The 144,179-nt window shown below is 39.5% G+C and overlaps 2 protein-coding genes across 2 annotated transcripts; both read left to right on the top strand.

The window, feature by feature from the left end:
* Positions 1-36,617: 36,617 nt before the first annotated feature.
* On the top strand, positions 36,618-43,752 carry SPP1 (secreted phosphoprotein 1). Its single transcript, XM_064285579.1, has 8 exons — positions 36,618-36,708; positions 36,937-36,980; positions 37,833-37,900; positions 38,008-38,049; positions 40,041-40,121; positions 40,418-40,459; positions 41,297-41,620; positions 42,483-43,752. The coding sequence occupies exons 3-8, from the start codon at positions 37,847-37,849 to the stop codon at positions 42,852-42,854; spliced, it is 915 nt and encodes a 304-aa protein (XP_064141649.1). The 5' UTR covers positions 36,618-36,708; positions 36,937-36,980; positions 37,833-37,846; the 3' UTR covers positions 42,855-43,752.
* A 40,921-nt stretch (positions 43,753-84,673) lies between these two features.
* Positions 84,674-143,455, top strand: PKD2 (polycystin 2, transient receptor potential cation channel). Its single transcript, XM_003414087.3, has 15 exons — positions 84,674-85,283; positions 93,744-93,857; positions 109,944-110,077; positions 112,661-112,911; positions 116,417-116,641; positions 119,196-119,424; positions 122,784-122,951; positions 127,175-127,356; positions 128,470-128,590; positions 132,904-133,002; positions 135,579-135,700; positions 135,959-136,076; positions 137,291-137,454; positions 140,325-140,472; positions 141,002-143,455. The coding sequence occupies exons 1-15, from the start codon at positions 84,674-84,676 to the stop codon at positions 141,239-141,241; spliced, it is 2,925 nt and encodes a 974-aa protein (XP_003414135.1). The 3' UTR covers positions 141,242-143,455.
* The last annotated feature ends 724 nt before the right edge of the window (positions 143,456-144,179 follow it).

Genomic DNA, 144,179 nt, shown 5'->3' with positions numbered 1-144,179 from the left:
ATGGCAACTGACTTCCTTCAGAGAAAATGTCTCAAAAGGACAAGAGAGTATGGCCTCAATAGCAACAACAAAAATAAAATAAATTATAAAAAAAGAACATGACAGAAGTGTGTAGCATTTTTACGACTCAGCCTCATTAATTACACAGCATCACTTCCATCATACACTCTTGTTCAAGGCAGTCACGGGGGCCCTCCTGTCTTGAAATGAGAATGGGCTTCTTGTTACTGTTGATTCTGACTCATAGCAGGACGGAGTCTACAGGACAGAGTAGAACCACCCCATAGGGTTTCTTAGGCTACAATTTTTACAGGATCAATGCCTTTCCTCTTCAAGCTGTCATTCCCAACATAGTAGACCATATATGATTGTCCGATTCAAAATGGCCAATACCAGTCCATTTCACCTCACTAATCCCTAGGATAGTGATATTTATGCATTCCATTTCGTTTTTTAATGATGTCCCCATGCATCTGTCAGTTTGTTGTAGTGTGGGGGCTTTCATGTTGCTGTGATGCTGGAAGCTCTGCCACCGGTATTCAAATATCAACAAGGTCACCCATGGCAGACAGGTTTCAGCTGAGCTTCCAGATAAGATAGACTAGGAAAAAGGACCAGGAAATCATCTTCTGAAAATAATTAGCCAGTGAAAACCTTATGAATACCAGCAGGACATTGTCTGATATGGTGCCAGAAGATGAGTCCCTCGGGTTGGAAAGCACTCAAAAGACAACTGGGGAAATGCTACCTCCTCAAAGTAGAGTCGACCGTAATGACATAGATGGAGTCAAGCTTTCAGGACCTTCATTCACTGAGGTGGCACGACTCAAAATGAGAAGAAACAGCTGCAAACATCCATTAATAATCAGAACTTCTATGAGATTAAAAAAAAAAAGATAGACACTACTAATTTCTCCATTTTCCAGAGGAGAAAACTGAGTTTCAGATAAGTTTAAAGTAAATTGTAGTGGAATGCTTCTGTCAGCTCTAATAGCAATTTATTAAAATGTGATAAAACGTTAATAAACTGAAATGCCATCAAAAACACCCAATTGATAAACAGAAGGTTTCTGCCTTGCATAATTAGAAAAGTGTAAATAATAAGAACATGAATCACTGAACTGTGAGAACGTGCATAAAATAACTCTCCTTGTGTCCCTCAGGAGCCCTGGCAGCTCAGTGGTTAAGTGCTCGGCTGCTAACCCAAAGATTGGCAGTTTGAACCCAGGAGCCGCTCCATGGGAGAAAGATGTGGCATTTGGCTTCTGTGATGATTACAGCCTTGGAAACCCTATGGGGCAGTTTCTATTCTGTCCTTTGTGTCGCTGTGAGTCAGAATTGACTCAATGGCAACGGGTTTTCTTGAGTTTGTATCCCTTACAGGCCCTTGAACATACTGAGAACGTGCTAAGTGTTTGCTGGTTGGTTGTTAAACTAGCTTCCAAGGAAAATTTTGGGAAACCCTGGTGGTGTAGTTGTTAAGTACTACAGCTGCTGACAAAAAGGCTGGCAGTTCAAATGTACCAGGTGTTTCTTGGAAACCCTATGGGGCAGTTCTTCTCTGTCCTATAGGGTCACTATGAGTCTAAATCGACTTGATGGCAATGGGCAATGGGTAAATAATAAAAAGTAACTTCAGATTTTTGTTCTTTTTTTTAAACAACACCCTGCCCAGAAATGATCTGATGTATCACTAACCAATTCTCCAGTGTCTTTGCTTTCTACATCTACAGACCGGTGTAACAATAATTAGTATTTAGGATGGTGACTCATTTGCTTTGTGTTCTCTACACATTGTGAAAAACACATTGTAGACAAGAAAGTAAACATTTTAGAAAAATGCTCATCGTTAAGGGCAGAAACACTCTTCTAATAAACCTCCTATTAGCAAGAACTGCCCTCCATTCTCAAGCATTGTAATTAGCCTTGATTTTTCCCTGATTTCACTTGGAGTTAACATTCATCATTTTTTACTGCTGTGATCACACAACATAAAGATAAATGGAAAATATAGAGAAATTAGGCCTTTCATACTAACTAATAAATGTTCTGGGAAGAGAATAAATCGTATTTCCTTGTTCAGCTGAACTTTTCTTATAGAGAGTTCTGTTAAAGAACGTGCCAATGAAAAGAAAATTTAACTAACATGTCTAGCCCAGGTAACTCTTATCCTTAGGAAGAACTATGCATAGGAATACATTTTGTTGACAATTGTATCCAGCCTGCTTGAGGTACAAATATCACCATGTGGATTTTAACATGTTTGACTCTCCTAGCTCTTACAAGGGGCCCTGGTGGCACAGTGGTTAAGAATTCAACTGCTAACCAAATGGTTGGCAGTTTGAATTTACCTGCCACTCCCTGGAGACCCTATGGGGCACTTCTACTCTGTCCTATGGGGTCGCTGTTATGAGTCCGACTTGTTGGCAATGGGCTTGGTTTTAGTTCTAATACAAAGTTCAATGAAAGCAATGAAGCATTATAGTACTTGATATCTAAAATTTCTGAAGCTAACATTAACTTGAATGGAACATCCACTTGGAGTGGGAATGTTTCTAAGAAAAGTCAGGAAAAATCCTAGTTCAGGAATTACTTTCAGTATGTGGATAATGAGAGCACTACTAAGTGTAATATTTATGTGAGTACACAATCAAAAACATTATTTACATGAACACCAAATTGTGGGATAGCCCACAAGGAGACATGTCACCTCATTAAGAGATAATAGTCCTCATCCAGCAGAATTCATTGGATTCGCATTTGCTTATACTGTATCATTATTTTACATCTTAAGACAACACACAGTTATCAGCTCAAATCCTTACTATGCCACATATCCATGCCCAAAATTTATGTGCCTCCGTTTCTCATCTGGACGATGGGAATACTAAAATAGTTATCTCAGGCAGAGCCAACATAGTGCTGCAGACAGAAGCACCATGCAGTCCCTCCACAGCAAAGACTTGAAAAACTAAGGAAAACAGAGAAAAACATCAATCCTGGAACACTAAGCATCAAATGAAGAGATAAAGAACTCAGCCAAGCATATTCCTCCCTTTTGGTTTTTTATCTCCAGGACTTTGCACATGTCATCATAATATTTTACTTTGTCTTCTCCAGCCACCCATTGAAATCTTCCATTCAGCTCTTTTACTTTGTCATTTTTTCCTTTTGCTTTAGCTACTCCACATTCAAGAGTCTCAGAGTCTCTTCTGACATCCATTTTGGTCTTTTCATTCTTCCTTGTCTTTTTAATGACCTCTTGCTTTCTTCATGGAAGATGTCCTTGATGTCATTCCACAGCTTGTCTGGTCTTCAGTCATCAGTGTTCAACGCGTCAAATCTATTCTTGAGATGGTCTCTAAATTCAGGTAGTATATACTCAAGGTCATACTTTGGCTCTCATGGACTTGTTCTAATTTTCTTCAGTTTCAACTTGAACTTGCATATGAGTAATTGATGGTCTGATCCACAGTCAGCCCCTGGCCTTGTTCTAGCTGATATCATTGAGCTTTTCCATCATCTCTTTCCACAGATGTAGTCAATTTGATTTATATTTATTCTATCTGGCCAGGTGCATGTGTATAGTCAGTGTTCATGTTGGTGAAAAAAGGTATTTGCAATGATGAGGTCATTGGTCTTGCAAAATTCTATCATGCAAACTTCAGCCGCTCCGTTTCTATCACCAAGGCCATATTTTCCAACTACTGATCCTTCTTCTTTGTTTCCAACTTTTGCATTCCAATCACCAGTAATTATCAGTGCATCCTGATTGCATGTTCAATTAATTTCAGACTGCAGAAGTTGGTAAAAATCTTCAATTTCTTCATCTTTGGCCTTAGTGGTTGGTACGTAAATTTGAATAACAGTTGTATTAACTGGTATTCCTTGTAAAAAAAAAAAATAGGCATATGAATATTATTCTGTCACTGACAGAGTTGTACTCCAGGACACATCTTGAAATGTTCTTTTTGACAATGAATGCAACTCCATTCCTCTTCAAGTTGTCATTCCCAGAATAGTAGACTACATGATTGCCCAATTCAAAATGACCAATATCAGTCCATTTCAGCTCACTAATGCCTAGTATATTTATGTTTATGTGTTCCATTTCATTTTTGACAATTTCCAATTTTCCTAGTTTCCCATTTCATACATTCCAGGTTCCAATTATTAACCGATGTTTGTAGCTGTTTCTTCTCATTTTGAGTCATGCCACATCAGCAAATGAAGGTCCTGAAAGCTTGACTTCATCCATGTCATTAAGGTCAACTCTACTTTGAGGAGGCAGTATCACTTCCCCGGTTGACTTTTGAACGCCTTCCAACCTGAGGGACTCATCTTCTGGCACTATATCAGACAACGTTCTGCTGCTATACATAAGATCTTCACTGGCTAATTCTTTTCAGAGGTAGACCATCCAGTTCTTCTTCCTAATCTGTCATAGTCTGGAAGCTCAGCTGAAACTTGTCTGCCATGAGTGACCCCGCTGATATTTGAATACTGGTGGCATAGCTTCCAGCATCACAGCAACACACAAGCCCCCACAGTACTTCAAACTGACAGATGCATGGGGGAAGCAGTGCTCAGAGGTCAATTTATAGCAATAGATGCACACACCAAAAAAGAAAAAAGAGACAAAATCAAAACATTAGCTACAGAACTCGAACAAATAGAAAGAGAACAGCAAAAGAAGCCCACAGCCATAAGAAGAAAAGAAATAATAAAGATCAGAGCAAAAATAAAAGAAACAGAGAACAGAAAAAAATCAACAAATCCAAAAGCTGGTTCTTTGAAAGGATAGAGGAAATCAACAAACCACTGGCCAAACCGACAAAAGAAAAAGAGGAGAGGACATAAATAACCCAAATAAAAAATGAAATGGGGAACATTACAACAGACCCAACTGAAATAAAAAGGATCTTAACAGAATATTATGAAAAACTATACTTCAACAAATCTGAAAACCTGGAGGAAATGGACAGATTTCTAGAAACACACTACCTATCCAAATTAACACAAACTGATGTTGAAAATCTGAACAGGTCTATAACAAGAGAAGAGATTGAAAAGCTAAAAAAGAAAAAGAAAAAAGCCTTGGCCCTGATGGCTTCACTGGAGAATTCTACTAAACATTCAGAGAAGAACATACAGCAGTAACTACTCAAACTGTTTCAGAACATAGAAAAGGAAGGGATACTTCCAAATTCATTCTATGAAGCCAGCATAATGCTGATACCAAAACCAGGCAAAGACACCACAGAAAAAGAAAATTACTGTCCAGTATCTCTCATGAATGTAGATGCAAAAATTCTCAACAATATTCTAGCCAATGGAATGCAGCATCATATCAAAAAAAAAAAAAAAAAATACCCCATGACCAAGTAGGATTCATACCAGATATGCAAATATGCTTAAGCATTAGAAAATCAATCAACGTAATAAACCACATAAATAAAAGAATCACATGATCATCCCAATAGACATAGAAAAGGCATTTGACAAACTCCAATACCCATTCCTAATAAAAACTCTCAATACAACACAGCCAACATCATTTTTAATGGAGAGAGGCTGAAAACAGTCCCCTTGAGAATAGGAACAAGACAAGGATACCCTTTATCACTACTCCTATTTAACATTGAGCTGGAAGTCCTAGGTAGAGCAATAAGGCAAGAAAAGAAATAAAGGGCATCCAAATTGGTGATGAAGAAGTTAAACTGTCCCAATTTGCGAATGATATGGAAAACCCAAAAGATTCCATGAGAAAACTGCTGAAACTAATAGAAAGATTCAGCAGAGTAGCAGGATACAAGATAAACATACAAAAATCAGTTGGATTCCTATACACCAATAAAGCAAATGATGAAAAGGAAATCAGGAAAACAATACCATTTATAGTAGTCCCTAAAAAAAAAAAATTGGAAATAAATCTAACCAGGGATGTAAAAGACCTATACAAAGAAAACCACGAAAAGCTACTACAAGAAACCAAAAGAGATCTACAAAAAATGGAAAAACACAAAATGGAAAAACACACCATGTTCACGGATAGGTAGACTCAATATTGTGGAGATGCCAATTCTACCCAAAGCAATTTACAAATACAATGCAATCCCAATTAAAATACCAACAACATTCTTTAAAGAGATGGAAAAACTAATCATTAACTTTATATGGAAAGGGAAGAGGCACTGGATAAGTAAAGCACTATTGAAGAAGAAGAATAAAGTAGGAAGACTTGCACTGCCTGACCTCAGAACCTACGATACAGCTACGGTAATCAAAACAGCCTGGTATTGGTACGACAGATACATTGATCAATGGAGCAGAATTGAGAACCCAGATGTAAATCCGTCCACCTATGGTGACCTGATTTTGACAAGGGCCCAAAGTCTATCAAAGACAGTCTTTTTAACAAATGGTGATGGCAAAACTGGATGTCCATCTGCAAAAAAATGAAACAGGACCCATACCTCACCGCATATACAAAAACTAATTCAAAATGGATCAAAGACCTAAATATAAAACCAAAAACTATAAAGACCATAGAAGAAAAAATAGGATCAACAGTATAGGCCCTAACACATGGCATTAACAGGATACAAACCATAGCTAACAACACACAAACTCCAGAAGATAAGCTAGATAACTGGGATCTTCTAAAAATCAAACACTTATGCTCATCAAAAGACTTCACCAAAAGAGTAAAAAGAGAACCTACAGACTGGGAAAAATTTTGGGCTACAACGAATCCGACAAAGATCTAATCTCTAAAATCCACAGTAAAATCCAACATCTCTACAACAAAAAGACTAATAACTCATTTAAAAAATGGGCAAAGGAAATGAAAAGACACTTCGCCAAAGAAGATAACCAAGCGGCAAACAAACACATGAGGAAATGCTCACAATCACTAGCCATTAGAGAAATGCAAATCAAAACCACAATGAGATACCATTTCAGCCCACCATTGCTGGCATGAATCAAAAAAGCAGGAAATAACAAATGTTGAAGATGATGCAGTGAGATCGGGACTCTTATGTACTGCTGGTGGGAATGCAAAATAGTACGACCATTTGGAAAACAGTATAACACTTCCTTAGAAAGCTAGAAACAGAAATATCATATTATTCAGCAATCTCACTCCTAGGAATATATTCTAGAGAAATAAGTGCCTTCACATGAATAGATATATGCACACCCATGTTCATTGCAGCATTGCTCACAATAGCAAAAAGATGGAAACAACCTAGATGCCCATCAACAAAACTATGGTGCGTGCACCCAATGGAGTACACTGCAATGATAAAGAACAGTGATGAATCTGTGAAGCATCTCACAACATGGGTGAATCTGGAGGGCATTATGCTGAGTGAAATAAGTCAATCACAAAAGGACAGACATTGTATGAGACTACTACTCTAAAAACTCATGAAAAGGTCTACACACAAAAAGAAACAATCTTTGATGGTTACAAGGGAGAGGAAGGGTGATGATGGAAAAACACTAACTAGACAATAGAAAAGTGGTAACTTTGGTGAAGGGTAAAACAGCACACAATACTGGGGAACCCAGCACAACTTGTCCAAGGCAAGGTCATGGAAGCTCCATAGATACATCCAAACTCCTCGAAGGACTGAATTACTGGGCTGAGGGCTGTGGGGACCATGGTCTCAGGGAACATCTAGCTCAATTGGCATAACATAGTTTATAAAGAAAATGTTTCACATTCTACTTTTGTTAGTAGCATCTGGGGTCTTAAAAGCTTGTTAGCGGCCATCTAAGATATGCCACTGGTCTCACCCCTTAGAGAGCAAGGGAGAATGAAGAAAACAAAAGACAGAAAGGGAAGATTAGTCCAAAGTACTAGTGGACCACAACTACCACAACCACCACTAGAATGAGTCCAATACAACTAGATGGTGCCTCGCTACCATCACTGACTTCTCTGACAGGGATCACAATAGAGGGTCCTGGACAGAGTTCGAGAAAAATGTAGAACAAAATTATAACTCATAAAAAAAGACCAGATTTACTGGTCTGACAGAGACTGGAGAAACCCTAAGATTATGGCCCCCAGACACCTTTTTAGCTCAGTAATGAAGTCACTCCTGAGGTTCACCCTTCAGCCAAAGATTAGACAGGCCAATAAAATAAAACAAGACTGAAATGGGCATACCAGCCCAGGGGCAAGGACTAGAAGGCAGGAGGGGACAGGAAAGCTGGTAATAGGGAACTCAAGGTCGAGAAGGGAGCGTGTTGACACGTCATGGGGTTGTCAACCAATGTCATAAAACAATATATGTACTGTTAAAAAAAAAAAAATCTTAGATTTGTTAGGAGGATTTAAGCATTCAATAAAAATGAATTCCGAATTATATTTGTGTCTCTTCTCCACCATGATGACTTAAGAAAAAGGTATTGAAAAGAACCAAACAATACTTACCAAACAGCTCACTTAGATACGTCTTAGTTTCTTAGTGCTGCTATAACAAAAATACCACAAGTGGGTGGCTTTAACGAACAAAAAAGTATTGTTTTGTTGTGTTTTTTCCCCCACAGTTTAGGAGATATAACCAAAAAAAAAGCCAAAGCCGTTGCCATCAAGTCAATTCCGACTCATAGGGACCATATAGGACAGAATAGAACTGCCCCACAGGGTTTCCAAGGAGCACCCGGTGGATTCGAACAGCCGACCCTTTGTTTAGCAGCCGTAGCTCTTAACCACTACATCGCCAGGATTTCCAGTGGAAGACTTTCTTTCTATCAGCTCTGGGGGAAGGCTGTTGTCTCTTTTCAGCTTCTGTTCCTTGGTTTCTTGCTATCTTCGTGTGGCATGGCATCAGTCTTCCCTCATCAATGCTTCCTGCTTCTGTGATCAATCTGTTCTGTTTGTATCTCAAAAGCTGTTGGCTTAAGACACATCCTACACTGATATGGCCTCATTAACATAACAAAGAAAACCTATTCCTAAATGGGATTACATCCACAAGTATAGGAGTTAGGATTTACCATAAATATTTGGGGTGGAAGGAGGACACAATTCAATCCATAACAGATCCTATATCTTAGTCATTTCTTATTATAGAAAAGGAGATCCAAAATTTCTCATTATAGAAAAGGAGATCCAAAATTCCAGTCATAGTGACATTTTAATTGGGCCTTAATGATATATGCTAAGATATCACTATATTATGATTAATTACCAATCACCACAATACATTACCATGCATAAGGGACAATATAATCACAATTTAAAAATTTGTTCCTGAAGTACCCTTCAACCTATATTTATTTCCTTTGGCCCTTGGCCATCTTGTTTCATTCTCTGGCCTCTGCTCCTGGGATTTTCATCTTGCTCACTTTCTCAACTATTTTCTTGGTTCATGAATGTTCCATTTCTTTCCCAAAACTTTTACTAGTTTGCTTCTTCCTGGAACAGTAGCTCGATAATTTACTCTCCTTTGGCACTGACCCAAGATTCCTTTCCTTTGGTGCCTCCCACCAACCTGAATACCTCATCTAGCTGTGCACAGCCCTGACCAGCATGATCCACTTCTCTCACTGCCTCAACCAAGAATAGATGGCCGAGGTGATAGCATATATGTAAACTTATGCCAACCAGGATAGAAAAGTAAAGTGAGAAAAATTATTAAGAGTAAACAGCATGAGACTGAGACCTTGACCAAGTCATTTAACCTCTCATCTGTGTAGTATGTTTAATAATGCGTACCTTGCAGGAATGTTACAAAGATTAAAGATAAAGTAGACCAATTGCTCAAGAAAAATCTCTTGTGAGAATGAGAGTTGAGACTGGCCTCGAATTGAAAAAGAAGTCCCCAAGGGTGGAATTGAATGAAAAGGCTATCAGGATGGGAGAGACTGGGAAGGAGAGAGATGGAAAAGTGATTACATTCCTTTGGCTAATTGATATAGACACATCTATGGCTGCCACATGTCTGTCAGTTTGTCATACTGTGCTGTCTTGTGTGTTGCTATGACGCTGGAAGCTTCGCTACTCATATTTCAAATACCAGCAGGGTCATCCGTGGTGAAAGGGTTTCAGTGGATATTCCAGACTAAGGCAGACTAGAAAGAAAGGCCTAGAGGTCTACTTCTGAAAAAAAGTGAATAAAAACCATATGAATCACAACAGAACATTGTCCAATATAGTGCTGGAAGACGAACTCCCTGTGTTGAAAGGCACTCAAAATACACAGTGGCCACAACAATGGGCTCAAGCTCACCAACGGTCTTGAAGATGTCACAGGACCAGACAGTTTCTTTCTGTTTCTACGTGGAGTTGCCGTGAGTTGGAGTTAACTCGACAGAAACTAACAATAACAATAGTTACAACCTGGATAATCCTTTGTTTAAAAAACAAACCCTGAAAAGATTCTTTCTTTCTGAATTAGTACCTTTATAAGTTCCTATTGTAACTCAAGTGAGTAAACTCAAGCAAAGATACATGAGTGTGTAGAAGGAAAAACCAACCTTCTCAGCCGCCATCACCCATCCTGTCGCCTTGAGGGAACTTTTCAGAAAAAACAGAATAAATCCTTATATTTGTGCCTCCTATGCCAAAGACAAAGGAAACCCTGGTGGTGTAGTGGTTAAGAACTACAGCTGCTAACCAAAAGGTCAGCAGTTTGAATCCACCAGGTGCTCCTTCGAAACTCTATGGGGCAGCTCTACTCTGTCCTATAGGATCGCCATGAGTCAGAATCGACTCAAAGGCAATGGATTTTTTATGCCAAAGACTAATAGTAAACAGTATCTTACTAAGGAATTTGATTATATCTAGGAAAAGCTATCTATTCCTGAAAAGTGTATCCACTTTAGGACTAAAGCAGACTGCTTTGTTTTGAACATGTAGAAAGATATTTATTGAAAAATAAAGCTGCTGTTTTAGAAATAAAAATGAAATTTGGGGGATTAGAAGTTGGCAATGGAACAGTAGAAAAGAAAGGAATTTAGAGATGACAGGGAAAAGGCAGGAGAGGGAATGGGCAAAGTAGTGACCAGAAGTAAAGGCAGCAAGCCTAAGGGGAGACAGCCAGTAGAAAATGGTGAATGGACGATGATAACTATAATTTTAACTTTTGGCTTGGTTATATTATAATTTCTCCGTGTTGGATAAAGGACCTAGTTTTACCCTAAGTAATGTAGCCTTTGTCCTTGCCTCTGGAGAAATAACCCTTGGAATAATTGGGGTGCCTTTCCAGACCATGCCTGAGAATTTGTGCTGGCAAGTTGGGGCTGGCCAAACCAGAAAAGACTCACCTGGAAGGCTGATATCAACTAGCCTCAGGAGGCATGATTAGCTTATCATGCAGGACTAGCCAATAAAAACCCCGGAGCACGGAGTCTCAGATGGACTTCCTCGTTGGCGAGAACATCTGCTCTCAGAGGGTTGCTCCCAGAAGGTTCGTGGCCCCTTGGAACATGGAAACTTTGAATTGGGAACCCTCCCACCTTGCTGTAGGTGTCTCTTAACTTTTTTCTTTTGATTATAATAAATCTGTAGTCATAAGTACGGTGTACTCTCAGTGAGTTCTGTGAGTTGTTCTAGTGAATTATGGAGCCCAATGTTCAGTGGAAGCCAGCAGGTCAGAAAGTAAAGGTGTCATGTGGATTGCCAAGCTTGCAGTCAGCACCCTGAAGGGGCAGTGAGAAATCAGCCCCTAATTTGTGGCGAGCAGGTCAGAAGGTTGAAGTGCCATGTGGAGTCTCCAAACTTGCATCTGGCATCTATTTGGCAATCTGAAGGATGGTGTCCTTTTAACCTGTGAGCTCTGACTTAGGTCTGGGTGGCTGGCAATGAGGATGGAAAAGTGGGAATGTGAGGACTGGATCAATCCGATCCACATTTTGGGGACTGGATTCATAGTGATCCTTACCGCACACACTGTAACTCCAAAATTTTAGTACTAGTCAGCTATATACAAAAGCCTTATGTTAGTAATACTTCAGTCAGTGAAGGAATTGGAAAAGCATCCAGAGTGGAGTAAAGTGGTTTTGAAAAAAGATTGCAATTACAAGAAGCAGGAGGGTAAGTCAAAACTAAAAATTCAACAGATATAGATATCAGAGCAAGAAGAGACTATGAAGACTGGAGGATATCCAAGCAGCAGCCCTGGGATCCCTGGGACGGCTGGACAACCCTGAGCAAGTGCCCAGGGAGAAGGATGGTTTCTGCCTAGAAAGCCCCAGAGGGACTTTGGAGGGTCTGGAAAGAGAATCTTGAGCAGATATGAAGGAAGGAAAATGCCTAATAGTTATCATTTGGTGTATTACTTTACACTGAGTTTCACATTAATGCAAGACAATTAGATGAACCCAGTCAATTAAGCTCAAATTTCTTTTGAAAATGTTCAGGAAAATAGACAGTCGATACTGTCCTGATTTAACATTAGCAGAAAACAGTTGCTGAGAGGTTGTGTTGCAACTGGGCTTCTAAATTTAACAAAGATTTATTGACGGATTTATTGACTACCCAACAGCATCCGGCTATGTGGATCATAGCAAATTATGGATAACATTGCGAAGAATAGAAATTCCAGAACACTGAATTGTCCTATTGCAGAACCCATACATAGACCAAGAGGCAGCCATTTGAACAGAACAAGGGGATGCTGCCTGGTATAAAATCAGGAAAGGTATGGATGAGGGTTCCATCCTTTCACCATAGTTATTCAATCTCTATGCTGAGCAAATAGTTCTGGAAGCTGGACTATATGAAGAAGAATGAGGCATCAGGATTGGAGGAAGACTCATCAATGACCTGTGATATGCAGATGACACAACCTTACTTGCTGAAAGTGAAGAGGATTTGAAGCACTTACTGAAGAAGATCAAAGACTACAGCCTTCAGTATGGATTACATCTTAACATAAGGAAAACATTCTTACAAACAGACCAATAAGCAACATCATGATAAATGGAGAAAATATTAAACTTGTCAGTGACTTCATTTTATTTGAATCAACAATCAACACCCATGGAAGCAGCAGTCAAGAAATCAAACGATGTATTGCACTGGGCAAATCTGCTGCAAAAGGCCTCTTTACAGTGTTGAAAAGCAAAGATGTCACTTTGAAGAATAAGGTGTGCCTGACCCAAGACACAGTGTTTTCAATTGCCTCATATGCATGGGAAAATTGAGTGATGAATAAGGAAGACCAAAGAAGAATTGATACACTGAATTATGATGTTGGTAAAGAATATACCATGGACTACCAGAAGAATGAACAAATCTGTCCTGGAAGAAGTACAGCCAGAAATGAGGATAGTGAGACTCAGTCTCAAATACTTTAGACGTTGTCTTAGCCATCTAGTGCTGCTATAACAGAAATATCACAAGTGGATGGCTTTAACAAAGAGAAATTTATTTTCTCACAGTCTAGTAGGCTAGAAGTGCAAATTCAGGGTGTCAGCTCCAGTGGAAGGCTTTGTCTTTCTGTCGGCTCTGGAGGAAGGCCTTTCTTGTCAATCTTGTCCTGGACTAGGAGATTCTCTGCGCAGGAACCCCAGGTCTAAAGGACACGCTCTGCTCCCGGTGCTTCTTTCTTGGTGGTATGAACTCCCCGTACCGCCCACCATACATAAAACGTAGTGCAGGCCACACCGCAGGGAAACTCCCTTTACATTGGATCAGGAATGTGACCTGGGTAAGAGTGTTACAATCCCACCCTAATTCTCTTTAACATAAAACTACAATCACAAAATGGAGAACAATCACACAATACTGGAAATCATGGCCCAGACATACTGATATACACATTTTGGGGGGAACATAATTCAATCCATGACAGACATGTTATCAGGAGGGTCCAGTCCCTGGGAAAAGATACCGTGCTTGGTAAAATAGAGGGTCAGCAAAAAAGAGGAAGACTCTCTACGAGATGGATTGATACAGTGGCTGCAACCATGGGCTCAAACATAGCAATGGTTGCAAGGCTGGTGCAGGACCGGGCAGTGTTTTGTCCTGTTGGACATAGGGTCTATATGAGTTGAAACCGACTCGATGGCACCTAACAACAACAACCAAAATTAGATTAGTGTCTCAATACCCACCTTTGTTTTTATGCCTTTTTAATGACTTTTAATCTTGCCATTTAATCAGTAGCATATACTCTAGTACATTAATGTGAAAGATATTGAAAGAATGAAAAATGGCCTGAAAAGAGTTCTTTTGCTTTCTAAATACTTCAGTATCTCTAAAACACTCATAACCATTTTAATTACCACACAAAACCAATTACTGTGAAACAGGACTACTTATTTTAACATTTTCCTTTTTTTTCAGCCAGCGAAAGAAGGATTTCCACATAACAGCAATAGAATTTTACACCTGATGACCAGTGTTTGAAGAATGAATTTTAAAATTAATACCTTTGAATTTCATCTGCAGTAATTGCTATTTTGAACAGCTTGACCTTGGGAGCTCAAATACTGATTTTTTAAAATTGTAGGCATTTGTCAGCTTTAGTTAGGCTTTCCAGTGCAATTCACAATTTCTCAAGATTGAGATTTGGATTATGCCATTTTGCCAATTCTGTGTTTTGGTAAAATGTATCCATATGCTGTTTTGAGGGTTTCAGCTTCCTAAGGCTATGCTTATGGGCAAGGGAAAAACAAGGTTCTTCCAATGAATAGACTGTCATTACCGGTTGGTCATGGTAGACCTTCCTAGACTTCTTTTTTACTTCTTAAACAGGAAGTTAAAGAGATGAGTGCTTTCTTCACAAAGCTAACTTCACGTATTTGGAAAGAACTGCATAAACCAGAACCAAAAATAACTGCCGATACTCTTCTTCTTTAGCTCCAAGATACTTTCCAAATTATACTTTGTAACAAGAAGCAAACTGTGCTGATCATATTTTACAAAGGAGTCTGTTTTCCATGATTTTCTAAAATAGGCAAAAATAAAAATTTTCGTAACAGCCAAATTTAGATGTAAGTATTTAGCACTATTAACACAATCCATACTTTAACATGCTCATCATTCTATGCTTTATAAATAAGATTACATATTTAATTGTTCTTTTTTTTTTTTTTTTACCATCAGCCTTTAAGAATTAAAGCTCTTTGAAGTGAGAGGCTTTGTTTGGTTCACTGCAGTTTTAACTGAATGAATGAATTCCTGATAGTTACCAGTACATGCTTATGTATCATAGTTTCTTTGTTCCAGAAAAATAACTAATTTAATTGCATCATAATATTAAGATACAAAATAAAATATTTCTGCTACTTCATTATTGCAAACCTTAACTGAAGTAATCAAAAAAAAATATTCTGTGACTACTTTGGGTAGTACATTACTTACTTACTGCTTTTCTCCCTGGTTTTGGATTCTATGATTTTCAAATACAAAGGCAAAAGACAGAAGGCATAGTAATAAAGCTATTTGGTAAGATCATAATTCTGCTACAGTGATGGTATAAGTTTTTAAAAAATAAATTACTTCATATTGGGTTTTATGTATGTTTTTAAGTAGAAATGCATTCATAAACTTTCATAAGTATTATGAGCCAAACCCAAGATTAAGTAGAAATATCTTTAGTTGACAATTACTGTTTATAATTTAAGCCTTCCTATGGTCAATAATGGAAACCCTGGTGGCATAGTGGTTAAGAGCTAAGGCTGCTAACCAAAAAGTCGGTAGTTCAAATCCACCAGCCACTCCTTGGAAGCCCTATGGGGCAGTTCTACTCTGTCCTATAGGGTCACTGTGAGTCAGAATGGACTCGACGGCAATGGGTGCGGTCAATAATAAGGAGCCCTGGTGACACAATGGTTAAGCTCTCAGCTGCTAACCGAGAAGATTGGCAATTCAAACCCATCCAGTGGCTCCATGAAAGAAAGACCTAGTGATCTGCTTCCATAAAGATTACAGCCTAGAAAACCCTATGTGGCACTTCTACTCTGCCGCGTGGGGTCAATATGAGTCAAAATCAATGTGACAGCACCTAACAACAACACAACAACAACGTGGTCAGTAATTAAGTGAGAAATATTTTCTGTATCTTTTGCATTGGACAACGTATGCTAAATGATAAAGGTAGATCTATTGTGCTTGGTCAGACAATATAAAACCAAACCCGTGGCTCTCAAGTCAATTCAGATTCATAGCAACCTTATAGAACGAAGTGGAACGAACCCACAGGGATTCCTGCCCCATAGAGTTTCCAAGTAGCAGCCGGTGGACTCGAACTGCCTGCCTTTGGGTTAGCATCCAAACCCTTACTGCACTACCAGGGCTAAGTCAAACAATATACTCCAGGAAAAAAAAATAGTATTTTTTTTTTAACCATTTTGAGAAATGAAATTACACTTAGTAGTCACGTTCTCTTCTGTTATGGAACCTTCACGGAGTTCCTTCAAGCTGGCCTGCGTTCAGTTTCTCAGTAGACATCCCAGGTGCTTTCTTTCCTTGTACATGCTGTTCTCTCCCTCTGGAATATTCTTTTCCCTGTTTTTGTAGGACGCTCCGGCTCATTCTTTAGGCTTTGGCTTACATACCCTTTCCTTAGCTCGACCTTCCCTGACCGCACTATCTAAAGAAGTTATTTGTAATCATTGAATCTGTTTACTTGGATTTGTTTTTCTTTAGGGGGGTTGGTCCTTTCCTTCCAAGCCCCATTCAGCTTCAAGAGAGATTAAATGTTAATTGCCATTAAAAAGGAGCACAATTAAAAGTGGTTCAGTGGTAAAATCCTCAATTTCCATGCAGGAGAATCAAGTTTGATTCTTAGACAATGCACCTCACACACAACCACCACTTGTCTATCAATAAAGGCTTGTGGGTTGCTTCTATACTGAACAGATTTCAGTGACGCTTCCAGACTAAGACTGGGAAGAAAGGCCTGGCAGTCTACTTCCAAAAACCAGCCAATGAAAACCCTACAGACCACAGTGGCCTGATCCTCAGCCTGTCATGGGAATGGTGCAGGACCATACGCCATTTCGTTCTGTTGTGCATGGGGTCATCATGAGTCAGGGGTGACTCCACAGTAGCTAACAATAATATGGGAGAAATGATAGTACTTCTTTTGGGATCATCAGACAGGTTTTGCAGAGGTTCCCTCCCACCACAACAGAAAAGATAGGAGAGATACCATTCTTTCCCATCCAGAGTAACTCATGCAATCAATGTGAACATCCACAAGGAAGGGAGTAGTTGTCCCACATGAGTCCAGCTTCTTCTTCTCTACCTGCTTCGTGCTGTTGCTGCCCATTTGTCAAATCTCTCTGCTTACACTATGTTTATTTTTTCCTCTCACCTGCTCATAAGCCAGTGAATTGAGTGAAAGTTGGTGAAATGCAATTAATCACATTTACCTTAGCCTTTTCTGAGCCCTTCATCCCTCTGTTTGCAAATTGGTACAGTCACATGGCAGGAAAAAGCCTAGGAGGGGTGATGTGGTAGCAATTTTGTTGACTATATTCATAGAATCAGGAGGATAGCAGTTGGGCTTTAGAGCCTTCCACCCATCTCCTTTCGGGTCCAAACACATGATAACCATTTGCTATTATTGTTTTCACTCTCAAACTTGTGTTTTGTTTCTAGTTCCGTAAATGTTCTTTATTTAAAAATGTTCTGTACTGTATACTGCAGTAGCCTGAGGCATTGAACTAGTCAACGGCCAGAATTCTCCCCAAATTCCAGGAAGGAAAGACTGGTGTCAAAACAAGACCTGTATTTGGCATGAAGTGCCACAGATAGATCAATATATTCACAATGAAGAAGAGGTAAAAGGAAGACACACCCTTCTCAACGCTTCTAAGCTCAAAATCACAATGATATACAGTCATATGCCCCATAAATGTCCGTGGTTTGGCCAACGTCCAACAGCTTATACATCCGTGGTCCCACAGAGTTCAGAAATCCTAATAGGAGATTAGGACATGGTGGACATAGCAGACGTAACTGAGTGTAGTGAATGCGACAGCTTTCCACATGCAACACGTGTCTCTCATGTCTCTTGTATACAAACCGATTGTGCTGCCAGGCATATAATGGTCCGCAACATATATAACATATAATACATATATTTTGGTAGTCATAATAAACATCTATGTTACTGGTTTATGTATGTACTGTACCGTACTTTCTATCGTTATTTTAATGTGAGCTTCCCCTATTTACAAATAAAAAGCTTGCTGTATAACTGTGTAAGTTTCAATGAGTAAGTGGCAGCATCTAATCTAGTATATTGCCAGATATTTTAGCGGAAATGCATTACTGTCTGTGTACAGTATCTTGGCTATTTTGTCAATACAGGTACACTACAGAATCCCATATAGCTTTGCTAAATATATAATATGGTGTTTGCACAAGATTCAAATCACAGAACGTATAGTGGACGTTAAATGATGCGTGCCTGTGCTTCTTATCTTGTCCGAGAAGATTCAGGTGACCATGCCTCACACTAGCATGTAAACTTATTGTTTAAGTCAAACCAGTCAGGTGAGATGGGAACATCAACTTATATGAATCAACAGGTGTTAACTTTGCTCTGGTGGGAAACTCATCATCATAAATTCCCTGAAAGTATGTATATAGTTACTTACACTTTGCTAACCACCCATTTGTCTTACTCTGGTGGCTTGTGTGTTGTTATGATGCTGTTGTGCCACCAGTCTTTCAAATACCACCAGGCTCACCCATGGTGGACAGGTTTCAGCGGAACTTCCAGATAAGACAGGCTGGGAAAAAGGCCTGGTGATCTACTTATGAAAATTAGCCAATGAAAACCTTATGAATCACAATAGAATGTTGTTGAACTCATTTGCTTTAGACACATCACCAGGAAGCATCAATCGTTAGAAGAGAACATCATGTTTGGTGAACTAGAGGGCCATTGAGGGCATCAGAGACCCTCGTTGAGATGGATTGGTACAATAGCTACAATGATGGACTCAAACATGCCGGTGATTGTGAGGGTGACACAGGACCACGCAACGTTTATTTCTCTTGTATATGATGTTGCCACAAGTCAGAGTCAACTCCACGGTAGCTAACAACGAAACCCTGAATACATTTATAAATAGCTCAATTTTGCCATTTTCAATTAAGTCTTTTGTTTCAGAGCTCTCATAAAGCAGATCTACATGGACCCTTCCAGCCATCAAGGTCACCATAGCAGGACTGAGTCCGAATATGCTACAAAAATTGGTGTCCCAATGAAGATAGTGACAGAATGAATGTCTACTCAAAAAGGCAGCTGGCAACATTTATTGCTGGATTGATACTTGTTAATATGAAGACTGGGACCACCATCCATATGAACGAAAGGAAAGCAAACAAAGAAGGAAGAGAGAAAAAAACAATGAAAGAAAGAAAGTTTCTATCAGTTTGTTTCTAATTTTAAAAAGTTTCATTTGCACTGCTCATGGAAAGAGTGATGTCCTCCAGTTAAGACATGTGCTTATTTCCCTGCTAAACAGCTCATTATTTTCCATCTGCAAAAAAAAAAAAAGTCATTTGACTTCAGTAAGCTAAAAGCTCCCAGGAAGCAGAGTGAACACAAGTTTCAGACCTAATATTTCCCAGTATATTGTCAGCTATCCAAATGCAGTGACTTTATTTCTCTGCAGATTTCCCCAGCCCAGTAATACGGCTTTCCACGCTACGATAATATACAATCACATTTCTCTCTATCATGTATGTTCAGCACAGGCTTGGAAAAAGGAATTTGATTTTTTAATGTTTTGCTGTTCCTGCCCATTTGTCAAATCTTCCAGCTGTCCCTATGTTTTTTCTTCTTCTCCTTTGCTTGTAAGATATATTTCCTATGCTTTGAATTTAACACAAGCTCTAGAATCACAGAAGGGTGACCATCTGTAACCTTTGTTGAGTGCTTGCTAAGTCCCAGGCACTGGTCTTAAGCTTTATATGTACGAAGAGGTTGAATCTTCACAACAGCATTCTAAAGCAGGTGTGATTTCAGTCTCTACTTTACAAAGGAGGCCCAGAGAGGTTAAATGACTTGCTCGAGGTGCCTCTATTAGGAAGTGACCAAAGCAGCCTTTGAACCGAGACAGCCTGATCGCAAAGTCCTTACGCTTAACTCTAATGCTATACTGTACAGCAGGCCCCTAGGTGACACCAACGGTTTGCACTCAGCTACCACCTCAAAGGCTGAAGGTTCAAACTCATCCAGCGTTGCATGGAAGACAAGGTCTGGCAATCTGCTTCCATAAAGATTACAGGCAAAAAAACCCCTATGGAGCTCAGTTCTACCCTGTAACACACGGGTCACCACGACTTGACAGCAGCTGACAACAACATACCATATAACAGCAGTACCTTGAGACATTTAAGAAACACTTTGTCTTTCTTTAATGATGCCAGAAAGCGGAAATGGATCTGTGATTTACCCAAATGTTAATTCAAGATGTGATCTTGCCTCACAGGCCAGGTAACAAGGCCCTTAGCTCACAGGTTGTAAGTAAATTTCGGGAGTGGGTCATGTCACATCTAAGTGAACTAAGGCCCATGCAATTGCCTCCTCTTCATCAGCTTCGTGTTATTACTGCCATTTGTCAAAGCTCTCTGCTCTCACTATGAAATATTTTTCTCTCCTTTGTTGCAAAACAAAGAGTTCACTGAAAGGTTTGGAATAAAGCAAATACCATTTCCTATACTTACTATGGCTTATGATTTCATACTGCTACTCATCTGTCAGTTTGTCATACTGTGGTGACTTGCATGTTGCTTTGATGTTAGAAGCTATGTCACCAGTATTTTAAATATCAGGAGGGTCACCCGTGGTGGACAGGGTTCAGCAGCACTTTCAGACTAGGAAGAAAGGCCTGGTGAGCTACTTCTAAATATTAGTCAGTGCACACCCTGTGGATCCCAGAATACTGTCAGAGACTTCTACTTACTTACTTTGGACGCATCCTCAGGAGGGACCAACTGCTAGAGAAGGGCATCATGTTTGGTAAAGTGGAGGGCCAGTGAAGGTGAGGGAACACTCAAGGAGGCATATCGACACAATGACCGCAACGGTAGACTAAAACATAACAACCATCACAAAGATGGTGCATAACAAGGCAACATTTCATTCTGTAACATATGGGGTCACCATGAGTTGGAGCTGACTCAGCAACAACTAACAACAACGTGATTTCATACAAATATCTGAAATGTATTAACAAACTTTAGAGTTATGAGTAACATTTCTGAGAAAATAGATATTTTAGTCCCTTTTAATCAAAGCTGGTGTCTTGCTCAAGGAGAACAGTTATATTTTCTGATTTGACATCATCTTCCTATTTTCTTTCCCTTGTCTCTTAACTCCTTTCCATTTCATTCTGGCTTAGTTTGTTCTCTTTTCCCTAACACATCTATTTGAGGAACTATTGATTTAGAAATGATAGTGCCGCCCCTCCCCCATAAAAAGAGTAAATTGGCTATGTTCACAGGGAAAATCGGCTTTAGGCAAAAAACAGAATCATGCCATACCAGCCAAACATTCTTCATCTGCTCTAGAAGACCGTGTAGCCTCTAATCCTCGAAACAAGAAAGTGGTAGAGCTAAAAGATAAGTTGTTCATTTGTTTATTTTTAAATTCCTGAGAAGGGTGGCAAGAAGAAAGGAATTTGAATCATTGATTCCTGCTATTCTCCTAAAAATTCCTGTTCCCTGTTTTAATCAAAGTCCAACCAAGAAAAGAAACCACACATATAACATAAGAATTTAACACTGAGGACTGATTCCTTGGACATGGAAGATCTGAGAAGCCTATGGGTTCAGTGAGGCAAAAACATCAGGTAGCCACTACCAGCCCTAAACCAAAAGACAGAGGGGGAGAGTCAATGGTACTAGACTGTAGGACATGGGGTCACCAAGTGAAATCTGGAGCCATGGGGGCCTGTCCAGGTAGAGGTGGGGCCATGAGACTCAGGCACTGTCAGAGATGCTGCTGGATACAGATGGCGAGAAGTAGAAATACCCTGGCCTCTGCCTTCTTCCTGCCCACCTACAACCACCTTCTGTTAACTGAAACTGCTCAAAGGCTAGGTGACAAGGGTCTTCGGAAATAGAGCCTACTGGGCCATCTCTTCTGATTCAGAGCCACACGAGGAAAATGGGAGGACTGGATCTAACAGCAATCAAGCCCTAGGTGACACCTCCCATTCTCTCTTTCATTTTCCTGTGGATACACATGGTCATTCTTTCCCCCATCAGAAACGTGTCACTCAGTCTAAAATTATGGAGTTTTAGAACGCATGCAGTAACTGACCAGTTATTCAATAAAGTTATACCATCAGGATAAGCTTTAAGGAATAATGTGTTTAAAACTGCAAAAAGGAAATGTACTAAATCAATGTGCAAAGGATCTTGACACAAATGCTCCATGGTCTGGGACATTTATTGAAATTTATTTGCACACTATTTCCTTATTGAGTTTTGCTTTTCTGCTTTCCTGGAATATACTCATAAAGCCAAATTTCCAACTTTATACTGATAAATCATATTCTACCAAATTATATTATTTCTTTATATTTCCATAGAGATATTTCACTGACTATTTCAGAAGGGTAGAAAAAATTATGAGAACTCAGAGAAAACAATGCAGTGTTCAAACTCTTAAGAAAGAATACTTTTTAATCTAAATTAAAAAAAAATTCTTGACTTGAGCAATTATAACTTATTATTTTTAAAACTCTAAGATGTGTTAAGATCACAGAGGAAAAAAAACCTAAAGTTTGGAAGCTAAAAGACATTCATAACAATTTTATCTCTTTGTATTGACATGAAACATTATCATTGTTATTGTTAGGTGTCATTGAGTCAGTTCCAACTAATAGCTACCCGATGTACAACGGAATGAAATCATTGCTATGTTTGAGTCCACCGTTGCAGCCACTATGGCAAATCATCTCGTCAAGGGTCTTCCTCTTTTTCGCTGACCCTCTACCTTACCAAGCATGATGTCCTTCTCCAGGGACTGGTCCCTCCTAATAACATGTCCATTGTACATGAGACGAAGTCCTGGCTTCCAAGGAGCACTCTGGCTGTACTTCTTCCAAGACAGATTTGTTTGTTCTTCTGGCAGTCCATGGTATAGTCAGTATTCTTCACTAACACCGTAATTTAAATGCATCAATTCTTCTTCAGTGTTCCTTATTCCTTGCCCAGCTTTCACATACACGCGAGGCAATTGAAAATATCATGGCTAGGGTGAGGCACACCCTAGTCCTCAAATTAATATCTTTGCTTTTCAACTCTTTAAAGAGGTCTTTTCCAGCAGATTTGTCCAATGCAATACATCATTTGATTTCTTGACTGCCACTTCTGTGGGTGTTGATTGTGGATCCAAGTAAAATGAAATCTCTGACAACTTCAATATTTTCGCCGTTTATCATGATGTTGCTTATTGGTCTACTTGTGAGGATTTTTGTTTTCTTTATGTTGAGGCGTAATCTGTATGAAGGCTATAGTCTTTGATCTTCGTCAAGTCCTCTTTGATTTCAGCAAGCAAGGTTGTGTCATCTGCATATTGCAGATTGTACATGAGTCTTCCTCCAATCCTGATGCCCCATTCTTCTTCATATAGTACAGCTTCTGGGATTGTTTGCTCAGCATACAAATTGAATAAGTATGGTGAAATTGTACAGCTCTGACACACACCTTTCTTAATTTTAAACTACACTGTATCCTCGTGTTCTGTTCAAACAGCTGTCTCTTGGTCTATGTACAGGTTCCACAAGAGCACAATTAAGTGTTCTGAAATTCCCATTCTTTGCAATGTTATCCATAATTTGTTCTGATCCAGTCGAATGCCTTTGCATAGTCAACAAAACACAGATAAACATCTTTCTGGTATTCTGTGCTTTCAGCCAAGATCCATCTGACATTAGCAATGATATCCGTTATTCCACATCCTCTTCTGAATCCAGCTCTAACTTCTGGCAGTTCCCTGTCAATGTAGTGCTGAAATCTTTTTGGAATTACCTTCAGCAAGATTTTACTTTCACGTGATATCAATTATATTGTTCAATAATTTCTACATTCTGTTGGACCACCTTTCTTTAGAATGGGCACTAATATGAATTTCTTCCAGTCAGTTGGTCAGGTAGCTGTCTTCCAAATTTCTTGGCATAGAGGAATGAGCACCTCCAGCACCGCATTCATTTGTAGAAACATCTTGATTGGTACTCTGTCAATTCCTGGAGCTTTGTTTTTCACCAATGCCTTCAGTGCAGCTTGGACTTCTACCTTCAATGCCATCGGTTCTTAATCATATGCTACCTACTGAAATGGTTGAATGTTGACCAATTTTTTTGTTACAGTGACTCTCTGTAGTCCTTCCACCATCTTTTGATGCTTCCTGCATCGGTCAATATTTTGCCCTTAGAATCCTTCAAAATTACAGCTCAAGGCTTGAATTTTTTCTTCAGTTCTTTCAGCTTGTGTTCTTCCCTTTTGGTTTTCAAACTCCAGATCTTTGCACATTTTATTATAATACTGTACTTTGCCTTCTTGAGCTGCCCTTTGAAATCTTTTGTTCAGTTCTTTTATTTCATCATTTCTTCCTTTTGCTTTATCTATTCTACACTCAAGTGCAATTTTCAAAGTCTCTTCTGATATCCACTTTGGTCTTTTCTTTCTTTCCTGTCATTTTAATGACCTTTCACTTTCTTTGTGTATAATGTCCTCGATGTCACCCACAACTCGTCTGGTCTTCAGTCATTAGTGTTCAGTATGTCAATTCTATTCTTGAGATGGTCTCCAAATTCAGGTGGAATATAATCCAGGTCATATTTTGGCTCTCACAGACTTGTTTTAATTTTCTTCAGGCTTCAACTTGAAATTGCATATGAGCAATTGATGGTCTGTTCCACAGTCAGGCCCTGGCCTTGTTCTGATTGACGATATTGAGCTTTTCCATCACCTCTTCCCACAGATGAAGACTGTTTTAGTCTGGAAGCTCTACTGAAATTTGTCCATCATGGGTGACACTGCTGGCATTTGAAATATCAGTAGCATAGCTTCCAGTATCACAGCACAGCACAAGCCACCACAGTACAACAACTGACAGATGTGTGGTGTAATCAAATCGACATTATGATCATGTTATTAAAAAAATGCCTATAACGTGGTACCAAATAAGGCTCTGAGTCTCTTGAGGTCAAAGGTGCAGACTTATTTGAGCTTATATCTCCAGCACCTGAAACAGCGCCACACATATAGCCAAAACCCCAAAACTAAACCCATTGCTGCCAAGTCAATGCCAACTCATGGCAACCCTATAGGACAGAGTAGAACTGCCCCACAGAGTTTCCAAGGAGCAGTGGTGAATTTGAACTGCTGATCTTTTGGTTAGCAGCTGAACGCTTAACCACCGTGTCACCAGGGCTCCTTATATAGCAGGCACTCGTAAATGTTTGCTGAATAGGCTAGTCCCTGGATCCTAAAGCTAAGTGAAGAAAGGATCCTGGGGTATCATAGAAGTTAATGAGGTAGGGATTGATACTTTTAATAGACAATGGATAAATGAATGGGCATTGCTGTGTTCCAATAAAACTTTATTAAAAAAAAAAATAGCCCATGGGTGGATTTAATCCAAGGGCTTACTGACTCCTGACTTAAAAAGGTAAAGATCAAAGATGAATACAGATAAAGTCTCTCATTTTGGCACCTGATTTAAAGCTTAGTGAAATTAGAAAAGACCCGGATGCCAAGAAGAAACCCCTTAGCTCTTAAGGCCAATTCAAGTACTGCTTTCTGAATATCCTGATTTGTCGATCATTGAGGACATCCTTTTTATTCAGGAGTCCCTGGGTAGTGCAAACAGTTAACGTGCTCGGCTGTTAACTGAAGGAGAAGATTTGAGTCCACCCAGAGGTGCCTCAGAAGAAAGGCTTGGTGATCTACTTCTGAAAAATTAGCCATCGAAACCCTATGGAGCACACTTCTCCTCTGACACACCTGGGTCACTATGAGTCGGAATCAACTCAATGGCAACCAGTTTTGTTGTTGTTGTTGTTGTTGTTTTGTTTTTAATGGGCTGAGTTGGCCACTGAACACTAGTTTTTGAAGTCAGCTCCAGATACTTCAGAGTTGATGTAATGGCAACTGGTACCGCTTGTTTTTTGGTTTTTGGTTTTTTTCCTTTGTTTTTAATGAAAACCTTCTGCTCTAATCTGTAGGCTTTGTGATTTTCTGCCCCTCTATAACCTGAGTTGTCTTAGAGCTAAAATGGAGTCACAAGTCAAGAACTACACACTCTTTTCCCAATGTCCTACATTCTTACCATGCATTCTTGGACTAGAATCATGGTGTCATATTAGAAAATGCTACCTTTAATAGATGTCTCCTCTATATCATTTGGAATTCCTACCCCCTTTTTCTTTTTTTCAAAGAGACTTTTTGATTAGTTGAACAGATACATATAATGCACATTACATCAACAATTACATCAACTGAAATTGGTATTTTTTAAGCATTTGATACTAAATTATGTTGTTTCAAAGCAACTGAAATTACTATTTGTAAGCTAGTGTATAGAACTAGATGTTTTGTACCCTTGTGTGCTAAATTTACTCCAACACTTATAAATTTTATTAATTTCTTAGTTTTTCTTCCCCAAATTCCTCAATTATTTATCATATACTTTTATGTTTTATGAATCTTTGTAGAAAATCTCAAGTCCTTTGTGTGAGAGAAAGATACATACACAGAGGCATGTGTTTGCACATACCTGGTACAATGTGATAAAAGTTTTAGGGATTTTATTTCCTGGTCCTAGTCTCCCTGCACTTCTAGTTAATACTCAGTATAGACGATTGGAACACAAGAAATAAATTAGTTGCCCGATTTTACATAAATACTGTGAATATAAAATATGTTTTAGAAAAGCAGGTTTACTGCTTATAGGATTCTTATCCTTCTTCCTAAAAAGAAAAACATTTTTTATTAATTTACATCCCCAGTCAAAAGTTATGACATTCAAATGAAAGTCTGTCACCTTTATCCTTCTAAGTTCAGACCAAATACTATCATCTCTAAGGTATAAACTGAATTTTTAAGAGACCAAGCATGATGAGGCAAGATGTATGTTTGAAATCTCTCTAAGGGTAAAGACACCACAATTTCACTTGTGTCTAAACCAACTCTGCATAAACAAAAATAAAGCTGAAACCCCGGTCTGAGATGCTTTGGCACTACCTAAAAGGAGAAAAAAGCCACTTTCCTGATCCCAGACTCCACTTCCTCCCTGACCCAGACAAGTGGGTGTACCAGCTCTGCTGATATACTATACATAACCTCTTTTGCCATTTCACTAAGAACTCTGGCTAACCCCCCAGCCAACCTATGATCTACAGGCCAAAAGACCACCACAGGTTGGGGAATATGAGTGAAATATACAGGAAAGGGTCAAACTCATCTCCCAACAATAAATAGTTTCTAGTATAACCCACTGTTCCCTCTAATTATGGTCATCCCCATATCAGGAACCATGGAAGAGTGTTTTAAAATTCTTCGAGTTTCCTAGAATTTACCACCCACACAATATTTGATCTGGTGAGCGACAACTAAGACTAAAATTAATCTGTAAACACATCTCTACCAGTGAACATAATTCATCCAACATCTGCAGAGAACATGATTTTTTAGTTCTGAAATATAACTAGATATGTTGATTTTAATTTCATCTCTACCTGCCACTGTCTGGCCCTTGGTAAGCAGGCAAAAAAGTAAAAGGTATCCAATAAACAGACTAATTAAGAAAGGAAATGATGCCATGTGGACAATTCAGAAATTATAAGGTCAGTTTACAAATTATTGGGAGATTGCTGTATCCTCTTTCTTCTCAAAGGCAAGTTAGGTTAACAATATTTAATCGAGTTTGTTTTACAGTCAAGATAAAAGTAAGGTTCCCTGATTTTTAGCATAGGACACTATCCACTAAACCCTATACCAGAGCTGGTTCTCTTCGGGGAAAACTGAGGACGAAAAAACAAAACAGGATTTTGAGGAGCCTGTTATCCTAATCACTGATACTGTATACCATCTCCCTATGAAATTGAGTGAGCCACATACTTATGATATAAAATAATCACCTCCAGTTTTAACATATTAGTAATCTCTAATAACTGTATAAAGTATTCACATGGACCTACTCAGAGTTTTAGGAATTGGGAAGCAAAAAGTGAATAGAAAAATCAGATAGATGGGTATAAACACAATCATTTGAATCCAGTTTCAAGAGTCCAATGACCTGAATGATACTTGTTAAAATTAAAAAACCATAGATTGAGCATTATTTTGTGAAAGGGATTGCATTAGTTAAGGTATCACCTGCTCTTATAAAAAATAATACCCAAATATCAGGGACTTATGATTATAGAGGCATATTTCTTGCTCATGTAATACCCAAAGCCAGAGTTCCTGGTCAGCAGCCAGCTCAAGCTACCTCTCCTTTATGGCTTTGCCCTCCAAAAATGCTTGAGTCCTCTCCATCCATTAAGCCAAAAGGTGAGGAAGAAGACTATGGAGAAGGCACACATAGTTGTTAGGTGCTTCAGCCTGGAAGTGAAACTCAGCACTTTAATTTACATTCCATTGGCCAGAACCAATCACATGGCCACAGACGCAAGGAAGGCTGGGAAATGTTGTTTCAGCTGGGCAGCTGCTTACCAACGACTACTCTGAAGAAGATAAATCTTTGGTGCACAGCCAGCTGTATCTGCCATAATTATTACATTAGGTGCTATAAGGAATTTAAATGTAGTAAAATATTGCAACTTTGTTTAGATATACCCAGAAATGTTTAGATATACAGTACTTTTAAAATGTGATAAGGCATTCACTCAAAGTTTAGAGAATCAAGACAACTAATATTTAAGGTCATTACATGTATTAAACATAAAGCTGATGATACTGACCCACAATCAGTAAGCGTGTGTTTTCAATTGGTGACTCAGAGCAGTTCGGAATTAGCAAACATATGTTAACATTCTCTCATGGGTTCTCATGAAAAGTAAATGAAATCATGTATATAAAGTAACTGGAACAGTAAATGGCTTTTATTATAATTATCTGAAATATTGGGGTCATAATACTGAATTCATATAGTTGTTAGGAATATCGTATCGTCAGTTCTTAGGCTCCAACTCATAGCAACCTTATGTACAACAGAGCAAAACACTGCCAGGTCCTATGCCATCTTTGTGGCTGTTGGTATGATTGAGTCCATTGTTGTGGCTATTGTGTCAATCCACCTCACTGACAGCCTTCGTTGCCTTCACTGACCCTCCACTTTACCAACCACAATGCACTTTTCTAGAGATTGGCCTTTACTAACGACGTGTCCAAAGTAAGTCAACCCAAGTCATCCTTGCTCCTGAGGAGCATTTTGGTTGTATTTCTCCTACTACTCATTTGTTTGTTCTTTGCCAAAATCACAGTTGAATTCATCAATCCTTCTTCTGTCTTCCTTTTTCATTGTCCAACTTTCACATGCACATGAGATGACTGAAAAGACCATGGTTTGGGTCAGGCACACCGTAGCATGATTTTAAAGTCTAGTACTTTATAGGTGTTCCAGAAAAACATGCACGATTACTCAATATTATTTTAAATATCCCTCCTTTTAACAAGCAAAGGCAGACAATCTGGATCTGCTGTTTTGTTACCTCAGGCAGGGTTCATGCAGAGATCATAAGTATTGCAAGGAAATGTTTCTTAGAGAAAAAAAATAAGCAATAGAAATTTCATTAAGCATTAAACGGGTAAAAAGAGAACAGAATTCGGGAGCAAACTCTGATATTGGATAACTCTTGAACTATCACATCTGATTAAAGTGAAAGCAATAGGTTGTCTAGACCACTGACTTCCATAGATGCTTGGAAATGAAGAGGATATGAGTGTGAGTGGAAAGAAATCTAAAAACATCTCCAGATTATGGACTGCCTTGACATGCCGGATCTGTTTGGCAAGGAAACTGCCCCCTAAAACCACAAGAAGCATTTTCCAGGAAAGAAAGAGCCAGCCTCTTCAATCAGTTTCCCCACAATCTCCCACTCTCAGTGTAACGGAATCTGAAGGAAATTCATGTGACCCATACTGAGAAAACACCTCTAGAAAACCCATAGTGTGAGAGCTAAGGATTAAAAATTCTCAGACATCAAAACATAACTTATTAGAGTAGTAGTTTGAAGTGATTTCCCTCTTTAAAAAAAAAAAAAGATGTTTTGTTTGTACTAATATTAGCATAATACTGCTCATTAATAATTTTTCATCTGTGATTTAAAATATAGCAAAAATTACATGACATTTTGCTTAAAAGCATCTTGACTCTAACTTTCACCTGTCTACTTCTTTGTTAGAGATTCTTATGTGTCAAAACCATCCCTTTCTTGTTTTTAATTTGAACTTCTCTTACAGTCTCAATGCCATCTCTATTTCTACAACTCGTTTGCTCTTCCTGTTGTAATGTCAATATTTGGATTTTAAAAGAAACATAAAATTACAGGATTTTAGAGCTAAAACTTGACTTTTAAAATAATCCAGATTAACTCTATCAAGGAACCTGAGACTCAGACAAGTTAAGGGATTTGCCACAGTCACATCGATAAGGGGATGTGGGGGCGGGGAGGGAAGATCCTGGCTCCTCAAATTCTGCAATGGCATTTAAAAATGTAAGTACAAGTTTTTCTAAAAACCCAGCTCCCTGGGGTTGATCCTAAGTGCAAGTGTTAGTTGCGGTACCTATAGGACTAAACATCAGTAAAGTAATGCTCCTTCATTCACTTGTTCACCAAACATTTACGGAATGCTTAGCAGGTAACTGGGCTACAAACATGAAAAAAACACAGTCCCCGCCCAGAGGGAATTACTTTTTAATACAAGGCAACAGACATGTAAGGGCAATAAAGCACCGTAGGTTCTCTGCTAGATCGTGTGCAGGGTACATTGGGGGCACAAAGGTGGCCATGGTTAATGCCATCTATTTACATTAGAAAAGGCTCCATAGGGGATGCTTAGATGCTTTATGTGAACTAAATCTTGAAAATGTGCAAATGTTTCACAGGCAGGTGTGGATGGGATCAAAGGGCTATTCTAGACATGGGGCCATGTAATGTGTGCAAAGGTGTGGAGACATGAAATAGCACAGCACATTGGGGAATTCCTGGTGGCACCAAGGGCTTGTTTCATGGAGTACAAGAGAGGAGTTGGAGACAGGATACCAGACATCAGGAAGCCTAATATTCAGTAAAGATTACATTCACCTGGCCAATCCTCTTTGGACATGGGAACAGTGACTGATGTTCTCAGGTGCAATCTATTCTACCTAATAAAACCAAAAAACCAAACCCGCTCCCATTGAGTCAATCTGAATCACTGCAACCCCACAGGGTTTCCAAGACTGTAAATCTCCACAGAAGCAGACTGCCACATCTTTCTCTCATGGAGCTGCTGAGGGTTTCGAACCTCTGAACTTTCAGTTAGCAGTCAAGCACTTTAACCACTGCACTACCAGGGCTCTTTACTCTGCCTAATAGTTACCTCTAATAGGATATAGAGGAGATATTTAATTTGGGGCTTTATGAAGACAACTGAAAATAATCATCATAAATGGCTCAACTTACAGAAGAACTATATGCTGCAAAGTTAGGGGGCTGTCCACAAGAACACCTTCACTTCTGATACCAGTTGCAAGTTTTGGGGTCCCCAACACCACCCTCAGGTTTGATAATTCATTATAAAAATTCACTGAAAGTTGTTATACTCATGGTTATGGTTTATTACGGTGAAAGCACACAGATTAAAATCAGCCAAGGGAAGAGACATCTGGGCAGAGTCCAGGAAAGTTCCAACTGAGGCGCGTCCAGATGGCCTGTCCCAGTAGAGTTATGGACAGCACTACTTTTTCTGGTAGCCATGTGCACAATATGCACATAGTATCGCCAACCAGGGAAGCTCCCTCTACAGAGATTTATTGGGATTCCATCATGAAGGCATGGTTGACTGCCCATGTGGCACTGTAAGAATCATTATAAATTAACTAGTACTTAATGCTTAATTGAAATGAACACTTTCAAACTCAAATTTCATTTTCAGAACATAGATCCAACTACCATCAACGATTTTGTCCTATCTATGTTCACTCTCTATTTCACTCTGAAAGCACTCTTTGAAATAAAAAAAAAAAAAACCACACAATTGCTCAATTTATTCATCTCATCAATCACCACCATCAACTACACAATCTTGCATCTTTGGTGAAAATTTCATCTATGAAAAATATGAGCTCAATAAATGAACTCAAGGAATGATGGCTCCCATGTCCAACTTTCCCATTGTTTATGTTCTTCTTACTCAAGCCTTATGATTGTTTTCTTAAGTAGAATTTCCTTTGAGATATATAAACCAAAAACCAAACCCAGTGCCGTCGAGTCGATTCTGACTCATAGCAACCCTGTAGGACAGAGTAGAACTGCCCCATAGAGTTTCCAAGGAGCGTCTGGCGGATTCACACTGCTGACCCTTTGGTTAGCAGCTGTAGCACTTAACCAGTATGCCACCAGGGTTTCCTTTGAGATATATACTATGGATCAAAGCATCAAGTCTATGCATCGTCTTCATAAGCAAAAACTATATGCTCAAAATTAGTTGTTGTAAATGGAAAGTTGAGAGCTTAATGACCAATAATTTATTGAGTGCTTATTTGCTCTATTACAATTCTGAGTCTAAAGTTACACTTTTTTACATTTGTTCTAAGTGAAACTAATGCTTACCAATAGTAAGGCTGCTTTTCAAATGTGTTAACAATAGGTATTAACTGCTGTTAACACACTTGGCTGCTAACCCAAAGATGGGTGGTTTGAGTCCACCCAGAAGGATCTTGGAAGAAAGACCTGGCAATCTATTTCTGAAAGGTTACTGCCTTGAAAACCCTATAGAGCCTACTCTACTTTGACATACACGGGATCACCAGAAGTTGGATTCAATTTAACAACAACTGGTGGTTATGAATGATGAACCTTGTGCTGGGCTTGTAATTGGTTCTAATTCTCAACTTCTCTATGATACATTACTAATACCACCAAGATAACAGTCATGTATGAACTTTGACATTCAGGATGAAAAATAATTATCTGCAGGGTTAAAAAAAATTGAAATAGTTCATTACCCCTTACTAAGTAAGTACAATTAGAGATATCCAAACAAATCAGAAATCATTATCATAAAGTTGTCCACCAACACAGGGACATCCAGACATTTAAATTTTCCAATTAATATGGAAATTTTCATGTAATTCAGGAAAAAAATAATGTTCTTTATATGTTCCATATGTCCCTTTATTTAAAAAAAAAAAACTGTTGCCATCAAGTCAATTTCAACTCATAGGACAGAGTAGAACAGCCCCACAGAGTTTTCAAGGGGTGCCTGGTGAATTCAAACTGCCGACCTTTTGGTTAGCAGCCGTAGCACTTAACCACTACATCAGCAGGGTAGTGTCTACATTTTAGGATCACAAACCACTCTTTACAATCCAGTTTAATATCTAAACTTTTTTCTTTCCACATTACACAAGGTATACAGGGAATTTGAGCATTTTGACCTCTTGATTCTAACAACGATTATTAGCCTAATCAACAATGAAAATACTGTGGAAATACTACAGAGCCAGCTTCTCTGATTTAAACATGCTAATTTTTTTTTTTTTTTTTAATTCTGACTGTCCAAAAATCCTACCCAGGAAAAATAAATGTCAGCAGCATGCTTGGTCACAAAAAGCATGAAGTAGGAGGCTCCTCCAAAGTCAGAATGAGGTAACTATCCATTATCACTACCCAACCACCCACTTTACAGAACTTCCTCCCCATTACAAATCACTTTATCTTTTCAACTCTGAAGAATCCCAGACACATTCTTTAAACATGAGTCCAAAAGGCTTTACTGTGGGTGAGACCTCAGTATCCTTTTCAGTGAGTGTGGAAAGTGGGCGAGGAGATATTTGCGTCCACCTGGGATTGCTGATCAAGCCACCAGAGCAGAACAGGTATGCTTTGGTTTGCTTGGTCTCTGTATTCACTGTTCTTGCAGAGTGGGTTACTGCTGAGAAATATTTCTTCACCTGACATTCCAAGAAAGGGATGGTTCCAACAGCTGTTTCATAGTTCTGTCTTTTAAAAAAAAAAAAAATTGCCATCGAGTCAATTCCAACGCACGACTCCATGTGTGTCGGAGCAGAACTGTGCTCCATAGGGTTTTCGGTGGCTGATTTTTCTGGAGTAGACCATCAGGACTTCCTCCCAAAATTCTGTCATTAAGCACGTGGATATTCTCTCCTGCCAGAATAAGAAACCTGATGGAACCCTACTGGGGCCTGAAATCCTTTTCAGAAATACTGCCATCGTGTGGCACTTTGGAGATATAACCACAAGAGTCCTGTGAGAGGTCATAGGGTTCATCTCAAGATGGCTGGTCTCCGGAGAAATCTATTTCATAACTTCCTAAATTCATATTGAATTATTCCCGTGGGCACAGAGTAAACTATTGTCAATCCTGTGGACATTTAGTTGTTTTTAGAATTTTTGAACTTCCCCCCACTATGCTGACAACATGACGAATTTCTGTGGGTGATGTGTTTAAGGGAAAAAAAAGCTTTAAAAGCAGAAATGAGAAGTCTATTTGGTAACATTATACCCTGTGCGCTGTATATTTTATAAGACGAATATAATCTTAATTATTAAAATGTGTACTTATAACCTACAAATCAACAATAAGCAAGAATGTCTTTCATTTGGAATGCATCCAATTTAAAAGAAACATTTCCTGCATCAAATGTTCATATGGATTAGTTATCCTACTATTGTTCCAAGAAATTATTGAAATCTAGATTTATATTTCGAGCAATATTTGGCAGATAGCAGCTGACACTTTAGCACTAATAATAAATAGTATCATTTATCCTTAATCTCACTTCACAAACAATTCTTACAATGGAGGTGTGAGGGAAGTGAATAGTGCAATCCCCATTCCGCAGCTGGGAAAGGAAGATAAAAGAGGTTCTCTCAAAAGGATACAAAATATCTAAAATGGAGTCAGAGCTCTGCTATCCTGGATTTTTGCTCCAATATTCAAACTCCATCTGTAATTCTCTTTTGTTCAAGCACTTTTTTAATACACAGTGAAGTTTTTTTAATTACAGAGCTTTTTGTTTTCTTAATTTCTTAAATTTAGCAATCAATTATGTATATATCCCGGCAGGAAAACTGGAGCCCTGGTGGCACAGTGGTTAAGAGCTACGGCCAGCTATCACTGCTAACCAAAATGTCAACAGTTGGAATCCACCAGCCGCTCCTTGGAAACTCTATGGTGAAGTTCTACTCTGTCCTACAGACTTGCTAGGAGTTGGAATCGACTCAATGGCAATGAGTTTTGGGGGAGAAAAACTAGAAAAAAGACAATTTAGAAATTTAATCAATTCCTTTAAAAAAAAAAAAGAGGCGTGCAAATTAACCTCATTGGTATACACAAGTTAAAGACCTTATATCCACTCTCATTCTAGCAATCCGTTACACTGAAAGACATAAAAAATCACGACTACCTGCCCCACTAAAAAAAGTTAATAGGTAACACTTATGCAGTGCTTAATATGTGCCAGACATTGTTAGTTTTACATATAATAATCCATTTAAACCTCTCAAAAAGGCTATGAGCTAGGTAATAGTACCTCCATTTTACAGATGAGGCACAGGTCTAGGTAGATTAAGTGATTTGCCCCAGGGTGCACAGCGAATTGATGGCAGGGTGGGACCGAATCAGGAGTAGATCACCATCTGGCTTCTGAAGCAGCACTTTTAAGCAGTAGCCCTGCTGTTAGTCCTAAAATGCTTTACTTCAGCAACATCTAGAGTAAATTACCATTCTTCCTTTTTATACAGCAAGTTACCAGATGTACCACCTCCTACCCATTCAAACAGCTTCAATAGTGTAACAAAAACCTATGTCCTTGAAAAAAAAAGGTCACTGTAAATCCAATTTAACGGCCATAAACATGAATTTTAATGTCACTAATGCCACTTATCTAAATGGCAAGCTGCTGCATATTTGAAATCACAAAATTGAACTTGAGTAGTAAAGGATGGACGTTCGTTCTCTGAACTCTGTGCCTGAACAACACCGTTCTAGCTCTGAAAGAAGTACAATCGTGGAGGCAAACTTGCTTGAAGATGTGACCTTAATCTGTTATTTAAACTGAAAGAAACGAAAATCCATTCTACTTCATTTGGTGCATTTCTTCAAAATCAGAAACTAGAAATGAAACCTTTACAAGAACTGGTTGCTTTTACCTGCTTCTTAAAAATGAGATTCCTAGTTCTTCCAGGATGCTGAACGGCAAGCCTATAAATGAAAAATCAAGTTAATGATATTGTAGATACGTAATGTTATAACTGTAGAGTAGTTAGAGTGTGTATGCATGTTTGTTTGTTTTTTAACCACAAAACCAAAAGGGGAAGTGTGGGAGCAGGTGGGCTGGGCACAAACCTCATGATGTATCGCTCCGCCTCCCTGCGTTGGTGGAGAGTGTCTGGAGCCGCATTTAAATTCTGGGAGGTCCCGGGTGTCAGCAGCAGCAGGAGGAGGCAGGCGGTGCAGCAGTGGCAACATCCTGTCTCTGACTGGAATCTTCTGCCAGTCGCAGCCTTCTCAGCCAGACGCCAACCAAGGTGAGTCTGCACTTTGCTACTTGATTGCTATGCTAGACATTCTGTTTAATTTCATGGGCAGTCCAAGTTATAAGAAAAATAATTTAACTATAAGGAAGTTAGCTCAGACTTAAATTGTTCTAGTCTTTTCAGTCAGCATGTCAGATACACTGCAGAATTCTTGGAGGAAAGATGATCAGCCATTCTGAAAAGCCAGTTGAAAATAAAACTTAAAAATACTTCCATTAGGTTCCCCGAAGACCTGAAACCATTGTTTCAAATTGGAAAAAAAGGTAAAATTCTATGCACCTTTTAGAATTATTATAGCTATATAGTTATAAATGGATAAATGATTGTGGAGGTATTTAAAAAGGAGAAGGACGCTTAGTGCTAATGCTATTTTTTTTTTTTTTTTAATGACAATTTAATCTATTTCAGTTTCGGGGGAAAAAACGTTTCCTGAATGTTTTACATTTGTATTTTGCTGTTAAATCTTTCGTCATATACCTCTATGCTACTTTGTTGATTCATTGTCACAACAGAAAAGCTGTTGACTATTTTCAAGGTTTTCTTTTTCATTTCAAATTTCTAGACTACCTTACTGAAGTAGCTCACTTTAAAAAAAAAAAAAAAGATAGGTCCAATTCGCCTAAGTAGCACCTTCTTAATAATTTAAAAATCGTGCTTGAAATGCATGCTGGGTAAATGGAGAAAACAAATTTTTTTACATGGTTTTTTTTTCTCTCGCTCTAATTGTGTTTATCTTTTCTGAAAAGTGAAATAGCCCCTGCACTAGCTTATTAAATTAGTTGGATGACTCTGATCTGTTTTTAGGTTAAGACAGGTGGAGATATGAGGTAGCAAGGGTATAATCTCCGGAGCTCTAAATTTAAAAGTTGAGTAAATATAGACTTGTAAAATTTCCTCCTCCCTTGCCTAGTAGTGAGAGATAGAGAGTAGAGGTGGCATTAGAAATATTAACTCAAAAGACCAAAGTGTTAAAAAGAATGAGTTTCATGAAGAAGTAGAAAACATTCTACAGAAAGTAAACTCCTTTTGCGGTTATGTTGTAAAGTGGTAGCAGAAATAGGTATTATGTTTTAACCTACGAGGATATCAAGTATTCCTTACAAAATGTTTTGCAGGAACAACCACTACCATGAGAACTGCAGTGATTTGCTTTTGCCTCTTAGGCATCGCCTACGCCCTTCCAGTGAGTACAGCTGAGTCTTAAAGAAAATTCCTGAAAATAAATGAATTATGTGCTTCTGTGTTCTAGGAACACATTCCCATTGTAATCTTCGTGTTTTCTATTTAAAGGTTAAATACCAAGCTGATTCTGGCAGCTCTGAGGAAAAGCAGGTAAGCATCTTTTAGGTTTACCATATACTCAAATTACTTACACAACTACTGCAAGAGGCACTATAACCATGCTTATTGCAGCTTTAATTATTTTCAAAATCAAGTCTGTTAAGTTGTAAGGATTTATTGGCTACCGGCTATGAATCTAGACCAGTATCAAGCACAGCATAGTTTTTAGTAAATATATTATCTTAAAACCAAACTAGATTTTTTTTAATATTGAAATTAATACTCTGGGCCATTATCACTTATATAAGATGAATTCTATGAAATCATGTGACATTTATTTTTCCATGAGTCAGCATACTGTTCTAGAAGTAGAAAATTCCATTCTTTGTTTTATCTAGTGGAGGGTTAAGTTTAAAATTTGCCTCAGATATTAGCCAGGACTGGTGGTATGACTATGATACTCATAATACCTCCTTAGATACTTCCTAAGAGGCTTATTGTGAAAAGGAAATCCATTTATGCTGTTTGTATCTATTGTGCTTGTCAGCTGATTTTAGATCACATTTTCCTAACCAAACACAGGACCAAATCAAACTCTCTATTATAATAATTATAATTATTGGACCAGCACCATAGATGTACCTACCCCTCCACAATAGGTGAAACTGTGCCAGCCAAACAACAAATGGGCATTGTCCCAAGATGCTTAGACAAAAAGGCACACAGAGTATAATTCCAGATGAACAGAATAAAGGCCAATATAGAATTGCCTGGTGTCAGTGCAATTAGATTGCTTAATGAGGACATTAAAAGAGGTATTGCTGTGTGTGTGCACATCTCTGTATATGCGTGTGCATGGGTGTGTGTAGGTATGTCTGTTTTCCAATTGATTTGAGAACACAGATGTTGACTCACAAGAATAAACCTGAAAAAGCAACATTTCAGAGAAAATGGAGATGACACTATCTGAGGCAAGAATTAGTGCCTTTTTAATAGAATAAAATCTGGCAAGGGTGCAGCCTAAAAAGGCACATGAAGCAGTGACAGTTTATGTCCTTAGATGATACTCAGGGTATTAGTGAATGAGTTCAAGACTCCAACTTCTAGAATTCCAGAAATTTAGAGTTAGTAGGAATAGTGGAAAAGACTATAGGGATGTACCCCAGAGTGGTTATTGAGCACTCAAAATGTGGCTAGTGCAACTAAGGACTGAATTTTTGGCTTTATTTAATTTTAACCAATTTAAATTTAGACATCCATATGGGACTATTATTGACATTGTTGTATGCTGTCAGGTCAATTCCGACTCCCAGTGGCCCTATATGACAGCGTAGAATGGTCCCATAGGATTTCCTAGGCCGTAGTTTTTACAGAAGCAGATTGCCAGGTCTTTTCTCCTGTGAAGCCACTGGTGGTTTTGGACCACCTACCTTTCAGTTAACAGCTGAGTGCTTAGCCATTGCAGCACCAGGGCTCCTTAAGTGCGGCTAGCGGCTACCATATTAAACAGCAGGGCCTTAGAGAATTTCTGCCTGTTTCATGGGGAGGAAGCAGTGAAGATTAACACTAATGCAGGGCACCTCTGCTTTAGATGTGTTTATCTGAGAGGAAAATTCAGCTAGTAAGCATGGAACAGGAAAGCATAATGTTAAGAAGATCAGTGCTAAGAGCTAGTTTGCTGGGTTTGAATCCTGGCTCTGCCACTTACCACCACATAACCTCATTGTGGCTGAGTTTCCTGATGTGTGAAATGTGGGTAAATAATGATACCTATTTTTTTTTATCTCATAGAGGGTTGAGAGGATTAAATTAACCAATAGGCAGAAAGCATTTGGAAAAGTTGCATGGACCCTAGTAAATGCTATGTTAAATAACCTACAAGAAAAAATAAATTGAACGAAAGGTCCCGAAGACCCTGGTTGACTATATGCATTCATATTATGCTCCTCCATCCAAGAGTGGTATAGTTATTTTTACAGTTTATCACTTAGAGATCCTTGTGTGTCTTTTGTCTGTAATGACAAATACATCTTTTTCTGTAGCTTCACAGCAAACACCCAGATACTGTGGCCACATGGCTAAAGCCTGACGTATCTTACAAGCAGATTCTTCTAGCACCACAGGTATTTTTAAACTTTTCTCAATATTTTTTAAAAAATGTAAAAGAAAAAAAAAAAAAAGTAGCTACCAAGCCAACCATTTGCACTGGTTTAATGGGTCCATCTTTTCCCCTCTTACCTGTTGTTAAAGGTGTGCTTAGGACACCAATTGATCCTCCATGTTGGCTTCTTCCCACTGTAAGCCATTCACCAATCAGGCTAAAGATCAGATCTAAGCTGAAAAGGAAAGGCCAACTTTTGAATCAAAGAATTGGACATGTACAATGTACCCTAATAATGTACCCTTCCTTCCTGTGCAGAATGCCGTGTCCTCTGAAGAAAATGACAAGCTTAAACAAGAGGTAAGTTCTCCCTTTCAGTAGGGAGCCTATCACATCTTGGAGAGAAGAAAGAAGCCATTCTTTCTTCTAATGGCGTTGCCTGGGTTTTCTTCTGATGAAATTCCATTAGCAAATTCTTTAGTAAATTGCCATTCTAAAACTTGCTTAGAAATTTTTTTAAAAAAACATGTATTTACTAAGAGTCAGAAATACCAGGTTTTTTCATGTATGTTTAGTGTAGTAGGGAGTGTTTACGAACATCTGTTATTTTATTTAAGGTATTTTGAGCTGTCTTACCTGATATCTGATAAGCATCTAACTAATTAACTGATTAATTCAATTAAGAACTTTGAGCTGCAGTTTATCCGAACATGTATAACAGAATCCGTTTTTGATTATCCATGCTAACAGGAAGGTGGTTTTGGGTTTGGGCACATAATATTCAAATACGCATGCTCTAACTTCCAGTGAACTCCCACTATTTTAAGTAGAAAAATCAACCTCACAATTATGTGTCTGTATCTATTACTTCATTGAATTTAATAAATTAAATAATATACAAGGAAAAACAACATTATCAATATGAATGTTACATCCACTTCTTTGCTTGAAAATCTTTATCAAAATAATTTTTTATGAGAAAGCAAGGAAAATAGCTGAGAATATTATTCCATTGATCCTTGCCAGAGATGTTCAAGGAGAAATTGGACTATGCTCGCGTTAGCTCCTAAAAGCCATGAAGTGTATTACAAATGCAGAGATTCTTCAACTAAATAAAAGGAAAATAGTATGTGCTGTAAAGGCTGAGGGAAAATAAAAAGCCATATACTAATTTTTGTGGCCATCTGGAATTTTTAGACCCTCCCAAGTAAGTCCAATGAAAGCCACGACCAGACGGACAACGTGGATGATGAAGACGATGGAGACCACGTGGATAGTCAGGACTCCGTTGACTCAGACGATTTGGATGATGATGATCATACCGATGACCCCTACCATTCCGACGAGTCTCACCATTCTGATGAATCTGATGAACTGGTTACTGGTTTTCCCACTGACGATCCAGGAACCCCAGTGTTCACTCCAGCTGTGCCCACAGTAGACACTTACGATGGCCGAGGTGATAATGTGGTTTATCGGCTGAGCTCAAAATCTAAGAAGAGCCACAAATCTGTAATCCAGGTAAATCCCTTAACGGATATATTGGATACTCATGATTGAGCTCACTTCTGGTAAACCAGAACCTGCATATTCATCCATTCATTCATTCACCAAGCAAGCCAGCATTTATTAGTAACCTATTTTATTACCATTAAATACAAAACCTTTTTCCACTTGGTGTTTTTTATGTTTCAAAACCCATTGCTATAGAGTTGATTCCAAATCATAGCAACCCTATAGGACAGAGTAGAACTAACTGCCCCATAGAGTCTCCAAGGAGTGACCTGGTGGATTCGAACTGCTGACCTCTTGGTTAACAGCTGTAACTATGCTACCAGGGCTTCCTTTCTGTTTAAGCCCACATAATTTCTCTTTAGTTTTCTCTTTCAAGCACCTTTCTATTTTTTCAAGTTCTAGCTCTGAGACTTTTATTCCACTCATTTTTTTTAATTAAATTAACAACTTATGAAAATAGCAGTTATTTTCAAAATATAATGATCATGTTTTAAAGCTAAATAAGCAAGAGAAATTGTAGAGCTGTAAATTACACTGACTCTATAGTCCAAGGAACTGGATTTGACATGTAGCCTTGCTGTTTACTTTTCGCTTGACTTTGTAACTTCCACTTTCCCTTTATGTAAAACAAGGTAAAATATTGATGTACCATTGATGTGTATAAACTAAAGGAAGTATGTGGTGTATCTGGAAGGATGTGGTAAATTACAAAGTATCATACTAGTTTTTCGTTTTGTTTGTTTACTTCAGCCAATATTTAGAGAATTTTCTGTATAAATTAGCCTGAAAGTTAGGGAGCAGAACAGAATTACAATGTTCCTATCCCTGGCTGTTCATTTAATTCTGTTGCCTTTGTGCTGTGATTCAGTTTCCTGATGCCACAGAGGAAGACTTTACCTCGCGTATGGAAAGCAAGGAGTTGGATGATGCACACAAGGCCATCCGTGTCGTCAAGAGCCTGAAGAGGGCTTCTGATTGGGACAGCCATCAACAGGACAGTCATGAAACCAGTCAGCTGGATGATCACAGTGTGGAAACCCATAGCCAAGAGCAGTCCAAAGAGTATAAGCGGAAGGCAAATGATGTGAGCAGTGAGCATTCCGATATGATTGATAGTCAGGAAAATTCCAAAGTCAGTCATGAATTTCACAGCCACGAAGACAAGCACCGCCCAGACCCTGAGAGTGAGGAACAAGATAAACACCTGAAATTTCTCATTTCTCATGAATTAGAGAGTTAATTTTCTGAGGTCAATTAAAAGGAGACCAAAAAAATACAATTTCTTACTTTGCTTTTAGTAAATTAGAGAAAAAAAACAGTAGAGGGGTGGGAGAAAGTATGAAATGTTTATTTCTCAGCTTAATGCGTGAATGTATGTGTACGTGGATCTGGAAATAGATAAATGTTTTTGATCATTAGTTTATGGCTTATGCAGGGCTTGGCCTGTGTGCTTTCCCGGTAAGAAACCGTCACTGCATTTTAATGTTATCCTTTTATGAACAGAATTTTATGTAGAAGCAAACAAAACACTTGTACGCACTTATAAAAGACAGTATTAAATTTTTTGTCACTATAATCTTTTCTTTAATTCAGTGTATATTTTGTTGTGATTACTTTTGTTTTTGTGAATAAATCTTATATCTCGAATGTAATGAGAGTTTGGTGGTGTGAGTTGCTTGTCTTACTTGGTTTCCCACAGTTGTTCAGCAAGTAATAAAATATGATCATTTTAATGAAGCTTTCGGACTTAGCAAAGAGTAATCTAGGGCTTGCAGGATCAATTGGCTGATCCTTGTCAAGGGGATGGGGCCAAGCAGGGATGGATATTCAGCCAGCACTTCTCCAGCCGCGTGGGTATCTGGGGGCTGTTTCGGAAACCCTGCTTCGCCAAGGCTTTCTCCTCTTCATTCACTGTCCTCGCAAGCCACAGTCTCTAACCGCAGTTTGCTCCAAGCCCGCCACCTTTGTGGCCCTTGGTCTCTAACTACAGTTTGTATTTGGTGCCTGATCTTTGCACATGTGTGGGCCAGGATCTTGGTGCACGTGCAGATCTGAAGAATCATGTCCTTACCTGACCCCAGACCTGAGCATCCCTAAAAAGAAGATATTCTCTGACACACAGCACCACCCAAGCCCCTTTGCAAAGCAAGAAGTCCTACCACTTGGACTTCCTATGAAGAGTGACTCAGCATGACTCAGCACCCAGATCTCCAAATTTGGGCATGGCGGGGGGGGGGGCTCGGGGTGTAGGGTTTTAGGCACCAATCCCTGCCCCCTGGGAACTCAAGGACATAAAAGTTCTCCGATCCCCTCAGGTGGGGACTGCGTGGTCCTTTGGCCCTGAGGCCCCACTTTTCTCCTTGTCTGCACAGTCAATAAATTGCCACTTTCTGTTTCCCTTGCAGTTAGCATCCTTTTATTTCAACCAGCTAATAGGACAAAACAAGAACCCAAAGAATTTAGTTACACTTCCACCTACAGTGGATATCCTTTTCTAATTGTCACAAAGCTGATATAAAAGCTGATAAAATCCTAAATACAACCACAAATCAATTATTTCTCATCACTCCCCAATAATTTGCTCAATGAATGTATTACCTCCCAGTCCTTACATGAAAGCTTGGATAGGTCTCTCAGCTTTTTTAACCACCCTTAGATAATGAATAATTCTTTTGTATTGGAAAACTTAAAAATGCTGCTTCAAGTAATAATCAAAATATCCAATTTCATTGAAAACTGAAGCTTTTGGAAACCAGCCTCTTTATTTTCTTGTCTTGCCCTTTTGCTTTTCCCTGTTTTTGTCTTTGTTTTCCATTGTGCATTAGATGAAGTTAGTTTCTATTCGATAGTTTTACATAAAGTGTTCCATGACCTTGGTTTCATTCCCCACAATGTGTCAGCACTCTCCTAGTTTCTGCCCCGGGTTCCCCGTTTCCTTTCATCCTGATTTTCTATGACTTCCTGCCTTTTCATCTTTGCTTTTGGGCAGATATTACCCTTTTAATCTTTATAATTGATTGTTCTAAGGAGTATGTTCTACTCAGGTATTATTGTTTATCTTATGGTCTTGTCTAATTTTGGTCTCCGGGAATGGCTGTAGTTCTAGGTCACAAGTCTGTCTTAGGGCAATAGTCTCAGGGGTTCTTCCACTTTATCAGACTGCTAAGTCTGGTCTTTCTGTGAAGTCAATTTTTTTTTTTAATTCTGTTTTAGCTGAAAGTTTACAGAGAAAATTAGTTTCTCTTTCAAAAATTTATACACAAATTGTTTAGTGACATTGGTTGAAGTCCCTACAATGTGTCAGCATTTTCCCCCTTTCAGCTCAGGTTCCCCATGTTCATTAATCCAGCTTTTCTGTCCCTTCCTGCCTTCTAGTCTTTGCTTTGGGGCAGGTGTTGCCCATTTGGTCTTGTACACTTGGTTGAACTAAGAAGCACGTTCTCCGTGTGTGTTATTGTTTGTTTTATAGGCCTGTCTAATTTTTGGCTGAAAGGTGAACTGTGGGAGTGGCTTCAGTTCTGAGTTAGCAGGGTGTCCAGGGACCATAGTCTTGGGGATTCCTGCAGCCTCTGTCAAATCGCTGTCTGGTCTTTTTTCCGTGAATTTGAATTTTCCTTGTGTCTTTGGTTTTCTTCATTCTCCTTTGCTCCTTTCGGGTTGGAACCAATAAATGTACCATAGATGGCTGCTCACAAGCTTTTTAGAACCCAGACGATACCACAGTCAGATGTAGAACAATTTCTTTATAGACTACATTATGCCAATTGAACTAGATATCCTCCCAGACCATGGTTCCCAGTCCTCAGCCCCAGTAACTTGGTCCCTCAAGTTGTTTAGATGTGTCTGGGAAGCTTCTATGATTTTGCCTTGGCCAGGGTGGTGTAGTGGTTAAGCACTACAGCTGCTATCCAAAAGATCGTCAGTTTGATTCTACCGGGCACCCCCTGATAATCGCGTGGGGCAGTTCTACTCTGTCCTATAGGGTCGCTCTGAGTCAGAATTGACTTGACAGCAATGAGTTATTTTTGGTTTCAGGTTGTGCTAACTACCCTTACATTGTCTTTCCCTTCACAAAGTTAACACTTGTGTACTATCTAGTGATTTCCCATCTGGCTCCTCTCTCATAACTATCGAAAGATTTTTTCTTTTCTGTGTGTAACCTTTTCTTGAGCTTTTATAATAACTGTCTTGTATTTGTCCTTTTGTGATTGACTTATTTCACTCAGCTAATGCCCTCCAGATTCATCCATGTTGTGAGATCCATTATTGTTCTTTATCCTTGCATAGTGTTCCACTGGGTTGATGTACCATAATTTGTTTATCCATCCATCTGAAAACAGGCACTTAGATTGTTTCCATCTTTTTGCTATTGTGAATAATGCTTCAGTGAACATGGGTGTGTGTCTTAGTTATCTAGTGTTGCTATAACAGAGATACCACAAGTGGATGGCTTCAACAAACAGAGCTTTATTCTCTCACAATCTAGTAGGCTAGGAGTCCCAATTCAGGGCACGAGCTCCAGGGGAAGAAGGTCTTCATCATCAATTTTCCCCTGCACTAGGAGTTTCCTGTGCAGTAAGCTCAGGTCCAAAGGATGCACTTTGCTCCCAACGTTGCTTTCTTGGTGGTATGAGGTTCCCATGTCTCTCTGCTCACTTCTCTCTTTTATCTCTCAAAGGAGATTGGCTCAAGACACAATCCAATCTTGTAGGTTGAGTCCTGCCTCATTAACATAACTGCCACTAATCCTATCTCATCAACATCATAGATATAAGATTTACAACCCATAGAAAAATCACATCAGATGACAAAATGGTGGACAATCACACAATATTTGGAATCATGGCCTAGCCAAACTGATACACATATTTTGGGGGGACACATCTCAATCCCTGACAGTGTGCATATATCTATTCACGTGATGGCTCTTATTTCTCTAGGATATATTACTAGGAGTGGGGTTGCTGGATTTTATGATATTTCCATTTCTAGCTTTTTAAGGAAGCACCATATCGTTTTCCATAGTGGTTGTATCATTTTACGTTCATAACAGCAGTGCAAAAGAGTTCCAGTTTCCCCACAACTTCTCCAATATTTGTTATTTTCTTGTTTTTTTTTTTTAATTCACGCCAGTAATGTTGGAGTAAGATGGTACCTGTTTGTAGTTTTGATTTGCATTTTTTCTCAGCAGTTCAAATCCACCAGGTTCTCCTTGGAAACCATATGGAGCAGTTCTACACTGTCCTATAGGGTCACAATGAGTTGCAATTGACCCAATGGCAATGGGTTTGGAATGCTAATGATCACAAGCATTTCCTCATATGTCTGTTAGCTGCCTGAATGTCTTCTTTGGTGAAATGTCTGCTCATATCCTTTGCCCATTTTTAATTGGATTATTTGCCTTTTTGCTGTTGAGGTATTGAAGTATTCTATAGATTTTTTAGAGATTAGGACCTTGTCGGATATGTCATAGCCACAACTTTTTCCCCAGTCTGTGGGTTCTCTTTTGTGCATAAGCTAATTTTTTAGGAGCTCCCAGTTATCTAGTTTACGTTCTGATGTTTTGTTAGTTATGGTTTCTATCTATACTTCTTATACCGCATATTAGGGCCCCTGGCATTTTCCCTATTTTTTCTTCCATGATCTTTATGGCTTTAGGTTTTATATTTGGGTCTTTGATTCATTTTGAATTAGTTTTTGTGTGTGGTGTGAGGTATGGGTCCTGTTTCATTTTTTTTACAGATGAACAAGTTTTTCCAGCACCATTTGTTAAAAAGACTGTCTTTTCCCCATTTAATGGACTTTGGCCCTTTGTCAAAGATTAGCTCTGCATAGCTGGATGGATTTACGTCTGGGTTCTCAATTCTGTTCCGTTGGTCTACGTGTCTGTCAGTGTACCATACCAGTCTGTTTTGACTGCCATGGCTGTATAGTAGGTTCTGCGATCAGGTAGTGTAAGGCCACCTATTTTGTTCTTCTTTTCCAACAATGCTTTGCTTATCCAGGCCCTCTTTCCTTTACATATAAAGTTGGTGATTAGTTTTTCCATCTTGTTAAAGAATGCTGTAGGTATTTATATCAGAATCGCATTATATCTGTAGATCACTTTGGGTATTACTGACATTTTCACAATGTTGAGTGTTCCTATCCATGAGCATGGTATATTTTTCCCTTTATGTAGGTCTTTTGGTTTCTTGCAGTAGTGTTTTGTAGTTTTCTTTGTATAGGTCTTTTACATCCCTCGTTAGATTTATTCCTCAGTATTTTATCTTTTTAGGGGCTATTATAAATGATACTGTTTTCTTGATTTCCTTTTCAAAGTTTTCTTTGCAGGTGTATAGGAATCTAATTGATTTTTGTATTGATCTTGTATCCTCCTACTCTGCTGAATCTTTTTATAAGTTCCAGTAGTTTTCTTGTGGAATCTTTGGGGTTCTCTATTATGAATAGTATCATATTATCTGCATATAAGGATAATTTTACTTCTTCCTTACCAATTTGAATGCTGTTTATTTCTTTTCTTGCCTTATTGCATTAGCTAGGACTTCCAACACAATGTTGGATAGGAGTGGTGATGAAGGGCATCATTGTCTTGTTTCCATTCTCAAGGGAATGCTTTCAGCTTCTATCCATTGAGAATGATGTTGGCTGTTGGTTTTGTATAGATGCCCTTTATTATGTTGAGGAATTGCCCTTCTATACCTGTGGTATTGAGAGTTTTTATCAGGAATAAGTGTTGGAGTTTACCAAATACCTTTTCTGCATCAATTGAGATGATCATGTGATTCTTTTCTTGTTCTATTTATGTGGTAGACTATGTTGATTTATTTTTTAATGTTTAACCATCCTTGCATACCTGGTATGAATCCCACTTGGTCGTGGTATTTTATTTTTTTGAAATGATGCTGAATTCTATTGGTTAGAACTTTGTTGAGAATTTTTGCATCTATATTCATGAGAGATATTGGCCTGTAATTTTTTTTTTTGGTGGTGTCTTGCCAGGCTTTAGTTATCAGGCTTATGCTGGCTTCACAGAATGAATGCAGGAGTATTCTTTCCTATTTTACACTCTGAAATAATTTGAGTAGTATTGGTGTTAGCTCTTCTCTGCATGTTTGGTAGAATTCCCCAGTGAAGCCATCTGGGCCAGGACTTTTTTTTGTTGTTCTTTGGAGTTTTTTTTTTTAATTACCTTTTTGATCTCTTCTCTTGTTATGAGACTGTTCAGATTTTCAACTGCAGTTTGTGTTAGTAGGTAGTGTGTTTCTAGAAATTTGCCTATTTCCTCTAGGTTTTCAAATTTGTTGGAGTACACTTTTTCATAGTACTCTGTTATGATCCTTTTTATTTCCGTTGGATCTCTTGTAATATCCCCTATTTCATCCTCTCCTGTTTTTCTTTTGTCAACTTGGCCAATGATTTGTCAATTTTGTTGATCCTTTCAAAGAACCGACTTTTGGTTTTGTTGATTCTTTCTTTTGTTTTTCTATTCTCTGTTTCATTTATTTCTGCTCTGATCTTTATTATTTCCTTTTTTCTGGTGGCTATGAACTTCTTTTGCTGTTCTGTTTCTATTTGTTTGAGTTGTGTAGTTAATTTTTTGATTTTGTCCTTTTCTTCTTTTTTGATGTGTGCATCTATTGCTATAAATTGGCCTCTGAGCACTGCCTTTGCTGTGTCCCAAAGGTTTTGGTATGATGTGTTTTCATTCTTGCTTGATTCTAGGAATTTTTTTATTCCATCTTTGATTTCTTCTATGAGCCAGTGGTTTTTAAGCAGGGTGTAATTCCATGTATTTAATTTTTTCCCTTGCTCTTCCTGTTATTAATTTCTACTTTTATGGCATTGTGATCATAGAAGATACTTTGTATTGTCTTAATGTTTTGGATTTTGTTGAGGACTGCTTTATGGCCTAAGACGTGGTCTATCCTAGAAAACATTCGGTGTGCTTTGGAAAAGAATATGTACCTTGCTGCTGTTGGGTGAAGTGTTCTATGTATTCTATGTATGTCTATAAGGTCAAGTTGGTTGATTGTGACCTTTAGATCTTCTGCATCTTTGCTGAGTTTCTTTCTAGATGTTCTGTCCTTTAACGAGAGTGGTGTGTTGAAGTCTTCTACTATTATTGTGAAACTGTCTATTTCTCTTTTTGGTGCTGTTTGTTTTATGTATTTTGGAGCCCTATCATTGGGTGTGTAGATATTTATTATGGTTATGTCTTCATGATGGATTGTTCTTTTAATCATTATATAATGTCCTCAGTTGTCTTTTACAGTGGATTTTGTTTTAAAGTCTATTTTATCTGAGATTAGTATTGCCACTCCTGCTTTTTTTTGTTGTTGTTGTTTGTTTGCTTCAAACAGTTTACTCTTGACTGCTAACCTAAGGGTTGGAAGTTCCAACCCACCAGTGGCACCATGGAAGAAAGGCCTGGCAACCTGTTTCTATAAGGATTACAAGAAACTCCATGGAGCAGTTCTACCCTGTAACACTTTGGATCACCATGAGTTGGAATCAACTCAATGGCAACATGTATGTAAATGATATAATAATATGCCTAGAAAACAGAAAATTGATGCCAAAAAAAAAAAAACTAAGAAATCTTGTAAGGTAGCATGATATGAAATTAACCTAAAAACCTATACACAAAAACTGCAAGCAGTAACTATTTAGAAGTTATAATGCAGTTTAATATAGATATTAAAAACATAAAATGCTTAACAAGAAATGTGCAAAAACATTATTGGGAAAACCACTAAACACTCCTGAAAGACAAAAAAGAATGCTTGAACAAATGGAGAAACATTACTTCTTCTGGTATAGAACAATTCAATGCCATAAAGATGTCAATTCTCTCCAAGTAATATATGGAAGTAATGTGATTTCAATAAAAACAAAAGGAAACTTTCTTTTTCTTTTTTTTTTCCTGGAGCTATGCAAGCTAATTCCAAAGCTCGTATGAAAAAATAATGATACAGTGATTTTCTTCAGAATATCAAGGAAAATTCTGAAAAATAAAAGCAATAAAGGAGGCCTTGCCTTAACAAATATATGAACATACTATAAAGCCTTTCTAATAAAAACTTTGTGGTACTGGCACATGAATAGACAGATTAATGGAAGAGAATATTAAGACCTGAAGTAAACCAAAGTACATATAGAAATTTCTACATGTTAAATACAATATCTCAAATCTCTTGGGAAAAGATGGAGAGTAACTAGGTGTCCAATTGGAAAAAGGTAAAATTGGATCCATAGCTCACACCATATGTCAAAATAACCTCCAAATTGACCAGAAATCTAAATTTAAGAGGAAATTATTAAAATAGTAGAAGACTACATGAGTGAGTTACTTTATAATCTGGGTGTGGAGAAAGGTTTTTTCTATGATCCAATGCAGAAAAAAACCCAAAGATCAAAAAAAAAAATTTTTTTTAATATTTTTGACTAAATAAAAATTAGCCCTTCTATTATACTGGCCCTAATCCCATGATCAGAGATCCTGTGTGATTATTCTGCCAGATGACAAGTATGTCTATTCCAATGATAAATTCAGGATCTGGGGAAATAACCACAGCAAAAAAACCTTGCAGCACTGCTTCAGGTACATACCATAAATATCCCTCCAAGCCTCCCTCAAAGGACCCTGTGACCATTTACTAGAGTGACTGCGTACTAGAGAAAAGGAAATACCCAGATCTTCAGGAATTATTGACTCCAAATTGATACTAATTAGTAGGGACACAAATTACCACTAAGACCCACCAGTCAAAGTGGGGGCTTACGGTGGTCAGGTGATAGATGGAGCCTTAACTCCAGGATGACTCACACTGAGCCCATTTGGTCCATGGACTCACCCTTTGGTTATTTTCCCAGTCGAAGTCTCCAACTCTATGAATTGGCTTACTTCTGGAAACTGGGTGAGGGGCCTTGACCTTCCATTATGGAGACTCAAATCAGGATTTTGGTTCCCAGACCTATAGTTTTTTCTGTTTATAAGTTCCATTTCATTTCTTGAGGCCCTGGGCACTACACATGGTTAATGTTCTCCACTGCTAACAGAAAGGCTGCAGGTCCAAGTCCACCCAGAGGTGCTCTGGAAGAAAGTCCTAGCCATCTACTTCTGAAAGATCAGCCATTGAAAACCCTATGGAGCAAAGTTCCACTCTATCACACACTGGGTCACTGTGAGTCAGAATCTACTTGCTGGCAACTGGTTACTGGTTTATTTCATTCCTGGAAACACTGTGATCAATTAGCCACTGCCAAGATCCCTGTGGACCAAGGCATTCTCATTACCTGCACGTCACTGCTGCCCTAGACAGTAACCACGCCTTCCTTGTTTTGGGCGATTAAGTGCTGCCACTTGGCCTCAGCTCTTCCAGAATTCCATCACCCCCATATAAATCAGCCAGCTCATCTCAATGTAACATTCTCTACAGTCATACATGGCCTACAAAAGAGATCAACAAAGGAGCTTTTTAAGAATGCTGGTGCTCTCAGTAATATATTTCTCAATACCCTAGTAAAGGAGGTGTTTTCTAGAACTTCCTGTGGAAAATAGTTGGTGGTGGGGATGGGCAGATCATGAAAGATAAATCTACTTCAACGTTGCTATCTACCTAAGGCTTTGGATTCCACCCTCAATATCATGCCAGAGAAACTCTGACATCTTAATCTCATTAAGCATAGGCCACAGATAAGTCCAACTTTCTGTCAATCAACCAAGTAAACTGCAAGGGCCATTTCCAGCTGCACAAGCTAACACATTAAATCCAGAATCTCAAGGAAATGTACCCATATCAATTAATTCAGTCTGATCTATGGTCATATTCCACTCTTCTTGGACTAACTCCTTTAGAATCCACTCCCACACATATCCCCCAGGTTTCCACTGATACATATTTGCAAAATCTTGCGATTCTTTTGTTGTATAAACTATTTTCCCCTCACCCATGGTGTCTACCTTTCTCCCTGGAACATGCTGAGATTTCACCCTAGTTATGTGTCTAGTGGCAATAGAGGTGTTTGTAGGTCTTGAGGAGAATGAGTGTCTTCTTTTACTACATCTGCCCTAGGTGACGTTGTTACAGGTTTTTCAAGCAAAGGAAAGCTAGTCTTCTCAGACACAGGACAGCAAGCCACTTCCGCTGGTATGACTTCAGCATTTGAGATAGTCAATTTCATATCAAGCCAGATGTCCCCTTTTCAAGTTGCAGGGTCCTATTCTTTCCCAGGAGTACCTGGGTGGCACAAATGGTTGACATGCTTTGCTTCTAGCTGAAAAGTTGTAAGTTCAAGTTCACCTAAGGGCACCTCAGAAGAAAGTCCTGGAGATCTACTTCTGAAAAATCAGCATTGAAAACCCTATGTAGCACGGCTCTACTCCGACCCTTATGCAGTCACCATGAGTTGGAGTTGACTTGATGATAACTGAGACCCTTTTCCAATCAGTGCCCTAAATTTCACATGAGAAACATGGTGAGACTGCAAATTCAACAGACATTTTAATTTAGCAACATGCACAATTAAGTTTTGTGTTTTATTTTTCAGCAATATCAGCCCTAGAGTTACAGGAAATAAGAGATTCTTTTCAGGGCTGTCATGGAAGCTGTCTGATTCTCAGACTGTGGTATGGGCTGAGAGTTAAAGGATGAGCTGCTGTTTTTTCTCTGTGAACACCCCAGTGCACTTCTGAGATTCAGTCCCATAGCACAGTGCTTGTAGTCATCAGTACTGCCATGATGGCCAAGGGTAGCAACCCCTTGGGCTATGATGTACTTGCCTCAGTTGGCACTCATCACAATAAGTCACAGGTGATAGCCTGATTAATTGTGATGTCTCTGAGTGTCATAGATTACAAGCATCCCATTTCCCACTGGCAAGCAGCTCAGCACTGCGCTCAAATCCAAGGACATGGCCAAAATAATCCTGTCTTTGAAGGTCTGTGTCCTGGGACCATTCCTTGTATCTCTTCTCAATTGGTCAGGGTCCAGCCACATCAGAATTCAAACACGAAAATTTTAATAAAAAGAAATATTAATTATTAACAGATTGCAGCAACAGTGGTTCAGTGATAGAATTCTCACCTTCCATGAATGAGATCAAGAGATGCTAATGCACCTCAAGCGCAGCTACCACCTGTCTGTCAGTGGAAGCTTTCACATTGCTATGATGTTGAACATGTTTCAAAAGAGTTTCTAGACAAAGTCAGACCAGGAAGAAAGGCCTGGCAATCTACTTCTGAAAATCAGCCAATGAAAGCCCTATAAATCACAATGGTCAGATCCACAACCCATCACGGAAATGGCACAGGACCGGGCTTCATGCATGAGGTTGCCTTGAGTTGGAGGCAGCTATAAGGCAGCTAAGAACGACAGAGGGTTAACTAGAGAAATTAAAAGAAAAACTTGAATGGCTACCTCAAAGCTGAGGGAAGAGTACACAAATAAGGAACAAATTTTGAAGGGGGCCATCTCCCCAAAGCTAAGATTCAGACTTCATTCAAAAGGGTGTAGCTATGGCCCAAGGGAAGTTTGCTGTGTTGTCCTGAGCCAGAGGTGGTCCACCGCTGGTGGGCTGAAACTGGCAAGCAGGAAACATCCCACTGGGATGTCAGCAGCCTGAGACTGGCAAACGGGAAACCATGGGTCAGACTGCTCAGCAAGAAACCGTCCACCAAGGAGTCAGCAAAACGTGCTGGAGAGCGAGCGCCACAGGGTGTTCAGCATGCGCATCACCAGCAACTGTGCCGCCAGAGGAGCAAGAAGCAAGGATGCTTACCAGGACTCTCAGAAGAAACCCCTTCCCCCTGCAGTGTCCCTCCAGTGCCCTCTACTGACCAAGCTTGCCATTGTGCCAGCTGGCAAAGGAAGCAAGCTTGCTATCCAACTCCAATATCACAAAGCAGGGCAAAGATAATGGATTTGGAACAGAGAGGATCTAAACTGATAGCTGGCACAGGCTCTTTGATAAAAACACTAATTCCTGTTCTTGGGTAAGAAGAGTACAAGTTAAGCCTAGGACATCTTCTTATGATACAATTCAAAGAAGCACTCAAAGATAAAATGGGGTTATAGCTGAGGTACCAAAGAGCAGGCTCGATGAGACTTCCATTCATCAAAACTGGGGCAGTTTGAGTGATAAACAGAATGATAGCAGTAATGGATAATAAAAATTGTAAATTTTTTAATTCCATTAATGCATAGTGATATGAAAAAGGAGAGCATAACAAAAGGAATGGTCTTCTTCGTAGATGAACATCAACTAATACTAAACGTAAAAGGGATGATAAAATTAGAAAATTATCATTTTTCAACCCACAATGTAATAACTGATTTGGGATATGATCATTAATGAATGTTAAAACCATTGCACAGAATGTTATTGGGAACAGAACATTCACCTGGCCTCAGAATATCACCCCACAAATCGCTTACTACATCCAAGGGGACAAAGATGCTTTGGTAGTCATCATCTTCATCCAATCAAACTTACCTTCATTCATCGTAGGACTACTAGATATGTGTCTCCTAATGTGGTACAATAATAAGTAACATCTCCCATGAAATATTTTTGTAAAAAAAATGTTCAGCAGAATCAAATCATGAGAAAACAAATCCATAATTTGGGACACTTGTCTGCACTTTCCAAAAAGTGGGGTTGACAAGTAAAATACAGGTCATCCAGTTAAATTTGAATTTCAGGTGAACAACAGATGATTTTTTAATATAAATGTGTCCTAAATATTGCATACAAGGCATTGTTCGTTCAGTGGTACAATTTCCACTTCCTGTGCAGGAGGCCTGGCTTCAGTTTCCAGCCAATGCTTGTCATGTGTATCCACCACTTGTCTGTCAGTGGAGGCTTGCAAGCTGCTATGATTCTGAACAGATTTCAGGGAAGCTTCCAGACTAAATGCACTAGGAAAAAAGGTCTGGCCATTTACTTCCAAAAATCAGCCACAATGGATGGCCCAGGATTGGGCAATGTTTTGTTCCATTAAGCATGGGGTCACCATGAGTGGAGGACCAACTCAATGGCAGCAAACACCAACAAGTGTTAGATGGAACATATTATACAAAAAAAAAAAAAAAAATCTGTTATCTATCTGAAATTCAAACTTAACTGGATGTCCAATATTTTTATTTGCTAAATCTAGCAACCCTCCAAAAAAATCAATGTCATGAGAGCAAAACGGAGGGAGAGAAATACTTTTCTAGAGTAAAAGCCAAAGAGGCATAATAATCAAGTGTATGATCCAGTGGCTCCTGAACTGAAAAAGCACAAACTACAAAAGACTTTTGGGGGACAACTGTGGCTCTTTGAATACACATAGTATTTTAGATGATAGTGTCGAATTATTATTAATTTTCTCAGATGTAATCATTGCATTATTTTTATGAAAGTTAACGTCCCTATTCTTTTTTTATATAATTTTTTTTGGTGTTGCTGTTGTTGAGAATATACGGAGCAGAACATATGCCAATTCAACAATTTCTACATGTACAATTCAGTGCCATTGATTATATTCAAGTTGTGCTACCACTCTCACCCACCTTTTCTGAGTGAATGTCCTTAAGAGATGTACAATGCAGTATTTAGGGGTAAAGTGTCATGATGTTTGTAATTTACTTTCCAATGGTTCAGAAAAAAATGTATGCAAGAAAGAAAGAGCTAATGCAGCAAAATGTATTATCTTTCAACTTTTCTCAAGCTTTGAAAAAGTTCAAAAATTGGGAACTGGGGAAAAGAGCAGGCAGAAGAGATAAATGAATGAATAACATCAACAAAACAATGTCCCACGCATTGATAAAGGAGTGTCAGTGTAATTCCTTCATTGCCCACCACACGCAAGATCTTGGAAAAGACATTAATACATTTTTGTAAATTAAAAAAAGTTTAAACTATTGTCTCAGCAGGAGTATACCCACTGATACCCCTGTAGACACTCACTTTAATGCAGACGTTCAGTCTGAGAATCTTCTCTTCCTTCTACCATGCCAGTGGGATGACCTAATCATGATTCTAAGACCTTTTTCTGGTCCCTAGTGTGGCTTTCTCTCCTGCCCTGCACCCAGTTTCTCAAGTTTCTAATAATAGAGGTTCCAAAGACTGTTTCATTGCAGTTATAACAGTAACAACCAAATCTCCATGGGATTAGGTCCTGCCTGTGGAGCTGGGCTGAGGCAATGAACTATAATGAGCAATTCTGAAAATGACTCTACTAAGCATGCAAAAAGGACTTTTAAAAACCTGTTTGTGGAGGTTGAGGAAAAACTATTTTCTGCTTCACAAGTTCATAAGGCAGTTTTGTTTTTTATGAAAATATACACAGTAAAACCCACTCCCATTCCACAGTTTCAAGACATAATGATTAATGACATTGGTTTCATTCTTCACTTTGTGTCAACATTCTCATTATTTCTGTTCTAGTTATTTCATTTCCATTTACTTGATCTCCTTGCCCCCTAACCTTCTCATCTATGCTTTAAAAATAGCTGTTGACCTTTTGGTCTTTAAACAATTTTTTTTTTTTTTTTTTAGGTAACACCATACTCAATGGGGCAATCTACTGCTTCGGTTAAACTCTCAAAACTTATTTCAGTGGCGACTTCAAGCGATAGTTTCAATTCAAGGCTTGAAGAGCAACTCAGTGTCATAGTCTTGGGGACCCCTCCAGACTCAACTGGTTCAGTTAAGTCTGGATTCTTTAAGAATATGGAGATTTGTTCCACATTTCCCCCCACCTCCTTTTTTTTTAAGTATTCATTTATTGTGTTTCTGATCAGAACACTCAGTAGTGTAGCCGGGCATCATCTAGTTCTTCTGGTCTCAAGGTGGAGGAGGCAGCGGTTCATGCAAACAATTAGTCCTGTAGTCTAGTTCCTCCTCTTATTCTTGAGTTTTCTTTTTTCTCTTTTGTTCCAGGTGAGTAAAGGCCGATAGTTGTAACTTAATTAGATGGTCACTCATAAGTTTTAAAGACCCCAGATACTACCTACCATACTGGGAGGTAGAACATAAACTTTAAGAACTGTATTATGCCAATCAACTGGATTGTCCCACAAGACAACTGTCCTAAGACCCCAACCAAGAGAACTAATTCCATAAGGTGACTGGTTATGTCTAGTTAGTACCAGCAGCTGTAGCCCCCCTCTTTTTTTTTTTTTTTTTTTGGTTGTTGCTATCATTGCAAAACCAAGACAGTTTTTTAAAGGCCTACAATTTAGTGAACTCATACACTAAAGCAAAATTGTGTTCTCCACTTCGACCATCCAGTCCCAAAGCATGCATCCTCTAAAATATTGCAAATTCAATTTCAGTATTATTTCCACACAGTCTTTTTGACTTACCTATTTTATTCTGAATAGCATAATGGCTCATGTCTGACCAATCTGATGTGGTTATTTTAATTTCAAAGTACAGCTTTGGTTTAGTACAGTTGTGCTGACTTACCCTGTATTGTGTTTTGTCCTTCCCTTCACCTAAGATAATTCTTGTCTACTATCTAGTGAATACCCCTCTCCCCGCCTCCCCACCCGTGTAACCATCAAAGAATGTTTTCTTCTGTGTTTAAACCTTTTTTTGAGTTCTTATAATAGTGGTCTCGTACATTATTTGTCCTTTTGTGACTGACAGATTTCACTCAGCATAACGCCTTCCAGATTCATCCATGTTATGAGATGTTTCACAGATTCACTGTTGTTCTTTGTTGTTGCATAGTATTCCATTGTGTGAATATACCATAATTTGTTTATCCATTTGTTTCCATCTTTTTGCTATTGCAAACGGTGCTACAGTGAACATGGGTGTGCATATATCTATTCATGTGAGGGCTCTTACTTCTCTACGATGTATTCCAAGGAGTGGGATTGCTGGATCATATGGTACTTCTATTTCTAGCTTTGTAAAAAGGAAGCATCAAATCAATTTCCAAAGTGGTTGTACCAATTTACATACCCACTAGCAATGTTCTCTCCAACATTTATTATTTTGTGTTTTTTGAATTACTGCCAGCCTCGATGGGGGGAGATGGTATCTCATTGTAGATTCATTTGCATTTTTCTAATGGCTAATGATTGTGAACATTTCCTCATGTATCTGGTAGCCAACTGAATGTCTTTGGTGAAGGGCCTGTTCATATCCTTTGCCCATTTTTTAATTAGCTTATTTGCCTTTTTGTTGTTGAGGTTTTGCAGTATCTTGTAGATTTTAGAGATTAGATGCTGATCGGATTTGTCATTGCCAAATTTTTCTTCCCAGTCTGTGGGTTGTCTTTTTACTCTTTTGGTGAAATCTTTGGATAAGCAATAGTGTTTGATTTTTAGGACATTCCAGTTATCTAGTTTCTCTTCTGCTGTTTGTGCATTATTAGCAATGTTTTGTATTCTGTTTATGCTGTGTATTAGGGCTCCTAGCATTGTCCCTATTTTTTCTTCCATGATCTTTATTGTTTTAGAATTTATATTTAGGTCTTTGATACATTTTGAGTTAGTTTTTGTGCATGGTGTCAGGCATGGATCTTGTTTCATTTTTTTGCTGATGGATATCCAGTTATTCCAGCACCATTTGTTAAAGAGACTGTCTTTTCCTCATTTAATGGACTTTGGGCCTTTGTCAAATATCAGCTGATGATGATAGGTGGATGAATTTACATCTGGATTCCCAATTCTGTTCCATTGGTCTATGTATCTGCTGTTGTGCCAGTACCAGGCTGTTCTGACTACTGCGGCAGTATAATAGGTTCTAAAATCAGGTAGTGTGAGGACTCCTACCTTGTTCTTCTTCTTCAATAATGGTTTACTTATCCGGGCCTCTTCCCTTTCCAAATGTTAGTGATATGTTTCTCCATCTTGTTAAAAAAAAGTCATTGGAGTTTGGATAGGGATTGTATTGTTATTGTAGATGGCTTTGTGTAGAATTGGCATTTTCACAGTGTTGAGTCTTCCTGTCCTTGAGCGAGGTACGTTTTTCCACTTACATAGGTCTCTTTTGGTTTCTTGCAGTAGTGTCTTGTAGTTTTCTTTGTATAGGTCTTTTATGTCTCTGGTTAGATTTATTCCTAAGTATTTTATCTTCTTGGGGGCTATTGTAAATGGTATTGATTAGGCAATTTCCTCTTCAAAGTTCTCCTTGTTGGTGTAGAGGAATCTAACTGATTTTTGTGTTTATCTTGTATCCTGACACTTTGCTGAAATCTTCTATTAGTTACCCTAGTTTTCGTGTGGATTTTGGGGGGTTTTCTGTGCATAAAATCATATCGTCTGCAAATAGGGATATGTTTACTTTTTCCTTACCAATTTAGATGTCTTTTGTTTCTTTTTCTAGCCTAATTGCTCTGAGTTGGACCTCCAGCACATTGTTGAATAAGAGTGGTGATAAAGGGCATCCTTGTCTGGTTCCCATTCTCACGGTGAATGCTTTCTGACTGTCTCCATTTAGGATGATGCTGGCTGTTGGCTTTGTAAAAATGCCCTTTATAATGTTGAGGAATTTCCCTTCTATTCTTATTTTGCTGGGCGTTTTGATCATGAATGGGTGATGGACTTTGTCAAATGCCTTTTCTGCATCAATTGATAAGATCATGTGGTTCTCTTGTTTTATTTACGTGATGGATTACATTGATTATTTTCTAATGTTGAATCATCCCTGCATACCTGGTATGAATCTCACTTGGTCATGGTGAATTTTTTTTCTTGATATGTTATTGAATTCTGTTGGCTAGAATTTTGTTGACGATTTTTGCCTGTAGGTACATAAGGGATATTGGTCTGTAATTTTTTGGGGGTGTTTTTATCTGGTTTTGGTATCAGGGTTATGCTGGCTTCATAGAATAAGTTTGGAAGTATTCCATCCTTTTCTATGCTCTGAAATACCTTTAGTAGTAGTGGCGTTAACTCTTCTCTGAAAGTTTGGTAGAATTCTCCAGAGAAGCCGTCAGGACCAGGGCTGTTTTGTTGTTGTTGTTGTTGGGAGTTTTTAAATTACCTTTTGAATGTCTTCTTTTGTTATAGGTTTATTTAGTTGTTCTACCTCTGTTTGTGCTAGTTTAGGTAGGTAGTGTGTTTTAGAAATTTGTCCATTTCCTCTAGGTTTTCAAATTTGTTAGAGTACAATTTTTCATAGTATTCTGTTATGATTCTTTCAATTTCACTTGGGTCTGTTGTGATATTGCCCACCTCATTTCTTATTTGGGTTATTTAGTTCATCTCCTGTTTTTCTTTTGTCAATTTGGCCAATGGTTTATCAATTTTGTTGATATTTTCAGAGAACCAGCTTTTGATCTTGTTAACTCTTTCAATTGTTTTTCTATTCTCTATTTCATTTAATTCTGCTCTAATTTTTATTTGCTTTCTTTTGGTGCCCAAGGGCTTCTTTTGCTGCTATCTTTCTATTTGTTTAAGTTGTAGGGTTAATGTTTTGATTTGTGCCCTTTCTTCTTTCTGGATGTGTGCATTTATTGCTATAAGTTGACCTCTGAGCATTGCTTTTGCTCTGTCCCAAAGGTTCTGGTAGGATGTGTTTTCATTCTCATTTGATTCTGTGAATTTCTTTATTCCATACTTAATTTCTTCCATAACCCAGTAGTTTTTGAACAAGAAGTTGTTCAGATTCCACGTATTTGATTTTTTTTTTTCTTGCTATTTCTGTTACTGATTTCTATGTTTACGGCTTCATGGTCAGAAAAGATGCTTTGTAATATTTCTATGCTTTGGATTCTGTTAAGGCTTGCTTTGTGGCCTAACGTGGTCTATTCTGGAGAATTTCTATGTGTATTGGAAAAGAAAGTATACTTGGCTGCTGTTGGGTACAGTATTCTGTATATGTCTGTGAGATCAAGTTGGTTGAGTGTGGCATTTAGATCTTCCATGTCTTTATTGAGCTTCTTTCTGGATGTTCTGTCCTTCACTGAAAGTGGTGTGTTGAAGTCTCCTACTATTATTGTGGAGCCGTCTAGTTCTGTTTTAGAGCTCCGTCGTTGGGTGTATAAATATTTATTATGGTTATGTCCTCTTGGTACACTGACCCTTTAATCATTACGTAGTGTCCGTCCTCATCCTTTATGGTGGATTTTGCTTAAAATCTATTTTGTCAGATATTAATATTGCCACCGTTGCTCTTTTTTGATTGTCATTTGCTTGATATATTTTTTTCTGTGCTTTGAGTTTTAGTTTGTTTGTGTCTTTAAGTCTAAGGTGTGTCTATTGTAGGCAGCATATAGACGGATCTTGTTTTTATATCCATTCTGCCACTCTTTGTCTCTTTATTGTGCATTTAGTCCATTTATATTCAGCGTAATTATTGATAGGAATGAGTTTAGTGCTGTCATTTTTATGTCTTTTTTTTGTGTTGTTGACAGTTTGTTTCATTTAATTTTCTGTGCTGAGTCATTTTTCTTTATATATTTTCTTTTCATCTTTTTCATTGTTGTTGATTTTGTGTTTGCTGTGTCTTTATGATTTTCTTGTTTTTTACTTCGATCTGTAGGATTGTTAACCTACTTTGTGGTTACCTTAATATTTACCTGTATTTTTCTAAATGTAACCTAATCTTTTATTTTTTTATATTGCCTTGACTTCCTCTTCATATGAGAGATCTGTAACTACATTTAGTCCCTCTTTATTGTTTTAATGTTGTCATCTTTTACATATTGATGTCTCTGTATCCCTATTTTCAGTGTTTTAGCTTTGATTATTTTTGTGACTTCCCTATCTTGGTTGGTATCTGGTTGTTCTGTCCTGTTTTCTAATCTTGGGTTGTTATCTGATGTTATTGACTTTCTAACCAGAACACTCCCTTTAGTATTGCTTGTAATTCTGGTTTGGTTTTTACAAATTCTCTAAACTTCTGTTTATCTGGAAATGCCCTAAGTTCACTATTATATTTGAGAGGCTGTTTTGCTGGATATAAAATTCTTAGTTGGCAATTTTTTTCCTTCAAGGCTTTATATATGTCATCCCATTGCCTTCTTGCCTGCAGGGTTTCTGCCGAGTAGTCCAAGTTTAGTCCTCTTGACTCTCCTTCATAGATGACTTTTCATTTATCCCTAGCTACTCTTAAAATTCTCTTTGTCTTTGATTTTGGCAAGTTTGATTATAATATGTCTTGGTGACTTTCTTTTGGGATCTACCTTGTGTGGGATTCGATGAGCTTTTTGGATAGATATCTTCTTATCTTTCACAATATCAGAGAAATTTTCTGCCAAGAAATCTTCAACAATTCTCTCTGTATTTTCTATTATTCCCCTCCTCCCACCCTATTCTGGTACGCCGATCACTCTAAGGTTATTTCTCTTGATAGAGTCCCACATAATTCTTTGGGTTTCTTCATTTTTTTTTTTTTAATTCTTTCACTTGATTTTTCCTCAAATAAGTTGGTGTCAAGTGTTTTATCTTCAATCTCACAAATTCTGAATTCCAGTGCCTCAATTCTGTTCCTATGACTTTCTATTGAGTTGTCTCTGAAATTTTGTTGTTAATCTTTTGGATTTCTGTTTGCTGTCTCTCTATGGATCCTTGCAGCCTGTTAAATTTGTCATTATGGTCTTGTATAACCTTCTTAAGCTCCTCTGTTGCTTTATCTGTGTGCTCCTTCCTTGTTCACATTTTGCCTGATCTCCTTCCCAATCTTTTGAAGACCTGTATGTATTAATCTTTTGAATTCTGCCTCTGTTAATTCCAAGAAATTCTCTTCCTCCAAAAGGTTTCTTGCGTCTTTGTTTTGGGAGCTTGCTGAAGCCATTATAGTCTGCCTCTTTATGTGATTCGATATTGACTGTTGTCTCTGAGCCACCAATAAGTTATTATATTTATTTACTTTATGTTTGCTTACTGTGTCCTAGCTTCTTGTTTTGTTTTGATATGCCCAAATAGGCAGTCATGTGAGCTAGTTTGATTATTGGTGTCTTTGAAGCTTTCACATCTTGTCATCAGGTGGTTAGAGCTCTTACTAGGTATGTGAGCCCAGGAGTCCACTTACTTTTCTTGTATGGATTCAGCTCAGGTTCCCAGGTAGTCAGTCACCAAGTGTGTCATGCAGGCTCTCACCTACAGTCCTAGACAGGGACGGGGTGATTGGAGTACACACAGGTATCTGGCTGCAGTAGAGGGTCATGCGCTGAGCGACACAGGCAGCTGACAGCTGTACCTGAGTGTCTGGGAAGAAAGCACTTCCCTGTTCCCTACAGTGCATAGGTGGGTGGGTTTTGCAGCCAGACTATGTCCAACCAATACTGTTAGCTGTAAGGATTGAAAGGCACCACTTATTCTTGGACCCCTGTCACAGGTAGTTAGGTGGCATGGGTGGAGTCACCAGTCCTGTGGCCCCTGATGTGGGTGAGTGAAGACCCTGATTAATGGGCAGGGCAGTGTCAGATGTCACAAATCTGCCACTCCACCTTATGGCTGATACAGTTGAAAATAGGCTTCAGGTATATGCCCTGTTGTACTGTGCAAATGAAGGCCTACTCTGTTGAAATGGGCCCACACAGATCTATGCAGGGGTGAAAGGCATTCAAAGTCTGTGGACTCCTTATGCCTGTGCCTAGGCAAAGGGGCTGTGCCTTCTCTGCATTCCCAGCTTAGGGGAACTGGCAGATTATTTTTTCGTTTGTTAATTTGTTCTCTCTCCAAAGCTGGGAGAATGGCCCAGAGCACGTGACAGGTCCTACTTCCAACCCAGGGGATGCAGCAATCACTGAAGCTGGCCTGGACCTGGTGCAGAGTGGGGAGCTGACATGTAAATGGGAGAGAAGTTCTTCCCAAAGTGGGTGTTTATTCACTCTGTGCGGTAGGTTAGACAAACATACTTATCTTTTGCTGATTCAGCACTGCTTCTCACTGGTTCTGGAGAGTTGAGCAGACTCTCTGCTGCTTCCTCAGTGTCTCCCGATACGGAAAACACGTCCTGAGCACCACTACTTTCCTCACTGCACACATGAGCCAATCTAGCCTCCAGGATGCCAGTTCCCACTGGGTCGGGTCTGGCAACTCCTCATTGCTTATGAATTGTCTCTCCCTCCCCTTGCTGCTCAGTCCAATTTCTCAAATCTGCCTTCATTTCCAAGGCTTCTATTTTCATATATAATGGATTCACTTAGTTTTTCAGGTCTTTGTTGTAAGAGGGACCATAGGAAGCGTCTGACTACTCTAACATCTTGACCCCACCTCTGCTATTAAAAAATTTAAAAAATAGGCCAGAACCTACATTTTAAACCTAAACAAGATGACTGCCTACTAAAACAGAAGATTTAAATAATATCAAGAGGTTCCTGACATAAAAACCAAAATGTCCAGGATACAGATGAAAATCACTCAACGTATCAAGAACCAAGAAAACCACAATTTGAAAAGACAAAGAGCAGGTGCCAAGATGAAGATGAATCAGATGTTGAAATTATCTGACAAAGATTTTAAACAGTTGTTATAAAAATGCTTCAACAATCAATTACAAATTAGTTATAAAATGCCAAATGGAAATTACAGAGCTGAAAAATACAATAACTGAAATAAAACATCCACTGGATTAACTCAGTAATAGAGTGGGGGTGACAGAGGATAGAATCAGTGAACTTGAAGACAGATCAATACCATTTAGTCAATCTGAACAACAGAGAGATAATAAACTGAAAAAAAGAAAAAAAAAATGAACAGAGTTTCTGGGACCTGTGAGACTATAACAAAAGAAGCCACTTCCAAAGTCTACTTTTCAGCCAAAGATTAGATGGGCCTATAAAACAAACAATAATACACGTGAGGAATGTGCTTCTTAATTCAATCAAGTATATGATACCAAATGGGCAACTCCTGCCCAAAAGCAAAGACAAGAAGGCAGGCAGGGACAGGAAAACTGCACAGATGGACACAAGGAACCTGGGGTGTAAAGGGAAAGGGGGAGAGTGCTGACACATAACGGGGATTGCAACCAATGTCACTAAACAACTTGTGTGTAAATTTTTGAATGAGGAACAAATTTGCGCTGTAAACTTTCACCTAAAAAAAAAGGACAATAAAATTAAAAAAAAAAAAAGAACTTATTTTCAAGCTGCAATTTGTACACAATGTTCATAGAGGCTTTATTTGTAAGCTGGGAACTACCCAAATGTACTTCAATGAGTGAACGGTTAAACAAACTGTGGTACAGCCATACTGCGGAATACTATTCAGCAATAGAAAGCAGAATGAATTATTGATACATACAACAACTTAGATGAACCTGATGGAAATTATGCTCAATGATAAAGCCAGTCTCAAAAGATACAAGCTGCACAATTTCATTCATATAACATCTGTGAAATAACATAATTATAGATACAGATAAAGAACAAATTAGTGTTACCAGGGTTTAGGAATGGAAGGGAAGTTTGGGCATGGCTATAACAGGGTAGTATCAGAGAGTCTTGTAGTGATGGTGCATTTAGGTATCTTGATTGTGGTGGTGATTAGAGAAAGGTACACATGTGACATGATTACATAGAGCAACACACATACACACACACATACATGAATAAATAGTAAAATCTGAGTAGGTTCTAAGGAGCATGCTGATGACAGTTTTCTGATTCTGATATTGCACTTTGGCTATGCAAGATGTTAACACTGTTCTGAAAGTACATGGTGAAGAACCCTCTTATACATGTCTTTGTTCCATCTTGTGAACCTATACTTATTTTAAAGTAAAAAATTTAATTAAAAAAATATATATTTGGATCTTTACCCATGATGTTGTCTTTCCTAAAATGCCAGTGAAACAAAGAATAAAGATGAAAAAGTACAACACTAAATAATGCAGGTATTTCCTCCCTAACCATAAGACAGAAGTCTGCACAGGGTTTTCCTCCAGGCTTTACCGAACTTTGCCTTGTGAAACATAAATTAAAACAGAAAGAGGAGGAAGAGAAGGAGGAAGAGCAGGAAAACAAACAGGAGTAGGAGAGGAGGTTGGGAGAGGAGGAGAAGAGGAAGAAGAAGGGGAAGGAGAAAGGGAAGGAAGAGGAAAAAGAAAACAAGAGAGGAGGGGGAGGGGAGAGAAGGAAAGGGAAAAGAAAATGGCTTCACATCTGCCCCCCCATTTGTTGGCTAAACCCAGTGCTATCTAGTCGAATCTGATTTATAGTGACTGTATGGGACAGAGTAGAACTGCCCCATAGGGTTTCCAAGGCTGTAAATCTTATGGAAGCAGATTGCCACATCTTTCTCCCATGGGGCAGCTGGTGGATTTGAACTGCCGAGCTTTTGGTTAGCATCCGGGTGCTCAACCACTGAACCACCAGGGCTCCTCATTTGTTGGCTAACTCAGAAAAAAAGGGTTTGTACCAACCAGAAAGGGGCAAAGCAATTCCTCGGTCTTTCACTGATGATCTGAAAGACAGTGGCATTCCTTACTATGGCCTTGTCCAGATATCTTTATATATCAGAACAGAGATGCCAAACCCCAGAATAGTGTCCCGCAGGAAACAGATAAGGAGATATGACTAATAAGAATTCTGAAATAAAAAAATTTTTCTCTGCAAGTGAGGTAATACAGGTAAGGTCACAGAGACTGAAGTAATCTGGTAGCAGTGTGTACAGGATTGTCGTTTTCACCTCTTCTACCGTTTCAGCATATCAAAGAACTAGGCGATAGGGATAGAAGAAGATTTTAGGTCCATAGAGCAGAGGAGCACTATATGAAGAACTCTAGGAAGCAGAAATTTGACTAGAAACTGTATACTTCAACCTTCCCATTCAGCTGTAGGTCTTAAAAGGACCATCCAAAGGGATCGTCACACAGTAGACAGAGAATGGGGCCAAGGGCAAGACACATACACATACCTCGTGATAACAACTTTTAAGTGATTTTCTTCTGGGACACTATGAAAATATAAAGAAACCCCAAAACTCAACATTAAAAAAACAAACAACTTAGTTAGAAAAGGACAAAAGACATACGCTGATATAGAATTTAACAAAGCCTATAAAAAAATCTTTTTTTCTATGCAGCTTACAAAACACAGAAAATTAAAGAAAAGGCTACGTAAAGCAAGAGACAAATCACTGAAATAGCAAGGATGTATTAAAAAAAAAAGAAATCTTGAAATGACAAATATGATGAAAGATATCAATTATAATGCCAAATATAAATAGATTAAACCCTTCTTTTCAAAGACAAATATTCACATAATGGTAAAAATAAAATATCCTACATCATCTTTTCTTTTTCTTTTTTTAGGTGTTTACAAACAGATTAAAAACTTCTTAAAGAGTTTCAATATTACTATCAAATAAAGAAGCAGAATTAGGAGCAAAAACAATGAAATGAAATGAAGAGTTTATTACATATTATTAAAGGTCCAATAAAGATAAAACTGCCTTTGTTCACCAGTAACAGGGCAACAAAATATTATAAAGCAGAAACTATTACAATTTTTGTCATTGTTGTTGGTTGCTGTTGAGTCAACTCTGACTCGTGGTAACCCCACGTGTAACAGAATAAAATATTGCCCAGTCCTACACCATCTTCAAGATCATTGGTATCCTCCAATCCACTGTTGTAGCCACTGTGTATTCGGAGTGCCTTCTACCTAGCGGACTTACCTTCCAGCATTACACTGGACAATATTCTGTTGTGATCCTCAGGTTTTCTTTGGCTAATATTTGGAATTAGGTCAGGAGGCCTTTCTTCTGTCTTAGTCCGGAAGCTCTGCTGAAACCTGTCTACCACGAGTGACCCTGCTGGTATTTGAAATACCGGTGGCATAGCTTTCAGCATCATAGCAACGAGCAAGTCACCACAGTACCACAAACTGACAGGTTGGTGAGGGATTATAAGTACAACGAGAAATAAATTAAAAAAATAGTAATGAAAATTTTTAACATATCATTTAGGATCCCAGTAAGATACAAACGGCATACTCAACAGGCTAATTTGACTACAGATTAGATAAGACAAACCAGCCTTTATTCCAGGCCAATTTGGCCCCTGCTATACACGGTCACTATGAGTCAGAATTAACTTGACGGCAATGGTTTTGGTTTTTTGGTTTATGAAGGCAATAAGAAGTCCTGGTGGTGTAGTGGTTTAACGCTTAGCTGCTAATCGAAAGGTCAGTGGTTCAAACCCACCAGCCACTCTGCAGGAGAAAGATGTGGCAATCTGCTTCCATAAAAAGATTTACAGCCTTGGAAACCCTATGGGGCAGTTCTACTCTGTCCTACAGGGTCTCTATGAGTCGGAATTGACTTGATGGAAATAGATTTTTTCGGACAGAGGCAATACCCTTTTGAGTATTGCATTCAATAGTCTAGGTATTAAAAGATTTCTCCACCTTGTATGGTAAGAACTTAGAAAATTCCCAGCTATATGTGAGAATCAGGAATTTTTCCACTTGCTTCTTTCTGATAGTTTTTTAACCTGTTTTTGGCAGGTTTCTCAAATGCATTTCTGAAGACTCAAGGGGAACCCTCTGGTGATCTCCAGAGCTCTTTCTTTGTGCAGCTCTCTCCTATCTGGTACTCTGTCCATAAATTCTGTCTACCTTCGCCTCCCCAAAGTCTTAGCTCTGTCTTCTCAACTGACAGAGACTGCGCTGTAGCCTGAAATTTCTCTCTAGGAAATTACTGGGACAATCTTAGGGCTCACCTCATTTATTCACCTTCTTTCAGTGATTACTGTTCTGCCTATTGTCCAAAGTTTGAAAATCCTTCTTCATATATACTGAGTCTGGTTTTTTCAGTTGTTTAAGGCTAGGGGGCAACTCTGTTCCTATTGTTTCATCAGGGCCATAAACAGACATCCTTTAAAAAATAATTATAACTTTAAAAACAAAGAATGAAAAATACCAAATAAAAGATATGACCACGGAAAAACAAAAAGTGAGCAGGCAGAATATGCAGGAGAAATTAAAGCTTTAAAATAAATAATTAGAGAAATAAAAACTACATCGAAATAGCAAAAACATGAAAGTGCAGTAACATGGAGGAGAGGACTTATAAAAATCATATTAAAAAACAAAAATTGAAAATGACAAAAAGAGAAATCATTAGAAAGAAGATAATCTAGAAATCAGACAGTAGCTCCAATATAAGCATAATCGATATTTTAAATGAATCAAGCAATTCTATTGCATTTCTTTTCTGCTGAGTTCTGACACCAGCTGCACATACGGTACTTCTTCCTCTGATCCTAACCACCAGAGACAGGTCAGGTCGCACAAATTAAAGAGCACAGTGCTCCAGATTGCCATGTCTACCTGAGACTTCAGATGCCACGTGCAAGCTTGGATGTCCCCATGCCCTTCCCATGTTTGACCTACTGGCTCCCACTACTCCTTCAGGTTCAATAATTCGTTAGAACAACTCACAGAACTTAGGAAACCACTATACTTACTAAAACCAAACCAAACCTGTTGCCATTGAGTCAATTCCGACTAATAGCGACCCTGCAGGAAAGAGTAGAACTGCCCCCACAGAGTTTCCAAGGAGCGGCTGGTAGGTTCAAACTGCCAAACTCTTGGTTAGCAGCTGATCTCTTAACCACTGTGCCACCAGAGCTCCACCGTACTTACTAATACAGTTTTATTATAAAGGATACAAATCAGGACTAACATAAAGAACACATAAGGCAGGGCTGGGAGGGTCCCCAGCAAGGAGTTTCTGTGTCCCAAAAAAGGATACACCACCCTCTCAAGATCCTATGTCTTTCACCAAGCAGGAAGCTAATGGAACTTCCATGTCCAGAGCATTTATTGGGGCCTCATTACATAGGCATGATTGATTATTCAATGCCCCATGTGGCTGAGGAAACCCTGGTGGCATAGTGGTTAAGAGCTATGGCTGCTAACCAAAAGTTTGGCAGTTCAAATCCATCAGGCACTCCTTGGAAATCCTATGGGGCAGTTCTGCTCTGCACTATAGGGTCGCTATGAGTCAGAATTGACTCGAGGGCAGTGGTTTTGGCTTTGGTTTGCCATGTGGTTGAACACAACCTCCAGCCTCCCTCTTTCCCTGAGGTTAAGCTGATATCACAAGGTGGGTCTTTCTGGCCTGGTCAATCCCAAACCAAGAATCATTTCATTAGCACAACCTGTTAGGTAGGTGGTCTGGAAGCATCTTCAAAGATTCTTCAATCACTGGGGAAATTCCAAGGTTTTAGAATTCGATCTCAGTAAGCTATGAGTTGAATTCGACTCAACAGCAGTAGGTTTGGGTTTTTTTGGTCTTAACCAAGGACGAAGACCAAATTCTTTGGGTAAAGTTAATTATAAACCCCACCCAAACCAAAAACCCACTGTCATCAAGTTGAGTCCGACTCATAGTGACCCCATAAGGTTTCCGAGGCTATGAATCTCTATGGAAGTAGGCTGCCACATCTTTCTCCCAAAGAGCCGCTGATGGTTTTGAATCGATGACCTTTGGGCTAGCAGTCGATTGCTTTAACTAATGTACCACCAAAGTTTCTTATAAACTCCACAGCATCTCTAAATTAAGAGAACAAAACAAATGAAACAGAAGAGTCTTCAAGACTATAAAAGAAGAAAACTTTGCTAAAATAAATGAAAATTTGGATTTGCTGATTAAAAGTGTACAATATTTCCCAGGAAAATAGTTACATAGAATGATCAACAGAAAGACATATCCTGGAGCAATATTGGGGGGGAAGGGAAAAAGACCTCACTAAGCAAGTTACCTTTGGGCAGAAAAATTAAGTCATCTGCTAGGATTTAGGATGATGGGACAGTGAATTCAATCTGACCTCATACTTCCCCATAGCAACATTTAATGACAGAAAGGTGGAGGCATGTTTACAGAATACCGAGAAGGGATGGAAAAAAAGATTGAGCCAACAATATTATGCCCAACCCATTTGTTTTAAATTTATGGCAATAGAAAGGCATTCTCAATTTTGTACAGATTCCAGAAATCAGGCATTAATGAGTCCTTCTTAAAAACAACAACAATAAAAAAAAATTTAAAAAACCTGCTTAACGAAAAATCTATCTAGAAAGGACTGAATCAAGGGAAAGAATTCAGGGATGGGGAAATCCATGTTTAAAAAGTATTCATGAGCCCTGATTACATTTAAATATATATCTAAGACAAACCATTATAATTTTGGTTTTAGAACGACATGGAAGTTTATGAACTTTGTCAGTTTAAAAGTTTTATTATTTTATACTTTTATCAATAGTTTGTTGGTAACACTTATACATTTGCTAAAATCCTCATCTTTCAGAAAAGTCAAAGGAAATTGAAAAATGGTTTAATTAAAAAAAGATTTGACTTGCTTTGTTTAAAAAATTGGTGGTTCAAAAAGACAAACAACCCGATTAAAAATTGGGCAAAGGATATGAACACTCACTTCACTAAAGAAGATATTCAGGCAGCTAACAGATACATGAGAAAATGCTCTTGATCATTAGCCATCAGAGAAATGCAAATTAAAACTACAATGAGATTCCATCTCTCCAGCAAGGCTGGAATTAATCCAAAAAACACAAAATAATAAATGTTGGAGAGGCTGTGGAGAGATTAGAACACTTATACACTGTTGGTGGGAATGTAAAATGGTACAACCACTTTGGAAATCGATCTGGCATTTCCATAAAAAGTTAGAAATAGAACTACCATACAGCCCAGAAATCCCACTGCTCGGAATATATCCTAGAGAAATAAGAGCCTTTACACGAACAGATATATGCACACCCATGTTTATGGCAGCTCTGTTTACAATAGCAAAAAGCTGGAAGCAACCAAGTTGTCCATCAACGGATGAATGGGTAAATAAATTGTGGTATATTCACACAATGGAATACTACGCATCGATAAAGAACAATGATGAATCTGTGAAACATTGCATAACATGGAGGAATCTGGAAGGCATTATGCTGAGTGAAATTAGATGCAGAAGAACAAATATTGTATAAGACCACTATTAAAAGATCTTGAGAAATAGTTTAAACTGAGAAGAACACATTCTTTTGTGGTTATGAGAGCAGGGAGGGAGGGAGGGTGGGAAAGGTTATTTACTGATTAGATAGTAAGTAAGAACTACTTTAGGTGAAGAGAAGGACAACAGTCAATACAGGAAAGGTCAGCTCAACTGGACTGGACCAAAAGCAAAGAAGCTTCCTGAATAAACTGAATGCTCCAAAGGTCAGCGGAGCAAGGGTGGGGGTTTGGGGACTATGACTTCAGGGGAAATCTAAGTCAGTTGGCAAAATAAATTCTATTAAGAAAACATTCTGCATCACACTTCGAAGTGTGGTGTCTGGGGTCTTAAATGCTAACAAGCGGCCATCTAAGATGCACCAATGCGTCTCAAACCACCTGGAACAAAGAAGAAGGAAGAACACCAAGGCCACAAGGTAATTATGAGCCCAAGAGACAGAAAGGGCCACATGAACTAGAGACTTACATCATCCTGAGACCAGAAGAACTAGATGGTACCCGGCCACAACCGATGACTGCCCTGACAGGGAACACAACAGAGAACCCCTGCGGGAGCAGGAGAGCAGTGGGATGCAGACCCCAAATTACCGTAAAAAGACCAGACTTACTAGTCTGACTAAGACTAGAGGAATCCTGGCAGTCATGGTCCCCAAACCTTCTATTGGCCCAGGACAGGAACCATTCCCGAAGACAACTCATCAGACATGGATTGGACTGGACAATGGGTTGGAGAGAGATGCCATTGAGGAATGAGCTACTTGTGTCAGGTGGACACTTGAGACTATGTTGGCATCTCCTGTCTAGAGGGGAGATGGGAGGGTAGAGGGGTTTAGAAACTGGCAAAAAGGTCACGAAAGGAGAGACTGGGAGGAGGGAGTGGGCTGACTCATTAGGGGGAGAGCAAGTGGGAGTATGTAGTAGGGTGTATGTAAGTTTATATGTGAGAGACTGACTTGATTTGTAAACTTTCACTTAAAGCACAAGAAAAATTATTTAAAAAAAAAAATTGATGGTTGACCACTACCACAGCCTCCACCAGACTGAGTCCAGTACAACTAGATGGTGCCCAGCTACCACCACGGACTGCTCTGACAGGGATCACAATCGAGGGTCCTGGACAGAGTTGGAGAAAAGCATAGAGCAAAATTCTAACTCACAAAAAAAAAAGACCAGACTTATTGGCCTGACAGAGACTGGAGAAACCCCAAGAGTTTAGCCCCTAGACATCCTTTGGCTCAGTAATGAAGTCACTCCTGAGGTTCACCCTTCAGCCAAAGATTAGACGGCCTGTAAAACAAAACGAGACTGACGGGGCACACCACCACCCCAGGGGCAAGGACTAGAAGGCTGGAGGGGACAAGAAAACTGGCAATAGGAAATCTAAGGCTGAGAAGGGAGAGTGTTAACATGTTGTGGGGTTGTTAACCAAGGTCACAAAACAATATGTGTACTAACTGTTTAATGAGAAGCTAGTTTATTCTGTAAACCTAAAGTACAATTATATATACATTTTTTTCTTTAAAAAAAAGCAAATTATAAAAAATTGGTGGTTGACATTAAAATTTACACCTGTAAATGATTTCTAAATATCATTCACAGAAAAACTCAAAAAAGCTCACTAATACTTTGTGATAAATTGATGAGTAACCCTTTATGGCTCAGCCCAAAGTAAGGAGTAAAAGACCAAAGTAAAGAAATAATAATCAAATAAAATTAAACAATTAAAGTTAAAATTTTTTTAGATATCTTAAACAGCCAGTTTGCAAGAATATGAGGAAAGATACAGTAACCAAGGCATTTTGGTTTTAGTAAAAGAATAAACACTTGTATCAAGGGGACAGAACAGAGTGTAGATATGGGCTCACACTGTCAATGGATTTTCGACAAAGGTGCAAAAGGAATTCAGCAGAGAAAGGATATTTTTTTCGTCCAATGGTGCTGGAAAAATTGTACGTATATCCATACACACACAAAAAAGAAAAGAATCTCGACCCATTTGATGCATACCTTGAGCCATACACAAAAATTATCTTAAAATGGGTCATATGCCTAAATGTAAAGCCTAAAATTACAGAACTTTAGAAAAAAATACTGGAGAAACATTTGATGGCCTTGGATGAAGCAGAGATTTCTTAGATATGACACCAAAAGCATAATCCATAATAGAAAAGTTCATAAATTGAACATTATTAAAATTAAGAACGTCTCTTCAAAAAATACTACTAAGAGAATGGAAAAGACATTTTCATAATGCTCTTTGGAATATTGTTTCTAACAAAAATTCCAAAATTTTTATTCTGAATTTTCATTCAGAAAATAAAAGCAGGGTTAAGCATACCCTGCAGTCCCTAATCTCCTAACCTCTGCAGAGTGGGGGCCCAAGCCAGCCACCCCATCACCTAACGGGCCTACTTAGCTCAGACAAAGGACCCAACTATGTGTTTGTATAGCATCTTCTATATAAGGACTGTGGTGGAAATTTTTTTTGAGCTCATGAAATGTCCAAGAAGCAGATTCAACTTCAAGTAGTGCTGAGTCCAGGGGCTCAAATGAGAACCTAGTCTTCCTCCACCTCTTTGATCTGCTTTCATCTCATACAGAGTTCTAGGACCCACCTAAGCCATAGTGATGAGAATCTTTGGGAGTTAGACTACAGAATCCACATTAAACACACATACACACACACAAATAAAACTTCCCAAATAAGTACCTTAAAGCTCTTGTTGGTTAATTGGTTTATCTTTTTATAGCTTGTCTTTCCATGCCGATTACAAGCTTCTTGTAAGCCAGGACAACTTCTTTCACATCTTGATTATATATAAGATTGTGCTTAAAAAAAAAAAAAGCTACCATCGAGTCAATTCCAACTCCTGGCAACCCCATGTGTGTCCAGAGTCTAACTGTGTTCCATAAGGCTTTCAATGGCTGCTTTTTCTAGAAGTAGGTTACCAGGCCTTTCTTCTGTGGTGCATCTGAGTGGACTTGAACCTACAAATTTTTCATTAGCAGCTTAATGTATTAACTGCACCACCTCGGAACTCCAAGATTGTGTCAAATAGACAAAAAACAGGTAATCTGTAAAGTTTGGTAGATCTGGGAATGCTACAAGCCTCATTTACGTTGGTATCAAAAGGCATTTGAAAAAATTCTGATATCCTTTCTCTTTTTTTACTATTTTAACCATTTTTAAGTACACAATGCAGTGGCATTAGTTATATTCACAATATTGCACAACCAGCATCATGAATATCTTTTGGGAAAATCTAGCCTCGTGAGAGTACAGTTGGATTGAAAGCTTTTGACCAACTGCATCCTAGTGGATACATTTAAGTGGGTTAAAAGAAAAGCCTCCCTCAGTCTCCCTTGTTCAAAATTCTTTGGAACTTAGAAAAAGACATAGATGAGAAATATCATCTTTTTACCTGACAAAAACATGCCATGAAAAATGACAAATATATATTTCACAATATTCTTGAATAGTATGGCAACTCAAGCATAACTACTCTTTCAATTTTAGCATTCTTCCAGTTTTCACAATATATATACACACATATATATACACATATATATGTACATATATGGAAACCGTGGTGGCGTAGCGGTTAAGTGTTACGACTGCTAACCAAGAGGTCAGCAGTTCAAATCCACCAGGTGCTCCTTGGAAACTCTATGGGGCAGTTCTACTCTGTCCTATAGGGTCGCTATGAGTCGGAATCGACTCTACGGCAGTGGGTTTTTTTTTTTTTTAATATATATACATATATATATACGTATATTTTTTTTATATATATATATAGTTGGCTCCATTGTTCCTCTGAGTGTCAACATTTCGGCTGCCAGCGTGTCTAAGCTTACATCTATACAGCCTCAAATATAGTGAGAAGAAAAGCTTTTCTTTTACAACAACTTGAACAAATCTGGTCTGATTTTAATTGAACATAACTGGATCTCAGGTCCATTCTTAAACACCAGTCACAGGGGCCAGGAAGATGTGGTGCTCTGATTGGCCCAGCCTGCAACCCACCCACCACCTGGGAGCTAACAGTGGTGTCAGCGCATGGTAGGCGCACATGGACACAAATGGGGAAGTGTGGTTCCCCAATAAAACTTGGTGTTATAGATTGAATTATATCCCCCCAAAATTTATGTTGAAGTCCTAAACCCCAGTGACATAGTGATTTAGTGCTATGGCTGCTAACCAAAAGGTTAGTGGTTGGAACTCATCAGGTGCTCCTTGGAAACTCTATGGGGCAGTTCTACTCTGTCCTACAGGGTCACTATGAATCAGAATCGACTTGACAGCAATGGGCTTGGTTTGGGTTTGAACCTCTGGTACCTGTGAACATGACCCTGTTTGGAGACAGTCTTTGAAAATATTATCAGTTACCATGAGGTCATAGTGGAGTAGGGTGGATCCTAACGCAATATGAGTGGTGTCCTCATAAAAGAAGAAGAGACAGACACGCACGCACAGAAGTTAGGCAGGTGAAGGTGCATCTACAAGCCGAGGACACCAATAAATGCCTGGGTCAACCAGAAGCTGGAAGGGACCAGGAAGAATCTTTCCCCAGAGGGGACAGAGAGATCATGGCCCTGCCGACGCACTGAATTTAGACTCCTGTCCTCTAGAAGTGTGAGACAATAAATTTTTGTTCTTAAAAACCACCCAGTGTGTGGTATTTGGTTATAGCAGCCCTGGGAAATGAATACACTTGCCTACCATTACCTAAGAAAGGAGAATGGCTGCTGAGCAGTTAAACAGCAAACCAAATAAGCCAGGGCCCCTGCCTTTCCTGGAGCCTACATTCTATGCAGGGAGACAACCATGTTAACATGTATTTTCAATGTAAGGTCAGGGATTGTGAGTGTGGAAAGTTCCTGGAGCAGATAATGTCTCAATTCAAAAGATTCGTAAATCTTTACGAGGTACAGGAAAGGGCTTGGGAGTGTTTCCAGGCAGTCTATTTACAAGACTTGAGCCACATGAAGATAGGGGTCATGTCTTATCTTTGTTTCCCCAGAATCCAACGTGGCACCTGGCATCTAGTGGGTACTCAATAAATGTTTGATGAATTTATTAATATTCCCTCATTATACCTTCAATAAGAATTCTGTGGGAGATCTGTAAGGCGGGTACCTAACCCCATTATTCAGAGAAGGAAACTGAGACAGAGAGGTTAGGTCATCAAGATCACAGTGCCAGCCAACAGTGGTGCCAAGATAACCCCCACAGAAGCAGGACACATTCAGGCTAATCCAAACCATGAAAAAGAAGACCTCAAACCCTAGCCTTGCATTACTAGAGCAGAAAAATGAGAAACAAAATAAAGTAGAAGTTTTACTATAGTTAGCAGTTCTGATAAAACCCAAAACGCCAAATTTTCTTCCAATGATTTCAGATGTCAAGTGGTAAAAAAAATTTTTTACTAAGTTCTTGAACAAATAAGGATTAGGGGAAAAAATTGAAGGAGAAACATGTTTGTTTGGGTGGATTGCTAAGCAATGTCACACATGCCGGAAACTCCTTTTGGATTTCCTTTTGAAGGTCGAGACTGCAGGACTAACTTCAGCTTTTGTTTCACCAATTCACACTGGAAAATGAAAGCAAAACAGGAAACAAACAGACCATTCTAATGATACAGAAGTTAGAGTTGTGGAGAATATTAAGTATAAAATTAGACTGGATCTTTTTAAGGTTGCTGTGTCAAATGGCTTCTCTGAATGTCCACTGTGGCACTAAGAGGTGGGGTTCATATAGCGTGTTCCCAGAAGAACCTACTACACAGATGAAATAAAACCAAATAGCATCCCAGCGATGTTATCCCACACTATATTTTGGACCCTATAGGTCACTGAAAACTTTGATATGACAACGCAATTGTGCCAATCAGGTGAAGAAAATACAAGTTTGTGCACCTCACTTTTAACTAAAAAGGGGAAAACTTCTTATGAGGAGTAGAGTTTTAAAATGGGTACTAAAGGAAGGAATTCCATGGGTAGAGAGAGAAATTTATAGCCTTGGGGCCTGCTTGAGTAAAAGCTGACAGTTCTAAAAAGATGTTGAGGAAAAAATCATAAAAGGAATATCAGTAACCAAAAAGAATGGGTAGGTATTAGAGCAAGAAGCATTTTGGATGGCTGGTGGAGGGTTTCTGAAGACAAAGATTGAAATTAATGGTGAAACTCCTGGAATATAAGATTTAAGAGGCAATGGGCTAAATGTTATCCAAATTATATTAAACAAATATTGCCCTGTATTTTTTTTTTTAATCACTTTTTTTTGGTGATGATTTCTAACTAAAATTTCAGGTAAGCATGCATCTAATTTTGAATTATGTACCTGTGGAAATGTTTTCAATCAATCTGAATTTGGGGGGGGATAAAGGTACATCCTCAGGAAGAATGTTGCCAGGTTCTATTTTAAATAATTTACACCTAAAAAATGCTTATTATTATTATTTATATTAACAACTACAGAATAAAGTCTGTGTTTTTTTGTCATGGACCTGAGGCCTTCCATGATATGACCTTGCCTACCTTCCTCACTCACTTCAGCCTGTAATCTCTCTTGCGAACCTACTCTTGTGGTGAAAGCCTTTGTTATTGACTTATACAAAATTATATTTTCCCCTCTATTGTTATTTAAAGGAGCCCTGGTGACACAATTGTTACAGCACTGGGCTGCTAACCAATGGGTTGGTGGTCCAAACCCCCCAGAGAAAAGACCAGGTGATCTGCTCCCATAAAGAGTAAAAAAAAAAAAAAAATTTTTTTTTTTTTTTATAAAGAGTATAGCCTACGAAACCCTATGGGGCAGTTCTACCTTGTTCTATAGGGTCAATTTGAGTTGGAATCAACTCAACAGCACACAACATTGTTATTTAGATTCAGATATATGCCTCTCCAATGAGATAATAACTCCATGACTGATATCTCCAAATAATATTTTGTTTTGTTTGTACATTCTAACTAAAACAATGATGTTGTTTATTATGCATAGCACATCGACAGGGAACTGCCCAAAGTTCAAGCTGGATTCAAGAGAGGACATGGAATGAGGGATATCATTGCTGATGTCAGACGGCTCTTGGCTGAAAGCAGAGGATACCAGAAAGATGTTTACCTGTGTTTTTTTTTTTTTTTTTTTTGACTATACAAAGGCATGTGACTGTGTGGATCATAACAAATTATGGACAACATTGAGAAGAATGGGAATTCCAGAACACTTAATTGTGCTCATGTGGAACCTGTACATAGACCAAGAGGCAGTTGTTTGAACAGAACGAGGGGATACTGCATTGTTTAAAATCAGGGAAAGTGTGTGTCTTTCACCATACTTATTCAATCTGTATGCTGAGCAAATAATCCGAGAAGCTGGACTATATGAAGAAGAATGGGCATTAGGATTGGAGGAAAACTCATTAACAACCTGCATTATGCAGATGACACAACCTTGGTTGCTGAAAGTGAAGAGGACTTGAAGCACTTACTGATGAAAATCAAAGCCTACAGCCTTCAGTATGGATTACACCTCAACATAAAACAAAAATCCTCACAACTGGACCAATAAAGCAACATCATGATAAATGGAGAAAAGACTGAAGTTGTCCACGATTTCATTTTACTTGGATCCACAATCAACACCCACAAAAGCAGCAGTCAAGAAATCAAAGGACCAACATTCTTTAAAGAGATGGAAAAACTTATCATTAATTTTATATGGAAAGGGAAGAAGCCTGGGATAAGTAAAGCACTATTGAAGAAGAAGAATAAAATAGGAGGACTCGCACTGCCTGACCTCAGAACCTACTATACAGCTATGGTAGTCAAAACAGCCTGGTACTGGTACAATGACAGATACATTGACCAATGGAACAGAATTCAGAACCCAGATGTGAATCCATCCGCCTACGGTCACCTGATCTTTGGCAAGGGCCCAAAGTCCATCAAATGGGGAAAGGACAGTCTTTTTAACAAATGATGCTGGCAAAACTGGATGTCCATCTGCAAAACAATGAAACAGGACCCATACCTCACCCCATACACAAAAACTAACTCAAAATGGATCAACGACCTAAATATAAAGCCAAAACCAATGAAGTTCATAGAAGAATGAAATAGGATCAATGCTAGAGACCCCAATAAATGGCATTAACAGGATACAATCCACAACCAACAACACATAAGCTCCAGAGGATAAGCCAGATAAGTGGGATCATCTAAAAATTAAACACTTTTGCTCATCAAAAGACTTCACCAAAAGAGTAAAAAGAGAACCTACAGACTGGGGAAAAAAAATGGCTATTACAAATCAGACAAAGGTCTAATTTCTAAAATCTACAAGAAAATCCAATTAAAAAATGGGCAAAGGAAATGAACAGACACTTCACCAAAGAAGACTTTCAAGCGGCCAACAGATACATAAGTAAATGCTCACAATCTCTAGCCATTAGAGAAATGCAAATCAAAACCACAATGAGATACCATCTCACCCGGCATTACTGACACCAATCAATAAAATAGGAAAAAAGCAAATGCTGAAGAGGCTGCAGGGCGATTGGAGCTCTTAATGCACTGCTGGTGGGAATGCAAAATGACACAAGCATTTTGGAAAACGATATGGTGCTCCCTTAGAAAGCCAGAAATAGAAATACCATGTAATCCAGCAATCCCACTCCTAGGAATATATCCTAGAGAAATGAGTCGTCACACAAATAGACATATGCACACCCATGTTCGCTGCAGCATTGTTCACAACAGCAAAAAGATGGAAACAGCCTAGATGCCCAGCAACAGATGAATGGATAAACAAACTGTGGTACATACACACAATAGAGTACCAAGCAATGATAAAGAACAATGATGAATCTGTGAAGCATATCATAACGTGGATGAACCTGGAGGACATTATGCTGAGTGAAATAAGTCAATTGCAAAAGGACAAATATTGTATGCGACCACTACTATAAAAACTAATGAAAAGGGTTACATACAAAAAGAAACAATCTTTGATGGTTACAAGGAGGGGGAGGGGTGGGGATGGAAAAACACTTAACAGACAATAGAAAAGTGGAAACTGGTGGAGGTAAGACAGTACAATACACCGGGGAAGGCAGCACAACCTGTACAAGACAAGGTCATTGTAGCTCCATAGACACATCCAAACTCCCGGAGGTACCGAAATTCTAGGCTGAGGGCTGTGAGGACTATGGTCTCAGGGAACACCTAGTTTAACTGTCATACCATAGTTATAAAGAACATATTCTACACTCTACATTTTTTTTCTTTAATTGTACTTTAGATGAAGTCTTACAGAACAAACTAGTTTCTCATCAAACAGGTAGTACACACATTGTTCTGTGACATTGGTTAACAACTCCACAACATGTCAACACTCTCAACTTTTCAACCCTGGGTTTCCTATTACCAACTTCCCTGTTCCCTCCTGCCTTCCAGTCCCTTCCCTGGGGCTGATGCACCCCTTTAGTCTTGTTTTGTTCCATGGACCTGTTCAATCTTTGACTGAAGGGTGAACCTCAGGAGTGATCTCATTACTGAGCTGAAAGGGTGTCCGGAGGCCATATTCTCAGGGTTTCTCCAGTCTCTGTCAGGCCAGCAAGCCTGCTCTTTCTTTTTGAGTTAGAATTTTCTTCTACTTTTTTCTCCAGCCCTGTCTGGGACCTTCTATTGTGATCGCTGTCAGAATAGTCAGTGGTGGTAGCTGGGTACCATGTAGTTGCACTGGACTCAGTCTGGTAGAGGCCATGGTAGCTGTGGTCCATTAGTCCTTTGGACTAATCTCTCCCTTGCATCTTTAGTTGTCTTCATTCTTCCTTGCTCCCGAAGAGGTGAGACCAGTGAAGTATCCTAGATGGCTGCTCACAGGCTTTTAAGACCCTAGATGCTACTCACCAAAGTAGAATGTACAACATATTCTTTATAAACTACCATATGCCAAATGAGCTAGATAGTCCCTGAGAGCAGGGTCCCCACAGCTCTCAGACCAGCAGTTTGGTCCCTCAGGGAGTTTGGATGTGTCTACTGAGCTACCAAGACCTTGCCTTACACAGCTTGTGCTGGCTTCCCAAGTGCTGTGTACTCTTACCCTTCACCAAAGTTTCCACTTATCTATTAAGTGTTTTTCCATCCCCACCCGTCCCCTCCTTCACAACCACCAAAGATTGTTTCTTTTTATATGTAAACCTTTTCATGAGTATTTACAGTAGTGGTCTCATACAATATTTGTCCTTTTGTGATTGACTTATTTCACTCAGCATAATGTTCTCCAAATTTATCCATGTTATGAGATGTTTCACAGATTCATCGTTGCTCTTTATTGTTGCATCTACTTTCTACTTTAGTGAGTAGCATCTGGAGTCTTAAAAGCCTGTGAGCGGCCATCCAGAACGCTCCACTGGTCTCAGTGGAGCAAGAAAGAATGAAGAAAACTAAAGATACAAGGAAAAGATTAGTCAAAAGGACTAATGGACCATATCTACCACAGCCTCCACCAGACTGAGTCCAGTAAAACTAGATGGTGCCTGGCTACCACCACTGACTGCTTTGACAAGGACTGTAACAAAGGGTCCCAGACAGAGCTGGAGAAAAATGTAGAACAAAATTCTAACTTGAAAAGAAAGAGCAGGCTTGCTGGCCTGACAGAGACTGGAGAAACCCTGAGAGTATGGCCTCCGGACACCCCTTCAGCTCAGTAATGAGGTCATTCCGGAGGTACACCTTTCAGCCAAAGACTGAACAGGCCCATGGAACAAAACAATACTAAAGGGGCGCACTACCCCTGGGGCAAGGACTAGAAGGCAGGAGGGAACAGGAAAGCTGGTAACAAGGATCCCAACGTCCAGAAGGGAGAGTGTTGACATGTCGTGGGGTTGTTAACCAACGTCATAGAATGATGTATGTACTACCTGTTTGATGAGAAACTAATTTGTTCTGTAAACCTTCATCTAAAGTACAATTAAAAAAAAAATCCAAGGACATATTGAAGTGAGCAAATCCGCTGCAAAAGACGTCTTTAAAGTGTTCAAAAGCAAAGATGACACTCAACCCCTGACAACAGGAATGAGAAGGAGAGGTCTTATAGAGAGACATTTGTGGGAAAAAAGTAACAAGATTTGTTGAAGGTGAGGTGTAGGAGAGACGACAGTGTAACTTGGGAAGTGAGGAGCACAGTGATGACATAAACCTGGACTCCTCAACTGGGGTTACAGGAAGTGAAGCAGGTTCAAAAGAATATATTTAGTTTAGACAGGTTAAGTCTGAGACAACTGCACAGCATAAATGCCGATGTGTTCTGTAAATAAAGTCCTGGACCTGGGGTCTGGTGCAAGATTCTGTTACTTAGAAGCTCGTGCCGGCCACGGGGTGGTGGTGACGGTGTAATGAGGTCAGGCTGGGGACGCCAGCAGATCTGAGGCCCAATGCTCAATCCTTGAGATCCCCGATACGTGTGGAGAGAGGAACCAAACCAAGAGTGATGAAACCATCCAAAACGCAGCCGAATCAGGGAAAGAAAAGACCGACGGAGGCAAAAGAAGTCAGCATACTAGTTTCCAAAGCAAAGATTTCTTTGCCAGTGCTGGAGGCTTCAGCTCAGTCTGGATTTCGCTAATTCACATTATCCCACGAAGGGTTTCTTCTTTCTCTCTGCACTTTGGTAAATCAAGGCACCAGTCGCTAGCGGTTAAACCCTCGCATTATCTCAGTCAGGCAGACAACGACGGCTCCAGGAGCCCTTTCCTCGCAGGCAGGCGAGTGGGCGGGTCGGTGAATCCCTTCCTTCCCAAGCCCTTCCATCCGACTGGAACGCGGGCGCCCGCGCCCGGGCTCGGACTCCAATTGGAACGCGGGCCTGGGCGCCGCTCGCCAAGCGCGCCCGCTGCGGGGGCGGCATCCTTGCGCCTCCCCTAGCCGCGCGCCGGAGCGGCTGGGCGAGGCCAGGCGAGGCGAGGGGAGGCGGGCCGAGGGGGCGGGCGAGGGCCGCGGGAATGCGGGGCGGTCGGGGGCGGGGTGCAGGAGGCGGCGAGCCCCGGGAAGAAAAGAACATGGCTCCTGCAGCGGGTAGCGCCGAGCGCCGCGCAGCGCAAAGACGCGCCGGGCGCCGGTGAGCGCGATGGTGAACTCCAGCCGGGTGCAGCCGCAGCCGCCCGGGGACACGCAGCGGCCTCCGGCGCCCCGAACGGCGGGCCCGGGCCGGCTGATGGCGGGCAGCGCGGCCGTGGGTGCCGGCCTTGCCGCCCCGGGTGGCCTCCGTCAGCAGAGGGGCCTGGAGATCGAGATGGAGCGCATCCGGCAGGCGGCTGCGCGGGACCCCCCGGCCGGAGCCTCGGCCTCCCCTTCTCCTCCGCTCTCGTCGTGTTCGAGGCAGGCGTGGAGCCGAGACAACCCGGGCTTCGAGGCCGAGGAAGACGAGGAGGACGAGGAGGAAGAGGAGGTGGAAGGAGAAGAAGGGGGAATGGTGGTGGAGATGGACGTGGAGTGGCGCCCAGGCAGCCGGAGGTCGGTCACCTCCTCGGCCGTGAGCTCCGTGAGCGCCGGGGGCCGGGCGCTGGGGGGCTACCACGGCGGGGGCCACCCGAGCGGGAGGCGGCGCCGGCGCGAGGACCAGGGCCCGCCGTGCCCCAGCCCAGACGGCGGCGGGGACCCTCTGCATCGCCACCTCCCAATGGACGGGCAGCCGCCCCGAGTGGCCTGGGCCAAGAGGCTGGCTCGCGGGCTGCGAGGTAAGCGCGCGACCCGCAGCGGCTGATGCACAAACCAGAACTGCCGGCAGCGGTCCGAAGCCACCGCCGGCTCCGGGCAGCTTTCCGAGGCTCCACCTCGTATCCCTCTCTGCGTTCCGGCCTCCCTGTGAAGCGCATTCCCCACCTCTGCTAATTATGCTCTATTTCCGGTACCCAGTGCGAAATTCCACTGCTCCCGTTTTGTTGCAAACTTTTTAAATACCACCTCCTTTTAGGATATGTCAGTATACTTCTGAATATATTTTTCCTTTTGGAAATAAGTGAAGCCGTGTTAGAGTGAAAGGGTACATCTTAGGGATTTTTTTTTTCTTGTAGTGGAAAAAAATGAACATTGCTTCTCGTATAATGAATAGTGGTTGCAACTATGTATTTTGCTAATGTCCCCAAATCAAATTGAAAGTTCTGTACTAGCACCCGTGGTCTTCCACTGGTATTGATGCACGACTTCCCCCTCGTCCCCGGAAAGGGTTAACAGTACAATGTTATCCAAGTTGTGAGAGGGGTGTTGTTTGTTGTCTTGTTGTTTTGGCGATGTTGTGTTGTGGTTGTTCTGGGGAGGAGACTGTTGAGGTCACTATGAATAGAATAAAATAATGTCTATGAAAACAGTTATTTGGCCGTTTCTAAATCCCGGCATTTTTCTAAAACAATTGCAAATGGAAGGTTAAGTTGTTAAGGAAGAAACTTGGAAGTATGTTTTTAAATAACTGAGTTAATGTTCTTTGAAATTCCACCAGAATGGTGAAGTCACCAGATATCAGCAGATAAATGTGTCAGAATTCGGTGCACCCAGCTCTCCAAAAGGCAGGAAAGGAATTTTCAAATTTGCCAGTGCCTATTATTTTTTGTTAAGAGGACACAAATTTTCCAAGAGCGAATGGCATCCTGATTTTGCAGAGTATTGTCAGAGGCATCCTTGGAAAAGTTGGATTTGCTCTTACCATGCAAATTGTTTTAGTCTCCACTTTTAGGACTTTGCATTTGCAGTTCTTCTGAAATTTTCCTTCCCTTTCTGTGGATTTTGAAAACCTTGTACACAAAACTATCCAGGTGTTGTTATAGCAACCTGATTAAGACCAGGTCAGGCCTGGACACTAATAGCAATTCTACCACTCACTGGCTGTGTGACCTAGAGCAAGCTACTTAACCTCTCTGAGCCCTCATGGCTTCATTTATTAAAAAGAAAAAACAGAGAGAGAGAGAGAGATGGAGGTGGCCCACATCACTTCCACTCACATTCTGCTGGCAAAAATCTTATGTCACATGACCAAGGATAACTGGGAGGGAGGCTAGAAAATGTAATGATGCCATGTGTCCAAGGGGAAGAAATGGACTCTGGTAGACGGCTAGCAATTTCTGCCATATTAGTGCTCAGGCTCAAATAAAATAGCAGATCCACTCTTTATTTTTCCTAAAATAATTGTGCCTTGATGTTTAAATTGGTATGCTGTTTATATTTGAAAACCCTCAACTGGTTTGGTTTCCCTAGTAGTTAGCACAGAGGAGACTCTCAGTAATTATGTTTGCTGACTGCATGAATAACCTCCAATATAGGCTTAATCACCGTTTTATTTTGGCATAGCCTTAGTTTACTTTCATTTTTCCTGCCTTCTTTTGATACCTAAACAGGAGCATATTAATTTCTTGAAAAAGTTGTTAAGACTTAAAAAAGATCTGTGCTTTGCTGTTGTAGGTAGTATGAGATGGCCCTCAAAGAAGCTGAAGACATCCAACCCACCACTCTTGGTTGCAGTCATGATAGTAAATATGCAATAACTGACTGATTTAGCCTGTCTTGAGGCTTCAGGGAAACCCTGGTGGCATAGTGGTTAAGTGCTACGGCTGCTAACCAAAAGGTTGGCAGTTCGAATCCGCCAGGCACTCCTTGGAAACTCTATGGGGCAGTTCTACTCTGTCCTGTAGGATCGCTATGAGTCGGAATCAACTCGATGGCAGTGGGCTTGGTTTTTTTGGGTTTTGAGGCTTCAGAAGTCAGTCTTACTTCATCACCAAAAAATTTTAAAAAATGTTGCCGATGAGTTGATGCCAACTCATAGCGACCCTATAGGACCGAGTGCAACTGCCCCATAGGGTTTCCAAGGACTGCCTGGTGGATTCATTCGAATTGCTGACCTTTTGGTTAGCAGCGGAGCCCATAACCACTGCAACGACCAGGGCTCCATTTCATCCAGTACAGTATTATCCTGGATTAGATATTCTCAGTATTGAGAGGGAGGATGATTTTACCCACCAGGGGTCATTTGGCAATGTCTGGAGACATTTTTGTTTGTCACAACTGGGCAGGGATTGCTCCTGACATCTACTGGGTAGAGGCCAGAGACAGTGGTCGACATGTTACAGTGCATAGGACAGACCCCCCCGCTACGAAGCATTATCTGACCCAAAAAGTCAGTAGTGTGGCGGTGGAGAAACCCTGCACTTAATTGCTAAATTGGATAGGTAGTAATTATTAACACTAACCGGATGCCAAGCACTGTGGTAACCTCTATGTACATAGTTTCATTTAATCCTCACAAGAAACCCATAAGATAAGAACTGTTATTATCACCATTATATTGATGAGAGAACTAAGGCTTCTAGAGTTTAAGTGATTTGCCCAAGGTCACAAATTTGGAATCAGAATTTAAATCCAGGCATTTTGAGCCCTATCAGATGCACTATACACTACTTTATAAACCTGGAGTGCGCAAGCCTAACGTTAGCTAGCAATTTTTCACAGTTTCTTAGTTTATAAACATTTATTCATCAGGACATTCAGGACAAATTGTATCAATGTAACCTGTGTATCTAAAGCTCTAATTGATACAGGGAATGAGAGAGCCCACTTTTCCCTTTATTTTAGATCTGAACCTCACTCCATCACTTCTTCCTTTTCCTTTTTTATTTACGCTAGAATTTTAAACAAATGGGATTTTGCATTTTCATTATTATGGGGAATTTTGTGAGGGGGAGTTGCTACTCTTTGGGGTTTGTGGTAAAGTTATGCTCGTGTTAGAGTTCATGCAGCCAACAGATTATTTATCGAGGCTGCTTTGTGCTCGTTACCGAGGATACCAAACCAGTTGCTATCAGGTTGATTTCTGGCTTATGGCGACCTCATGTGTGTCAGAGTACAACTATGCTCCATAGGGTTTCCAACAGCGAATTTTTTGAAAGTTGGCTGCCAGGCCTTTGCCAAGGTGCCTCTGTGTGGGCTCTAGTAGTGGAGCACGTTAACCATTTGCACCACCCAGAGACGCCACTAGGGATACCAAGCCCATTGCCGTCGAATCAATTCCATCTCGTACTGACCCTATAGGATAGAGTAGAACTGCCCCATAGGGTTTCCAGGGAGCGGCTGGTGGATTTGAACTGCTGACCTTTTGGTTAGCAGCTGATCTCTTAACCAGAGCTACCACTAGAGATACAGAGATGAGTAATACAAGGTACCTCTCCCCAGGAGCTCGGAGTGAAATAGATATTTAATAATTGCAGTGTCAGGTCCCAAGAAGCTAAAAGAGGAGAGATTCAGCGCTACCGGAGGGAATTAGAAAAGGCTTCCTGGAGGGAGTGAAACTTGAGTTAATTTAGAAGGCTGAAGGGGCATTTGGAAAGAGAAAAATAGCAGAAGCAAGATCATGTAGCTCAGGCTGTGGAATTGCTACTTTTTCCTGTAGGCAGTGGAGTCAGTGGGCACTTCAAGCAGGGACTCATGATCATGTATCAGTCTGAAAACAACTCTAGCAAGAATGTAGAGGATGGGGTGAGATGGATAGTGATGGTTGCCAGGAGGTTAGGTAGGGTGATGAGGCCTTTGACCAAAGCTGTGTGAACTGGGGTGGAAGGAGGCTGGTTTAAAAAGAGAGAGAAGCCATCAGAACTGTGGAACCCACTTGATGTGAGGGATAAGAGGAGGGCCTAGTCTAAGATGAACCGCAAATGCCTGGCTTGGTACTATTAACCCAAACAGGAGGAAGAGGTTTCCAGGGGAAAAAAGAAAGACTTCTGTTCTGGGCATGTGTGAGCTCTTTGTGGAATATGCAGTTGGAATGAGCTGTTAGCTGAGGTATGTATTTGCACATCAGCAGAGTGCTGGCCGGGAATTCAAGATTTAGGGGTCAGTATCATCTGAGGGAGCAACTGACTGTTTTCTATAGAAGATGAACTGTTAGTAGTAAAAGTTACTTCCACGCTTTGTAGAAGTATACCTGCAATTCCGATGAATGTTAGGAAGGGTGCTGTTTGTCCTACTAAATGGGGTCCACATGTGTCTTAGCACAAAAAGTATTCTTTTGATTTAAATTCACTGAGAATTTTGTCAGGCTATTTATGACATCATGCTTGGTAAAGTAAAGGGTCAGCAAAAAAGAGGAAAACCCTCAATAAGATGGATTGACACAGTGGCTGCAACAGTGGCCTGAAGCGTAGCAACAATTGTGAGGATGGTGCAGGACCGGGCAGTGTTTCGTCGTTCTGTTGTACATAGGGTCACTATGAGTTAGAACCGACTCGATAGCACCGAACAACAACAATTTATGACCAACTGAAAGTACATGTGGATCTGGGTCTTTACGCCATTCTGAAGTCTGGACTAACTGGGCTTCAGAAGTAGGACATTTTATTGGTTTGGACTTGTATCTAAAGCTATAGATAGGCTTCTTCCAAGCACCCTAGATGCTTTACACATACTATTTGTAATTCCCAGAACAACCCCCAGAGACAGTGCTATTCTTTTTTCAGATGAGGAAATGGAGGCTTGTGATTTTAGCTAAAGTCTCACAGCTAATAAGTGGCTGAGCCCTCATTTGAACACAGATCTAAAACCCCACATTGCACCATGTCATGATCAGTGAGTCGTAGGTATTTAGTGTATTTCAGATGGGACACAGTTACTGTGTGGCAAAGATTCACACTATTATGTGACCTGAGATGCGTTCAGAGCCGTTTTGATCATGAAGACAGTAGGATGTGGAAAGAGGCCAACCACTGTGTCTTTTGACACCTATTCCTTCTAGAGGAGAAAAGAGGAAAGGAAAGACTTAGTCTTACTAAAATTATGTCTTGGTAATTGTATTAGTTCAATTGTATGAAGTATATTTTTGGTCATCCATAAGGAGCTTTAGTGTCAGGCGATTTTTTCTTTCAGCATAGGGAGATATCTTCACCTACCACTTATCTGCTGGGGATGGAGGAACTGAGCTCCTCTTTAATTGTAAAAACATTCTGAACTGAAGTATTTATAGATGAAATGATACGGTATCTGGAATTTGCTTCAAAGTAATTGGGGAGGAATGGATAAAGTTTAGATGAGTCAAGGTTAGTTGAAGCTGAATGTAGATACATTGGGGTTCATTATACCGTTTTGTCTATTTCTGTGTAAGTGTGATATTTTCAAAATAAGTTTTTTAAGCATTTGGGTAAAATAGTTATACAAATGCTAATTTTTTTCCGCAGTCAACTATTTGGGACATCTTTCGTGTTTTGGATTATCCATTGAGAATTACCCTGTATTTATAGTAAGAAGTAACATTGTGCAGAGAGATAATACTGTTTAGATGCTGCGCTCCACCTTTGGGCCTTGGCATCAGCTAACCAGCACCCCTGCCAGTTGCCATTGAGTCAGTTCTGACTCAAGGCGACTACACGAGTGTCAGAGTAGAACGGTGCTCCATAGGGTTTTCAATAGCTGACTGTTCAGAAGTAGATCGCCAGGCTTTCATTCCGAGGCACCTCTGGGTGGACTCGAAGCTCTAGCCTTTTGGTTATCAGCTGAGCATGTTAACTGTTTGCACCACCCAGGGACTCCTGGGATTAGCTAGGTACCCTTTTAACCATGGAAGGAAGTTGAAGAAGCTTATGTTCTGAATGTGAGTACCTGGTGTACTGAGAAGGTGTTCCCACCACAACTGGGACAAGTGAGGGAAAAAACAACAGTTGATTTTGAAGGATGCTGCTCTATGTTTAACATTTCTTTTTAAATATATAGTTTTTTTTTTTTTAAGAGCAGTTTTAGCATACAGAAAAATTGTGCACAAAGTACACAGGGTTTCCATATAATTCCTCCGTATACTATTTCTTTGTTATTAACATCTTGCATTTGTGTGGTACATTTATTAAAATTGATGAACCGTTGTTGATACACTATTAACTAAAGTCCATAGTTTACACATAGAGTTCACTCTTTGTTTTGCACATCCTTGACCATTTTTACCCTATCAACTGTGCTAATCATGGGAAGTGTTTGCCCACAGGACAGGTATTTTTCCTATTTGTGGGTGAAGCCATTTCTCTCCCGTCAGAATGTAAAGGGGTCCGTGTGTTCTAGGGTAGATCCTACATATACGCCCAGTAGGAAAATTGCATGAAAATATTAATAAGTATTTGAGGAGGCAATTGAGGAGTAATTTAGAAAATGTAAATATATTAAAGTACACTGTATAAAAATATAAATAAGGGGACTTCATTTCATTTGGAATACTTCATTCAAGGGCAGAATTAAATTGCCAGGTTTAGCTTGAATAAAAGCTGTAGGGGTTTGTTTTTTCTATTTATAGGTCAAGCAGTACCATTTGTAAATATTAAGAACTGTGACTGTTCCTTAGTGCATAGTTGTTTATAAACTATGGGAAAGAGTGAAATCACTGAACCGCGTGAGGTAGGGCAACAGTCTTTCCTGATGGTAAGAGACCAGCAAGGTCTACTTTTGTGTAGATTGGAGACCTGGCCTCCAAAAGAAATCTACGCAAATCAATGGTGTGGTTGTGTCCAGGGCTACTGAGGCTAATCTTTGGCCGCCTGTGTGTTATTCTGAGTTGTAATTTTCCATGTCATCTAAATTTGTAATAATTCTTTATTATCATAGAATTTCAGTGGACAAACTTTCTGCTTGCTGCATTTCTTCTGAGTGAGTAATTCCCTGACAACTACCAGATCTTGGCAGCAACAAACCTAGTCATAAGTTATGCTCCACTCTCAGCGTGGTGAAACCTATGATGCGTAACACAGTGTCCTTGAATTCAGACGCTGATTTTCCTAAAGGAAATTTGGGAAGGAAATGAAATACTCCAATTTAGGAGTAGGGACTAATATAGCATTATAAAACTTTAAAAATACATAAACACTAGTGATGAGGTCATTTCTTCAAAGCGAAAGATCATATACTATTTTTTCTCTTTCCTCTGTGGGGCTTGGTTGTGGCTGAAGTGGCTGTGTGAGTTCAAGTTATTGAATGAGTTAAGGTATGTGAAATAAAAAGTGTGGGCAGCATGCAGATGCCAGGCCAATTTCCATTAACAGCCTACCTCACTGACAGGTTTGAAAAGCTTTTTATTTTTTTGAAAATGTTAAGGATTTTCCAAGTAACCAGCAATGTGACTTCAGCTCTCTGACTGTTCATTAACAGGGGTTTGGACGGCCACCACATCTGTCTGCTGGCAGAGTCCAAACGCCGCGGTATCTGGCTCTCTCTCCAGCAAGCTCATAGAGGGTTATGTCATCCTCTCTTAGCCAGCCCAACACTTTTTCCATCTGCTAAAATATAGAACATTGCTGCTGATTTTACGTTTTCTCCAAAGAGAGAGAGAAGTGGGATGAGTCGTTTCTTTTTAATTTAAAGGTTGTGCGTTAATTGGCTTTTGAAAAATCTGATCTGCTAACCATGCAGTCACCAAGTTGTTCAGTTCATTGATAGAACAGAGACAGGTACAGAGCAGATCTTTTATGCCAGTGTGTTAGAAGCTTCATAGAGGTTTTCCTATTGAAATGATGTTCCAGCCAGCACTTCTTTTCATCCAGGATGAGCCAAAAACTATTGTTTGCCATGTAGTACATCGCGTACTTAACTAGGTTTAGTAACGGAATAGTTACCAGGTTGTATCATCCCCCAAATAGGAAGAACTGGTGTGTTATGTACCATTATTTAATCTCCTTTTTTAGGCTGCCCTCATTTCCTGCTCTCTTTTGAAATTTTTACTAAGATATTTGCTAATGGGTTTAGGAGTTTAGAAAATGATCAGATCTTTGCCTTGTGTTTTGCACATTTTGGGGGACAGTAGAGTTGATGTGTTCTTAAATAAAAGGTAAGAAACCAGTTGCCATCGAGTCGATTCTGACTCGTGGTGACACGATGTGTTTCACAGTAGAATGATATTCCATGCTGCTTTCAATGGCTGATTTTTCAGAAGTAGATTACCAGGCCTTTTTTCCGAGGTGCCCCCAACTTCTCTGTTAGCAGCTGAGCACGTTAACCAGTCAGAATCAACATGATGTCAGCTGGCTAAATAAAAGGCACTCCTGCTAAAACAGTTTCTCAGTTGCATTTAGAGTGTGCTTTAAATATGTATATGGTTAAAGGTACTTTTTATTTTGTTTTATCCCTTTTGCCATATATGAAGTTTTTAAAATAAAATGATATCTTTTTCTTCCATTATTATTTTTAAGGTCTCTGGGGAACAAGACTCATGGAGGAAAGCAACACTAACCGAGAGAAATACCTTAAAAGTGTTTTACGAGAACTGGTCACATACCTCCTTTTTCTCATAGTCTTGTGTATCTGTAAGTAGAATATTTCCTTCCATTAAAGGAAAAGTTTTTAAAATATTTGACCTGTCAACATTATAGTTACAAGGAAGTGTATATGTGCCACAAGGGTCAGTTCAAAAAACTTCTCAGCTCTGTTTTCAGTTCCACCTTAGAATTTGAGAAAGTTCTCCTCTATATTCAGGGAAACATTAATTACAATTCAGCGTTATCTGATTGGCCAGTTTCACTATATGTTGTGAACATTTTCAGTATGAGATGCACATGACAACCTTCCAGACACCAGAAAACCAAGTAAGTGAAAGAATTTTTGCAGTAGATCTCTTAACCTTAAATATAGTGTCACTGTTATTACATTAATTAACATAAAGCCTACTTAAGAACGGTTTTCAATAAAATGACTTTCCAGTCTTAATGTATGGGAAATGCAAATAAAGTCACCTAATACGACTTTCACTGAAGTAGGTATTTAATAGTCCCTTTTTGGATTTGGATATGTTGTATCAATGCCTTCATACTAATTCATGATTTCTTCCAAATCCTCAGTAATAGATTTGCATTTTATGATAGACTCACCAAACAGATCTTCTGTAATACCATTTATGCCTTTCTTTATTTCAGCATCTACGTAAGTGACACAAGAGAAATATCACTGTTATTTGTAAGAGTAACCCATGTATATTAGTAAATACTTTGAAGGTGAATTCAAGGCAACCTCAAGTTTCAAATATGAATAAATTCTAAATTTCAGAGAAAGTGGGATCACTCAATTCCCGTGTTATTTCTGTCCTTTCAGTCAACTAGACTGATTTTAAAAACAAAGGGCCTAAACTAAGATTGGTAAGGTAGAAAGTAAGCTCTTGATGGGCACTTAGCTACTCCAAATGAGATAATTCAGCCATTGTCAATGATCTTTAGGGAAAATTTTGCTCTTGTTACTATTATATGACAGATACCATATGTCTTAGTTATCTAATGCAACTATAACAGACATACCACAAGTGGATAGCTTTAACAAACAAAAATTTATTCCCTCACACTCTAGGAGGCTAGAAGTCCAAATTCAGGATGCCAGCTCCAGGGGAAGCCTTTCTCTTTCTGTCGGTTCTGGGGGAAGGTCCTTGTCATCGGTCTTCCCCTGGTCTAGGAGCTTTTCAGCCCAGAAACCCTGGGTCCAAAGGATGCTTTCCTCTCCTGGTTCTTCATTCCTGGTGGCTTGAGGTCCTCCTGTCTCTCTGCCCGATTCTGTCTTTTATATCTCAAAAGAGATTAATTCAAGATGCAACCTAATCTTATAGATTAAGTCCTGCCTCATTGACATATCCGCCTCTAATCCTGCCTCATTAACATCATAGAGGTAGGATTTATAAAACACAGGAAAATCACATCAGATGACAAAATGGTAGGCAGTCATACAGTACTGGAAGTTATGGCCTAGCCAAGTTGACACACATTTTTGGGGGGTGGGGGTTGGGGGACACAATTCAATCTATAACATTCTACTCTTTGGCTCCCCAAAATTCATGTCCTTGCCACATGTAAAACACATTCACCCCAGGGTATCATAGCAAAAGTCTTCAATCAACTCCAAATCCAAAATCCAAAAATTTCTCTTCATCTGTGAAATCTAGAATACAAGTTATCTGCTTCTAAAGTACAATGGTGGAACAGGCAAAAGCTAGACATTTCCATTACAAATGGTAGAAATTGGAGGAAAAGAAAGGATAACAGGCATCAAGCAAGTCACCAGAATACACCATCTCAGGATCTTTACATGTATTTCTTCTAATCTTTACAACCACTTTTCAAAATAAATATTTTACAGATGAGGAAACTAAGGCTCAGGGAGGTTAAATAACTTACCCAAGTTTATTCAGCTTACAGCCACTTGAACACAGTTCTCTCTGATGCAAAATATCCCTGCTTTTCCTTTTACATCGAGATGCCTTCCAGAACCCGGATGGGTTCATGTAAGAGCCAACAACATGCAAGGGCAGAAGGTTAAGTATATTATCTCATTTAACCACAGAGTAATTAGTTTGTTATTCTTGGTCATTTGATAATGATATTGCTGGCAGGATTTTAAAACAAGTAATTTAGAAGATGGTTTCTGAGCAACAGGGGAAGGAATCACTAGGAGCCAGTGAGACTATGTTAGGAGTAAAGCAAGCTTGGTTATCCCTACTTCCTATTAAGTGGAATCAACAGCTGATAGATCAGAGGAATGGTAGAGACAGGCATCTGAAAAAGTCAGAAACTGCTTGAGCTGGATAATATATATACTTAAGTGAACTCCACCCCAAAACCCCAAACCCACTGCCATCGAGTCGATTCCGACTCATGGAGACCCTATAGGACAGAGTAGAACTGCCCGATAGAGTTTCCAAGGAGCGCCTGGCAGATTCGAACTGCAAACCTCTTGGTTAGCAACCGTAGCACTTAACCACTATGCCACCAGGGTTTCCAAACCCTACCCAGTGAGCTTTAATTAATGGGCTGATGTTCTTGGGTCAATCTTGATTTATTAATTCACTAAGATAAGGACATTGATGATACTAACTTTACTGATAATGACTGGATCTAGATCCAAGACAATTTCAACAGATTGGAATGATGAGCAGATCCTAGTGAGATGATATTTAACAGGCTGAATGAAAGTCCTGCACTATGATCCAGGAAAAAGTACTCAAGTAGTAGCTGAGGGACACAGTGCTTTGTAGTTTTTGAAGAGATGAAAGAGTCTTTTCTATTGTGAGGCAGCCCCAAGAGTCAGGCAGTCTTAGGATGCATGAACCGCAACGTAGAATCTGGAATGAAAAAGCTCATGGCCCACTTTGCCACCCCTCAGTGGTGAGGCTGCTGTGCTTTTTTAAAGGGACTGAGATAAACAGAATCTGTGCCAGCGGAAGTTTTATCATGTGGGAAAGACTCAAAAATCATGTCTCCAATTACATGATCAGCAACTGAAGGAACTGGAGAGATTTAACCTGGAGAAGACAGGGAAATTTGATGTCTGTCTCTAAACTTCTGAAGGGCTGAATTAGAAAAAAACAAGGAAAAAGTACTTGAGCATACAATAATTTTTTTTTTTTTTTAAAGTTCTTGGTGATTGTGATATGCAGGCATTATTGGGGATCACTGACTTCTAGACTGACTTAGAGACTAACCTTATATTTTACATAAAGAAAATTGTACATGTGTGATACTTGAAAAAACTTCATATTATTCTTATCAACCTGTCAATATTTATGGTTACTGCAGCTTAGTATTTAAGCACCAGTTCTATGCAGAAAGCCAACTTAGAACAGCTTAGAACGTATTAGTTTAAAAATATCACATCTCTTGTTTTGCAACTTCTAATTTATGAACAGATCATTGTTAGCTTTTCAGCATTTCTGTTTTGATAACATGTTTTAAGAAGTAATGTCACTTAAAAGCACGAAACATTCCTTTCTAAATAAGTAACAGAAAACTTTCAGAAAATTAGAAGAAACTGAGAAGATGGATATTGTTCATATACTTCTGACAGTTATTAGCTTAAATAACCTCTCTTTTCTTAGGTTTCTTGGGTAGGCCCAGTCTCAAAAAATGTAAAAAGAACATTAAAAAAAAAATTTACCATCACGTTGATTCTGTTTTTTGGCATCCCTGTGGGTTACAGAATAGACCTAGCTCCATAAGGTTTTCAACGGCTATAATCTTTACAAAGAGCCCTGGTGGCACAGTAGTTAAGTGCTCAGCTGCTAACCTAAAAGTCAGCAGTGTGAACCCACCAGCTGCTCCACAGGAGAAAGATGTGGCAGTCTGCCTCTGTGAAGATTACAGCCTTGGAAATCCTATGCCGCAGTTCTGCTCTGTCCTATAGAGTCTCTATGAGTTGAAATCGACTTGATGGAAAGGAGTTTTTTGGTTTGGTAATTAGGTCACCAGGCCTTTCTTCCATGGAGTCATTGGGTGGGTTTGAACTGTCGACCTTTAGGTTAGCAGCGAATCACAAACCACTTGTGCCACACAGGCTCCTTAGAAAACATATGCCCTGTTAAAGCTCATCAAGACCTTAATAAAAACTGGCTTAGGGATTTTAAATAACTTAATATCCAATTTCTTAAAATTACAAATATCAAAACATAAATGTTTCCTTAATCATTTATATTCAATTTATAAATCAAGTAAATTAAGAAATATGTTTTTAAGAAAGCTTTTAGCACTTAGTTAAATTCAAGGTGGTCAATTTTAACGTAATATGAATGACATTATTAAAGCATTGATTAAATTTTGAGTCCATATACAAAAAGGGAGACTCATTCCAAGGTTAGTGTTAGTTTTTAAAATATTTCTGAGTGTACACTAGAAGAATAAACTCCTTTCTCAAAGGAACCTGGTGTAAGAGTCCTACCCATAAAAAAAAAAAAAAGAGGTTGCTGTAGAGTCGGTTCCGACTCGTAGCTACCCTATAGGACAGAGTAGAACTGCCCCATAGGGTTTCCAAGGAGCAGCTGGTGGATTCAAACTGCCTACCTTTTGCTTAGCAGCCAAATGCTTAACCACTGGGCCACCAGGGCCCAGTAGGAGGCCAGTTAGGTGCCATCAAGTTGGTTCTGACTCATAGCGACCCTGTAGGACAGAGTAGAAATGCACTTTAGGGTTTCCAAGGAGAGGCTGATGGACTTGAACTGCCGACCTTTTGGTTAGCAGCCAGGCTTTTAACAACTGCGCCACCAGTGCTCTGGTAAGAGTCCTAGTAGTCATAAATCCGCTTCCTTGTCTACTCTTAAGAAGGGCTTTGGAGGAGATACTATTGAAATATGTCATCTAAAAACCTGTGACTTCTGAACCTCGAAGCAAATGGTTTCTAAGACTAGTTTCTTTTTGCATTTGCCTCTTTTTTTCCTCCTGTTTCTACTCATTCTATAAAATTATTCAAATCTCAGTTTAAACACAATAATAAAAATTGCAAAGAAAAGTTGACTCAACATTGTAGAAATATTTAAATTTTGTATGTCAAAAAAATAGACAAAATTAAAAGACAGAAAACAATTGTAGAGAATATTTACAAAAATACCACAAAAGGAAGATTCCTCAACATAATAAAGGGCACTTATACAAAGCCAACAGCCAGCATCATCCTAGATGGAGAGAATCTGAAAGCGTTGCCCTTGAGAACAGGAACCAGACAAGGATGCCCCTTATCACCACTCTTATTCCACATTGTGCCGGAAGTCTTAGCCAGAGCAGTTAAGCTAGGTAAAAATAAAGGGCATCCAGATTGGTAAGGAAGAAGTAAAAGTATCTCTATTTGTAGATGACATGATCTTATACACAGAAAACCCTAAAGAATCCTCAAAAAAAATACTAAAACTAATAGAAGAGTTCAGCAGAGTATCAGGATATAAGATAAACATACAAAAATCAGTTGGATTCCTCTATACCAACAAAAAGAACATCAAAGAGGAAATTAAATAAATACCAATTACAGTAGCCCCCAAGAAGATAAAATACTAAGGAATAAATCTAACTGGAGATGTAAAAGACCTATACAAAGAAAACTACAAGGGACTACTCCAAGAAACCAAAAGAGACCTACATAAGTGGAAAAACATACCTTGCTCATGTTAGCATTGTAAAAATATCTCTTCTACCAAAAGCCATCTATAGTTAAAATGCAATTCCGATCCAAAGTCCAACGACATTTTTTAATGAGATGGAGAAACAAATCACCAACTTCATATGGAAGGGCAAGAGACCCCAGATAAGTAAAGCATTACTGAAAAAGAAGAACAAAGTGGGGGGCCTCACTCTACCTGATTTTAGAACCTATTATACCGCACAATAGTCAAAACAGCCTGGTACTGGTACAACAACAGATTTGAAGACCAATGGAATAGAATTGAGAATCCAGACATAAATCCATCCACATATGAGCAACAGGTATTTGACAAAGACCTGAAGTCAGTTAATTGGGGAAAAGACAGTCTTTTTAACAAATGGTGCTGGAATAACGATACCCATCTGCGAAAAAAATGACCCATGCCTTACACCATGCACAAAAGCTAACTCAAGATGGATCTAAAACAATAAAGAGCATGGAAGAAAAAATAGGGACAACATTAGGAGCCCTAATACATGGCATAAACAGTATACAAAGCATTACTGAAAATGTAGAAGAAAAACCAGATAACTGGGAGCTCCTAAAAATCAAATACCTATACTCATCCAGAGACTCCAGCAAAAGAGTAAAAAGACTACCTACAGATTGGGAAAAAGTTTTTAGCTATGACATTTCCGATCAGTGCCTGATCTCTAAAATCTATATGATTCTGCAAAAACTCAACTACAAAAAGACAAATAACCCAATTAGAAAATGGGCAAAGGATATGAACAGACACTTCGCTAAAGAAGACACATTGAGGTAACAGATAAATGAGGAAATGCTCAGAATCATTAGCCATTAGAGAAAGGCAAATCAAAACTACGATGAGATTCCATCTCACTCCAACAAGGCTGGCATTAATCCCCCCCAAAAAAAATAAATGTTGGAGAGGTTGTGGAGAGACTGGAACACTTATACACTGCTGGTGGAAATGTCAAATGGTGCAACCACTTTGGAAATCGAATTGGTGCTTCCTTAAAAAGCTAGAAATAGAACTACCATATGATCCAGCAATCCCACTCCTTGGAATATATCCTAGAGAAATAAGAGCCTTTACATGAACAGATATATGCACCCATGTTCATTGCAGCACTGCTTACAATAGCAAAAAGTTGGAAGCAACCAAGGTGCCCGTCAGCGGATGCGTGGATAAATAAATTATGATACATTCACACAATGGAATACTATGCATTGATAAAGAGCGACGATGAATCCATGTAACGTTTCATAACATGGAGAAATCTGGAAGACATGATGAGTGAAATTAGTTGAAAAAGGACAAATATTGTATAAGACCACTATTATAAGAACTCAAGAAATAGTTTAAACAGAGAAAATACTCTTTGAAGGGTACGAGAGGGAGGGAGGGAGAAGGGTTTTCACTGATAGTAGATAAGTTTTAGGTGAAGGGAAAGAGAGGAAACCCTAGTGGCATAGTGGTTAAGTGCTACGGCTGCTAACCAAGAGGTTGGCAGTTCGAATCCTCCAGGCGCTCCTTGGAAACTCTTATCAGGCTGTTCTACTCTGTCCTATAGGGTCGCTATGAGTCGAAATTGACTCAATGGCAGTGTGTTTGGGTTTTTTTGGTTGGGAAAGACAGCAGGCAGTATAGGAGAGGTCAACACAACTGGACTAAATCAAAAGCAAAGAAGTTTCCTGAATAAACTGAACCCTTCGAAGGCCAGCATAGCAGGGAGGGGGGTTTGGGGACCATAGTTTCAGGAGCATAATAAAATCTATTAAAACATTCAGCATCCTGCTTTGGAGAGTGGCATCTGGGGTCTTAAACGCTAGCAAGCAGCCATCTAAGATGCATCAATTGGTTTCAACCCACCTGGAGCAAGGAAGAATGAAGAACGTCAAAGACATAAGGTAATTATGAACCTAAGAGACAGAAAGGACCACATAAACCAGAGACTACATCAGCCTGAGACCAGAAGAACTAGGTGGTGCCTGGCCATAAACAATGGCTGCCCTGACAGGGAACACAACAGAGAACCCCTGAGGGAGCAGGAGAGCAGTGGGATGCAGACCCCAAATTTTCATAAAAAGACTAGATTTAATGGTCAGACTGAGACAAGAAAGACCCCGGAGGTCATGGTCCCCAGACCATCTGTTAGCCCAACACAGGAACCATTCCCAAAGCCAACTCTTCAGACAGGGATTGGACTGGAATATGGGATGGAAAATGATACTGGTGAAGAACGAGCTTCTTGGATCAAGTAGACACATGAGGCTACGTTGGTCTCTCCTGTCCAGAGGTGAGATGAGAGGGCAGAGGGGGCCAGAAACTGCCCAAATAGACGCGAGGAGAGAGAGTGGAGGGAAGGACTGTGCTGTCTCGTTAGGAGGAGAGCAATTAGGAGTGTATAGCAAGGTGTTGGGTTTTTTTAGCAAGGTGTATGCAAATTTTTGTATGAAAGATTGACCTAATTTATAAACTTACAGTTAAAGCACAATAAAAATTAATTAAAAAAAGGATTATCAAGAGAGAAAAAAACACAAAAGATTAATATTTTAACATGTTTGAAACTCATAAATCACTGGGACAAAAAACCCACTAAGACCTCTGTATATATTTTCCAGTATAAAATATAGCATATTTCATTGAGTAGAAAATACAATTGATTAGTGTGCAAAAGCCCTTAACTCACTAGTCCAAAGAAGTAATAAAAATGAAGAAATTAATAACATAATACACAGTATGCTGTGTCTTAGAACAAGAAGAGCTCTTTTTAAGAAAAAAAATCTATTTTGTCTTCATTTTCTAATCTCTGTAAGAAGATGACTTTTCCTTGTATTCTTAAAAAAAATAAAGTGGATATTTTATTTTACTTGTAAACATCCTGCAAGGATGAAAGTCTGAAAATTTTATTTTACTTTTAAACATCTTGCAAGGATGAAAGTCTGAAAATTTTTGCTTTCCTAATTTGCAAGAGAATCCACACAGGTGCAGTTGATGGTAACGAGATCGTTGAGGTCAAGGTCAGAGGGTTAATCATCACATTGGTGAGGAGCAGATTCAGTCTCCAGTGACTAACATCCTGGCAGCTCCCCACATAGCTTCGCACAGCAAACACACTCTGTCTGAAGATAACAGGCTGCAGCCTGTGAAAGGCAATTATTAGGGCGTTTGACTAAGACTGAGAAGCTCTTTGTTCTTTTTGACAAACTGTCTAGGTAGAAACTCAATTTTCAATGACAAGTAAGGGGATGTGTATAAATATTAAAGTCCTTTTACTTGCATAACTTTCCGTATGCTTCATGGTGACTTAGAGGTAAAATACTATATATCCTTTTCTCTGGTGTTTAAAACAAAAAGTAATATTAGCCCTATTGTGTATGTTTTCACCACACACACACAAAAGATTCAACCTTAAAAAAAATAATAATACTAGCCCAAGGTAGGCATTCTCAAAAGAACTTGTCTCAGTAACCTCTATCCCTTTTAGGTTTCCATTACAACCGTGCCTTAAGATTTCCTCATTTGAAATTTTAAGCAAAACTGAGTTAAAATGTTTTTACCACATTTAATAACTTCATTTCACGTGTCTTACTTACTCTACAGTCTCACTTCTGCATCCTGGAAGGCCCTCACTGAGGTCATTGGGAACTTCCCAAGTGCCAAATTTATGTAGGATCTTTTCATTGTCAGCCCTTCCCTGGCATTTGGCCCTGTGGCATTTGGCATTCTGGAAAATTTCCACTTTTGGCTCTGTGACTCCCCTCTCACCTCGTTTCTCCTTGCTCTATTCACTTTCTTAGTTTTCTTGCTCTTGAAATGTGTTTAAACAGTGTGTTCTCTGTGACTGGGTCTTTGGCTTTTTCTTTAGGTGGTCTTTTCCACAGACAAAGCTTCAACTAGCACTTGTATGCTGGTGACTCTCAGGTCTCTCATGAGCTGTAAGCCAGGTGCCAGCTTATACCAGACATCTCTAATGGGATGTCTCACAAGCCTCTCATACTTTACATGCCTAAACCTGAACACATCTTACCCATCCAAGTGTGCTTCGCTCGTTTCTCTGTCTGGGTTAATGTTAACATTACAGGCGCGCAGGCCTCACCTAAAACCTGGGCATCATCCTGGATGCTTTCCCTCACCTGTGTCATGGAATCATTCCACTAATTCCATTCTCTTGAGCACCTTCCAACTCTCTTTTTCTTGTAACCCTAGTGTCCTTATTTTATCCCTTTATCATCTCTCCCTTGGGTTATTCATTGATCTGTTCATTCAACTGTGTTTAACTGTTTAATTCAACTGTTTAATTATAAACAGATTTAGGGCCTGCCCTTAAATATAGTAAGTGATATGATGAAGGCAACTGAGGTAAAGGGTATCCTTCACAGAAGGCCTCTCTGAGGCCTCAAGCAAGAGTGGGAGCCAGTCCGATGCAGGGTTCAGGGACGAGAGCATAGAGCTGTGTAAATAAAGGCTCTGAGGCAGGAGAGCATGTGGAACATTCCAGAAGCTGTGTTGAGCTAGTAAGTGGAGAGGGTGCTGTCAGATGAGGATGGAAAGGCCTGCTGGGCTTTGGTAAGGGGTTTAAAGTGGGAAGGCAGGGTTTTAAATAGGAGAGTGACGAGATGGATTAAAATTTTAAGAAGATGACTTCAAATGCTGTGTGAACATGGACTGGATGGGAGCTGCTCTCCCTACCTCTGGACTTGTTGGACTCCCAGGCACGGCCTGCAGACTGCTAACTCTGAAACCAGATTAAACCAGGTCACTCCTCTGTTTAGCATGCTGTATTCATCTCACCTTCAAGACAAAGTTTAAATTCTTCAAATAGTAGATGAGCTTTTTGCTGTGTGGTCATTGCCTACTTTTTCAGACCTGCCACTCCCTATAAACACCTGGTACTTCAGCCACATCAAACCACTAGTGATTCTCAAAAAGGCCTGGGCCTGTGCTCCTTCCTTCCTTCCTGTCTGCCTATCTATCTAGTCCTTCCTCATCCTTCAAGATCAGCTCAAGAGTCACATTCTCTAAGAAGCCTTCACTGGTGCCTGCTGAACTAGCCTCTCTCCAAGCTATCCCAATGTCCCACCCACTTCTGTCACGGCATTCCCTACTGGATCGTCTGACTAGTTCGTGCATCTGTGCCCTCACTGCCAGGAGTAAGGGATGCCGTTACACACGTCCCAGTGACGGCTCATACCCATCCTCACTGAATGTTGATGACTTTGCCCATTTTCTCTGTCTCTTGTTCCATGATAATTCCACACAAAACTTCTACTGCTATGACAACTGAATCAGTTCAAGCCTAATAATTTTATAGGAGCCCTGGTGGTGCAGTGGTTGAGCATTCAGCTCTCTAACCAAAAGGTCGGCTGTTCAAACCCACCAGTGGAACCCAGTAGCCACTGTGCAGGAGAGAGATGTGGCAATCTGCTTCCATAAAGATTACAGCCTTGGAAATCATATGGAGCAGTTCTACTTTGTCCTATAGGGTCACTATGAGCTGAGATCGACTCAGCAGCAACCAGTTTGGTTTGGTTTTGGGGTTTTGCATTTATATGTAGCGCCTTTAGTTTACAGATTACATTCAAGTACATGCCCTTTTTTTTTTTTTTTAATCTCCACAGCAGCCCTGTGAGGATCTGGTAAAATTTAGAGCTAGCAAAGAAGTTAGATTCTCGTTCAAGTGATGGCTTCACTTTGTGGTAGATAATTTAGAACACTGGGACTGAGTCATCTTGGTTCTGATATCCTTGTATTTGGTGTATTTATATTTTTATGGGAGCCTTGATTTCTTCTTTGGTCCAAGGGTTATTAAGAGAAAAAAATTTTCTGACTTCTAGATGGCTTAATTTTGGAAGTGTATCTTTGTTTATTCTTTTATTAATTATTTTCTGGATTTGTGATTTAAAAAATCTTGCCTGGCATTTCTAATTTCAGGGACTTACTGATGTTCACTTTGTGGCCTGGCATATTACCAATTTTTGTAAATGTTTTATAGATGTAAATATTTGATTAAGAATGAGTGATCTCTTTTAGTACAGTGTGAAGCTCGATGTGCATTTCAGTCAAGATGATTAATCATTTTCAATTCAGACCTTTAATATCCTTAGGTAGTTTTTCTCTACTCTGTCAAAGACTGAGAGATGAGCATTAAAGTTTCCAACCACAATTGTGGTTTTGATAATTCTGTTTATGTTACTAGTAAAAAAAAAAAAAAAGTTACTAGTAGGCGCTGCTTTATATATTTCAGCTCTATCGTTCAGTACCTTAGAATATATTAGGAAACCCTGGTGGTGTAGTGGTTAAGAGCTATGGCTGCTAACCAAAAAGGTCAGCGGTTCGAATCCACCAGGCGTTCCTTGGATACCCTATGGGGCAGTTCTACTCTGTCCTATAGGGTTGCTGCGAGTCAGAATTGACTTGACCGCAGGTTTTTTTTTTTTTTTTTTTTTAGAATACGTTATAAACAACTGTATTGTGTCATTCATCAATATAAAATAACCTTTTATCTACTTTAATTTCACCTTATAATCTCTTTTGTACATGGTTACAATACCACTTACATGTTTTTTTAAAAAAAAACATTATGTCCCTCAAATATTTTTGCTCATTATTTTATTTTTAACTTTATCGTAGATGTGTCTCTTATAACAGTCCTAGAGCTACATTTATTTTTTACCAATCTTTAACACTTGGTCTTCTAGTAAAAGAGTTTAACCCATTAATAGTTTGTTTTTATCTAATTTCTGTTATTTTTTTATTTTTTATGCTTTTCTGTTATTTTCCATTTGCTTTTTTCTTTTGCTACATTGAAATTTTTTTCTTTTTTATTGTAGTGGTTTGGAATTTTTGCAATAGATTTCATTTTACAATCTCATGTTTTTAGTATTTGAACCTATTTTTTCCAATAATATTAAGATAGTACCTATTAAGTATTTTGAAATGAAAAACATGTTTTTAAGGCAGCATTTGCTAGTATATGCTGGCTATTTGATAATACTATAATTTAATATTTTTATTCTAACTTATGTTTATGGAAAATGAAAGCTCGGGTTTTAAAATAAGAGCTACATAGAAGAAATATGCACATAGGATGTATATGTCTCTTTACCTCATATATTTTTAATATTCTCCTTCCCTTTCTGGTTCTCATTTAAGGTTATTTCATGCTGTAGTTTTTTTCTTCACAATTCACTTCATTTAAAGAGAGTGAATGGTACCTTCCCAATGGGCTTTCTGTATCAGGAACTGAAAGGAGACGTGATAAGACAGTCTGTTTCATGTCTGTTGCATTTTACAGTGTGTCAGATGTCTTCAATATACATTTCTCCACTTGAACATCACAAAAGCCCTCGATATTATTACTCTCATTTTCTAGATAACAAAATTCAAGCTCAGAAAAGTTTAGTTGTCCAGAATCTCCTGACACTGAAGCATACAATCATTAACACAGAGGCAGACATTCACTATGAAGCAAAGCTGAAATTCAAACCCAGATCGTTCTGACTCCTGGAGTGTGTGGAATCGTCACTCGAAGATTTCCTGTGGACCACCCGAGGGCCTGGCACAGAGGAGGGACTGGCTTAATGTTTGCTGATTGTCTGTTAGAGTAAATCATCCCTTGCAAACGTGCGGGAACCCTGATGGAATAGTGGCTAAGTGCTATGGCTGCTAACCAAAGGGTCAGCAGTTCGAATCCGCCAGGTGGTCCTTGGAAGCTCCTTCGGGCAGTTCTACTCTATCCTATAGGGTTGCTGTGAGTCAGAATTGACTCGATGGCAATGGGTTTGGTTTTTTTTGGTTTTGCAAACCTGATGGCATTGTTTCTCCAGCTGTCCAGCAGGTGGCGCTACACGGCTGAGAGAACCCGTTTCTGCCCTTTCAGTGAAGCCATTGAAGGCCATTACAGGTGCTGAGAATTTCCAAAGCAAAAATCAATATTGAGTCTTGAGCACAATAGGAAAATAAAAAGGCACGTATTTTGAATTTGTGATTAAAATACTTATATTTGCATATCTACATATAACTATATCATAATTTATAGATTTAAAAATCTAATTCATCCAAATTCCTTTTTAACAAAACAACACCCCTCTCCTCCTCCCCCAGACAAACAAAACTCACAGGTTAAAAAAACCTCCAGAATGATCTATATTAATTAATAAACCCAAAGCACATTTTAAGCTAATTGAAAATAATCAGTTGACCGTGGAAGGCCTTTGCCGGTACTCTTAAGCGTCATATCAGCTTCATTCCCCAATTGACTTTGACTTCATGGAAGGCCTTGGCAGAGTGCAGGGTACATGGGTCCCTCCCTCTGGGAGCTGGATCCACAGCACTCCCTGGGAACACTCATATCTTATCTTCATGTCCAGCACACATTCCATAAATGTGAATGGATTACAATTTTAACCCTTTAACTCTGGCCCAATACAGCCGTGAGAGGTGGCAGGTCATGTAACCTTGAAGAGGAGTGTTCTTGTCCTAATTACACTGGATCATAGGATGACAGAACTAAGCAGGTGAGGGAATCTAGGACTGGAAAATATCCCTGCCCATCTAGATAAGGTACAAAGATGTGTGTATGACATATGTATTTATGTATATTTACTGCTGCATTGATTGCTTGGACGGACTCCGAGACGCACTTATGTTTAGATCAATCTATCTACTTCTCTCCTTTCATCTTGATTTTCTGTGATGCTTGGAAGGTGAGAGGCGCTGTCTGAAGGAGAAGGCCAGCTAAATGTTACTAACCTGCTGGGTTGGCAGAACTGCGTTAGAAGCTGTATTCAGAAGAATTGTAAAACATACTTACTTCCTCTTGAAGCTTTTTGCCAGCTAATTACAGGGATTATAGCATATTACGTTCAGCAGCCACTAGAGTCCAGCATAAAACAGTGCTTACTAAAGTGCTAAGGTTTGTAAAGGTGTGTACATAGCAATCCGGTTAAGGAAGAGAACCACCGTTGTTGGACACTTTTTAACTGTCAGTACTGAGATAGTTTTTAGTAATTATTTAAGCACCAAAAAACCTTGACTAGATCATTATCCCCATCTTACAGAAGACAGAACTGAAGCTAAGGAAGTTTAAGCAGCTTCACAGGTCACATAGCAACTAAGGGGTGCATGACCAAGATCCAAACTCTGATCTCCTTTGACTCACGGAGCCTGTAAATTATTTTCCCACCTGTTTCCGGAACCATTCGTATGGGTCTGGTACAGTCAGGAAGTGTTCGTGGCAGGAGTGTAGCTTGGAGAGGACTTGATCGGTAGGTGGGAGGCAGATGTGTCTGTACTGCTAAGGATCCGGGAAGGAAAGAGATGGCAAACTCAAAATGGTAATTAAGGTTTAATAAGGGACTATTTATTGAAGTGTGTCAGGGCTAAGAGTACCCAAGCTCCAGGCCTGAAGGAGCGAGGGGAAGAAGTGGCATGGTGTGAGTTGTAGCCATTAGAGAAGGGCATCCCCAGCAACTATGGCCAAGGTTGGAGGACCCACTGCCAAGTTGCACCCAAGCAGTGAGAGAGAGTAGGGATGGTGGGATCAAACCATTAATCTCTCTCCTCTGGCCCCCATTTCCTGTTCAGCCTCAGGGCACAAAACAAGGCAGAGAAGAACAGAGAACTGATGTTGGGGCAAACTAAGAATGGCCAGCCACATGTTATTGTAGGGAGAATAAGCCGCACGCACACGCACGCGCACACGGTCATAGGAGTCGGAGCTCAGCGTGGCCTCCGTTGGGCCTGCGTTGAGCCAGCCTAACTGACAAGGGCTGATCTGGGAGTGATGGGAGATGAAATTCAATAGGCATGTTGAAAGGCCTAAATGTCACATGAAGGCGCCTGACCTTAATTTGGTACTCAGTAGTTCGCCAGTTTTGTTTTACATACCAGCTGTCAGTTCTGACTTAGGGTGACCTCTTATGTGCCAGAGTAGAACTGTGCTCCATAGGTTTGTAGTGACTGAATTTTCAAAAGTAGATCCCCAGGCCTTTCTTCCCAGGTACCTCTGGGTGGCCTTGAACCTCCAACTTTGCAGTTAGCAGCTGAGCATGTTGTTTGCACCACCCAGGGACTCCTTTATTTCACATGACCGATATTAATATATTTATTTTATAAGGCTACATTAGCCAGAAAACCAAAAAACCAAACCCATTACTGTCAAGTCCATTCCGACTCATAGCGACGGTACAGGACAGAGTAGAACTGCTCCATATGGTTTCTAAGGAGCACCTGGTGGATTTGAACTGCTGAACTTTTGCCATAGCTCTTAACCACTACGCCACCAGGGTTTCCTATGTGAGCCAGAGAGAAGGGGAAATGTTATCGAAGAATGAGAGGGGGAAGGAAGGCAAGGGCGAGAGCACGTTGTTAGGATATTTGTTTGAAAATGTTCGTCCGCCAGGGTTACCCCTGGTGGAGTTGCTGGCTGTGTGATGTGTGCGGGCCCCCTTTGCGGAGTTCACCGACTCTTCCTGTGTTCCAGTGACCTATGGCATGATGAGCTCCAGTGTGTACTACTACACCCGGGTAATGTCACAGCTCTTCATAGACTCCCCTCTGTCCAGGATGGAGAAAACGAACTTTAAAACACTTTCTTCGGTGGAAGACTTTTGGAAGGTATTGGCAAATAACTTTGAAAGTATTTCTGCCATTGGAAGTCATTACTTTGGCTTCCTAAGTCCAAGTCTGTTATGTGCTTAGCACTGTGTGAGATGTTATAAGGTATGGTAAGTTGTTAAAATAAAACCTGTGAAAGTCAGAGCCTGTGTAAGGCAGAAGCCTGTCAGAGAAGGGAAACTCAAATATTTTCTGCTAAAACGGAGTGACAGGGAAGTGGTAAGACTGCACCCTGTCAAAGGCAGGAAGCTTGCAAGACCTAGAACAACAAGGCAGTCCCATCAAGTTCCAGCTCTCACAGGTTTCACTGTAAAAGTTACAGTTCCCGCTCTCAAAGAGAGGAGAAACTACATTTATTGAGCACCTTGAATGTGCCTTTCACTGGCTGAGTGTTCGTACGTTACCTTATTTAATCCTCATTGCATCCTTACAAGGTAAGCATTAATATTATCCCTGATTTGTGAACGAGGAAACTGAGATTCAGAGAGCTTGCATGCGTACAGTCGCATGGCTTGGGAATAAAAAAAAATGGATTTTTTTTAGCCACTTACTTACCCTAGTTTCTAATTCATTCAGTCATTCACAGATTGAATACATATTTATTGAGCATCTGCTGGGATATAAGGTCCACGAGGCCAGAGTTTTGGTTGTTTTGTTTGTTTTTGTCTCTTTGTTGATGATGGCATGTACCCCCCAGCTTCTAGAACAGTAGGTAGACAACAGGCACGGTTTTTCAAAGACCTGCTAATGTAAAATTCCACCCAGCCCCTTCTCAAATTGTCACAACTCTGACCTGGCAGCAGAGCATAAACAATGACTGATGCCACAGGAAACTTACAGAAGTAACCTGAAGGACATGGCACTCAGAGTTTAAGAAAATCAGAAGGGAAATTGGAAAGAAAATGATTGTTTCTCCCTGGGAAGATGCTTCTTGAAGTTCATTCTAAACCTTGTAGTCAGAGATGTTGATTTAAAGATAGAAAAAACTGAGTCACAGGAATCTCTTAACACATAAAAATAGTTGGCATCTCAAACCACACTCAGTTGGCCAGATCAGTCCATTTCTCTTGCTCATCTGATAAGGGTAAAGGCAAGGGAAGCGGCTGGCTCTGTCTTCCATATAGGTACACCTGGTTTTGCAAACAGTCCCATGAAAATAAATGCCAAAATCTAAAAGTGGGAAATGGAGTTGGAGAGTTCAGCATACAGCAAAATAATCCAGACAGTTAGAAGATCCACCAGGTAATCAAACCAGACAGATAATCAAAACTATAATCTTTTCCTAGGTTGTACACCAGAAATGGGACAAAATGGCGAGTATTGTGTTACATGTAATTTTATCACAACAATAAAAAAAAGGCTGCAGTTGCTGGTACTGCTTAGGTACAACCAAACACCTCATGGGATTAGCTCCCTCAGTTCAAAATTTTAGGGTCATGGCTTTGTCAGACTGTCCAGCCAATTGGCCTAATATTGTTTATGAAGTTTCTTTTTTACCCTTCAGTCCAGTGGGTAGTGCCTGGGGTCTTAAAAGCTTGCAAGCAGCCATCTAAGTTGCAACACTTGGTGTCTATTCACTGGGAGCAATAGAGGAAGAAGGAGACCCAGGGACCAGAGAAGAAACTGGACTGCATGTCTGATTGCCTCCATGAACTTCCTCCTTTGCCATGAAAAACGAGAAGACTGGATGGTACCCAGCCACCATTACTGAATATTTTGATCAAGGACTCAGTAGCTGAATCCTGACCAAAAGGGATAAAAATGAGGAACAGAGTTTCAAATTCTTACGGAATTCAGACTTACTGGGCCCATTGAGACTGGAGGAACCCCCAGATCCATTGCCCTGAAAAAAATCTTTAAACCTTGAACCAAAACTACCCCCTGAAGTCATCTTTAAACTAAACTGCAGCTTAGCTAAATTAGTAAACAATGTTTATTTTGAGTACTACACTATTAAAGAATTATCTGCATGAGATCAAATTGACAACAGCAACCCTAAAGCATAGATAAATTTAGGGATAGTAAATCTTAATAGTGCAGTGACAGTCTGGGTAGAGATAGCGATACCGGTGATACAACATTAAGAATGTAACCAGTGTTGTTGAACTGTCTATGTAGAAATTGTTGAATGGGTATACGTTCTGCTGTATTTTCTTCAAAAATTAAAAAAACCATTTCATCTCTAAACCAGTTTAGAGCCAGGATTATGTTGGTTTCCCTATTTTAATAAGGGAAAGTGGAGTTGATCATGGATGTGGATTTATGCCCCTCTCCTTTTGGTCCTAGAATAAAAATCAGAGTTGCCATTTATTAAACACCCACTCTGTGCCAGGTGCAATAAGCCTGCAAAGATGGATTTTGCCAATACGGGAAATCTGGGTAAGAGGAAGATCTAGACAAGGCCTCACAGCTAGCAATGACGGAACAAGATCCAAACCCAAAGCTTTGCTGTCAGAAAGCCTACTCCCGCCACTCTGCCACGTTCACGGGGTTGCTAAACTGTTGGTCATGCAAACATTCCGGGTAGGAACAAGGGCAGACTCTGAACCTGGGACTTTCCAAAAATGTTTTCTTTGCTTTCAGTTCACAGAGGGCTCCTTGTTGGATGGGCTGTATTGGGAGATGCAGCCCAGCAACATAACCGAAGCTGACAACCGAAGCTTTATTTACTACGAGAACCTGCTGTTAGGGGTACCACGGATACGGCAACTCAAAGTCAGAAACGGATCCTGCTCTATTCCTCCGGACCTGAGAAGTGAGATTAAAGAGTGCTATGATGTCTACTCTGTGAGTAGTGAAGACAGAGCTCCGTTTGGTCCTCGAAATGGAACTGCGTAAGTGTCTGTGGCTTCTGGTTCCTTCACCAAGAAGAAGATGCCTTACCTGACTCTTCAGTACTTATATTTAAGGCCTTGGCCAAATAGAGCTTTGGTTTCTCAAGTTCTCCCTACTTTTTACCTCATTTTAGCTTCTGTCTGCATATTTTTCAAAAGTCTAATTCATGGACCATATGGCCATCAAAAAGAAGTTATCTGAGCTTTGAGAAGTTTCTTTTAAGGTGTTTGAACCATATTTTTATAAACCCAGTAATATGCTCCTCTAGGTCAGGAAGCTGAGCTGCAAGCCAAGAAGCCAATTAAGACAAAAAGCCAAAATGAAAGTAGTAGTCAAGCCTTTACTTACTGTAATAACATATGCAAAAGATAAACCCAGAGAGTGGCACCCAGCTCCTGCCTGTTCCATATTTCCCCAGCGACAGTGCCCAAGCTAGGATCAGGTGGATCAGTGCAGGTGCGGAGGGAGCCCCAAACAAAAGGCTCCTGCAGCTTTATGGACTTTCCAGGGGGTGGGAGGGCCAGATGGAAGTGCAAGTGGTGGAAAAGTACTGAGTCAGGGTCAGGAAAAGTGTCCTGAGGTTAAGATTCTTCCCCTCCCACCCGATAAGGCAGCTTCAGCTGAGGTGCCTGAGGAAGGCTGGGTCCCTTCATGCACTGGCTGTGTGCCAAGCCTGGTGGGCGGGGCAGCTTTGCCCTGAGGCCTGCCAGGTAAAGCCTTTGTAATCACCTGTGGTCAGGTCTGAAAAATCACACATGAGTTTTTAGCCAGGAGGCAGACTCCTCAGTAATTAGGACATTTTTTGGTATAGAAAATTTTATTAGCTCTTTCAAGTCAAATTTTTGTTCAGAATGCGGTTATTTACAGTATACAGTAAGCTTGTATGGCAGTTTTTCTGTCTGGTTTAAGTCTCAGCCTTCTCAAAGTTGTGCTTAAGATTTTGAGTATGTGTGCACATTTGCAGGGTTGTGTGTGAGGGGCTGTGTGTGTGTGCACGCACACATATGTACACGTGCATGCACTTGGGTGGCCATACTTCAAAGCTTACCTATTAAGGGAGGACAGTCATTATTTTTAGAATTATTGTATCACATAACAATGTATGTATGGATTTTTGTATGAGAAACTAACGAGCTGTAAACTTTCACCTAAAGCACAATTAAAAAAAAAAATTACTGTAGTTATTATAAAGAAATGGAAGAAACTCTCAGGCTGTTTTAAGATGGGTCTCAGGGTTGCTGCCATGGTCCAGAGTTGTCTTCTAAGCTGGGAGGTTCAGAGACTTAATTCTGTCAGCTCACCTAGATCCCATCCCCGGAACTCAATCACGACAGAATATAGGTTTGTGAATGTGCAATAGGGCATACATCTTTTCCATGCCTAGATTCTTTGCCTGCCATCCAGTGCACACCCTACTTAATTCCAGGATCTGTAAGAGACCAATTTAGTAAAATCAGAAGATTCAGATTAAAGGGACTAAATAACCTTGAAAAACATTTTTTTCCAGGTTATAGTAGTGATTTTTGCTTCCTAACTCATCATTTTCTAGTTTCTGCAAGGGTCTTGTGGTACCTTTTCCTGTATTTTTCTTTATCTCACATCATTAATAGGAAAAATTTATATAGTCACTACTCTATGCCAAACACTGTAGAAGTGATTTCGTGCATTATCTCTTTGCCTTTCACAGAACACCTACGAATTAGGTATTGCTGTCTCCATTTTAGAGATGACAAAGTTGAGGCACGCTTACCCAAAGTGTCACAGCTAATAAATGGCCAGCCTGGGATTTAATCATACTTCCCTGGCTCCTAAGTCCCTGTTTCTTCTACTACACCGTGTCATTTCTTCCACTACACCATGTCGTTTCTTCCATTGTTAATTATGTTGTTAGAGTAGGTCTTGATGCCCTCAGTTCACCACCAGAATCCAAGCTTCTTGAGGGCGAGGACTCCCAAAACCACCCTAAATTCAGGAATTCACTGGAAGTACTCCGGGACTCCACATAGAGTCAGAGTCACAACTAAGATTTATTACAATGAAAGGGTACAAAGCAAAATCAGCAAAGGAGAAAGGCTTATAGGGAAAGAGCAGAGAAATCCAGGCACAAGCTTCCAAGAGTCTTTTCCCAGTCACACAGGACACGCTTAATTCCTCCAGCAGCAATTTGTGATAACACTTATGAAGGGTTATCTGCCAGGGAAACCCATTACAGGCTTAGCACCCAGGGTTTTTATTGAAGGCTGATCACGTGGGCAACATCAGCCAGGCGTGTACCAAAATTTCCAGACTCCCAGAAGGAAAGCAGGTGTTCAGCAGGTTGTTTGAACAAGTAGTTGAGGCACAGTGAACCACTCCTGTCAGTTGGGTTAAGCTTTCTATCAGTGTAGAACGCTGTTTATCAGTCAGGTTACCAGATACCAGGCAAGGTCCAGTCTTGCAAGCAGGTCATTTAAGGGCAACAGTCTCAAATCTGCCATGTCAACTTTTTTTTTACACCTGAGCCCTCTGCTCCTCACCACTCCAGTCTTTCCCATCTTACTGCCATCAGAGCAATCCTGTTCCGCGCCTCCCAGACCCCTTCCCTTTGTGGACCCCTTCACACTTGCGCTTCACAATCTGACCACAGTCTACCCCTCAACCTTCTTTTCCTCATCATAAAGAAGCCATACTGAACTACTCATGGGGCATCTTGTACTTCTCTGGCCATGCCTCAGTCACGCTTGACAATGCCCTTCCCATCCACATGTGCAGGTCCAAACCCTACTTACCCTTCACAGTCCAGGTCCAGTGAAGCTTCTTCCCAAAGCCTTCTCTGATCTACCTCTCGCATTGCCAGGCCCCCAGTAAGGATACCAGCCCCTTGAACTGCCATGGTAACTTCTCTGTATTTCTCTCTTGGTTCTTATTATCATCTGTCTTGTATTTTAATTGTTTAGTTACAACTTCTCTCTCCTTATTTATTATAAACTGGGGAAAAGGGAGGCTCTTGGTTCATCTTTGTATTCCCATTGATGCCAAAGAATCATCTGGTTGTAAAGAGATCCTCTATAAATAGTAGTGGATTAAGTTCCCAAATGTGTGGAATCTTATGTACAGTTGCAGACAGTGGAGCTTGATAAACTTGTCCTTTTGGCTGCATTTTTCTTTGGGAGCCTAGAGTCATCTGAGTACAGTTATCCCAGGGAAGGCAGCCAGGTAAACTAAGGGGTAAGGGTACAGGCTCTAGAGGCAGACAGCCCTGGTGTAGATTCTGACTCCGCCCTCACAGTCTTTGGGACCCGTTAACTGCACTAAGCCTCAGGGCCCTCATTCCTACAATGGGGCTAATAGCTGTACCTAAGAATTAAGAAATCACCTAGGAAGTGCCATGGCAGGCACATTACCTAGCTTGATGAAACTAATAACTACGACACACTTTTGACTTACTAGGGACCAACTGTCTTTGTCATTGCCTTAAGTGTTCGACTGATTCCACCTGCTTGTTTTGTTTTTGTTTTTAATTAGTTGGATCTACACAAGTGAAAAAGACTTGAATGGGAGTAGCCACTGGGGAATGACTGCAACTTACAGCGGAGCTGGCTACTACCTGGATTTGTCAAGAACAAGAGAGGAAACAGCTGCCCAGATTGCTAGCCTCAGGAAAAATGGTTGGCTGGACCGAGGAACCAGGGCAGTTTTTATTGACTTTTCAGTGTACAACGCCAACATTAACCTGTTCTGTGTGGTCAGGTGTGTGCTGAGGGCACCATCCCTCCCATTTCTCTGTAGCTGTATGAACGTCCTATTCTGGAGACGGGCCAAAAACCCTCCCCTGCGGTTGGCTAAATGAGGATGCCAAGGATCAGGGCTGATAGCAAGGCTGAAAATCGAAGGCTTATTTGGGTAATGATACTTGGGGCAGGGAGGAGTTCAGATTGTAGAATATTCCGAGTTGGGAGGAACTTTAAGTCTGCTCCAAGTTCCTTCCCATGCCAGAACCTTTCTGGGAGAAGCATTGTATTTTCCTTAACCATCGTGAGGATAATCGGTGCCGCGTGCTCCTTCACTGAGTACCCTAGCCATCAAATCCTGCCTCATTTCTCTGAGTTTCCCACTGTCAGATGACGTCCAAGCTGTTAAGAGCACAGCACAGCCACAGGTAGTCACAGGCTGTGCCTGATGTTCAGTAGGATACCCGGCTACCAGCCAAAGCTCCATGCTCACACCACAGGTACATAAAGTTCCTTCCACAGTCCAGTGACGCTGCCGTCATGGCCATTCAGTGGGGACAATGAGGAAACAGATCCCACTGACTTGTCTGGGGCTTCTCTTGTTCATTAATTCATTCAGCAAACACCTGTGGGGCACCTAAGAAGTGCCAGGGACTGTTGTAGGTTCCAAGGATACATTAGTGAACGGAACAAAGGTTTCTGCCCTTGCAGAGATTGTGTTCCACCAGGAGGAGATAGTCAATGAACAAATTTATCATATGTAAAAGGTAACAAGGAGTCCCTGGGTGGCACACAGGGTTAAGCACTTGACTACTAGCTGAAAGGTTGCTGGTTCGAGGCCACTCAGAGGCACCTCACAAGACAGGTATGGTGATCTGCTTCCAAAAGGACACAGCCTTGAAACCCTATGAAGCAGTTCTCGGCACACATGGGGTTGCCATGAGTCGGCATGGACTTGATGGCTACCAACAACAACAGAAGGTAACAAGTGCTTTAAAAAAAAAAAAAAAAAAGGTAGAGCAGACCCATGAGGATCCAGAGTTCACCCAGTTTAATCCTCTTGGTGAATGTGTCAGCAACACTCAGACATCACTACCATGGATTATGTGCACATGTATTTACACACAGGATAGGGAGAGTTAAATCTTATCCGTATTTTGTCATTATTTTTGAAGCCAAACTCAACTCTGCTTTACAAGGCCAGTTGGCTTTTTTCCAGTCCTTGTATTTAACAGCTTTTGCAAAAAATAACATCACATTAAATCAAGTACTGGTTACTGCTAGAAATGAACGAAAATCTATTGCAGTTATTATTAACTTTTTCTCATGATGCCAGTGAAGGTAGAAAGAGGATAAAAACAGGCAGGCAACTCTGGTTGACATTGAAGTAAATACCTATTTATAGAGGGTCTTGAATATTTCTTTCACTTCCTTCCCATACTTTGAGTATTGCCAAGGCGGTTACTTCATTGCTCAGCACTGTTTTCTATGCTTCCGGAAGTAGAAGACAGATGTGGGGCCAGAATAGGCCTGAGAGTGATGACTTGGCACCCCGAGGCAACGCCCTCCCCTTTGGAGTTCACACTGGGGTTGTGATGAGGCTCTTCATTTCAGTATTGTAAGTTTTTGGTTCTTGCCCCTGCTCTCCAACACATCAAATAGGAAAGAAAGAACAGGAGAATGGACAATAAAGAGGGAAGAAAAACTTACATGGTTCTTCAATTCTAATTTGCCATAGTGCCTGTCTTTACTTGATTATTGCTTGTGTGTGAGTCCTGGATACTGAAGGTCTAGGTTTGGCTACCCATACTTAGTAATGGAGAAACAGTTATACTAGCTGTTTATAGTATATAAACTATATATAGCTGACTAAAAGTCTTTAAAAAGGCTTAAATTCTATTATTAGTGTGACAGTGTGACACCTACAAAATGGGAATTTGGCAAGAAAAATCCTCACTTCAATTGTAGTAAACCACTATAGATAAGTGCCACCAATATGAATGTAAAAAACTGATATTACCATTTCAGACAATTAGACATTTATTGAGCACCTATTAATTGAACCTCCAGGAAGGGAGAAAATTCCTCCCAGCAAGTTGAACTATTCAGTGCTAATGAATGAGTGAGAGATTCAGGCCCTGTCCACGTACGTGTACAAAATATATTTCCTACTTCTCAAGCAGACCGTACTTGTTTTGCATGAATTTTTCTTATGTTTTTTGTGTTGCAGCGTATAATGACTTGCACTTATTAGAAATCCTAGAAAGTGTATTTGTTGATTAATTTTTTACGTTAAAAAAAGAGTACAATACTGTGAGCAGTATAAATACCAGAAAAGCAGAGGGAAGACTTAGGAGGAAGTAATCCTTTGAACTGGGAGGGCTGGCAAAGTCTCGTTCCTTTTGCGGCACAAACTTCTGCAATACGGAGTTGACTGGCTAAAACATTTTGCAACTAGTTTGGGGTGACTTGGGGCAACAGTTTTATTACTTTACAGTGCAGGGGTAGAATCGATAAATAACTTCTGCTAGCTAAACCCAGGTGTTGTTTTAATCGTTCTTATTGCAACGCAGGTTATTGGTTGAATTCCCAGCAACAGGCGGTGTGATTCCATCTTGGCAGTTTCAGCCTGTAAAGCTGATCCGATATGTCACGACTTTTGATTACTTCCTGGCAGCCTGTGAGATTATCTTTTGTATCTTTATCATCTACTATGTGGTGGAAGAGATTCTGGAAATTCGCATTCACAAGCTACAGTATTTCAGGAGTTTCTGGAATTGTCTGGATGTTGTGATCATCATGGTAGGTTTGAGAAGAATACCGAATTCCGTACTTAGTTATAAAAACATTTTAGAATCTTTGATTTCCTCAGCATTGTGGATCTTGATTTTCGGAAGGAGAATCTAAAAATTCTCTAATACGTCAACTTTAGTCGTCATTGTTTTCTCATTTTGCATGAGTCACCCTTCTTAATTTGCCTTTACAGTAAGCTCTCAGCTGAACACTAACTGCGAGTATAACTGAGCCATTCATATTTGACCTGGGCATGCCATGTGAAAAATGGGCGAGGAAGCAATGTTTTGTCTTGTTTTTTGCTAATGATATTTTTCTCCAGCTGCTAGTAAATTTCTATTTTGCTGCACATATACAAACTGAGGCAAGAAGAAACACCCTGAGAATATCTTGAATAGCAGGGAAAACATGCCTGCAGTTTAAAATTTCTTGCAATAATCCACAGAGAATAAAATTAAAGTTAGGACGATCAAGGTTTTCTGTATGAGATACGAGAAATCATAAGGCAGATTTATGATACAGGCAAGACCATAGCACCCTACAGATCCTGTGCCTGCCCTGACTCAGTTATAATTTCTAACACTTGTTCAAGAGGTTTCCCCATCACTGTCATCTTAACCACTTCCTTCTTTGAGGCCTCAGTGTGGAAATGTGTTTTTATAAGCTTTTTACCCTTCACCAGATTTTGCTAAGTCCTGCTAAACATTTCAGCATGTAACAGCATGCTTAATTGTATGCTTAAGAGTTTTGATTGGCACAGCTGTAACGAATGTTATCCTGTGACCCTCCTTCCCACTGTCCTGAGAAACAGATGGCGCCTGTGAAGTGTAAGCACGTGATGCGTTGTCCCGTTAGTGTTCTCTCTCCTGTGATCCCACTTTCCGCCCAGTATTTCCCCCACCTCACCCCTGAAAAAGAAGTTTGGGCTTTGTGAAGCATTTACATCAAGTTGTTATCAAGTCTTTTCTCACTAGAGTTAGTTGATAAGACATAGACAATATTTTATTCTTGTGGGGGTAAAAGAACGCTTAAGGCATGAAAAAGAAAAACAGTATTCACAGCAGCAGTGATAATAATAATTGCTAACACTTTAGAAGCTACTCTGTCCTTAATACAAATTCAGAAGGAACCACTCAACGTAAAAATTCCTATAGCAGCGATACAGTTTGGAACCCATCTGCCCTGATGCAGTTAGAAGTGCTTCCCTTCTTTCAGGGTGGTGGATAATGTCACATGATTACTATAGGTAATGCCCTGGAATCCAAAATTCTCGATGTATTAATAATGAGCATAGTTACAATAGAATTTCAGTATTTAAGGAGGCAGGAGAGGCCATGACACTGGAAATAATTTCTCAACATACTTCTCTCCTGGGTGATGGCACACTGCAGTCCGAATGCATTGGCGGTTAGTCTAGAACACAGTTATTGTTTCTAACTCTGAGGATGCAAACCCTGCTTTTTGCTTTGTATATACATGCTTCTATTTTAGGCCATTTAGGATAAAAGTGAACCAAAGTGTGATTTTATACTTATTAATAATAGGCTTCTTTATTTTTTAACCAAAAAACTTCAATACCAACAAAAGGCTAGTCAGTGGTATCCAACTTTTTTGATCATGTGCCTGTCAGTGAAACTTTGACTACACACCACAATGTAATATTTATATACTGGTGTATTGGTAATAATATACATATATAGAGAATTTAACTGAGATAAAAATAAATACAAACAGAATTCTAAAACTTTCTTACCACTGGCATGGAAGGTCTAATATTTTCTTCCCACACCCCAGCGGGTTGCTTTGTTCCCACGTCAGAGACCACTGGAAAAGAACAGCTGATGAAGTCGTGGAAACTGAAGATGGTTCCCTTGGCTCAGTAGCCACCACGTTTTGCAAGCATTTCTTTGAAAGCTTGCTTCACTGTGCTATTGTTCTTATTTTTTTAATTCTTAGTGCTGCCAAGACATTTCAGACAGTGTGCTTTTATCAAGAATAAGGAAGGGCTTCTGGAATCCCACTTCCTCTTTGAACCTTCTTTGACCAAGTAGAGTCAGGTCACGCTTTCTGCTTACCGCCAGACATGCCCTATTCACCATTGGACCTTCAAACCTAAGTCAAAGTATCTTAGTTATCTAGTGCTGCTATAATAGAAATACCACAAGTGCATAGCTTTAATAAACAGAAATTTATTCTCTCACAGTCTAGAAGGTTTCTAAGGAGCAGCTGGTGGATTTGAACTGCCAACCTTTTGGTTAGCAGCCAAGCTCTTTCTTAACCACTGTACCACCAGGGCTCCCTAGGAGGCTAGAAGTCCAAATTCAGGGTGCCAGCTCTAGGGAAAGGCTTTCTCTCTCCGTCAACTCAGGGGGAAGGTCCTTGTCATCAATCTTCCCCTGGCCTGGGTGCTTCTCAGTGCGGGGACCCTGAGTCCAAAAGATGCGCTCTGCTCCCGGCTTTGCTTTCTTGGTGGTAGGAGGTCCCTTCCCTTGTCTGCTGGATTCTCTTTTATATCTCAAGACATTGACTCAAGATACAACCTAATTCTGTAGATTGAGTCCTGCCTCATTAACATAAGTACCTCTAATCCTGCCTCACATCGTAGAGGTAGGATTTACAACACATTGTAAAATCACATCACAGAATGGTGGATGACAACACAATGGGAGTCATGGCCTAGCCAAGTTGATACATATTTTGGGGGAACACAATTCACAATCCATAACGCAAGACTTTTGGCCTTACCTGGCCCACATTTGCTTACGTCCACCTGAAACTTCAAATGGTCTCCTAAATATAAATATATATTGGTATCATTTAACTTTGAGTGTTTATCTGGTTTTTAACCAGAGTATGTAAGTTTCTTGAGGACAGGAGCTGTGTGTTTTTACTTCTATTTATTCCTCTTAGCCCAGCACTGTGCTGTGTACATAGGCATCCACTGTGTATTCATTCAATAAATCAAAGAATGGAGGGCCGGAATTCGGAGAAATGAAGAGAAGTCAGAAAATAAAAAACACAGAAAGCTAGATGGGGCTGAGAAAGCAGAAGGGTAGAAAGTGATTTAAGTGAGAGTGGCAGAAAAAAAGGAAGGTGTTCCTGTTTGAACTTAATTTTGTTATAGTATCATCACACTCATTGGATTTCTACTCCTGATACAGGAAGTATAAGCAATATCTTTTACTTATTTAATGGCAATCCTTAGCACCTTCCGTTGTGCAGGTGACTTTTATGAATGCTGTTGGCCTGGAACACTTGGTGAGCCCTAGAGTTTATACATTTGTAAAGAAAAATAAACTAGCTGCTTTAAGGTAAGCTCCAGATTTCTAATATGCTGTCATGAAATAATAAATCTTCTTGTTTTTCAGCTGTCAGTGGTAGCTATCGGAATTAACATATACAGAACTTCAAATGTGGAGGTGCTGATGCAGTTTCTGGAAGATCAAAATACTTTCCCCAACTTAGAACATCTAGCGTACTGGCAAATACAGTTCAACAATGTAGCTGCTGTCACAGTATTTTTGGTTTGGATTAAGGTAATTTATAAATGTTATGTTTGGCTTTTTCTTAATATTATTTTCTTTTTCTTTATTAACCTGAGTCATGGAAAATGTTGGAGGACTTGAATTTGCCTTTGTGGCCAAATTCAAGTAGCCGTCTGAAGCTGCTCCATGTTTTCTATGTCAAGTAGAATACCGGGAATCCTGTGGTCATTGACCTCACTGAATGTTGCTGTTTCTCCTGCTCATACTCCTACAGGACCTGACCTTACAGGCGTCATTGAGAAAATGCAGTCAGAGGCCTTTTCATTATGTCTCTGGGCGTAGGGCCCCAGCCTGCTCTGACATGGGGATAGGCCCAAGTTTCACCTGACATGGGGTGACCAGGTGAAGAATGAGGAACTAAGTGAAAAAGGGGGGAAGGACCAGGTGGAGGGGAGGAAGAGATGCTGTACTTAAATGCTTACTGGAAAGCATCTCCCTTTCCCAGGTGAAGGCCAAAGTTATCTTTACCTGGAATTGAGATTGGAACAGACCTGTCTTCTGCATAGTTCCGTAATCACTCATTTCCTTCTTTTCCCAAGGCATATCATGCCTTTTCATGTATGTGAAAGGTTAGGGCATTTCATACACAATGAGCCTCAATTCAGGAGACGCAGGAAATTTCAGTAATTCTGAGGCAGCTTCCAACCTGTCACCAGCTCAGGTTCTATGACTGTGCTTCCGAACAGTAGCTATTAGCTGCATGTGGCTACTTAAATTTAATTAATAATTAAATCCAATTGAGAATTCAGTTCCTCAATCACACTGGCCACTTTTTGCATGCTTAATATTCACATGTGACTAGTGGCTACTGTACTGGACAGTGCAAATATAGAATATTTCCATCATCACAGAAAGTTCTGTTGAACACTGTTCTAGAGGGGACTCATCACTATTGTAGAGGGTATGCACCACAGGTACTCACCAGGTGTTAACACCTGGAAAGCCTGAGATTGGTCAGAGGGCACAGACCTCATGCTGGTATCTCTCATCCTATTTATTCAACTGAATGTGTGCTCAGTAGAAACAACCACTAAAGCTCTAAACCCTTATCATAGAGTAGTAATAATAATCTAGATCTCAAACTAGTAAGAATTGTATCAAGAAATAAGATTACAACCCTCAAAATGAGATTTGTTGAGGCCAGAAACATTAATTTGTAAGAGGCCTGTCTTAGTCATCTAGTGCAGCTATAACAGAAATACCACAAGTGGATGGCTTTGTTGTTGTTAGGTGCCGTTGAGTCAGTTCCAACTCATAGTGACCCTGTGCACAACAGTACGAAACACCGCCCAGTCCTGCGGCCATCCTTAAAATCCTTGTTATGTTTGAGCCCATTGTTGCAGCCACTGTGTCAATTCACCTCGTTGAAAGTCTTCCTCTTTTCCGCTGACCCTGTACTTTACCAAGCATGATGTCCTTCTCCAGGGACTGATCCCTCCTGACGACATGTCCAAAGTATGTAAGATGCAGTCTCACCATCCTTGCCTCTAAGGAGCATTCTGGTTATATTTCTTCCAAGACAGATTGGTTCATTCTTTCGGCAGTCCATGGTATATTCAGTATTCTTCACCAGCATCACAATTCAAAGGTGTCAGTTCTTCGGTCTTCCCTATTCATTGTCCAGCTTTCACATGCACGTGATGCGATTGAAAATACCACGGCTTGGGTCAGGCACACCTGTAGTCTTCAAGTTGACATCTTTGCTTTTCAACACTTTAAAGAAGTCCTTTGCAGTAGATTTGTCCAATGCAACACATCTTTTGATTTCATGACTGCTGCTTCCGTAGGTGTTGATTGTGGATCCAAGTAAAATGAAATCCTTAACAACTTCAATCTTTCCTCCATTTATCATGATGTTGCTTATTGGTCCAGTTATGAAGATTTTTGTTTTCTTTATGTTGAGGTGTAATCCATACTGAAGGCTGAGGACTTTGATTTCATTAGTTAAGTGCTTCAAATTCTCTTCATTTTCAGCAAGCAAGGTTGTGTCATCTGCAGAACACAGGTTGTTAATGAGTCTTCTTCCAATCGTGATGCCCCATTCTTCTTTTTGTAATCCAGGTTTTCAGATTATCTGGTCAGTATATAGATTGAATAGGTATGGTGAAAGGATACAACCCTGACGCACACTGTTTCTGACTTCAAACCAATCAGTGTCCCCTTGTTCTGTCTGAACAACTGCCTCTTGATCTATGTACAGGTTCTCATGAGCACAGTTAAGTATTCTCTGCTTTCAGCTTTCAGCCAGGATCCATCTGACATCAACAATGGTATCACTAGTTCCACATCCTCTTGTGAATCCAGCAGTTCCTTGTTGATATACTGCTGCAGCCGTTTTTGAATGATCTTCAGCAAAATTTTGCTTGTGTGTGATATTAATGATATTGTTGGATAATTTCCACATTCAGTTGGGTCGTCTTCCTTGGGAGCAGCCATAAATATGGATCTTTTCCAGTTGGTTGTCCAGGAAGCTGTCTTCTATATTTCTTGGCATAGACAAGTGAGCACTTCCAGCACTGCATCAGTTTGTTGAAACATCTCAATTGATATTCTGTCAATTCCCGGAGCCTTGTTTTTTGCCAATGCCTTGGACTTCTTCTTTCGGTCCCATTGGTTCCCAATCATAAGCTACCTCTTGAAATGGTTGAACGTCAGTTAATTCTTTTTGGTATAATGACTCTGTGTATTCCTTCCATCTTCTTTTGATGCTTCCTGTGTCATCTAATATTTTCCCCATAGAATCCTTCAGTGTTGCAACTCGAGGCTTCAGTTTTTTCTTTAGTTCTTTCAGTTTGAGAAACGCCGAGCGTGTTCTTCCCTTTTGGTTTTCTATCTCCAGCTCTTTACACATGACATTTTAATGCTTTGTCTTCTCGAGCCGCCCTTTGAAATCTTCTGTTCAGTTCTTATACTTCATCATTTCTTCCTTTTGCTTTAGCTGCCTGACATTCGAGAGCAAGTTTCAGAGTCTCCTCTGACATCCATCTTGATCTTCTTTCTTTTCTGTCCCTTCAGTGACCTCTTGCTTTCTTCATGTATGATGTCCTTGATATCATTCCACTACTCATCTGGTCTTCGGTAATTAGTGTTCAACGTGTCAAACCTATGCTTGAAATGGTCTCTAAATTTGGGTGGGATATACTCAAGGTCATGTTTTGGCTCTTGTGGACTTGCTCTGATTTTCTTTAGTTTCAGCTTGAACTTGGATATGGCCAGTTGATGGTCTGTTCCACATCTAGTGCTGCTATAACAGAAATACCACAAGTGGATAGCTTAACAAAGAGAAATTTATTGTCTCACAGTCTAGTAGGTTAAAGTCCGAATTCAGGGTGTTGGCTCCAGGGGAACGCTTTCTCTCTCTGTTGGCTCTGGAGGGAGGTCTTTGTCCTTAATCTTCTCCTGGTGGAGGAGCTTTTCAGGCAGAAGGACCCTGGGTCCAGAGGAGGCGCTCTGTTCCCAGTGCTGCTTTTTTGGTGGTATGAAGTCCCCCTGTCTCTCTGCTTGCTTCTCTCTTTTATATCTCAAGAGATTGCCTCAAGACACAACTGCCGCTGCCCATTCTTCCTCATTACTATCATAGAGGCAGGATTTACAACATATAGGAAAACTTTGCCATTAAGGTATTTTAAGGAGGGATTATGACGCATACTTCTAATGTATCCCTTCACCAAGATTTCTACCTAGAGCTACGCAGGTTGTGATAGCCTCTCAGTTGTGAACTGTACCTCTTAGGTAGCCATCCTCAGCGCCTTTCTACAAAAACACAATATGGCTTTGGAGTCAGGTAGAGCTGGGTCCAAATCCTGTCTCCAGGCTTCAGTAAGACTCCTGGGGATAGAATGCCAGTATTCCAGCCATTGCAAAGACAATGCACATAAAGCCCTCACCATGGTGTCTGGCAGTAGTTGGCACACATTAAATGGCAATGTTAATATGCAATAAATATTCCCTGATTTTTTATTTAGTTTTCATTTGTGAGTTTTTTTTTTTCTCTCTCTACCTCTTTTATTGTAATTTTTTTGGGAGGGGGATATCATGAATCATTTTAATTATAATTAACCTGTTTTCATTATATTTTAATAATCATGTGAAATGTAAGCAGCATAAGAACAGGAAGTTCCAAGAACAGTACCTGGCACATAGTAGGCACACCATAAGTACTTTTTGAATAGGAAAATCAAACAGAAAAGTAATTTCTCCCCTCTCTTTTATAGCTCTTCAAATTCATCAGCTTTAACAGGACCATGAGCCAGCTCTCTACAACCATGTCTCGGTGTGCCAAAGACCTCGTTGGCTTTGCTATCATGTTCTTCATTATTTTCTTAGCTTACGCTCAGTTGGCATACCTTGTCTTTGGCACTCAGGTTGATGACTTCAGTACTTTCCAAGAGTGTATGTAAGTATACATAAAATTAAGAAGAAAAATGTAATCAGGGATATCAGTGCCTTATCAAGGTTATGAAGTCTTTATGACTGTTACTTGACCACCAAGTGTTTAAAAATATTCGTTTAAAATAAAACTTAATTACCTTTCCTAGAAACATTGACCCACTGATGCAAATAAGAAAATATATTCTGAAATGCTGCTGCTTAAGATAGGAGCCCTAAAGTAGTGTGAAATAGTAAAATAACCTTAAGAAACCAACACTGTTCCAAAGACTGAGATTTAGCACCACATGCACGTGGTAGCTTTTAAAAGGCCATTCATCTATATTTTTGTTCCTATTGAATATTGTTACCATATATGTTGAAATTCAGCCTATTCTCTAAGGAAAAAAAATGGTATTTCTAATATTCTAGGAGAAACTCAGACCAGTACAGGAATTTTCAGTCTTCTTTTGTCAAAGTTCCCAAGTATGGTATTAAAAGCAGAAAAAAGTAGCCAGTACCAGATTTCCAGGCCATTTAGAAAGGAGTTATTAGTAAAGGAGGTGATCACAATGATGGAAGTTAATAGTGCTTTGTGGATGGAGGATTCCTAACTAATGTTGTTCTTTGATAAAAGTCAGGAATGAAAATGATTTTACTGAGTAAGACCTGGCCCTGGCAGCAGCTGGCCACTTTGACCTCACTTTGAGTACATGTGAGCGTATTGAATTTTTGAAGACATACAATTTTGGCTATCTTTCAAAAAGATCTTACTTTTTTAAAAAAGAGTTTTTAAATTCAGACCCAGGGTGATCATTGTAAAATTTTAGAGTAACAGTGTTTTACCCAGCCAATTGGTTTGTAGGTCATCGGATAGTAACTTCATATAATTTAATTATGTTTTCTTTTTTGCCAAGTGAAAATAGCATATTTAACAGGAAAGTATATTGTTTTTATTTCAGAAGGTTTCAATTATGTAACTAGGAAGAGTTTCCTAAAGGGCTTGACAATTTTCTATTATTTGGCAGCTATCTACGCTGCTAAAAAGATCCTCAAGTATGAAATCATCTTTAAAAAATGTTACATCAACTGCTGGACATTCTTTGTTTTTGTATTTTGGTGTTCTGTTTTGTTTTTATAGCTTCACTCAGTTCCGTATCATTTTGGGCGATATCAACTTTGCAGAGATTGAGGAAGCTAATCGAATTTTGGGACCAATTTATTTCACTACCTTTGTGTTCTTTATGTTCTTCATTCTTTTGGTATGTACATTTTTGTTCATAGTGAGGGGCTTTAAAGTTTATGTTCATAAATCACCGTCTTCTCTTTCCTCTCATGTTCTATGCCCAATCATTTTTAATAAAGATTTAGGAAGTAGAAAAAATGTAGGTGCTAGAAAACTTAATTTATTTTCCTTTTCATTGCTTCAGTTTTAAGTCATAACCAAGTGTTTTTCCCATGGTCTTTCATTTATCCATATATGTGTGTCTAATCAATGCTGAAAAATTAGATCAAGTGCAAATTTAGTTATCCCAAGTGCTGATTTGTCTAAAAAGTAGATTATGCTTGCCTGCTTTTTTAACACAGATGTCAGCACTTTCATAGTTACTTGCTAGAGTGGCTTGACTTTTTTTTTTTTTTTTATTTAAACAGTGAGAACTGACAGAGCGAGCTGTATTCAGGATATCAGGAGTATTATTTGAGTGAATTATTGCTTGTCAGGATTAAGATCTGTTTTCGCTTACTCACACTTCACACGTCTAGAGACTGCCTACAAAGGACATTCAAATATTAAATTCAAAACTAAATCTAACAATGAATGGAAATTGCTTTAAAAAATTATTTTCAAAAATTTTTTATTATGTTAATTTGGTACAAATGAACATTTTTTTCCCCCAAGTTAATTAAGATTTTTTTTAAGGTATTTTATTCTTTATCTTAACATTGATACATTCATTTGTTCCCTGAGAAAGTATTAAATTAGTTTAACTTTGGCAGTGGGTATTTATTTTTTTTTATTTTTTTAACTAAACATTAGCATTTAATACTTTCCTTACATGAGCCATCATCTTGAGAAAAAAAGTTATTTTCATTTTCAGTAGATTTTGTAACGGTCCTTTATGTAAGGTAAATAATCACATTTTCAGTAATTCAGTGTGGTGTGTATGGTATATATTGGTTGAGTATTAGATCTATTTTAACTAATAGAACTGAAAGGATCAGAAATATTGTCTATTTATCTTGTACGTGTGTATCATAGATAGTTTTTAAATAAGCCTCTTGAGTTTCTGCTTCCTGTCGTATAGTAAAGAAAAAAACAGAGGGGAAGGGTAAGCCTTTGTTACATTGGTGGTAGTACTTTAGATTCTGGAGCACCTGAATCTCTCCTGAGAAAGCAAAAACCAGGAAATAAAAGTTCTGCAGCTGACCCTTTGGTTTACCTCAGACCATCTAAATTTTCTTAGTTTGTCTGTCTGCCAGATAAAGAACATCATGGTGGCAGTTTGAAATGCTCACATGTAGACTCATTTAAATGTTGCCATTTAGTAGGCAACACCTTCTAGATTATTCAGTTATTTTATCAGGTCTGTCACCAGAACCTGAAAAGAAGCTCTTAGCTTTTGTTTTTTTATATGAAAGTAATTTTTATACTACCACACAAAAAGGAATTACCCTCCCTCCACCTCTCAAAAAGAGAGAGAAAAGGCTACTGTTGATACAAACCTTTTTTAAAAAAAATATTCTTGTATATTTTATACCCAGCAGAACATACACCAATTCAGCAATTTCTACAGGTACAATTCAGTGACAGTGATTACATTCTTCAAGTTGTGCAACCATTTTCGCCCCCCTTTTCCAAATCATCCCACCACCATTAACAAACTCACTGCCCCTGAACTTCTTATCTAAACTTTCTGGCTGCTGATAATCAATTTGATCCGATGTAGACAGCTCTTTAAAGGAGTACAGTGCTCAAGGCAGACATTTATTACTAAGTAAGCTAAACTATTGTTGATACAAACCTTTCTTATAAGGAAATGCCAAGCTGAGTGCAGGAGTGGCCACCTTTCCCAGATGACTGCCAGCTGTTAATTGCCCCTGGTTAAGATGAAGCCTTTGTGATGTGAAATAGCCCAGCTCAGCCGGGAAGCAAAGGTCCCATCATCAACAGGGAAAGACCTCCTAGTACAGACTTCAGTCTGGCAATTAAGTGAACTTTCTGAGGCAGGATGGAGAGGAGGAGGGTGAACTTCAAATCCCCACACCTTTAAGTGTTTTTCTCAGCCACTTTCTAATATTCTAAGTCTCCTCAGAGGATCCATACTTTAATCCATTTTAGTGAAGACATTTGCAGGCATTAGTTAACAGCCATTTGGAAGCAAGAATAGAATACTGATTGCCTGGGTTGGGAGGGAGAAGGTGGGAAGTGTTACTCCGAATGCAGTTATCTGCCCTTGGAATTGTGCATTAGGCCAAGGACTTTCATGTATATTCTATTCTCATTTCTGCTACAGAATCTTAAATAGTAGTCCTCCTTCATTCAGAAAGATTCAGTGCCTAACCCATTAAAATGATAGAGCCTGCATTTGTTCATTCATTCAGTCGATCCGTAACTATTTGCTGAGTTGCTCTTCTTCCAGGTCATGTGCTAGATACTGGGGATACAGTGGTAAGGAAAAGAGAGGACCAACCCTGCTCTCACTAAGATTCCACAGACATAGGGGGAAAACGGAAGTACTCAAATACCCACTGCCATCAAGTCGATTCCTAATCATAGGGGCCCTGTAGGGCAGAGTAGAACTGCCCCATAGGGTTTGCAAAGCTGTAATCTATGGAAGCAGACTGCCACATATTTCTCCCAGGGAGCAGCTGTGGGTTCAAACCACTGACGTTTTGGTTAGCAGCTGAGCACTGTAACCACCGTGCCACCAGAGCTCCTTCTAGTACTCAAATACCTAGCTATATAGTTACAAGCCAGAGTTACATACTGAAAAGGAAAGACAGGAAGGGCACGTAGAAGAGAGACATGATCTATTGGATGTGGTGCTTGAAGAAAGTGTCGCTCCTGCCCTGAGAGGGAACCCAACAGAGAATCCCTGAAGGAGCAGGAGAGCAGTGGGATGCAGACCTCAAATTCTAGTAAAAGACCAGAATTAATGGTCTGAGTCTAGAAGGACCCCAGAGGTCATGGTCCCCAGACCTTCTGTTAGCCCAAGACTGGAACTGTTCCCAAAGCCAAGTCTTCAGACAGGGATTGGCCTAGACTATAAGATAGAAAATGATGCTGGTGAGGAATGAGCTTCTTGGATCAAGTAGACATTTGAGACTGTGTGGGCAGCTCCTGTCTGGAGGGGAGATGAGAAGGCAGAGGAGAACAGAAAGCTGGCTGAATGGACATGGAAATACAGGGTAGAGATAAGGAGTGTGCTGTCTCAGGGGGAGAGCAACTAGGAGTACATAGCAAGGTGTATGTAAATTTTTGTATGAGAGACTGACTTGATTTGTAAACTTTCACTTAAAGCACAATAAAAATTTTTTTTAAAAAAGTCTCTTGGAAATACAAACAATGCTAGAGATAGAAACCATTCCAAATGGGGAAAGAAACTAATCACTATTGAGTAATAATTATAAATTATGTAGCACTTCCTATGTCATCAGGCTTTATCTTAAGTAATTTATATAGATTTCTTAATCCTCACCATTATTCATAATTATAATAATCCTATTATTGTCCTATTATGTAAAAATAAGTAGAATTTAAATAACGCTTAGAAAGTTTAACAACATAGTGTTGGCAGTGCCAAGACTGAAACACAAGTTTATGTGACTCCAAAGTCTGTCTTTTCCACTAAATTTTTATTGTCTTTTTTCCTAGAAGACCTGACTGTATTCCTATTAATTATTTTTGGGAGCATTTTAAACACAATGAAGATTTTTCCAGTTTCTTCTCAGTTCTTTGAATTGTGCTATATAAATCTTAAATATTGTTCTATAATAATATTTGGAATCAGGATAGAATTCCACTTGTTCATTTTCCCTATTGAAATTTGAAGAGTTTTTAGAGTTCCATGGAAACCCTGGTGGTTAAGTGCTACGGCTGCTAACCAAGAGGTCGGCAGTTCAAATCTACCTGGCGCTCCTTGGAAACTATGGGGCAGTTCTGTATCCTATAGGGTCGCTATGAGTCGGAATCAACTCGATGGCAATGGGTTTGGTTTGGGTTTAGAGTTCCACACCTATAGTAATTTATGTGAATTGTGAAAAATGGGTAAACAAAAAGAATAAAATAATCCTTGCTCTCATAGGTACATTAATATTTGGCTGTGTTTCAGTCTTGCCTCCACTTGCAAAATGTACCTCAATATATGGTTTTGTAACAATAAGAATATATATATTGTTTTTTATTTTCCTTTTATATGATTTCATGGAGGAAATAATTTTCCCAAATTGTATGATAACAAATAATAGAAAAGGTGAGCAAAAAAGGGATGTTTGCCAGAATTTGGGATTGATGTTTGCAAAATATATTTAAATTCCTTTTTTTAATCTCTGTGTTTCTTTGATTTGCAAACAGAATATGTTTTTGGCCATCATCAGTGACACTTACTCTGAAGTTAAATCTGATTTTGCCCAGCAAAAAGCTCAAATGGAACTCTCAGATCTTATCAGAAAGGTATGAAAAAGCCTTAATTCTCAAAATTGTTTTATTTCCTACATAAAATAAGCACTGTTTTGGCCAGGTTTCCAAATCAACTTTGATCCATTGAAATTGTTCAAAACAAAGAGTAAATTGCTCTCTTTCAGGGATAATTTAAATGCACTCAGTCTTGGAGCCTTGATGGATAACGTTTCTACCTAGGAATTAATTTCTGGTAATCCATTCCATCTCTGGGATTAAATGTCCAGTAATCTCTTGACTCTTAAGGAGCAGAACTGCTGGCTTCATCTCCTTTATTTGTCTTGACACCTCCTCTAGTTGACTTTCACACAGAGATCCAGAGTTCACAGTAAACTGAAAGGGAAGATTATATAAAGACCCTTCAACTTCTTCTACTTCAAAAGCCATTAAAAAGAAAAGACGTTTGAGGGGAAGATACTTGGTCATTCATTCACCTTTTAACCTGGCCCTTCCAAGGAAGGTTTAAAATAATTAAAGGAAAAGGTCCAGGGACTCAGGGGCCTGAGAACTTTTACTTATGTGCCTTCTCAGGAAGGAGCTGGTTGTTAAATGGAAGGGCAGGACAGGAAATTGGGGCAGTTTTGATCTTCTCAGTGTGATTTCTTTAGTTTGGTTTCAAGTATAAAACTATGCAACAACAAATAACTACTTTTAAAGTACACAGCTTGTTCCCTAACATCCTTTTTGTTAAGATACAGTGGCTCCATAACTATAACGTTTTTTTTGTTGGTTCAAGCCATGGGACTGTTGTCTGTGAATCATGTTACACTGTAGCACTTAAGCTTGTTAAAACAAATTCCCTTAGATGGAATCTAAAAAACCAAACCCGTTGCCATCAAGTCAGTCATGTTATCCTGAATTTTGCATAACAGTTCTGATATAAACATGCTTCGATTACCATGGTTTATTTAAGTAACACCAGTTCGCGGGCAACATGGTTCAGGTTTCACTTATTACATTGTACTAACTGTGGTTAATAGTATCAAATACAAACTTTACTTCTAGCTCTTCAGTCCACAGATCATTACATAAATAGCAGATGCATGTTGTGATCGGTGATCAATCACATCACTTCAAAGTCTGTTGGTAATTGGTCATTGCATTCATTATTCAGTTCATGCATAAACAGCAAAGCCTGTAGTGTTGCCTGCTTGTCTCCCAGTATTAAAACCACATTGCCAGTTTACAAAAACATGTAACTGAAGGAAAGAAACTAGCCAACAAAGATGAACATATAGCAAAGAAACACAAAGTGGTGACCCGTCCAAAAAAAAAAAACCATTGCCATCGAGCAGATTCCTACTCAGCGACTCTATAGGACAGAGTAGAACTGCCCCATAGGGTTTCCAAGGCTAAAATCTTTATGGAAGCAGACTGCCACATCTTTCCCCCACGGAGCAGCCGGTGGCTTCAAACCCCTGACCTCTTGCTTAGCAGCTGAGCGCTTAACCACTGCACCACCAATATTCCTAATGTGGTAACACTGGAAGTGAAATTCAAATTGAATGTAAATGAATTATAGAAGATAGAGATGACTGTGAGAGTGTTGACCCACTGCTGTTTGACAAACTCAATAAATCAAGATTCGGGCAGCAGGAGGAACTTAGTGAAGGTATACTTAGGAACATAATGGCAGATTTCGGCTGTGATGTAAAGGATGGCAGTGTCTCCGAGGAATGGTGCAAAAGGCTTCACATTAAGGATCTTCCATGGGAAAAAAACACTTCACCTTAATGGAACTCTCAGAGATGATGCACAACATTGAAAGTGCAAAAGATCAAATGTTAGAAGTTTATCCAAACAGAAAGGAGTGCGACAGTTAGCCAAGGAATAGAAAAGATGCTCACTCCATATCAGGTTATATGATAAGAAGAAGGCAAGAACTGTTCAAACAATAATTGATAAGTTTTTGACAAAGAAATAAAACCCTTTAGTTCTCAATGTCTATAATGGTTTAAATTTCAGTGTTCTAAATAAGTATTAGTTTTGCTATTTTTTAATTTCTTTATAAATTTAGAATTGACAGGTGAGCTTTAAGGTTTTGACAGAAATTGTTTAAGGTCACGGAACGATCATAATTTTCCCATTGATCGTTACGATCATTTTGCGTGGTTTCAGCTTGCAGGGTCATTTTTGGAATCCCACACTACCATACAGAGTAAGATCTGATTGAAGTCTGTTGGTGAAATAGCCTCATCCATATTTCTTTGGAGTTTTTTTTTTACATATTTAACATATGTAAGGATATTACTGACTGTGAGATAATATAAAAAATAAATATTTAATCCATAACTCAGGTTTCTCTGCATGGAAATTTTTTTTCTGCCACCTAAACTTGAATATGCATATCAGCAAAAGACCCTTAGTTCTTCTTGATCCTGCCTCTTTCCATATAACTCCACCAAAAGAGTTCTATGGAGATCTCAAGATACGTGTATTCATTCATTCAACACATATACCTTGAGTGGCCAACTTACCTTCTGGCCACTGGGTTTACAGTAGTTACTACTGTAATGGATAAAGCAAACGCAAAAAGAGAGTGTATTAAACCAAGTCTTTTCTTTCGATAGGGCTACCATAAAGCCTTGGTGAGACTAAAATTGAAAAGAAATACTGTGGATGACATTTCAGAGAGTCTGCGGCAAGGGGGAGGCAAGTTAAACTTTGATGAACTTCGACAAGATCTCAAAGGGTAAGAATCACATTTCCTGAGGCCCTGGGAAATTCCTAACTCTAAAGATAAATTGTTGGTCATAAAGGTATCTTTGGCCTAAGCATTCAGGGAGAGACACTTTTTTTTCCAAAGGCGGGTGTCCTTCTGGAATATATTGTAAGAGAAGGACTGGCCACCATTCAGCCATATCTCTTTCTTCCTGTGTTTTGATGTCTCTGTGTTTGGGTTGGACAGTGTACACAAATGAGTTCATCTGTATCCTCTTGATAATTTCAGGAAGGGCCATACTGATGCAGAGATTGAGGCAATATTCACAAAGTATGACCAAGATGGAGACCAAGAGCTGACCGAACGTGAACATCAGCAGATGAGAGACGATTTGGAAAAAGAGAGGGTGGGTCCACATTAGAACAACATGACTCAGTTCAGCACCTGCGATGTATCAGACACCATGCAAAGTCGTGGACTATTTAGAGAATCAGTACCTGCCTTTCTCCTCCCTTCTGCTCTCTCGTGCACATATGCGCCATGCACGCACGCGTACACACACACAGAATCCCTGCTCTTATGTCAGAGCACATCATAGTCTAATGGAGAAGACCGACATATAGATAATGTAAATACAGTGTCCTAAGTGCTGTGAAGGCACAGCTGAACTGAAGTCTGGCAGTAAAATAAACCAACTCGTTTAGTAATTCCTTTAATGAGTTTATGTATTAGTACCCTGCTTATTCCAAAAGAATATATAATACAAAATGTAAAAATGCAATAAGTTACAATAAATGTAAAAAAAAAAAAAAAAGAGGAATGAAGCAAAACAAAAGAGAAAATATAAAACTAGTCTATGAATGAGACTAAATAGTGCGTTCTGTAAAACACATGTGCTTATTAAGACTACAGATTAGGCCCACATGAGGGTAAAAAAAGGGATTTCTCAGAAGATATAAAATATTCTGACTAGCTGCTTTTTAAGTAATTATGTTTATAGTTAAATACTGTATTTGGATAATCAGAAAAAATAATTATAAGCCTTAGCATTAACTTTCAAAAATCAGTGGTTAAGCCCAAAAAAATCTGTGGTGAATTGAGGTACAGAGAATACAGATGAATGTGGTTTACAAAAACCCCTTTCCAATGAGTAGATGGTCCAGAACATTGGTTCCTGTGTGCTGCTGTGCAGAACATGGAACAGTCCTGGCAGGTGACAAAGGTTTCACCAGACACAGTGGAAAGTGAACAAGAACATAATGAGTAAATTTTTCACAAGGATATAGTTAGTCAAAATTCTTATTCAGGGATTACATGCTTCGTGCTTCAGATCCATTAAAATGTTCTGTCTTTATGAAAACAAAGTGATAGTATATTTCTATATTTACTTTTTTCTCTGTTGTGTTTTTGATATTTTTTCTTGTCCAAACAAAAAACTCATAGCTCCTTGCTGGTTGATAGAGTTTGTTTTGACAATTTGGCAGCCTATGAAATTTACAAGTGTGGGGATCACAGTCAGATGTTAACCATAGAGAAATCCCAGGTAAATAGCACACACCGTTTCCTGTTTCCTCGGGTCCTCGGTGTTCATTCCACACTTGGTGACCTCGTGTTCTTCAGGAGGACCTAGACTTGGATCACAGCTCTTTACCACGTCCTATGAGCAGCCGGAGTTTCCCACGAAGCCTGGACGACTCTGAGGAGGATGATGATGAAGACAGTGGGCATAGTTCCAGAAGGAGAGGAAGTATCTCCAGTGGAGTTTCTTATGAAGAGTTTCAAGTGTAAGTATAAATGATTTGGCAGAATTTGGGTTGGTAAGAGTCCAAATGTTGGAGACCAAGCAGTTTCCTCCACCTCTCTCAATTCATACCTTCCCATTACTAATCATCAATTTTTTATAACTTTTTTTTTTTTTTTTGCTGTTTATAAAAGTGATATGTTCATTATAGGAAAATTAGCAAATAAAGAACAGCAAAAGAAAACATTAAAAATCTCCCATATTACCCATAAATCTCTGGCTCATTGATTTTCAACAAGGGTGCCAGGACCATTTAATGAGGAATAACAGTGTCTTCAACAAATGGTGCTGGGACAACTGGATTTCCATAGGCAAAAGAATGAAGTTGGACCCCTACCTCACATCACTTATATGAAATGTCTAGAGTAGACAAATTCATAGAGACAAAGTAGATTAGAGGTTACCAGGCCTGGGGAAACACAGAGTGAAGAGTTATTGTTTAATGGATACAGAGTTACTGTTTGGGGTGATGAAAAATTTTGGAAATAATGATGGTTGCAAAATACTGTGAATGTAATAAATTCCATTGAATTGTACACTTAGAAACAGTTAAAATGGCAAATTTTATATATTTTACCATAATAAAAAAAGTAATGATAGGGAAAAAAAAACCTTCCATATTTCCACCAACCAAAAATGTCTATTATTAACATTTTAGTATTTGTGTCTCCATTTACATGTGTTTATCAATTTATATGTTTTTTATGGGATAGCTGGAGAAGGTTCCATGTTCACCTGAGAAGAATGTACCTTCTGCTGTTACTGAGTGAACTGTTCTATAGATGTTTGTTAGGTCTAGTTGGTTTATAGTATTGTTCGAGTCTTCTGTTTCCTTGTTGATCTTCTGCCTAGTTCTGTCCATTTTTGAAAGTGGAGTATTAAGGTCACCAACCATTATTGTTGAATTATCTGGTTCACCGTTCAGTTCTGTCAGGTTTTGTGTATTTTGGAGCTCTGTTATTAGGTACGTACATGTTTATAATTGTTATAGCTTCCTAATGAATTGACCCTTTTATCATTATAAAATGTGCCTTTTTATCTCTAATAACTGTTTTTGTTTTAAAGTCTTTTTTATCTGTTATTAGTATAACTACTTCAGCTTTTTCTGTGGTTGGTGTTTGGATGATACCTCTCTCTCCATCCTTTTACTTCCAATCTGTTTGTATCTTATTCTAAAGTATGTCTCCATCGACAGCAAGAATAGTTTTTGAGGCCAGGCTTTGAGGTTTATTCTGATCCCAGGAGGTTTCTTCTTGGCTGTCTCTTTTCCTAGTTCTTTCTGGTAAACCAGCTGGTCTATGGTTTAGCTTGTTGACCTCGTGAAACAAGCAGCCACCTCTTAACTGTTCACCACCACAGTCTCCATTGTTTTAAAGAACTCCGTTATGCTTGAACTTCCCCATGCTTTGTTCCAAATAAAGTCAATTAACTTGGATCACTCTGTTCCTTGGCCTGTCTGTCCCTCTTGGCAAAAAACCTCTGTGCCACTGCCCCAGAGCTGGGGTCACGGGCAGTAGCTAACTTCTCTTGGAGCCACACCCCTGTTCCATGAGCAAGGCACTGGGCTAGGATGGCAGCCTCTAGTCTTCTCAGCTTGCCCATCCTGGCATGGAAACTCTACCTTACAGCTGGGGGCTAAGAGGAAGAAGAGAGCCCCATACTTCTCAGCTGCCTGAATTAGAGACTCTGCAACATGGAGCTGCGGGGAGGGAGATGAAAACTGCTGGCAGCTTGCTCCTTCTCCGTGGGAGATACTGGTACCATAGTCTTAACTGAGAGCTGGGAAAGAGAGAGCCATGTGTTCTTCACTGCACCTACCCACAGTGGTGCTTCTGTTATACTGAGCTGGAGGTAGAGAGAGCAAGTTATGGCTCAAATACCATAGAGCCTCACTCTTAGTATTGTGGTAAATATATAGTCTCCAGTCTTCACATGTACATTGCAGTGACATTAATTGCATTCATCATGTCGTTCAGCTGTCACCACTAACCATTCTCAGATTTTTCCATCGCCATTAACAGAAGTTCTTTGTCCGCTAAGCATTGTGTCTTCCTTTCCCCTCCTTCCCACCCACTCCTGGTAACCACGAATAAACTTTGATCTCTATACACGTACCTATTCTAGATATTTCATGTAAGTGGAAACGTCTATTTGTCCAGATAAATGGTCCTTCATTTGCTGTATGCCGTTACAATTTTTTCCAGAGATTTTAAATGGTCGTATCTTATTTTAATAACTTTTACCAGTTATGGTTTTTTCATGGGGAAGGAGTTCACAGAGCCCCTCATGTTTTCAAAGTATTTATTTTATGACATTTTGTTTATTCAAAATAATGAGATAAGTGAGTGTACTGTTTTCTAACAGCATCATTTACTTAATATATTGTGAACATCTTTCTGTTTCACTAAAAATTCTGTCAAAATATCATTTCTGGTGTCTCCTTAGAATTTCATTGTATAGAAGAATAATTTCTTTAAACAGTCTCCTATTGATTGTTTAATGTAGCCATTTTTCAATGATTCACTATTAATAACCAGCACTCAATGAATATCCTTGTAGCCAAAAATTGTACATATGCCTAATTATTTCCTCTAGAAATTTTTCTAGAAATGGGATATCTAAGTAAAGAGATATGCATACATTCTTAAGACTTCTGATACAAAGTTGTGCCAGTTAACATCGCCAGCAGCAGTGTATGAGAGTTATCTTAAAGTGTGAGGCTACTTAGACAGCATGTCAGACCATAACAATGTTTTAGGAAAAAAATTGTAGCATTTCCATTTAAAAAGCTAACTAGGCTGAAAAGATGGTGCCACAGGTGACTTTGCCTCTCTCAACTGTGGTTTCCTACAGCCTGGTGAGGCGAGTGGACCGAATGGAGCATTCCATTGGCAGCATCGTGTCCAAGATCGACGCTGTGATCGTGAAGCTGGAGATCATGGAGCGGGCCAAACTGAAGAGGAGGGAGGTGCTGGGGAGGCTGCTGGATGGGGTGGCCGAGGTAAGTGGTCCTGGGCTTCCAAATGCTGGCCAGTGAGCAAGGTGTTTATTGCTAACAATATGGTTAACAAAACTGTTTTCAACTTGAATTATTGAAGAAGAGTAAAAGCATTACAGTCATTTACACAAATTCAGGGTTATTTTCATTTTCAGATTTTTTGGGGGGGTCTGAAAGAAAAGCACTTTCTGATTCTATAAAATTATCAGGGTAGTCATATTTTATAACCCTTAATCAGAGAAGGTTGTCTTTCTCCTTAACTAGAAATCATTGCAGATCAATATCTAGAAGTATTGTTACTCTCTTAACACTCCTCTTAATACATACACACTCATGGTCCCACCTTCACTGGAGGATAGAATTAAGTGAAAGCTGTACTCCAGCGATTCTAAGAATTGCTAGTCTATGCTGTAAATCTCCAGCCTTATCTAATTACAGATTCTTTGGCTCCCAAACTTCCCAAGGCAATTTGTAAGTACAAGCGTGTGCACCACTCCACTCCTAATATCCTGCTTTCGTTTTCCTTTATTAGGATGAAAGACTGGGTCGTGACAGTGAAATCCACAGGGAACAGATGGAACGGCTTGTGCGGGAAGAGTTGGAACGCTGGGAATCAGACGATGCAGCTTCCCAAATAAGTCATGGTTTGGGGACGCCAGTGGGACTAAATGGTCAGCCTCGCCCAAGGAACTCTCGCCCTCCTTCCTCCCAGTCTACAGAAGGCATAGTAGAAGGTGGAGGTGGAAATGGGAGTTCCAATATCCACATGTAGAATGAGTGTTAGTATGTGTGTCCCTCTTAGATGAGAAGGTGGTGGTCCCGAATTGCTGTAACAAGTACACTATTTATATGTGATGACCACCATAGGATGCTGGCCTTTGTGACTAGTCTTTGTTTATTCTTCTGCACTTTAATTTATTTTATATAAACATTGCCCATGGATCAAAGTTTTTTTTTTTTTTTCTTATATAAGAAGTCTAGGTGTAAATATTGAGTACAGGGAAAACTTTGTAATGTATATGGAGTGGTGTGCCCAAATGCTAAAATGACTGAGGCTTCTCAGTTGACACTGAAGTGGCCTTTGAAAGCTAGAAGAGAACTGTCAAAATTCTTCCGAGTTTTCATTTCCAATCACAAAAATCAGTATTGTCATTTTTGCCCAGTGTGTGAAGGGAAAATGGGGGGTATTCCTTTTCCATTCAGGCTTAGCTCATGGGCTTCATACCTAGCCTTCTTTTAAGAAAGGAGCCTTTTATTTCAACTACCTTTCTGGGGTAAACTTTTCTAAAAGAGCTGGAAAAGAACTCCAAACCATAGAATGGGTATGTAACCATTATGCTACAATTTGAATGAATGGGTTAAGATAAATGTTAAATACTATGCTTTTATGTTTTTTTATCATATCTAAATGTCTGGGGGATTAACTGTATCACTTAATTTTTACATTATTTTGGTTCTCATGAGCTGAGTGAAATCACCAAAGATCAATAATGGGTTAAGAATGCCATTTCTAACTATATGAGAATCCAAAGGAGCCCTAAGTTTTCACAACATTTGACTTTTTCTAATAATTTAGAAAGTTTAGTTTTTTTAATTTTTAAAATTTTTCAATTTTTTTTTTTTTAATTTTTTAAGTTTTAGCTTGGTATAAAGAGCCCTGGCGGTGCAGTGGTAAAGAGCCAAACTGCGAAAGAAAGGTCAGCAGTTCAAATCCACCAACTGCTCCTTGGAAACCCTATGGGGCAGTTCTTCTCTGTCCTATAGGGTCGCTATGAGTTGGAATCAACTCGATGGCAACAGGTTTTGGTTAGTTTGGTATAAAGATTTATCCATATATTCTCTTTCCCATGTGACTTAATTCATTTACTACTGACTTTTAATGTTACAACTAATCTACCAAGACCAACTTCCTAAATTTTTAGTATGCGTTGAAAGTTTTAACCCAGTAAATACGTTAATCTTAAAGAAATATTAAAGGAAGTTTTTTAATTAATCCACATCAAAATATTTTAAAACTAAAGTTTTATAATGATTTAAGAATGCAGAATTCAAATATTCTTGATCTTGTATTTCAAAACTGGGATTTACAGTCTAAATGGAGCTAAATTTAATGAAAAGAAGGTTTTGGTATTGCAAGTTCATTCATTATCAGAATTTGGCCAAAGTTCAAGTTTGTAGCAATTTGTTTTTCATCAGGGAAGTGGCTCACCAAATTTGTGGGTGAAAAAAATGTATTTCCCAATAAAAATGACAATCTTATTTTTCAAGAGGGTTAAGTAAGGTGATCTCTTGAGAGCTGATGGATCAAGCAAGAGAGAATGCAGTGTTGGTGAACAGCCTTCACTTGGAGAAGCAATAGAAGAGAGGCCTTTGTTTTCATTGCTGTATTTAAAATTTGCAAGTTGTTCATTTAACAGAATATGCCAGTCGGCTCTTCAGTAAAAACATACGCAAGCAGCCCTTTCTAGGCTGGCTTCTAGTGAAACACGTTGGGCTTTCTTTTAACAGTTTTTCCACTTAGCTTCATCTCCATCCTCACTTTCTTTTGAATGTGCTACACAGAGTCCTTTATTACTAGGTACTGAAGTTTGCATTCCAGGGATATTGAGTGTACGTATTTGTGTGTGTGTACCATGTTGTTATATATAAACAAACTTCAATTTGAAGTGCAGCCATTATGTGATATCCATGTGTGTCGACCATGTGCCATATATTAACTATGGTCACTGGAAAGTCTTTTTATGATGCTTACTATTATACTCTTTTTCATTTCACATGTAAAACCTTGCAAAATTCCTACTTTTTACCCACAAGGTACTTCTTTTTTCTTTCTTCTTTAGTCATGGAGAATTCCCTACCATCTTCTCCCCTATATTAGCATTACTAAGAAGATGTTACATATGCAAGTCTTTCTCGACAATCGAGAATTTCATTAATGTGTAATACTGAGCACTTTACATCTCAATAAAGACTTGTTATAATAGCAGATGTGAGAGTTGTTGATTTCCTAAATAGAAACCGTTTGGTAAATTGCCTTATATCGTGAGACTAATGATAAAGGATTTCATTTTACTTGGATCCACAGTCAACACCCATGGAAGCAGCAGTCAAGAAATCAGGAAACACATTGCATTGGGCAAATTGGCTGCAAAAGGCCTCTTTAAAGTGTTGAAAACAAAGATGTCACCTTTAAGACTAAGGTATGTCTGTCCCAAGCCATGGTATTTTCAATCGCATTATGTGCATGCGAAAACTAGACAATGAATAAGGAAGACAGAAGAATTGATGCCTTTGAATTGTGCTGTTTGCAGAGAATATTGAATATACCATGGACTGCCAAAAGAACGAACAAATCTGTCTTGGAAGAAGTACAGCCAGAATGCTCCTTAGAAGCAAGGATGGCGAGACTACCTCTTACATACTTTGGACATGTTGTCAAGAGAGATCAGTCTCTGGAGAAGGACATCATGTTTGGTAGAGGGTCAACGAGATGGATTGACACAGTGGCTGCAACAATGGGCCCAAGCATAACAATTGTGGGCGTGGCACCGAACCGAGCAGTGTTTCCTTCTGTTATACATAGGGTCACTGTGAGTCGAAACCGACTCCACGGCACCTAACAACAGCAATGATAAAGGCTTAAACTTTGAAAAGGGCATCTTCTCTTTTATATGTTTTTGACACATAGTCGACATGTTATTCTCAGTTAT

The sequence above is a fragment of the Loxodonta africana genome, chromosome 5 (assembly GCF_030014295.1).
Source record: "Loxodonta africana isolate mLoxAfr1 chromosome 5, mLoxAfr1.hap2, whole genome shotgun sequence".
Lineage (NCBI taxonomy): Eukaryota > Metazoa > Chordata > Mammalia > Proboscidea > Elephantidae > Loxodonta > Loxodonta africana.
This window is presented reverse-complemented; position numbering and strand designations above follow the sequence as displayed.

Bases quoted from the DNA above. Each gene is read 5' to 3' on its own strand.
- SPP1 (XM_064285579.1), top strand. From the start codon at position 37,847: ATGAGAACTGCAGTGATTTGCTTTTGCCTCTTAGGCATCGCCTACGCC. The intron at 38,050-40,040 runs GTAAGCATCTTT...CTTTTTCTGTAG, and splicing joins GCAGCTCTGAGGAAAAGCAG to CTTCACAGCAAACACCCAGA. The intron at 41,621-42,482 runs GTAAATCCCTTA...GCTGTGATTCAG, and splicing joins GCCACAAATCTGTAATCCAG to TTTCCTGATGCCACAGAGGA.
- PKD2 (XM_003414087.3), top strand. From the start codon at position 84,674: ATGGTGAACTCCAGCCGGGTGCAGCCGCAGCCGCCCGGGGACACGCAG. The intron at 93,858-109,943 runs GTAAGTAGAATA...CCTGTGTTCCAG, and splicing joins TCTCATAGTCTTGTGTATCT to TGACCTATGGCATGATGAGC. The intron at 133,003-135,578 runs GTATGAAAAAGC...TTCTTTCGATAG, and splicing joins TCTCAGATCTTATCAGAAAG to GGCTACCATAAAGCCTTGGT.